The sequence below is a fragment of the Schistocerca americana genome, chromosome 6, assembly GCF_021461395.2.
Source record: "Schistocerca americana isolate TAMUIC-IGC-003095 chromosome 6, iqSchAmer2.1, whole genome shotgun sequence".
Lineage (NCBI taxonomy): Eukaryota > Metazoa > Arthropoda > Insecta > Orthoptera > Acrididae > Schistocerca > Schistocerca americana.
Window position 1 is genome coordinate 560,788,749 of NC_060124.1, and position 144,179 is coordinate 560,932,927.

General features: G+C 41.4%; 2 protein-coding genes across 2 annotated transcripts; both read right to left on the reverse strand.

Annotated features, from left to right (window-relative positions):
- Nucleotides 1-62,041: 62,041 nt before the first annotated feature.
- On the reverse strand, nt 62,042-86,707 carry LOC124620287 (mucin-5AC-like). The gene is made up of 4 exons (XM_047146956.1): nt 86,555-86,707; nt 83,701-84,891; nt 65,203-65,319; nt 62,042-63,532 (listed from the first exon to the last, which is right to left on the reverse strand). The coding sequence occupies exons 1-4, from the start codon at nt 86,705-86,707 to the stop codon at nt 62,042-62,044; spliced, it is 2,952 nt and encodes a 983-aa protein (XP_047002912.1).
- A 20,537-nt stretch (nt 86,708-107,244) lies between these two features.
- Nucleotides 107,245-108,339, reverse strand: LOC124620288 (translation initiation factor IF-2-like). Its single transcript, XM_047146957.1, has one exon. The coding sequence runs from the start codon at nt 108,337-108,339 to the stop codon at nt 107,245-107,247; it is 1,095 nt and encodes a 364-aa protein (XP_047002913.1).
- Between the last annotated feature and the right edge of the window lie 35,840 nt (nt 108,340-144,179).

Sequence of the window (144,179 nt, forward strand, 5' to 3'; positions counted from 1 at the left end):
TCAAACGATAGTTTGGAAAGAGGAGAGTATTTTACCATATTTTGAACAAGTGGAACTTTCTTATCTCTCAGGATATACGAATAACTGGAGAGTTTTGCAATGGAGTTATGTAACTTTTGAAGAGGCATCGATATCTGGTGAAATTTGAATTGGTGTGGCTTTGCAACAAGATAAGTGAAGAAATTACACTTTTATAACTACACTGAGATTGTGCATTTTAGAAGCTTTTGCGTTGATTTGTTCTCTGTTATTGTTCTGATAAACGTCTCCTGCAGTATTCTATCACAACTGCAATTGCATTAGGACATTAGCGAAGTGACATTGTGTAAACGTCGCTTTGTTATTCTAAAAGAAGCAAATTTGAACGTGGCAACAAGAGAAATTTAGGTGACATGCGAAATTCGCCACTGGTGACCGAGTGTTTTTCAGGTGAATGCTATCAGTATAGTACAGGGGGTGGACCAATGACTACATCCAGAAACTTATACTTTTATACAATTGTTCCGTGAAATACCTTTTTCGTGAAGACTGACACATGAAGATTACACGAACAAGAATGTAAAAAATAGGGGACACTAACAAACTTTGGAAATATTTCTTGATAGTATTCCAAGCGTGGACAAAAGTGTTATAATAACTAACAAAAGTGCCAAACAACAGAATAGATCTAAAACGCGCAAGCACAGTTCGTTTCTTGACGTGAGTGAAAATATGACATAATATATCGTAACATCAATATAATTTGTATATCGTGACATCAACATCTTTAGATGCCAGATTGTGAATGCATTACAGACCACTGACAATGCTTAATTCAATAAAACGAATCACATATGGTAAAAAAAGGTATGTATTTTGTCGAAGTTGCAGAGACAAATTCAAAATACCTTCAATAACTTCAGAAATAGCTTGAGAGAGGTGTAGTTCTCGTAAAATGAAGGTAAACGGAGGGTGATGGGAGAGAGATGAGTTGTATAAACCACCACTATAAACAGCGCAAACAAAATGTTGCTTGTACTATGTTCATTATTGTAGACTATTACCCATTACTGTGTTGTGCCCATTACTTTACAGGTATTATGAATCACTGCACTTTACAAGGGCTCAAACAACCGGCAACTGCAACAATTTTCTCCGTAACATCGTCTTTCTCTCGTACAATAAAAAAATGGCTATAAAACGCCACGCTTTACAACTAACTAGTGTTGAAACGTAGTCGCAACTCTTAAAATCATCTCCTGTTGCCTCTGATCTGTCGTGCATGCATAGCAGTCCTGGTTCCGCGCCTAAATCACGACAGCCCGCCGATTTGCCTCCACACACGACCGGATCCGGCTTGCGGGCAGATTGGAGAGCTATAACCGACGGCCAGGGTTTGCACGTTAGTGGGGAACGATGGCCCACATATCGGCGGGCCAGGTCCGTCAGGGATACCCGCGGAACTGGGCCACGGTTCTGGCCCTTGGCGGAAATCCGCTCGTGTGCCCAGCTAATGGGTGTCAGCAGTGGTAGACACAGCGACCACAGAAGTTCGACGTAACTGATTTTAAGTTTTTCCGCTATCGTGATACGCTGTTTTTCGGGCACCAGGGCCTCTTATTCTCTTGCCATTCCCGTTTCTTCACAGAGGGATGGTCTGTCACACATATACAGGCTTGTTTCGCCCCATTGGAAGCTTGTACGCCATCTAACCACTGTGTCATATATTGGATTGTTGCAGTACGTCCACCAACTCGACATGATTTGTTGCACCGTTGATACTCCTCTTCAAATTGCAGAAAGCGAATCTCCGCACGATACGCCACTTTACCAATGGCCTACACAGATTTTTTTCTGACTCGTCTAGTGGAGTGTTACGGTACTGTGGGTCGGAAATTCCAATATGTAACTGCAAAAAAAAAAAAAAAAAAAAAAAAAGAATAATCATAATAATAATAATAATTATGTACAAATATTTTTTCGAAGTGATGATTAAAACTTTATGACTGACCTCGTGTCACCGATTTTCTGGCTAATGGCTCTGAGCACTATGGGACTTAACATCCATGGTCATCAGTCCCCTAGAACTTAGAACTACTTAAACCTAACTAACCTAAGGACAGCACACAACACCCAGCCATTACGAGGCAGAGAAAACCGATTTTCTGCTTTCCATTCATGTACCGAGCGAGGTATGAATATTACTAGACTTGTCTACGTGGGTGATGTAATATTAATAAGTACTTCCAAAACAGAATCAGTCAGGATGATGAAAAAACAATAGTGTTCAGTCAGATTAATCTGGCGGCTCGCCAAAAGCCTGAAACCACCTTTTGCATCGCAGACGGCTGTGAGACGTTCAGAAAGGAAATGAAGAAGGTTCTGGAAGATTGTTGTTGTTGTTGTTGTGGTCTTCAGTCCTGAGACTGGTTTGATGCAGCTCTCCATGCTACTCTATCCTGTGCAAGCTTCTTCATCTCCCAGTACCTACTGCAACCTACATCCTTCTGAATCTGCTTAGTGTATTCATCTCTTGGTCTCCCTCTACGATTTTTACCCTCCACGCTGCACTCTGATGCTAAATTTGTGATCCCTTGATGCCTCAAAACATGTCCTACCAACCGATCCCTTCTTCTAGTCAAGTTGTGCCACAAACTTCTCTTCTCCCCAATCCTATTCAATACCTCCTCACTAGTTACGTGATCTGCCCACCTTATCGTCAGCATTCTTCTGTAGCACCACATTTCGAAAGCTTCTATTCTCTTCCTGTCCAAACTGGTTATCGTCCATGTTTCACTTCCATACATGGCTACACTCCATACGAATACTTTCAGAAACGACTTCCTGACACTTAAATCTATACTCGATGTTAACAAATTTCTCTTCTTCACAAACGATTTCCTTCCCATTGCCAGTCTACATTTTATATACTCTCTACTTCGACAGTCATCAGTTATTTTACTCCCTAAATAGCAAAACTCCTTTACTACTTTAAGTGTCTCATTTCCTAATCTAATCCCCTCAGCATCACCCGATTTAATTTGACTACATTCCATTATCCTCGTTTTGCTTTTGTTGATGTTCATCTTATATCCCCCTTTCAAGACACTGTCCATTCCGTTCAACTGCTCTTCCAAGTCCTTTGCTGTCTCTGACAGAATTACAATGTCATCGGCGAACCTCAAAGTTTTTATTTCTTCTCCATGGATTTTAATACCTACTCCGAATTTTTCTTTTGTTTCCTTTACTGCTTGCTCAATATACAGATTGAATAAAATCGGGGAGAGGCTGCAACCCTGTCTCACTCCTTTCCCAACCACTGCTTCCCTTTCATGCCCCTCGACTCTTATAACTGCCATCTGGTTTCTGTACAAATTGTAAATAGCCTTTCGCTCCCTGTATTTTACCCCTGCCACCTTCAGAATTTGAAAGAGAGTATTCCAGTTAACGTTGTCAAAAGCTTTCTTTAAGTCTACAAATGCTAGAAACGTAGGTTTGCCTTTTCTTAATCATTCTTCTAAGATAAGTCGTAAGGTTAGTATTGCCTCACGTGTTCCAACATTTCTACGGAATCCAAACTGATCTTCCCCGAGGTCTGCTTCTACCAGTTTTTCCATTCGTCTGTAAAGAATTCGCGTCAGTATTTTGCAGCTGTGACTTATTAAACTGATAGTTCGGTAATTTTCACATCTGTCAACACCTGCTTTCTTTGGGATTTGAATTATTATATTCTTCTTGAAGTCTGTGGGTATTTCGCCTGTCTCATACATCTTGCTCACCAGATGGTAGAGTTTTGTCATGACTGGCTCTCCCAAGGCCATCAGTAGTTCTAATGGAATGTTGTCTACTCCCGGGACCTTGTTTCGACTCAGGTCTTTCAGTGCTCTGTCAAACTCTTCTCGCAGTATCGTATCTCCCATTTCATCTTCTTCTACATCCTCTTCCATTTCCATAATATTGTCCTAAAGTACATCGCCCTTGTATAAACCCTCTATATACTCCTTCCACCTTTCTGCCTTCCCTTCTTTGCTTAGAACTGGGTTGCCATCTGAGCTCTTGATATTCATACAAGTGGTTCTCTTCTCTCCAAAGGTCTCTTTAATTTTCCTGTAGGCAGTATTTATCTTACCCCTAGTGCGACAAGGCTCTACATCCTTACATTTGTCCTCTAGCCATCCCTGCTTAGCCATTTTGCACTTCCTGTCGATATCATTTTTGAGACGTTTGTATTCCTTTTTGCCTGTTTCATTTACTGCATTTTTATATTTTCTCCTTTCATCAATTAAATTCAATATTTCTTCTGTTACCCAAGGATTTCTATTAGCCCTCGTCTTTTTACCTACTTGATCGTCTGCTGCCTTCACTACTTCATCCCTCAGAGCTACCCATTCTTCTTCTACTGTATTTCTTTCCCCCATTCCTGTCAATTGTTCCCTTATGCTTTCCCTGAAACTATGTACAACCTCTGGTTCTTTCAGTTTATCCAGGTCCCATCTCCTTAAATTCCCACCTTTTTGCAGTTTCTTCAGTTTCAATCTGCAGTTCATAACCAATATATTGTGGTCAGAATCCACATCTGCCACTGGAAATGTCTTACAATTTAAAACCTGGTTCCTAAACCTCTGTCTTACCATTATGTAATCTATCTGATACTTTTTAGTATCTCCAGGCTTCTTCCAGGTATACAACCTTCTTTCATGATTCTTGAACCAAGTGTTAGCTATGATTAAGTTATGCTCTGTGCAAAATTCTACAAGGCGGCTTCCTCTTTCATTTCTTCCCCCCAATCCATATTCACCTACTATGTTTCCTTCTCTCCCTTTTCCTACTGACGAATTCCTGTCACCCATGACTATTAAATTTTCGTCTCCCTTCACTACCTGAATAATTTCTTTTATCTCGTCATACATTTCATCAATTTCTTCATCATCTGCAGAGCTAGTTGGCATATAAACTTGTACTACTGTAGTAGGCATGGGCTTTGTGTCTATCTTGGCCACAATAATGCGTTCACTATGCTGTTTGTAGTAGCAAACCCGCACTTCTATTTTTTTATTCATTATTAAACCAACTCCTGCATTACCCCTATTTGATTTTGTATTTATAACCCTGTAATCACCTGACCAAAAGTCTAGTTCCTCCTGCCACCGAACTTCACTAATTCCCACTATATCTAACTGTAACCTATCCATTTCCCTTTTTAAATTTTCTAACCTACCTGCCCGATTAAGGGATCTGACATTCCACGCTCCGATCCGTAGAATGCCAGTTTTCTTTCTCCTGATAACGACGCCCTCTTGAGTAGTACCCGCCGCTGTAGTTTCCCCTTGCTTTCAGCCGTTCGCAGTACCAGCACAGCAAGGCCGTTTTGGTTAATGTTACAAGGCCAGATCAGTCAATCATCCAGACTGTTGCCCCTGCAACTACTGAAAAGGCTGCTGCCCCTCTTCAGGAACCACATGTGTGTCTGGCCTCTCAACAGATACCCCTCCGTTGTGGTTGCACCTACGGTACGGCCATCTGTATCGCTGATGCACGCAAGCCTCCCCACGAACGGTAAGGTCCATGGTTCATGGGAGGAAGATTATGACAGGTATATGGAGCCTTGCCGACTCCAGTGCCGTGAACAGCTTTGCTGAGTTTCTTGATTGAGGATCCATGGCGCGAACAGTCGATCGAGATGATCACAATGATTCTCGTTTAGGTTAAAGTTCGGCGAGCTAAGTGGCAAAATTAAGGGGAATTGGGTGGAGTGGCAATAGGCTCGCCCCTGTCCCCACTCTCTGTGGACATCTTCATGGAAGCTTTTGAGCAAACGACCCCAGATTCTGCGCCGTTACGCACCCGTTGCTGCCTACGGTATGCAGACGACACATTCGTTATTTGACCACGCAGAGAGGTGGAGTTGGGAGCCTTATCTCAGCATTTAAACAGCCTGCATAAGGATCTGCCGTTCACGAACGGAACTGAAAACGACGGCGTGTACCTTTTTTGATCTTGGAGGTATGTTCGCTGAAGAGCGAAAGAAACTGGCACACCTGCCTAATATCGTGTAGGCCCCCGAGAGCTCTCAGAAGTGCCGCATCACGACGTGGCATGGTCTCGACTAATGTCTGAAGTAATGCACTAACACCATGAATCTAGCAGGGCTGTCCATAAATCCGCAAGAGCACAAGGGGTTGGAGATCTCTTCTGAACAGCACGTTGCAAGGCATACCAGATATGCTCAATAATGTTCTTGTCTGCGGAGTTTGGTGGCCAGTGACTCAGGAGACTGTTCCTGGAGCCACTCTGTAGCAGTAGTGGAAGTGTGCGGTGTCGCATTGTCCTGCTGAAATTGCCCAAGTCCGTCTGAATGCACAATGGACATGAATGCATGCAGGTGGTCAGACAGGATACTTCCGTTCGTGTCACCTGTCAGAGTCGTACCCAGACGCATCAGGGGTCCCATATCACCCGAACTGAATACGCCCCACACCATTAGAGAGCCTCCACCAGCTTGAACAGTCCCTGCTCACATGCAGGGTCCATGGATTCATGAGGTTGTCTGCATACTTTTACACGCCCATCAGCTCGATGCAATTTGAAATGAGGCGCGTCCGATCGGCCAACATGTTTCCAGTCATCAACAGTACAATGTCGGTCTTGACGGGCCCAGGAGAGGCGTAAAGCTTTGTGTCCTGCAGTTATCAGGGGTACACGAGTGGGCCTTTGACTTCGAAACCCCACATCGCTGATGTTTCGTTGAATGGCTCGCACGCTGACACTTGTTGATGGCCCAGCATTGAAATCTGCAGCAATATGCGAAAGGGTTGCACTTCTGTCACGGTGAACGATTCTCTTCAGTAGTCACTGCACCGTTCTTGCAGGATCTTTTTCCGGCTGCATCTATGTCGGAGATTTGATGTTTTACAGGATTCCTGATATTCATGGTACACTCGTGAAATGGTCGTACGGCGAAGTTCCCACTTCATTGCTGCGTCGGAGATGCTGTGTCCCATCGCTCTTCCGCCGACTATAACATCAAGTTCACTTTAAATCATGATAAGCTGCCATTGTAGCTGCAGTAACCGATTTAACAACTGCGTCAGACGCTTCTTGTCTTATATAGGCATTGCCGACCGCAGCGCCGTGTTCTGTCTGTTTTCGTGCCTATATCAGTTTCTTTGACGCTTCAGTGTAGAACTGCGTATGGTGCATTTTGACACAATGTGTAGCGGAAGCCAACACACAAATCGGCAACTTCACGCGGAGTTCACCTTGTTCAAAAGTTCTGACTCTCTGACTTCCCGTGCGTACCGGGTAAGTGACACTATAAACATCGAAGAAGAACTGAGGGAGCTACGCCATAGGTTTTGTGCCAACGGTTATGGCAATAACATTATAAGAAAGGCGACCGAGGCCAACAGATATAAAACAAGAGAAGAGTCCACTAGTGCTCTTACCAGATGTGCAGGACGTCAGTGAACGGCTAGGCAACGTCCTCTGCCGACAAAGTCTGAAACCGATTTTCCGCAGCAGTTACAGGACCCACAACGTCACAGGTCCCACCAAGGTTTGTGGCAATGTATCCTGCTGTGACGCAACGACCGCATGGCTGATATAAATTCATAAGTCGTAAGTGTATCAGGCACAGCAATCTTCCATATGGAATGCAGCACATAATTTTACTACGTTCCGAAAGAAGAATATCAAAACACGCTGTACGCTCATGTAGGACTGACAGAGTAGCGTGCTAGTCCTACATGAGAATACAGCGTGTTTTGATATTCTTCTTTCGGAACGTAGTAAAATTATGTGCTGCATTCCATATGGAAGATTGCTGTGCTTGATACACTTTCGACTTGTGAATTTATATCAGCCATACGGTCGTTGTGTCACGGCAGGACACATTGCAAGAATCTTTGGCAATTTTTACCCTGGTATAGTTTTATGTGTTCTACATTAGGACATGGAATGAACGGTTGGGCAAAAATGAGGATAACTTGTAGTGACTTGGTTGTACCACCATTGCCTCGGTTGCCTGGTCTCATTATTTTTCGTAATTGTTGTCAGATGTACGGTCACAATTCGCATTATACGAGGGGCGTTCAGAAAGTAAGCTCCGATCGGTCGCGAAATGGAAACGACTATGAAAATCCGATAAAGCTTTGCACAGATGTGTTGGGTAGTGTCTCTAGTATAACCCCAGTTAGCATCACGTCGCTCTTCTCATTTCTGAGCTCGCAGTGAGTGCGTAAAGATGTCTAGAAAATAGTGTCTGCCGCCAAGTACGAGGGCCTGGTGAGAAATTTCGCCTGAAGCTATGCAGCTAACATTACATAACTGTCGTGCTGTTTCTTCTTCAAGACAATTCTCAGCCGCATTCTGCAGGGGCAATGAAGATGCTCCTGCATCGTTTTCAAATGGAAATGTGAGATTACCCACAATACAGTCCGCAATTGTCTCCCCCTGAGTTTCATCTCTGGTCACATGAACCGCTGTCTTTGAAGGCAACATTTTGACACAGACAACGAGGTGTAGGCCAGCGTGGAGAATTGGCGGAAAGCACTGGCGGCTGCCTCCTATGATGAGGCTATTGAAAAGTTAGTACAACGCTATGACAAAAGTCTAAGTCAGAACGGCGACTACGTAGAGAAGTAGCTGAAAGGTGCAGCTAATTGTTACAAGTAAAACATTTCTGATGTTCACTGTGGTTTCAATTTGGCAATCAATCGGAGCTTACTTTCTGAACAGGCCTCGTATATTCTCCAACTGATGTTTTACATTCGAAAATGACGACGGTAATGTAAACGATTTTTTTAAAGAAAAATTTTATGTACTGTGGCAATGGCCTCTCTATTGTAGTTTCAAATAAACATTTAACTTATAGTCACGCTCCTTTACGACAATTATTTTGGAATACAGTTACTGCTGTCAATTAGTTGGTTTATGTGTTCCGAAGTGAGTAATGAAGCAATTTGCAGTTCATTGCGTGAACTACCTACAACTCGAAGAAAGCATTTTCATGAGATATTTAAGTATATGTAATGTATATCTGTGATAGATGCCTGGTACGAAGAACTGGGTGAATGTATAGTGGGTGGGCTACGTTAGAAAAATGTTCACACATACGTTTCACGACTTGTAACCTTCGTCACATTGTGTCATGTGCTAAAGCTAGCATTTGGAAAAAGAAAATTGATAGCTTACGTAATCTTATGACACAGTGATAAAAGTAATTATGTTTTTAAACTAGTTCAATTTCATGACCGAAATGCAATCGAACCTTCTGTTTTACTCCTCAGAAAATTTCATCTTGGCCCTAGTGGATTAAATACCCTGAGGTTGGGAACCACTGGAAGAGAGGCTAAGAAGAAATGAAAGACAACAGGAGATGTACACAGATCATAACATCGTCGAAATGCTAATAAAAATGTTAAGTTGGGCTGGTCACATCGCAAGAATGTCAGAGAATGAACTACCTACAATATTCGTTAGGACAAGACGAAAAGGAAGACCCAAAATTAGTTGACGATACAACAACTGGGACGACGCAGCTAGGACCACCCCCGAATGGACAAACACGCATTACACAGAAAGTAATGGAAGAGACGAGAAAGTAGGTGTGGTCGATAAAGACATGCCGCATGTAAAAAATACAAAAACGTAAGTCTATGCTTTAGTAAGCGCCCTACATGTCTCTCTGTGTGTTAAGTATACCGTGGTGGCGATATGATGATCACTTAATCGTCTGCGAATACAGGTTCTCACATTCTGCTCAGTAGGGTTTCGTGAGAACAACGTCGTCTTTCTGCAAAAGGAGTCTCATTTCTGTTGCACTGTAGCACGGGCTACGTTGACCCGCTAAGATCCTAACAGCGAGTCTCTGAGATTGCTGGGAATCTCTTGTCTAATGTACCTGATAAAGGACTCCAAACACTGCAGCAGTACTCTAGAAACGAGGTCGCCCTAGCGTCTTGCATGTCATTTCTTTTACAGATGCACTGAATTTTCCCAGCGTCTTCAATTAACTTTCCCTTATACTGAATGTACGGCGTCGTACTTCACGTATGCAGGTTGGCGGGTCCAACATTCTGCGTGGTGTCTGTTTGTTCTATATCGTGTCTCCCTACCACTTTCGCGCAACGACGCTCTGAGCGTGTTTTTTAGGGAATTGACTAGTTTGAACCTGGGCCTGTTGCTGGTAAGGAGACGCCAGACCACACATGACCTGCAGAGTTCAGAAGAGTTCAGTGAGACTAGCGATGGTATAACCAAATACTTAATGATTTCAGCGTCAGCTCCACTGCACTCTCTGTAAAAGAGTCTTAATACTAACTAAATTTAGTGGAAGGGGTTCAAGGCTTTCCTATTTTTGGTTAGCTGGTAAAATAATGTCAAAAAAGCAGTTAAGTTTACCATTGGAAATTTTATTCTACTCACAAAACATTGTTTATAAATTGCACTATTGATAAAAGGAAATGTTTTAATACAGGATGATAAAAACCAACTGCGTTCAACAAAAATGTGAACGAATATTCCCTGAGTGGGTTTTCAAGTTCTACAATGGATCGAAGGATGACCTATGCCATATCACATCTATAATCTAGGTTTAAATTAAGTTTCACAAGAGAGAAAACTATCAAAATGGTCTACAGTGATCCTCAATTATCTTCAATTACTTATCTAACTTGTCGTAAATTACAGCGGCTGATGTGGCTTCTCAATAACCATATAACAGAAAAATCATCGCGTTTCAGATTTTTGCTTCAAGTGGCAAATGTGAACACCATGAGCTTTAATTGACGATCGACACTAGTACTACGCAAAAAGGGGGTGTAACAGATGAGACTTCTTCAGTTCTGAGTGAAGCTTTATGCGCTGTTATGCGGCATCGCGTGCATTCATTACCTTGTCGGTGTTCGCCAGGGGGCGGCGGACAGCACAGCTCCGCTCACCTCGCCGTCTCGGAAGCAACTCTTTCCTAACTTCTCCTTACTACAATTTACCGAAGTTGGTTTAAAAAAAACTATCTGGCTGTGTTTTCATCTGACAAATCAGGGTCTCAATGTTAATCTTATGCTCCGTCTACAAAAATTATGTCTATCCAATGAGAAACGTTATACTTTTCGTGGTGGGGCAATGTTTTTAAGGTTTGCAACATAACAGAGATGCGAAAAAGTCTCACGCTAAAACTTGCGGCTGGGGTGGCCCTTTTAGTGTTATCGTAAGATCTATACTGTTCTTCTGGAGGGCTCTATTTGCTCACTCGTTACTCGTATTACTTTGGTTAATTTAATGTCACGATTTATTCGGAGCTATGTGACATACTACTGGATTTGCTTATCATGTCAGGGTTTTCATGGAAGGTGCTGGATTTGCCTGACACTTTACAAGCATGTCTCTGAGTTTGCTGGGTATCTCTTGTCTAATGTACCTTATAAAGGACTCCAAACACTGCAGCAGTACTCTAGAAACGAGGTCGCTCTAGCGTCTTGCATGTGATTTCTTTTACAGGTGCACTGAATTTTTCCAGCTTCTTCTATTCACTTTCCCTAATACTGAATGTACGTATCGTACTTCACGTATGCAGGTTGGCGGGATGGATATACACAAGTAGTAGTAACTAGCTGTTACACTTGTCTGCGCTCGCGTGGTTCGTTAGATGTTCCATAGATCACCTATATGATTCTTTTCTCGAAATGATATGAAACGAGTCAGTTTACAAGATATGTATACATGATTAGTGTTAACATTAATGAACACATCATTTTATTCTCGATCTTGCAATTATACTTTAAAACAAATATTTTTATGGATACCATATCAGTTTTTAACTAGAAATTCTTCAAATAGAATTGAAGGAGTTGGTCAGGGGAAATGATTTTAAATTGCACTTAAAATTTGATGCGCTATCCGTCAGACATTTTATGTTATTCGTCAAATGATCAAAAATTTTATTCCTGAATATTGGACTCTTATCTGAGCCACTGACAGCTGGAATAACGGGTAATAAAAGTAATTTTTCCTTGACGTGCTGCAGGTACGTACATCACTGTTGTTCTTAAGTTGTGATGCATTATTTATGACAAATTTCATTAGCGAGAATATGTATTGTGAAGGTGCAGTTAAAATGCCTAGTTCAAAAATGGCTCTGAGCACTATGGGACTCAACTTCTGAGGTCATCAGTCCCCTATAACTTAGAACTACTTAAACCTAACTAACCTAAGGACATCACACACATCCATACCCGAGGCAGGATTCGAACCTTCGACCGTAGCGGCCTCGCGGTTCCGGACTGTAGCGCCTAGAACCGCACGGCCACTCCGGCCGGCAAAATGCCTAGTTGCTTGAAGACGTGTTTACATGACGTCCGTGAGTGAACGCCATACGTATATAATTCTCTCTGTTCGCTTTTGTGTAGTAAATATTGTCTTTCTATGTGATGAGTATCACCAGAAGATTATTGAGTGGAAATATGCACAATATGTGAAGAGGTTGAATCGCTTGTTTCCAAGACTAGCAATTATGCGAAGAAAAAAGAAAGCTGACCTTCATTGTTTGAGAAGCTCAGTAATAGGCACCTTATAGTTTTCAAGTTTTCATCAATATGTATCCTGAATGAGATATAGCAGGAGAGCTTCTGTAAAGTTTGGAAGGTAGGAGACGAGGTACTGGCAAAAGTAAAGCTGTGAGTACCGGGCGTGAGTCGTGCTTCGGTAGCTCAGATGGTAGAGCTCTTGCCCGCGAAAGGCAAAGGTCCCGAGTTCGAGTCTCGGTGGGGCACCTGCATACGTGAAGTACGATACGTACATTCAGTATTAGGGAAACTGAATAGAAGAAGCTCGAAAAATTCAGTGCACCTGTAAAAGAAATCACATGCAAGACGTTAGAGCGACCTCGTTTCTAGAGTACTGCTGCAGTATTTGGAGTCCTTTATAAGGTACTTTAGACAAGAGATTCCCAGCAAACTCAGAGACATGCTTGTAAAGTGTCAGGCAAATCCAGGAAGTTTAATATGTATCCTACTTACTGACTCCTGCTCGTGTGCTACACCTGTTGTCAATGGTATGACTGTTTGTTATAAGAAACTAAATGCAGTATTTTCTTTTCAAAATTTAAGAAGAGTCCATTTTCCTAGAACCACTTAATAATTATTTGGAAAATATTATTTACTAACTCTTTTGTCGCTTTATCTCTAAGGATATTTATTATAAGACTAGTACACAAGTCAATTTGGAACTAAATAAATAGGAAGAGCAGGGAAACTAAGACGAAATGGCCGCATGAAAAAGTGAAGAAATCGAAAAGAAAATGATTATCGGAAGCACGGATTCAGCATACACAAAAGTCAAGACAACCTTCCCTGAATTAAAAGCAAGGGCGGCAACATTAAAAGCTCAATGGAAATTCCACTGTTAAATGCAGAGGAGAGAGTGGCCAGGTGGAAAGAGTATGAGTACATTGAAGGCCTCTACAAGGGGGGGTGGGGGGGGTGGAGAGGGGGGGAGAGGGGGGAGAGGGGGGGGGGAGACGACTGACCACGTTATACGAGAAGAAACAGGAGTCGACAGGGAAGAGATAGGGGACCCACTATTAGAATCAGAATTTAAAAGAGCTTTGGAACTCTTAAGATCAAATAAGTCAGAAGGCATAGACAATCTTCCATCGTAATTTCTAAACTCATTGGGGTAAGTGGTAACACAACGATTATTCATGTCGGTATGTACAATGTATGAGACTGGCAATATACAACCTGACAACCGGAAAAACATCGTCCACACAATTCCGAAGATTGCAAGAGCCGACAAGTACGACAGTTGTCGCACAATCAGCTTTACAGGTCACGCATCCAAGCTGCTGACAATACTAATACACAGAAGAAAGGAGAAGGAAACTGAGAATCTGTTAGATGACGATCGGTTTTGCTTTAGGAAAGGTAAAGGCACCAGAGAGGCAGTTCTGCGTTGCGGTTGATAATGGAAGTAAGACTGAAATAAAATCGAGACATGTTCATAGCATTTGTCGGCCTGCAGAAAGCGTTCGACAATGTAAAATGGTGCAACATGTTCCAAATCCTGAGAAAATAGGGGTACGATATGTACAAGAACGAAGAACAATAAGACAACGATGTGCTTGTATGAAAAAGGGTTTAGGACAGGAATGTAGTCTTCCGCACATACTGTTCAATCTAAACAAAGAACAAGCAAAAGTACCTCGCCTCCTACATTCCAAACTTTACAGAAGCTCTCCTGCGAACCTTGTAGAACTAGCACTCCTGAAAGAAAAGATATGGCGGAGACATGGCTTAGCCACAGCCAGGGGGATGATTCCAGAATGAGATTTTCATTCTGCAGCGGAGAGTAAGGTTTTGAAGGTAGGAGGCGAGGCGAGGTACTGGCAGAAGTAAAGCTGTGAGGAGGGGGCGTGAGTCGTGCTTGGGTAGCTCAGATGGTAGAGCACTTGCCCTCGAAAGGCCAAGCTCCCGAGTTCAAGTCTCCGTCCGGCACACAGTTTTAATCTGCCACGAAGTTTCTTATCAGCGCACACTCCGCTGCAGAGTGAAAATCTCATTCTGAAAGAAGAAGAAATGAGGCAAACAAAAGAAATGTTGAAGAGTGGGATTAAAATTCAGGGTGAAGGGAAATCAATGATAAGATTCCCTGATGATATTGCTATTCTCAGTGAAAGTGGAGAAGAACTGAAGTACATGTTGAATGGAATGAACAGTCTAATGGCGATAGAATATGGATATAAGAGCAAATCGAAGAGAAACGGAAGTACTGAGGAGTTGCAGAAATGAGAACAGCGAGGAAGTTAAGGAATTCTGCTACCTAGACAGTAAAATAACCTATGACACATGGAGCAAGGAGGACACAAAAAGAAGAATATCAGTGGGGAAAAATGCCTTCCTGGCCAACAAAAGTTTGATAATATGAAACACAAGGAAGAAATTTCTGAGAACGTTTGGAGCTCAGCACTATTTTAGTGAGACACGGACTGTGGAAAAACCAGAAGAGAAGAGAAACAAAGCCTCTGAGATGTGATACTAAAGGAGAACGGTGAATATGAGGTGGAAGGATAAGGTACAGAATGAAGAAGTTCTCCACAGAATCGGCAAGGAAAGGAACGTACGGAAAACACTAAGAAGAAGAAGGGAGAGAATATAGGACATTTGTTAAGGCATCAGGGGATAACTTCCATGGTAGTAGAGGATGCCGTAGACGGTGAAAACTGTAGAGGAAGACAGAAATTGGAATACATTCAGGAAACAATTGAAAACATGGGGCGCAATTGCAGCTTTGAGATGAAAAGGTCAGCTCCGGAAAGAAATTCGCGGTGGGTCACATGAAACGCGTTAGACGTCTGGTAAAACAAAAAGCTACCACCGGCACTGATTATCGATTTATCTTGTTGAATATTAAGTGGAAGGTCATTCCTATACATAAGGAGTAGGAATGGACCCAAAACTGAACCCTGTGAGACTCCCTCTGTGATTTTTACCCAGTCACAGAAATTTTCTACCTTCCCGACACTGTCTGAATTGTTGTTGTTGTTGTGGTCTTCAGTCCTGAGACTGGTTTGATGCAGCTCTCCATGCTACTCTATCCTGTGCAAGCTTCTTCATCTCCCAGTACCTACTGCAACCTACATCTTTCTGAATCTGCTTAGTGTATTCATCTCTTGGTCTCCCTCTACGATTTTTACCCTCCACACTGCCCTCCAGTGCTAAATTTGTGATCCCTTGATGCCTCTATTCTCTTCTTGTCCATACTAGTTATCGTCCATGTTTCACTTCCATACATGGCTACACTCCATACAAATACTTTCAGAAACCACTTTCTGACGCTTAAATCTATACTCGATGTTAACAAATTTCTCTTCTTCAGAAACGATTTCCTTGCCATTGCCAGTCTACATTTTATATCCTCTCTACTTCGACCATCATCAGTTATTTTACTCCCTAAATAGCAAAACTCCTTTACTACTTTAAGTCTCTCATTTCCTAATCTAATCCCCTCAGCATCACCCGATTTAATTTGACTACATTCCATTACCCCGTTTTGCTTTTGTTGATGTTCATCTTATATCCTCCTTTCAAGACACTGTCCATTCCGTTCAACTGCTCTTCCAAGTCCTTTGCTGTCTCTGACAGAATTACGATGTCATCGGCGAACCTCAAAGTTTTTATTTCTTCTCCATGAATTTTAATATCTACTCCGAATTTTTCTTTTGTTTCCTTTACTACTTGCTCAATATACAAATTGAATAACATCGGGGAGAGGCTACAACCCTGTCTCACTCCTTTCCCAACCACTGCTTCCCTTTCATGCCCCTCGACTCTTATAACTGCCATCTGGTTTCTGTACAAATTGTAAATAGCCTTTCGCTCCCTGTATTTTACCCCTGCCACCTTTAGAATGTGAAAGAGAGTATTCCAGTCAACATTGTCAAAAGCTTTCTCTAAGTCTACGAATGCTAGAAACGTAGGTTTGCCTTTTCTTAATCTTTCCTCTAAGATAAGTCGTAAGGTTAGTATTGCCTCACGTGTTCCAACATTTCTACGGAATCCAAACTGATCTTCCCCGAGGTCCGCTTCTACCAGTTTTTCCATTCGTCTGTAAAGAATTCACGTTAGTATTTTGCAGCTGTGACTTATTAAACTGATAGTTCGGTAATTTTCACATCTGTCAACACCTGCTTTCTTTGGGATTGGAATTATTGTATTCTTCTTGAAGTCTGAAGGTATTTCGCCTGTTTCATACATCTTGCTCACCAGATAGTAGAGTTTTGTCAGGACTGGCTCTCTCAAGGCCGTCAGTAGTTCGAATGGAATGTTGTCTACTCCGGGGGCCTTGTTTCGACTCAGGTCTTTCAGTGCTCTGTCAAACTCTTCACGCAGTATCGAATCTCCCATTTCATCTTCATCTACATCTTCTTCCATTTCCATAATATTGTCCTCAAGTACATCGCCCTTGTATAAACCCTCTATATACTCCTTCCACCTTTCTGCCTTCCCTTCTTTGCTTAGAATTGGGTTGCCATCTGAGCTCTTGATATTCATACAAGTGGTTCTCTTCTCTCCAAAGGTCTCTTTAATTTTCCTGTAGGCAGTATCTATCTTACCCCTAGTGAGACAAGCCTCTACATCCTTACATTTGTCCTCTAGCCATCCCTGCTTAGCCATTTTGCACTTCCTGTCGATCTCATTTTTGAGACGTTTGTATTCCTTTTTGCCTGCTTCATTTACTGCGTTTTTGTATTTTCTCCTTTCATCAATTAAATTCAATATTTCTTATGTTACCCAAGGATTTCTACTAGCCCTCGTCTTTTTACCTACTTGATCCTCTGCTGCCTTCGCTACTTCGTCCCTCAAAGCTACCCATTCTTCTTCTACTGTATTTAATTCCCCCATTCCTGTCAATTGTTCCCTTATGCTTTCCCTGAAACTCTGTACAACCTCTCGTTCTTTCAGTTTATCCAGGTGCCATCTCCTTAAATTCCCACCTTTTTGCAGTTTCTTCAGTTTCAATCTGCAGTTCATAACCAATAGATTGTGGTCAGAATCCATGTTTGCCCCTGGAAATGTCTTACAATTTAAAACCTGGTTCCTAAATCTCTGTTTTACCATTATATAATCTATCTGATACCTTTTAGTATCTCCAGGATTCTTCCAGGTATACAACCTTTTATGATTCTTGAACCCAGTGTTAGCTATGGTTAAGTTATGTTCTGTGCAAAATTCTACAAGGCGGCTTCCTCTTTCATTTCTTCCCCCCAATCCATATTCGCCTACTATGTTTCCTTCTCTCCCTTTTCCTACTGACGAATTCCAGTCACCCATGACTATTAAATTTTCGTCTCCCTTCACTACCTGAATAATTTCTTTTATCTCGTCATACATTTCATCAGTTTCTTCATCGAGCACTAATGTTTGCATTCTGTTTGTCAGGTACGATCCAGTAGTTTTGTTACGATGAGTGATGATGATTAAGCAAACTACTGTACAAGCAATAACATCAGCTGGCCCCATATGTCTACCTTATTGGGTAAGCATAGCTCTTGGTGTTCTCCCGGCTTTCCTCCCCCCCCCCCCCCCTCCTAAGCTGTCTGAATGGATGATGTGTTGAGCAAGTACATTCAGTGGTATATGAGAACACTGTCTCCAAGATGTGTCATGAATACAGTTAGTAGTAAAGAAGTAATAAATTAAAATGTCAGGCCGTTTTACTGCATGAACAACAAGAGTGTAGTGTACGGGCACCACCATTTAGGATAGAGAGAGTTAGTTTTGTGCAATATTCTGAGCACAAGATACAGCCAGGTGTGGGACAGATTGCGGTGAGTTACGCATACCAACAGTTGCGAAGTAGAATAGAGGCCACAGGGCCATCAGAATGCTGAAAGAGTATATGTAGTGGTTTTGGATGTCGCAAGTCACAGGCAGAAGAGGCCCACATGAGGCAAAGCGCCGCGTATGACAAAACAGAGGCGCACAGCCGCGTATAAATACACTCCTGGAAATGGAAAAAAGAACACATTGACACCGGTGTGTCAGACCCACCATACTTGCTCCGGACACTGGGAGAGGGCTGTACAAGCAATGATCACACGCACGGCACAGCGGACACACCAGGAACCACGGTGTTGGCCGTCGAATGGCGCTAGCTGCGCAGCATTTGTGCACCGCCGCCGTCAGTGTCAGCCAGTTTGCCGTGGCATACGGAGCTCCATCGCAGTCTTTAACACTGGTAGCATGCCGCGACAGCGTGGACGTGAACCGTATGTGCAGTTGACGGACTTTGAGCGAGGACATATAGTGGGCATGCGGGAGGCCGGGTGGACGTACCGCCGAATTGCTCAACACGTGGGGCGTGAGGTCTCCACAGTACATCGATGTTGTCGCCAGTGGTCGGCGGAAGGTGCACGTGCCCGTCGACCTGGGACCGGACCGCAGCGACGCACGGATGCACGCCAAGACCGTAGGATCCTACGCAGTGCCGTAGGGGACCGCACCGCCACTTCCCAGCAAATTAGGGACCCTGTTGCTCCTGGGGTATCGGCGAGGACCATTCGCAACCGTCTCCATGAAGCTGGGCTACGGTCCCGCACACCGTTAGGCCGTCTTCCGCTCACGCCCCAACATCGTGCAGCCCGCCTCCAGTGGTGTCGCGACAGGCGTGAATGGAGGGACGAATGGAGACGTGTCGTCTTCAGCGATGAGAGTCGCTTCTGCCTTGGTGCCAATGATGGTCGTATGCGTGTTTGGCGCCGTGCAGGTGAGCGCCACAATCAGGACTGCATACGACCGAGGCACACAGGGCCAACACCCAGCATCATGGTGTGGGGAGCGATCTCCTACACTGGCCGTACACCACTGGTGATCGTCGAGGGGACACTGAATAGTGCACGGTACATCCAAACCGTCATCGAACCCATCGTTCTACCATTCCTAGACCGGCAAGGGAACTTGCTGTTCCAACAGGACAATGCACGTCCGCATGTATCCCGTGCCACCCAACGTGCTCTAGAAGGTGTAAGTCAACTACCCTGGCCAGCAAGATCTCCGGATCTGTCCCCCATTGAGCATGTTTGGGACTGGATGAAGCGTCGTCTCACGCGGTCTGCAAGTCCAGCACGAACGCTGGTCCAACTGAGGCGCCAGGTGGAAATGGCATGGCAAGCCGTTCCACAGGACTACATCCAGCATCTCTACGATCGTCTCCATGGGAGAATAGCAGCCTGCATTGCTGCGAAAGGTGGATATACACTGTACTAGTGCCGACATTCTGCATGCTCTGTTGCCTGTGTCTATGTGCCTGTGGTTCTGTCAGTGTGATCATGTGATGTATCTGACCCCAGGAATGTGTCAATAAAGTTTCCCCTTCCTGGGACAATGAATTCACGGTGTTCTTATTTCAATTTCCAGGAGTGTAGGTGCGAGTTTCTAACGAGATTCGTTGAAGTGTGGCAGCTGTCCTGGATGGCGGGGCATGTCACACCACCAGCTACACGCAGCAGCAGATGGGGCGCCAGCGTTCCAGTCCACAGTGGGTTGTTGGTTCGACCCTCTAAGGCCGAGGTGGGGTCCGTAGGGAGCCAGAGGTGGGTCACTCCACGGGTCGCTATCATAGGCAGGCATCCTGGCTTCCAACACATGCTGGAGCTATCCCGAAGCGAGGGTCGTAGAATCAGACGCCGGATCGTGGGCGCTTGTTGCCACGGCGATGTCAGCCGCGCCAGCGAGAAGCACGCAGCTGGCCGCCAGCGAGTCACACCGAGTTGCGCTGAGTTGGCAGCGTCGCAGCTATAAACTGTACAGCAGGATGAACGGTCAGCACTTCTGAGTCGGTGTGCACGGCTGGTGTTTAAGTGTTTAAACAGGAAATTAGTTCAAATAAAGAGAATATATTTCAGCGTAGGGGATACAAACGGCGGACCTTGGGAGGAAGTTACCAGGTGTAGGACACTCTAGGAGGTCGAACAATTAATTCAAGCGGACATTGGGAGGGGAGGTGATTCATGTTAAGTTCTTTTGGTGACCGGTCGTGGAACGCTGGGCCTCTGGATCACAAGAGGGAGAAGCAACTGCATTCTGCCCTGCAAAATCCCCTAGACTGCACACACGAGACCTGTCTCCCACGCCCGCTATTGGCTAGAACCGATGGCGTGAATTAGCTAGCATTTTCAGCAGAGGGCTGAAGGAGTCTCTTGTCAGCAGCTTGAACCAGACAGACCTGCCTCGGTTCCGAAAGGCAGGCAATTTGTGTCACTTAGGCACCCTCGAATTCGCTCTCGGAGAAAACATGTAATTGTTTGACTGGGGCCTTTGGAATACAATTTTCACATCAGTTCCACGATTGACTGCCACCCTGTACAATATTACAGAATGTCTACATTGTGCAACAAATAGTATGAAAGTATGGATTAAACACACTGAAGATTGTGTAAGCATTGTATTCATTCCTTTGAATCGTATCACTTAGTATTCATTCCTTTGAATCGTATGACGTAGCACACATCAACCAAGATAAGAATTTTCACAGATATGATAAAGTTCAAAAATCAAAGCGTAAACAGCTTTTTCAAAGAGTAAATATGTTTTCCCTAATACGCCTAATATTCTTCAAATCAATAAGTATCTTATACTTCACACTTCCTTAGAGTAGCCCAAGTTGTTCCTCAGACTTCAAGGTATTTTCTTACAAAATTTCGTCAAAATCGGTTCAAGGGGTTAGTAATAAGAAATTTAAACGCCATGCATGATGCAATAGTTTTTCACCTACTTCAAAGTTTATGACGTCATATATCCTAAACTATGTGTCGTACAATGATGTAATTTTGCTGGTACATTCAGTGGTGTACGTCATCATTGTCTGCAAACTGTGTCACAAATGGAGTTTGTAGTAAAGAAGTAATAAATCAAAATGTCGTGCCTGATGCGAGAAGGAACAGTAAAATGTAGTAATCGAAAAACTCTTTCCTTTCATCGTTATGTGGGAGTGTCAGCTAGAAAAAGTTTAGTTAAAGTTTGAAATTATGTATAGAGTTTGTTGCAAGTCACTAAATTCTCTCGTTCTCAAATAATGGATGAATGAAATCTGGGTATTCGCAAGTCGTGCCTACATGTCTTTTACACCACCATATTTCCTCTTTGATAGACAAGTGGTTCTTATCCCCATAGCCATACTTTCCGGACAGTAATTGATGTATACACCAAGTCTGACTGAAATTAGTTTAGTGGTTCCGGAGGAGATGTGTAACATACATATACACATTATTATAATATGTGTGAATAACTTCTTTATCTTGATGAAACACAGCTGATACGGTGCCCCAAGCTAAGCTGAAGTTAGCAGTCAAAACGCCACAAAACTCCTTCTACTAGATTTGGGGATTAACATGTTAAGACAGAGAGACAAGCTATGCTCAAGTTACCTGTTAGAACCCTATGAAAATTCGCCTATTAGTTTCGGAGATTAGCGTGTTCAAAGGCAAACTGACAGACACGACGCTTTTACAGATTTACTGTTGGTATAGGAGACTGGACTTGAAGACCTTGCTACTTGACGGAATCCTTTATGATTCACTTGCCTTGCCTAAAGATGTTCGCAGACCTCAAATTTTGGAGGTACAGCATTACACGTGCTTTCTACTCTAGACTGGCAGCACTTACAGTTGTTAGTGACACCTGAAAAATACTCGAACAAGAGCAAAGCCCTCGTGCGAATTTGTACTGTGGGCTTCCTCCCGTATTGTATGAAAATTGCAACTTGCTTGTCGCAGCAATTCTGTAATGGAAGTCCATACCAAGAAGAGAAATACTACCGTCTCATAAATGCTCAAACGCACTTCTTTGATAAACAGTGGTTATATTTTTAAAGTAGTTTTGCCACATTTGCTAAGTGGCCGACACGATCTAACAAGTTTAAATTTCAAATAATGAAAGTGCTAATTCCTAAAAGTGAAAAGTGATGTTTCGGAGCTCTCAGAGACCACGATTTATGTAATGCGGTAAGGTTTCATGGTAGGACCGGCAGTGAAAATGGAAAACATCCAAAGAAATGCAGCACGTTTCGTTACTGGATGTAATGAAACAGTCCCTTGGGCATCATTTGCCACCCTCTGAAGAGACTAAATTAATTTTATGCCTGATTTATTGTTTAATGTACAATCTGAGTTTGCTTTTGTATTTTGCGCTCAATACCAAGTTTGTGAACATGTTAGGAATATTTTGTTTCTAATAGCTGCTTAACAATTGATTTAAACTTCATACTTCTATCAGTATGTTAATTTATGTTTATCAAAAACTGTAATGACCTACACAAACAAAGTATATTTTGCAGCTCACAAATTTATTTTCGGCAAATCAGCTAGCTATATACGGGCTAGGAATACTTTTTGTTCTTTCTTTCGACTGTAATCATCTAAAATGTAATATGTACATTTATTTTATGGAAACTAATAAATTACTTCTGAGTTATTATCGAAATTACGTCTGCCTCCTCACAAATTTGTAAAGCATTATTTTCGTTATTTTTCTGTGTATGTGAATTAATTTTTTATGCACTTTTGTAATTTCTTAAAATATATAAATTCTGATTGTCAATGATTGTTGTAAATCATATAAGTACCAGCGGTTTGCGTACAGCGGAGAGGCACAGCATGTAGAACTTTGCTTACATATGTTTCGCTGCCGAACATCTTGCGTACGAATAGAGGAATTTTGTGAAAAATCTATACCTGGAATTTATTTCGTACATTTCAACATTCGTTTTGCACGTACAGCAGCACAGCAGAACAGCTCAGGAGTGGTTTCAGCGAAGCTCCATCTCAAGAATGAAGATTCACAAGTTATGTACATTTAACGAACATTTTTGGTAACAACATATCATCTCTAAATTAATGAACAGTTCTGTATTTTTGTCAGTTCAGTCAGTAGTTGCATTTCAACTGGTAGAGGCCCTTTTTTTTTTTAATTCTTTGCTTTCATGTTGTTATTGTGGCCGCGAAACTTGGTATAACTTTTGGCATACACTTTCAGCTTTTATAAGTCTGCAAATATTTTATTTATCAGCAATCCATATTATACAGATCCTACACCACGTTGTCTCCTTCGCTGTCAGCAGTTCCATTTTGATGTAGTGGAGGAGCTGGGATGTTCATAAATCTGTATGGAGTGCTAATGCGTGTTAATGCTGTGTTTGACTTTGGACGTGGACCGACCCATCTGGCAGAAAAGTGTACGTGCGAAAGTATGGGCCATCGTCGACACCACGGATTTTGTCAGATGAGTATATTTATTTATTTTCTTTTATTTCCATAATTTGAGTGATTCAGTTAGAGAATACTGTGGGTGACAATTTTGGAAGAATTTGTTAGGAAAAATGTTTTCGTGTGATTTGTTTGATAACGAGTTTCGCTGGTATGAGTGAACATAATTTTAATAAAATAGGTGTGATGACCAGACTCGGACGTCGGCTGCTCGCCTCGACTCCACACTAAAATTATCCAGATCAGAATCACGGAAATACATCCAGCAGTTTGTCATCACCGTTTCAAGGTTTTCAGCAGGTAGGCAGCCAGTTATTTGAATTGAAGAGCTTTCTCAACTACTAGATACTAAATCATCAGAACAAAATAAGAAAATGGATGATAATTTTAAAAATGTAGGTAATAATATGGACCAAAAATTTAAGAGAATAGACATAAAGTTCGAAAAACTAAATAATAGCCTAAAATCAATTAAGAAAAATATTGTTGAAGGAAATGAAAAATTGTATGCTACTAATGAACGAGTTGATGATGTAGAATCAGAGGTTAATTCTTTGAAGAAATTCACGGATGTTGAATTAAATTTGGTTAACGATTGGGTGGATGTAGTGGAAGGACGAGTAAAAGAGACTGAAAATATTGTCATTCCGAGTTAAGTAGCAGAAAATCTGTGTTCAGAACAATGTAAAACTATATTGAGACCGAGAGCAACTATAGTGAGAAAAAATTAAAATGAAATTCAGTGCTTGTTATGGAACAAGTTTCTTCCATTAACAACAAAGTTGATGCTGTTGCTCAAAATCTTCATACAGTCAACTTCAAAGTAAACAATTTGGAAACAAATATGTTTAGTAACGCGTGTAGCAGCGCCAGGATTTTCGTAAATAATCACAACAATATTACACCAAAATTTTCCCCGGGAGACTTTAAATTGTATCCTCTGGATTTTATATGCTAGTGCCAGTACAGCTTCGCATTTGGTACGCCAGAACCGTTAAAATGAGCGAATCGTTTTCTGGACGGAAAAGCTTTATTGCTATCTAACCAGCATGTTAACCCAGAAATTACTTTTGCCGGTTTTGAAAAACTATTTTTTGAACAAATTTAGGTCAGAAAGTAAACAGGGCAGAATTAAGACAGAATTTCTAAATGGTAGTAGATGTCGCGAAGGCAATATGAGGACTCGCGAATTTTTTGAGACACAGCTGAGGGCATTAGCGCGTCTTGACAAGCCATTAGACGAGCTCATACAAATTGGAGGGCTGATACGGCGCGGTCTGGTCTGTGGGCTGGGCGATTTGCTAGGAGTAAGTTCTTAAATGTGTTGGCAAACTGGATCGTGCCTGGGAGAATAGTGACGGGTCAAGCAACAGCCACAACCATAGAGAGAACCAGTTACCAGATGGGGGGGTCCTCTCAACACCATAACAACAACGGAAATAAGCATAATAATAATAGTAATAATAATAGAGAAAATAATAATAATAATAGAGAAAATAATAATAATAATAATAGAGAAAATAATAATAATAATAGAGAAAATAATAATAATAATAATAGAGAAAATAAACTCGGGGCGGTTAGTAGACCCGCAACCGAGCGCCTCCCCATGTGGCGGATAGGGGAATGCCTCCTAGATATAGGTGGTACTGAGGAAATGAAATACTCGGGGCGGACCAAAACTACTAGTAGCGTCTGTTCCCACAGTGGGCGGCTACAAAAGGCGTCTGCTCCACATGTCAGTGGCGGCCTCAACCAACCTCCTGATCTGGAAAGTCAGGTTGTAGTCGGCAGCATGCCATACATCCAACTCTTAAACATCATGATGGTGCAACGAGAAAAATCTCATTACCCCGGGCCCCAGTCAATAGACTGGGATCGTCGTGAGTATCGGATTCCGGGGGCTCACGGACATCATGAGAAGAATCGGAGCTCCTCAAACTCCCTCAAGACCAAACGCAAACACTACATCGGCACACTCAACGTGAACACACTGATGAAGGCAGGAAAGATGAAACAACTGACAGACAATCTCGAAAAATTTCAAATCAAAATATGTGCACTGCAAGAAACACGTTTCACAGACGAAGACCATTTCAACACGGAGAATTTCAGAATGTACAAAGGAAAACCATCGAGACAACTGAAAAACCTAAGGCTTTTTGGCACAGGATTTGCAGTACACAGGTCCATCACGGACAGCATAATCGACTTTTCGTCACCAAACGAAAGAATCAGCACCATCACAGTGAAATCAGCCAATAAATCCTACACAATAATCAACGCACATGCACCGACTAATGACTACAACAGGAAAAACCCGGACGAAATTGATGACTTCTGGACGACAACGGAAGAAACTATCAGAAAAATTCCTGCACATAGAGTCAAAATAATACTGGGAGACTTCAACGCTAAACTCGGAAAAGAAAAGATATACAGACATATCACAGGAAAACATACTCCACACAAGGACACCAACAAAAACGGAAAACATCTGATAGACTTTTGCAAAAGCCACGACCTCGCCATTATGTCAACAAAATTCAAGAAACCAACACGAAAACTTACCACATGGAAATTCCCCAGCGGAAAGCAAGAACCACAAATCGACCACGTAATAGTCCAGAAAGACTCACAAAAAGAAATTTTGAACATAGACACCCGTAAAGGCAACTTCGACTCAGACCACCACCTACTACAGATCAGGATTCGTCTTTTCCCCAAGAAAAAGCTCCATAAGAACAAAATTGTTAGACCAGATCCAGAATACGTTACTTCAAACCAGACACAAATATTGGACAAAATTAAAATGGAGAAAACGACAGACTGGACACAACTTTCACGAAGAATCCGAGAGGCCATGAAACTAGCAGAAGCACCACGCACACGGAAACACCGTTGGTGGAACCACACATGTGACCAAGCTATTGACCAACGAATCAGTGCATGGAAAAAATTTAGTAGCCATAAATCCCAGGAGAATTGGATGAACTTCTTGAAAACACAGAAGCAATCAAGCAAAATCATTCGCAGTGAAAAACGACAGTATGACAAACGGCAACTGACAGAGATCGAATCGGACTTCATGAAGAATAATACAAGAAACTTCTACAGAACGTTCAGAGAAAATATGACTGGATATCAACCACCCAACTTGTGCTTCAGAAGACCGGATGGAACCCTTGAAACCAATACCAAAAACAATTGTGACATTCTGGCAAAGTACTTTGAAAAACTGCTCAACACGGACCCCTCTATGGAAGAAATGACAGAAACGAGCACATACAATCCAGATAGTGAACCTCCAACTCTAGAAGAAGTTAAAGATATAATCAAGTCACTCAAGAATCGTAGAGCACCAGGAGAAGATGGCATCATCGCGGAAATCTGGAAGTTACAAGACCCAGAACTCACCAAAGACATCCACAGGATCTTGGAAGACATCTGGAAAACCATGAAAATTCCTGACGACTGGAAAACTGCCCTGATACACCCACTACACAAAAAAGGCGACAAGACTGACCCGAACAACTACAGATGAATATCCCTACTATCGGTCACATACAAGATCCTCTCTAAAGCTTTACTGAACAGACTAGAATGCCAGACCGACCACTTGATTGGGGAATACCAAGCAGGCTTCCGTAAAGGGCGGTCTTGTGAAGAACAAATTTGGAACCTGAAAATGATTTTACAACACAAACAGAACCTCATCATTACCTTTGTTGACTTCAAAAAGGCGTACGAGTCTATCGACCGGAAAACTATCTTCAAAATTCTAGCAGAATACAAAGTAGACAACAGAACACGGGCTATCATAGAGCAAACTTTAACCAACACAACCTCCAAAGTAAAGTTCTTTGGGGAACTATCAGAGCCCTTTGAAATTCGCACAGGTGTCCGACAAGGCGATGGCCTCTCACCTCTCCTTTTCAATCTGGTGTTAGATAAGGTCATAAAAGAATGGGAAACATCACAACAGGGAATAACCTTAGGAAACCTACAAATTAAATGCCTGGCTTTTGCAGACGATTTGGCGATTGTCACGAAAGGTATAAAGGAAACAAAAGACGCTATTGAAAAACTGCACGAAATCGCTTCCAAAACTGGACTACAGATCTCTTACGAAAAGACACAGTTTATGAGCACAAAGAAACTCTCATCTCTGAACACAAAGTATGGCACGATTTACAAAACAGCAAACTTCAAATACCTCGGTGAAACACTACAAATGAGTGGACATAACAGAGACTCAAACGAAGAAAGAAAGACTAAACTGGACAAGGCATACAAAGTAGTGTGGAATCATTACAACAAGAAGTCTATCTCACAAAAAGCCAAATTACGCCATTACGACATGGTGGTGCTCCCCGAGGCACTATATGCAGCAGAGACCACACTAATCCTAGGGCATACACGTATCAGACAATTAGAAAAAGTAGAACGGAAAATACTTAGGAAAATATTTGGCGCAACTAACAACAATGGAATATGGATCAAGAAACCTACAGAGGAACTGTACAAACATACGGAGACAATCACAGAAAAGATTAGAAAACGCAGACTACAATTCTATGGCCACCTATACAGAATGCCATCACACAGGCTGACCAAACAGATCTTTGCCTGCCCTCATCTCGTGGTCGTGCGGTAGCGTTCTCGCTTCCCACGCCCGGGTTCCCGGGTTCGATTCCCGGCGGGGTCAGGGATTTTCTCTGCCTCGTGATGGCTGGGTGTTGTGTGCTGTCCTTAGGTTAGTTAGGTTTAAGTAGTTCTAGGGGACTTATGACCACAGCAGTTGAGTCCCATAGTGCTCAGAGCCAGCCAGATCTTTGACTGGGTAACCACTAGAAACAACAAATGGGTGGCAGAGGTAGAAAACGACCTGAACCAACTCAACATAACAGCAGACTCAATAAACGACAGAATAAAATTCAGAAACATCATTAAGAAAAGTAAACTACATGAGATACAATGTGACAAACGAACAGGCATAAAATGGACCGAAGAACGCAAGCAAGATCACAGCCAGAAGATGAAAGAAATATGGGCAACCAAAAAGTCAATCAAGATGAAGCTGAAGACACAAAGCCGACAAAAAGCATGGACAGAGGACCGGAAACAGAAACACAGCGAGCGAATGAGGGAAGTTTGGGCAGCAAGGAAGGCAGCAAAAGGAACTGGCCATGTAGTTTAGTCCAAAAGGGCCCTTTAAGGGCAAAACACCAATAATAATAATAATGATAGAGAAAATAAAAGTTATGATAATAATCATCACTATCAGGCTAGGAATAATGACAATAATATTCACAAAAATAATCAAAAATAATAATAGAGGAGAGACGATAATATATCAAATGAGAATAGGAATAATAGTTAGAAAAATATGTTATCATCTCACTCGGAGCCTCTCAGTTTGAAGTGAGAAGAATTGCTAGAAACCAGGCTAAGACTAGAAGATGTAGACATAGTTCTGATTATAGGCACCACACCAGACACAGCAGTGAGTACAAGATAAACACAATTAATTTTGGGTGTGAATTTCGGAATTGGAGATAGGCAGAAAATCAATTTGAACTTTGTGGTGATGAGTTGACTAATCCCTTTGATGATCACTGTATAGTAATGATGCTTTGTGCAATGATTGTAATGATTTGAATGAATATAGTTTAGCCAGTTTGTTGTGTGATGATGTAGCATCAGTGTTATCTGAGATAGATGTGGCAGAAGTTGATAATCTTGTACCTAAGGAAATGATGATTTCATAACTGATTCTGTTTGTATGCCTGTTGGCACAAATGCGAGTGATACTGATGATGATTTAGTTATAAAGAGTTTTGAAGTAGAAGCCAGTGTTCATATCGATGCTAGTGATCCTACTGATTATTTTGATGATGATTTCAGCAGATCTGATAATATTGTTGATGTTGACCCTGATACAATGTGATGAATTAGATGGTATGATTTTTGTAGAAGTATTGGATGATAAAATAAGTAGTAAGATAGTAAGATTATAGGATTTGTTGCTTAGACGTTATTGGAGAAAGTACATGAGAATCAATTAATCCCCATTAATGTCAGTGAGCTCTTCACCAGCTGTAATAATAAAGATGGACAAACTAGCCAGATTAGGGAGAGGATAGTTGAAGGTTTGAACAGATCAAATGATGCTGAAGTTAATTGCAGTACAGTTTGTATTACAGATTTTAATTTTGATTCTAATGTTAAACACACATAAACATCTTGTGGTACTCTGGATACAGATAAACAAATTCTTTCACTTAGTCGATACACACCCACATGTGAGAGTGATTTGTCAATTTTAGAAGATACACAGTCTAGTTTTAGTTTGTCACTGAGTGCATTACAGTCTACAGCAGCTAGTGGACTACAACTGAACACCGATTTAAATTTTAAGGAGACTGAGGATGATTTACTAGCAGAAGATGAAAATATTGATCAGCATAAAATACCTGTTGCCCATACACTGAGATTTATATTGGTACTTGGAAAGGACTTTGTTTAGTAGACACTGGTAGTACTGTTTTTGGCATTTTTGGAATTTCCTATCACTGGTGCTAGAATTAAAGGAGCCACAGGAATGTTTAGTAGACAAGCTGTGATTTTATTCATAATTGGTTAATTTTACGTTTGAGCAAAGTTATCTATTGGTAGCTGATTTGAACGAACACATTTTGTTAGGAATGGGCAGTACAGTTAAAGACAATCTTAGTTTTGACTGGGAAAATGTGAACTTCCTGTTTTTAGAATTTGTGGAGAAACTAAATTACACATGAGATTTACTGAGAATTCTAGCAATCATTTAAGACGTGTTGAAGTTTTTTATGGTAGGAATTACATTGAGCAGGATGATGAGTTTTACGACAAGCATTTGGTTAGTGACAGCATTTCACAGTTAGTTGCAGATAAAATAAACACAGCAAATACACTCCTGGAAATTGAAATAAGAACACCGTGAATTCATTGTCCCAGGAAGGGGAAACTTTATTGACACATTCCTGGGGTCAGATACATCACATGATCACACTGACAGAACCACAGGCACATAGACACAGGCAACAGAGCATGCACAATGTCGGCACTAGTACAGTGTATATCCACCTTTCGCAGCAATGCAGGCTGCTATTCTCCCATGGAGACGATCGTAGAGATGCTGGATGTAGTCCTGTGGAACGGCTTGCCATGCCATTTCCGCCTGGCGCCTCAGTTGGACCGGCGTTCGTGCTGGACGTGCAGACCGCGTGAGACGACGCTTCATCCAGTCCCAAACATGCTCAATGGGGGACAGATCCGGAGATCTTGCTGGCCAGGGTAGTTGACTTACACCTTCTAGAGCACGTTGGGTGGCACGGGATACATGCGGACGTGCATTGTCCTGTTGGAACAGCAAGTTCCCTTGCCGGTCTAGGAATGGTAGAACGATGGGTTCGATGACGGTTTGGATGTACCGTGCACTATTCAGTGTCCCCTCGACGATCACCAGTGGTGTACGGCCAGTGTAGGAGATCGCTCCCCACACCATGATGCCGGGTGTTGGCCCTGTGTGCCTCGGTCGTATGTAGTCCTGATTGTGGCGCTCACCTGCACGGCGCCAAACACGCATACGACCATCATTGGCACCAAGGCAGAAGTGACTCTCATCGCTGAAGACGACACGTCTCCATTCGTCCCTCCATTCACGCCTGTCGCGACACCACTGGAGGCGGGCTGCACGATGTTGGGGCGTGAGCGGAAGACGGCGTAACGGTGTGCGGGACCGTAGCCCAGCTTCATGGAGACAGTTGCGAATGGTCCTCGCCGATACCCCAGGAGCAACAGTGTCCCTAATTTGCTGGGAAGTGGCGGTGCGGTCCCCTACGGCACTGCGTAGGATCCTACGGTCTTGGCGTGCATCCGTGCGTCGCTGCGGTCCGGTCCCAGGTCGACGGGCACGTGCACCTTCCGCCGACCACTGGCGACAACATCGATGTACTGTGGAGACCTCACGCCCCACGTGTTGAGCAATTCGGCGGTACGTCCACCCGGCCTCCCTAATGCCCACTATACGCCCTCGCTCAAAGTCCGTCAACTGCACATACGGTTCACGTCCACGCTGTCGCGGGATGCTACCAGTGTTAAAGACTGCGATGGAGCTCCGTATGCCACGGCAAACTGGCTGACACTGACGGCGGCGGTGCACAAATGCTGCGCAGCTAGCGCCATTCGACGGCCAACACCGTGGTTCCTGGTGTGTCCGCTGTGCCGCGCGTGTGATCATTGCTTGTACAGCCCTCTCGCAGTGTCCGGAGCAAGTATGGTGGGTCTGACACACCGGTGTCAATGTGTTCTTTTTTCCATTTCCAGGAGTGTAATTTGAGTAGTACAGAAAGAGGTGATTTACATAGATTTCGTGTGATTACTGTGAAATCCTTAGTGAGAGGCCAGATAGAGTGAAAGGGTATATGTGTAGAATGAAACCGAGACAACATGTTCCTTTTTTCATCAAATCCTCTGATGTTCCCATTTGCAAAATAAAAAAAAAGTTGAAAGAAAATTACAGAAATTGCGGAAATGGTGGATAGTAGAGAGAAGCAGCAACCAGTATAACAACCCGCTGGTTGATGTTTCGAAGAGAGATGGAGGTGTAAGATTAGTCCTTGATTCTCGACACTTAAATAAATTCTTAGATAGAGACGCAGATCACCCTGGATCCATGGAAGAACTTTTGAACAAATTCCTTGACACTAAATACTATACTAGTCTTGACTTGACATTAGGTTTTCACAAAATTACTTCAGAACCCAACTCTAGCCAACACACAGCATTTCTGTACAAGGGGAAGGGTTTTTAGAACTGTGTTATACCTTTTAGCTTAAATATATCTCTTGCAGAATTTATATATGATTTGGAGTTTGTGTTAGGAAATGATTTACTTTAGAAATTGTTCATTTATGAAGATGAAATTTTGTTTACTAGTAAAACTTGGGAAGAACACAGAAATTTTGAGGGAGGTTGCACAACAGTTTAGACAGGTAGGCATGCCCTTAAAATTAGAAAAGTCCAAATTTGGTATAAAGAATTAATTTTTCTGGCTCACATGATTAGTGAAAAGGGAATTCTGCCTGACAGAAACAAGCTTTTGGCCATTGCAGAATTTCCAAAACCATGACAAAGAAAGAACTTAGATCATTCAACAATTTATGTAATTTTTACAAAAAGTACATCAGAACACAAGCACATAATACACCATGTCTTCAAGAGCTGTTAAAGAGAAATAGTATCTGGAAATGGGCTAAAGACTATGAGGACGTCTTTGATGAAATTAAGAAACAGCTATGCAATATTGAAATACTACACATACCTGATTTGTCATTGTCATTTTGTTTGATGTTTGATGGAAGTGAATATGGCTTAGGTGTACACTTGCCTCAAAAGAGAGTAATTCATGGAAAGATAGAACACCATTCATTTAGTTTTGCTAACAAGTGTTTACAAAATGCTGAGAAAAACTACAGTATTACTGAAGAGAAACTATTAGCCATTGTTGGAAATTTTAAGAGATTCAGGAATTACCTAGTAGGACACAAAGTAATAGGTTTGACCGACTGCAAAGCATTATGTCATATATAAGAGTGCAAATTGTACCACAGCAGAATATCGGCAGTTCGCTTGCAACAGCTTGATTATACCATCAGTACGTAAAAGCTCAACAAAAAGTCATAGCGGATGCTTTATCTAGATTACCAGTGCAAGGGTGAATATGAATAAGAGAACATTCAGAACAACAGAAATTTCAGGATAATGTGTATTCAGAGTACTAAGGGAGAAAAAGATATTTTACAAATTTGTGATCAGTCAAAACGAAATCATAATGAAGATGATGAATGGAAATTGGTAAAGAAAGGTCGTGACAAAGTAAGAAAATATTAATTATAAAGAAATATTGTTTCAAAGACATAGTTTGGATTCAGATAGCTGGAAGGCATGTTGTCCTGGGCAACACACTGACAATGGCTCGGACATTGTGATACAATGAAATTATTCGTCAGATTCAGGAGAATGATTATTTCAACAACGTTGCTAGGAGAATTCGTAGGACACTTGCCTGAACCATGCAACTTCCCCGTGCGATTGCACGTGAGCTAAGGTGCGAATCAACTGCAAGAGCGGCAAGAACATTGAATTCCTCCTCTTCTATCGTCACTTGTTTCCTTCTGTTACGTTGTCTGGTCGTTACACTACCACTTGCACGTAGCTGGTTGAAGAGGTTGGTAAATAACTGCCGAGATAGCTGACGTTTATTGGGATATCTTGTTGCATACGACGTACACTCCCCATAAACCATGAGGATGTCGACTTTTTCTTCATTGGTAAGTATCATCGTTCACTCATGAATTACTGCTTGGACTGTCACACATTAACTACATAACATGTCGCAATGTACTGAAGGAACACACAAGCACTCTGTAATGGAAAGTAAGAACATCGTACCTAGCAACTATGCAGGTTGAATGGCACAAACAAGCGTCAGTGTCGAAACTCTTCAAAATATGATATCTCGTAAACGATTCGCACTAGAATCGTGCAACAAGTAGTGAGCCGTGCTGCAGCTCGCGTTGGTGCCGTGTGAAGGTTTCTGCCAGACCGTATCGTTTGGCTGCGTTGTTGTCTTCTTCTCGTGTTCACTGGCGCCACTCGGCTTCGTAAGCGTTGCCTGTCCGCTAGTGGCAGCAGCGGCGCTTATCGATGTGTAGTTCTGCTGCCCTATCTTTGGGGCGACCTCGTGCTTCTTCCGTGTGGTGAGTGGGGAGTTCGGTTGGGAAGGCAGGAGCACGCTGGGTACACCTGGTGGCGTGTATGGACTGCCGGATCGAAGGGCAGTGGTCACGAGGGTGCACAACCTCGTCGAAACCGAGTCCTACATGTTTAAGTTGAGTGCATTGCAATTCGCGTAGAGAAACCTCCACCATTGTGAAATCTCGCGATTCTCCAGTGACTTGGGTTCGTGTTGCTGCTCGTAGTGCCGCCGAGGCGAAAAGCAGCGAGTGGAGTACCTGGGGAAGGCGGATCCGAATAGCCTTCCTGAGTTTCTAATCACTATTTACTATTTTCAGCTTCTTGCATTGTTAAGTTCTACCAGCTGTATTTTTCTGTCCTGTGGCCACTAACGCCCCACTTACCTGCCCTGGGGGGGGGGGGGGGGGGTTAGTGTATGTAACGGTAGTGTGCGTTTCCTCGCCTTGCCGCCACTGTCCAGTGAGGCGTGTAAGTTTGACAGCTTCTTGATTGTAGGTTGGGTGGCGTTCTTCTGCCTTAGTGGTAGTCATTCCTTCTTGTTCCAGGCTCTCTAAGCACAGTATTCTGCGGGCGAAACCCAGAGCGCCGGTTACGACTTTGGCGTAATTTTGCATCTTGCATTTGTTTTCTTGGATGTCAGGTAGCCTCACCAAGAGATCGCTCGTTAGACTGTCACTAGTCTGAATTACCATCTTGTGATATGAATGCAACTCTTGGGTGCCTTTCTCTTCGCTTTTGGTGTGACCTACTCAGATGTCGATTCCTGGTGCACTGTCTGTCACTGGCCCTTGTGTTTTATTTTATTATTGTATTATTAAGTTACCATCATTTGTCTCATCTGTTTGGTGATCTGTTGTCTTTTTTATTTAAATATCTTTTTCTATGCCATTCGCCATTTGACAGTATATTGTTAAATTTTTTTAATTGCCATTTCGGCGTGAAAGGCCTTCAGCTGTGATTGTAGTTACTTGCCTTAAAATTCTGATTGCGGCCATTGGGCTGTTTTCAAAGAGTATTTGCTGTCTGCATTTTATGTATGTTTGTTACATGTTTTAATAATTCCTATTTTGGGCGTTAAAGGCCTTCAGCAGTGATTGTGGTTACTTGCTTTAAAATTCTGGTTGCGACCACATTGGCTTGTTTTCCAAAATTATTTGCCTCCTGTATTTTATGTATGTTTGTTTAATTTCATATAATTGCTATTCTGGTGTTAAAAGCCTTCAGCCGTGAATGTGGTTACTTGCTTTAAGATTCTGGTTGCGACCACATTGGTTTGTTTTCCAAAATTATTTGCTCTCTGTATTTTATATATGTTTGTTTAATTTCTTATAATTACCATTCTGGCGTTAAAGGCCTTCAACCATGATTGTGGTTAGTTAGTTTAAAACTCTGACTGTGACCTCACTGGCTTGTTTTCAAAAATTGTTTATTAAAATAAATGAGTTAAATTGCAAAGCAAACCAATAGTAATTGATTCAGGCCCCGTCCACAATCCTGCCTTCCTTATCTACCAGGTTTCAAATAACAGTGACATTACAGTTAACCTACTTTTAGACTGATAATGTCAATAGGCATTATTCCATTTAAAAATTGTACGTCTGCACAAAAATGTTGTTGTTGTTCTTGTGGTCCTCAGTCCTGAGACTGGTTTGATGCAGCTCTCCATGCTACTCTATCCTGTGCAAGCTTTTTCATCACCCAGTACCTACTGCAACCTACATCCTTCTGAATCTGCTTAGTGTATTCATCTCGTGGTCTCCCTCTACGATTTTTACCCTCCACACTGAACTCCAATACTAAATTGGTGATCTCTTGATGCCTCAAAACATGTCCTACCAACCGATCCCTTCTTCTGGTCAAGTTGTGCCACAAACTTCTCTTCTCCCCAATCCTATTCAATACTTCCTCATTAGTTATGTGATCTACCCATCTAATCTTCAGCATTCTTCTGTAGCACCACATTTCGAAAGCTTCTATTCTCTTCTTGTCCAAACTATTTATCGTCCATGTTTCACTTCCATACATGGCTACACTCCATACAAATACTTTCAGAATTGACTTCCTGACACTTAAATCAATACTGGATGTTAACAAATTTCTCTTCTTCAGAAACGCTTTCATTGCCATTGCCAGCCTACATTTTATATCCTCTCAATTTCGACCATCATCAGTTATTTTGCTCCCTCAATAGCAAAACTCCTTTACTACTTTAAGTGTCTCATTTCCTTATCTAATCCCCTCAGCATCACCCGATTTAATTTGACTACATTCCATTATCCTCGTTATGCTTTTGTTGATGTTCATCTTATATCCTCCTTTCAAGACACTGTCCATTCCATTCAACTGCTCTTCCAAGTCCTTTGCTGTCTCTGACAGAATTACAATGTCATCGGCGAACCTCAAAGTTTTTATTTCTTCTCCCTGAATTTTAATACCTACTCCGAATTTTTCTTTTGTTTCCTTTACTGCTTGCTCAATATACAGATTGAACAACATCGGGGAGAGGCTACAACCCTGTCTTACTCCCTTCCCAACCACTGCTTCCCTTTCATGTCCCTCGACTCTTATAACTGCCATCTGGTTTCTGTACAAATTGTAAATAGCCTTTCGCTCCCTGTATTTTACCCCTGCCACCTTTAGAATTTGAAAGAGAGTATTCCAGTCAACATTGTCAAAAGCTTTCTCTAAGTCTACAAATGCTAGAAACGTAGGTTTGCCTTTCCTTAATCTTTCTTCTAAGATAAGTCGTAAGGTCAGTATTGCCTCACGTGTTCCATTGTTTCTACGGAATCCAAACTGATCTTCCCCGAGGTTGGCTTCTACTAGTTTTTCCATTCGTCTGTAAAGAATTCGTGTTAGTATTTTGCAGCTGTGACTTATTAAACTGATAGTTCGGTAATTTTCACATCTGTCAACACCTGCTTTCTTTGGGATTGGAATTATTATATTCTTCTTGAAGTCTGAGGGTATTTCGCCTGTTTCATACATCTTGCTCACCAGATAGTAGAGTTTTGTCAGGACTGGCTCTCCCAAGGCCGTCAGTAGTTCGAATGGAATGTTGTCTACTCCGGGGGCCTTGTTTCGACTCAGGTCATTCAGTGCTCTGTCAAACTCTTCACGCAGTATCATATCTCCCATTTCATCTTCATCTACATCCTCTTCCATTTCCATAATATTGTCCTCAAGTACATCGCCCTTGTATAGACCCTCTATATACTCCTTCCACCTTTCTGCTTTCCCTTCTTTGCTTAGAGCTGGGTTTCCATCTGAGCTCTTGATATTCATACAAGTCGTTCTCTTATCTCCAAAGGTATCTTTAATTTTCCTGTAGGCAGTATCTATCTTACCCCTAGTGAGATAGGCCTCTACATCATTACATTTGTCCCCTAGCCATCCCTGCTTAGCCATTTTGCACTTCCTGTCGATCTCATTTTTGAGACGTTTGTATTCCTTTTTGCCTGCTTCATTTACTGCGTTTTTGTATTTTCTCCTTTCATCAATTAAATTCAATATTTCTTCTGTTACCCAAGGATTTCTACTAGCTCTCGTCTTTTTACCTACTTGATCCTCTGCTGCCGTCGCTACTTCGTCCCTCAAAGCTACCCATTCTTCTTCTACTGTATTTCTTTCCCCCATTCCTGTCAATTGTTCCTTATGCTCTCCCTGAAACTCTGTACAACCTCTGGTTCTTTCAGTTTATCCAGGTCCCATCTCCTTAAATTCCCACCTTTTTGCAGTTTCTTCAGTTTTAATCTACAGATCATAACCAATAGATCGTGGTCAGAGTCCACATCTGCCACTGGAAATGTCTTACAATTTAAAACCTGGTTCGTAAATCTCTGTCTTACCATTATATAATCTATCTGATACCTTTTAGTATCTCCAGGGTTGTTCCATGTATACAATCTTCTTTCATGATTCTTAAACCAAGTGTTAGTTATGATTATGTTGTGCTCTGTGCAAAATTCTACCAGGCGGCTTCCTCTTTCATTTCTTAGCCCCAATCCATATTCACCTACTATGTTTCCTTCTCTCCCTTTTCCGACACTCGAATTCCAGTCACCCATGACTATTAAATTTTCGTCTCCCTTCACAATCTAAATAATTTCTTTTAGTTCATCATACATTTCTTGAATTTCTTCGTCATCTGCAGAGCTAGTTGGCATATAAACTTGTACTACTGTAGTAGGTGTGGGCTTCGTATCTATCTTGGCCACAATAATGCGTTCACTATGCTGTTTGTAGTAGCTTACCCGCATTCCTATTTTCCTATTCATTATTAAACCTACTCCTGCATTACCCCTATTTGATTTTGTGTTTATAACCCTGTAGTCAGCTGACCAGAAGTCTTGTTCCTCCTGCCACCGAACTTCACTAATTCCCACTATCTCTAACTTCAACCTATCCATTTCCCTTTTTAAATTTTCTAACCTACCTGCCTGATTAAGGGATCTGACATTCCACGCTCCGATCCGTAGAACGCCAGTTTTCTTTCTCCTGATAACGACATCCTCTTGAGTAGTCCCCGCCCGGAGATCCGAATGGGGGACTATTTTACCTCCGGAATATTTTACCCAAGAGGACGCCATCATCATTTAATCATACAGTAAAGCTGCATGCCCTCGGGAAAAATTACGGCTGTAGTTTCCCTTTGCTTTCAGCCGTTCGCAGTACCAGCACAGCAAGGCCGTTTTGGTTATTGTTACAAGGCCAGATCTGTCAATCATCCAGACTGTTGCCCTTGCAACTACTGAAAAGGCTGCTGCCCCTCTTCAGGAACCACACATTTGTCTGGCCTCTCAACAGATACCCCTCCGTTGTGGTTGCACCTACGGTACGGCTATCTGTATCGCTGAGGCACGCAAGCCTCCCCAGCAACGGCAAGGTCCATGGATCATGCACAAAAAATACACTTACTAAGTGGCATTACAATCTGTTGAGCCCCTGACTACCACTCCATTCTGCGAAAATCGCACGTCAACAGCACTTTCCATTTCCGCGGTATATATGACGCAAGTGTCATGTGATCTATCCCACGTATTTTTTCACACACTGCGTAGCTAAGGTCTTGAGATACCTACTAAACGTGCGTTGGAACTCCTTTTGTTCGGCGTAGTGCAGCAGCTCGGCGTGACATGGACTCAACAAGTTGTTGGGAGTCCCCTGCAGAAGTACTGAGCCACGCTGCCTCTATAGTCGTCCGCAATTGCGAAAGTGTTGCCGGTGCAGGACTTTGTGCACGAACTGACTTCTCCATTATGTCCGATAAATGGTCGGTGAGATCGGGGCGGCTAAATCATTTCCTCGAATCGTCCAGAATGTTCTTGAACTCGGTCGCCGACAATTGTGGCACAGTGAGAATTCACATCATTGTTTGGGAACATAAAATATGTGAACAACTGCAAGTGGTCTCCAAGCAGCTGAACATAATCATTTGCAGTCAATTATCGGTTCAGTTTGACAAGAGGGCCCAGTCCATTCATGTAAACGCAGTCCACACAATTATGCAGCCACCACTAGCTTGCACGGTGCCTTCTTGACAACTTTGGTCCATGCCACACGCCAACTCTACTGTCATCTCTTACTAACTGAAATCGATACTCATCTGACTAGGCGCTACAGTCTGGAACCGCGAGACCGCTACGGTCGCAGGTTCGAATCCTGCCTCGGGCATGGATGTGTGTGATGTCCTTAGGTTAGTTAGGTTTAAGTAGTTCTAAGTTCTAGGGGACTGATGACCTCAGAAGTTAAGTCACATAGTGCTCAGAGCCATTTGAATCATTTAAACTTGGATGCGAGAGAAGCTGAATGGTGTAGGAAACTCAGAGAAATAAGAAGTAATAATTCCAGCAAGAAAGTAGCTAAAAAAGTGATTTTACGGCAACTAAAGACAGAGAACTATGTTTCCACTGTATATGTACCACATTCCGGGACCTGATGACTATAAACGAAACCTACCCTGAAAATAAGTATAATTTGTAAAAATATTGTAAAAATTACACAAATTCTTATAACGTGTTACTCGATGTCGGTATGTATACTAAGAAAAAGAATTACAGGGTTACTTTTTTGAAACCGCGTTACTTTCCTCCATACCGACACAGAAGTGGGAAATTTGACTCAGAGGTACCTATAAGCTTCCTCTGTAATGGTGAAAAAGTGTCGCGCCCTACGATGTCACCCACGCGCTCCGGGACGCTTCGGATACCGAGGTGTCGTCACATGTGAAAAAAAAAAAATTTGAAAAGTCCAGGGCTCAGAAGCTCATGTGACGTGTAAGGCGGGTAATTGAGGACACATCGGCACCAAATTTCATCACAATTCTGCCCGACGCCCTGGTGGACGTGTCACATGATGGGAAGGCCGTCACACGCTCCCTTACCCGCATCTCATCTCTTCTCGCGACACATCTGCGATGGAGGTCAGAATCGCGATGGCCTGCGCTGAAATCACTCGGTTTTCTTATGAGTGGCCGAAGAAAACATTTCAGTGATATCACCACTCAGAATCTAAACAAAAAGGCCTCAGAGATTGGCATATAGGGTTTCGATGAAATCATCCCTTCCGTTGCCACGTCGATTCCGACAGATCTCGGAGACGAAAACGACAGCAAAAGGACGACGTTCTTGGCACCCTTTGGCACTGTTGACACCTCCTGGGATATTCAACCCATCTCGACGAACATAGCTGTAATCCCATTTAATGTAATCTAACCCTTTTGAAGTGTAGAGTGAATGAAGTTTTTCTTCTGATATTTAGGGTGAAACCGCTATGGTTGGTTCAAAACCACTGGACGAAATTCGGACGTCATCTGAAGCGGGAAAGAGTGTTTGGGTATTTTCGGCCATAGTATCCACGCCCACCTGTGGCATAGTCACAGTAATGTGCCGCATTGACACACGCATGAATTAAACGGCAAAGGGTCCATCTAAGACACCGCGGTTCGGCGCTACCCTCTGTATCACCTGTGCACCTTCGTGGCCCACATGAAAAATGTACCTAAGAAAAGATAACTTTTGACCTCTTCCTAGGCACCTGTTGGTAGGCAACCTATAAACACCAATCAGAGTCTGCATTCCCACTAGCAGGTGCCAGAGCAAGATTGCCACTTAAGTGTTGTGTTTCGAAGTAATTACTTTCTAGTAGGTGTCTAGCAATCGGACACCGGCTGTTTCTGCACAGATACGTTTTTAAATACACAAAAGTGGTACTGGTGGCACTGATGGGAGAACTTACAGCGACCTCTTCTCGTTTTATTCCTACACGTGTCAATGTCACACTCTTCCATGACTAAGCCGCCGGTGGGCATGAAACAGGAGGGCTGAACATGCGTAAACACTTTTTGCTGCTTCGGATAACGTTCACATTCCGTCGAACGGTTTTGAACAGTTGAAAGTAGGCTGTTTATGTTTTCTTATTGGCAACGCTACGTAGCGCTCTGTATGAAAATCACTGGCTGTGCTGTGTGCAGTCTTTGGCTAGTTTGCATTGTTGTCTGCCATTGTAGTGTTGGGCAGCTGGATGTTAACAGCGCGTAGCATTGCCCAGTTGGAGGTGAGCCGTCAGCAGTGGTGGATGTGGGGAGAGAAATGGCGGAGTTTTGAAATTTGTAAGACCGGATGTCATGAACTGCTATATATATTATGACTATTAAGGTAAATACATTGTTTGTTCTCTATTAAAATCGTTCATTTGCTAACTATGCCTATCAGTAGTTAGTGCCTTCCGTAGTTTGAATCTTTTATTTAGCTGGCAGTAGTGGCGCTCGCTGTATTGCAGTAGTTCGAGTAACGAAGATTTTTGTGAGGTAAGTGATTTGTGAAAGGTATAGGTTAATGTTAGTCAGGGCCATTCTTTTGTAGGGATTATTGAAAGTCAGATTGCGTTGCGCTAAAAAATATTGTGTGTCAGTTTAAACACAGTCATGTATAATTGTTCAAAGGGGACGTTTCATATGTCGACCCTTAGCCAAGGATACCTCACTGGAATATTCTGATTTTTTTTTGTAGTTTGCGTGATTAGTGTAGCTTTTGTTTATTGCTAGCGCGTAATTGTAGAGAGAATCTCCTTTGTAGTTGCAGTCTTTCATTGTTGTACAGTAAAACAGTTGTGGCATGCATGTAGATTTGCACCAAGTATTTCGCAGCTGCGCTTGCAATTAACTAGATATTATTTTCAGTGCTATGTTAATGTGGTTTCTTATTTTGCTCTTCAAATTGTTCTTTTCCGTTTTGTCGTGTGAAATATTGTGACAATAATGGCGTGTGGAAAACGTAATACTACGCTCCAAAGTAAACTGAGAAATGACAGTGAAGACGAAAGCACTGTGTTAGCGCCACCGTGTAATGAATTAACTAATGTTCAACACAGTAATTTGGTAATTGAGCATAGGGTAATGGAGCGGGCGGCAAACAATGGTGTAGACAGTGAAACAATTAGTGAACAGGGAAGCATTATCGATCGATCGGTCGGCAACAGCCCGCCTGAGGAATCGGGAATGACAGGACACAATCTTGCAAATACTGCAGATTCAGGTTTTGGGTCCTCACCGTTTTCTCAAATAAGTCAAGACACATTTTCTGCTTGTCAAAATGTGAATGTTGCCGGTGCAAATTCACTGCCGAAAAGCACTGAGGAACATGTTTCAGACACCAGTGCATTGTTATTACATTTAATACAACAAATGGGAAAAAGGCTACAAAAGTTAGACACAACGCTTGAACAAAATCAGAAACAAATGGGACAAAATCTTCAACAGTTAGACACAATGGAACAAAATCTTCAAAAGTTAGACACAATGGAACATCACCAGAGACAAACACAGCAACAGTTAGACACAATGGAACAAAATCAGAGACAAACACAGCAAAAGCTTCAAAAGTTAGACACCACACTTGAACAAACACGTGAAGATTTAACGACTGAGTTACATAACATTGACTCGAAATGTCAAAAAGTCTGTAATGACGTAAAAACACAAATTCGTTAGCATTTTCAACCTATTTTTTCGCGGCATGAAAATGCTTTACAGAATCACGAAGCAGCCATAAAAGAACTGCAAACTATTGTTCATGAAAATCATGAGACCTTGCAAGCTAAAATTGACTCAGTTGCATCTACTGATACGGTTACGCAACTTGCAAAAACTCAGGAAAACTTAAAGGACACAGTAGATACTCTGAAAATTGGTTCAGAAAGACACATGGAGGAAATTAGTTCACTATCAGAGAAAGTAGTCGAACTTTCGGATCAGCTAAATAATTTATCTACGAAGGTAGATGATAATCTGAATGATGCAAGACCGGTAGTCTTTAATGACACAGAAGAGTACGAACAAATTAGGAAATTCAAACAAAATCAGAATCAAATTAATACACAACACCAAAGAGAAATCCGGGAAGTACAAGATCAGCTGACACAGGTAATACAAGAATTACGTATTTCAGAGGACACTCGCGCTCCAACACGGGAAGAGGGACTTAGAAATACGGAAAAGCCGCAAAATAATAACACAGCGCATTTCGGAAATTATGAAAGAAATTGGCAAGGTGCACCGAATTTTGAAATGGAACCTCCGAAACGACGCAATAATGACCGACGTGCGACTCGCCGACACGATGATTTTGGCTATAAGCTGTTCATTACTACACGCAGATTCGAAACATTTAAGAATTCTGGCAACGACATTCATCCACAAGCGTGGCTTCATCAATTCTCTCGTTGTTTCCCCCCCCAACTGGTCATTAGAGCACAGATTAGAATTTATGTGTGGCTATTTAGAGAATGAACCAGCTGTAAGAATGCGATCGGTCATTCACGATTGCCACAGTGAAGGAGAATTTTATCATGCCTTCCTCTCAGCATATTGGTCTCAAGCTACACAAGACCGAGTAAAACATAACATCATAATGATGAAACATTTCGAACAATCTGAATTTTCCAGTCTTGTGAAGTATTTTGAAGACATGTTGCACAAGAATCAGTACCTGTCAAATCCATACGGCCCCTCAGAACTCATCCGCATTTGCTTAGTCAGATTACCTGATCATTTACGACATATTATTTTGGCAGGACGCTGCAAAGACGACATTGAAGCTTTTCAGGGACTCTTACAAGAGTTAGAAATTGACACTGACAATCGCGGAACTCGAAAACAGGAACACAACAATTACAGGTCACATCCGTCGCAATTCCGTGTTGAAAGAAATAATAACTGGACACAAGAAGGCTATTCTCACAACACAAATCGTGACCACAACAGACACCACCCGTATGACAACCGTTGGCGCAGTAGTAATAATTACAGGGAAAGATCACCTCTCCGTGGTAGTGACTATCACAGAGACAATCATAGAAACAGACAATATGGGAATGGAAACAATTATTATCAAGGGAGGCAGAATAACTTCAGACGCAACGGTCCACCGTGCAGTGATAATGCAGGGAGAAATTCTCCACCACTTAACTGACAAGAAAGAAACTACAGGAACTACCGACAAAACGACAGACCTGAATTCCATCAGAACTGGCGAGCTTCAAACAGGGCAGGGCCCTCTCGACAAGGCGAATTTGTTGAAGTTAGGTCTCCTAATCCCAGTAACGACGTGCGCCAACAAAGAAACAGACAATGACTCGCACCGCAGGCAGCCACGTGCGCCCGCTGGCTCAGGGAAAAATAACATAGACGCTAACCTTGAGAAAAATTCCAGTATTCTTTACCGACGTATACCACATGATAATTGCATTAAAGTTGAAACTCTGCGTACTAGGAAGGGCAAAGGGTTACACCACATTTCACATGTAAAACCATTTATTGAGAGATAATCTGCTTTTTAACTTAGTCTTTGCTATAAAATTTTTCACTTCACGTTACTAGTACTCTTTTTCAATCTTAGAAACTGTTAACATGCAACTATGTTTTAAAGTTAACTATCCAGTCAAGAACCAAGAGAACTTATTTAAACAGAAATTACGAATGCATTGTTATTGTGAACAGATGACACAGTGTTATTGTGTGTGTGTACATTCTTGCTTGTTAGTGGCACGATTACGTAACGACCATAAGGCTCACATACTTATAACATGTACCGGTACTGCTAATGAGATTTTAATGCAACATTTTGATTTACTTGAAAATACATTCTTTATTTGAAGTACTTTCTGTGGGATTATAGATGACTTAGCATTTGGTTTCTTTGACAGCTACATGATTTTATCACGACGCTACTAATGAGTGACAATTTACAATGTTGCTTTTGCGGTGTTTCTGTTTTATATCTGCACAGTTTTTCTGAATTCTTCTGGAAAGTAAAGCATGTTTTAGTAGTAACCTTTGTGGTATAGCTACAATGAGACAGCCTTTTCCCTAGCACAATAATACGTTACATTATAGTACTTTCTTGATCACGGTAAGGTTCTTAATAACTACGATATCTATCCCGCAAAGCATTTCACTTTCGTTTGTGATGAGGTAAGTACATTGACTTCAGCAGAACTTTGCTTACAGAGGACGATAACTACAACACTTCCACAGAACTATCTTACAGCAAGACGCACATTTAGCGCTACAGGACACGCATTTGAGTGATTAATTTTGTACTTAAGACATTTATTTTTAAAGATTTTTGAATTACAAAGAAAGTTTTCCGTGATGCATTTCATTCCATTGCTGTAATCTGTAACATCTGAGGGTATAATTACATTAATCCTCAGGGGGGACACACGCTTATGTTGTGTACCATGTGTTTGGCAAGCACAAGGAGCCCTAGCTAATATGGTATTTGCTTATACAACTTTACACATCGGTACCATATTTCTGTAACACAGAATTTCACAGCTATCTGTTCATTTAACTGAGAGAAACAAACATTTTTTTTACTACGTCAGTGACACATGTTTACGCAATTACACAGTTGGATAACTTCATACTTATGAAATTGTATTTTGTCTGTACTTTGTGAACTGTTCATATTTTTTGGAACCATTGTGATACTACGAGAGCTTTGAGTGATGTATTTGGTAAGGGAGCATGATTTTAAAGTACATTGGAGGTAGATGACACTATTGAAATGAGCAGAGAATTTTTTTTAAGGTTTTGACATTATTGCAGAAAGCTACAACGTTTTTGAGATTTGACTGAGGTGTTGTGATGTTATTTTTACGACGATGATGTGTATTATGCTGTTGAGGTATGTTTATGATCAATAAGATGATGCTATCATATATGAGGAATTTGATTATGCTACATATTTATTATGATGAAATATTGAAGAAGTGTCGACAAATACGTATATGAATAATGGGTAGTGGTTAGGGACTCTGATTGTGGAAAAGGATGTTGGAAACCAAGAATCGTACTTTAAGAGTTATGAAATGTGTGTAAATGTGTGAATGTATCACAATGCCGACGAAAACTTTTTGAACACTATTATATTCATAGGATTTTGTTTCTACACATTTGCAACGCAAATTCTCGACCTGTGAAATTCTTTATAAGAGACTGTCACTGTGATGCAAACTGGTGTCGTAAATATTTCAGTAAGAAAGTTAAGTGACCACCTTCACGTAATGAGTCGTGGACTCCCAGCTGCGCGACAGTTGCCTGGAAAAAAGCCATTAGTGTGTGCCTTTCAGAGGCACAGGTGGAAAAAAAGGGGCCATTATCCATGCTATTGACATTCCTTTGTAGAAAGCATCGCAAATACGACACGCTCAAACTAGAAAACATATGATAACACTGTTGAGCTCTTAATTTATGATATTTACTGAAATGCCTAATGAAATGACTAGAAATATTTTTATGTCCATACACCTGATGATGACTACTGTCTTTCGAGTTGAGAGATTTTTTTTTACTACCTTATGAAATGCCACATAGCTCATGAATGATGTTTCATGCCTTCCTTTGTACATATTTGCTCATTTTCTTTAATATCTAGTTTCTAGCTGTGCTGCAGCATTGGTTATTATAAAATTTAACAGATGTACTAATATCACTATTTTCTGTCTACAGACCCAGTAAAGAATACGTTTATGATGTACTTTCTTAGAAAAGAGAGCACAAATAGACATTTCCCTTCACAGAAATTGCATAAATAATTTTTTTAATGACTTGGTAACTTTCTTGCAGAGTAAGTTTTTGTGATGCATCACTCTAGTGTTAAGATGTGACATAGGTATTAAAAATGGCCATTTTTACTATAATATTTTTTCTGCTTGAGCTATGTCATGTTTAGATATAAGTTATTGCATTTGCTGCTGCTGTTTGCCAGGCATAGTGCTACTAAATTTCACTTTACATTACTCTGTTTTACTACTGATTTATTTTTCTTGTTTGCTGCTCATTGCCTTATATTAGTTGTAATATTGCTGCTTGCTTTGCCAATTTGCATTTTTTTGTCATTGCTGTTTGTGTTAATTGTTTTGTGCTGCTGCATTGCCTCGTCCCTTAGTTTAGCATCTGAGCTCAGTAGATTTAAGTTAGCTTAAGATGGAGTAGGCTGTATAAGAGAACAAGTTGTGATGAATTGGAAGAAATGCATTGAGAAGCTATAAGAAAATGATTTGGCCAAAAAAGTATTTTGAAAGAGGATATGAACAAAAAAAAGTAGGGTTTAGGGACAACAGGTTTAGGTAGGATTTTCTTGGAAATACATGATGAGGTAAGATAATGGAAAATAAATCATGAGGTAAGAAATGTGTGTACATATAAATACAGAAAGCATGCTTGGATAGAATTTTTTTGGTGGAAACAAATGTTGAAATAAGAGGAAAGATACATGGAATGAAGTTTTGGGGTGGACTGCAGTACCAAATGTTCTGAAAACAAACCCTGTCCTGTATTTTTATGTTATTACACTATGTGAATTTGCGTTTTTCCTGTCTTAATGTGTTTAGCTAATAAGAGTTATGTTGTAGAATTTTTCTGATAATATGTTATTTTCTTTGTAAAGATGTTTAGACATTATTTATTCTGTTCTGTTTTAATGCTCATGTGTAAAGTTGATGTTTCAAAAGTTATTCTGATCTTTTATGTATTTACTTATGTCATAATTCCTGTAACACTGATGTATATGTTAGTTCAATTCTTTTGTAAAGCCCTTATTACCACAAATGTTTTCTGTATTGTTATGTTCTTTAATGATGTATTGTGTACCTTTGTTATTGTATTCTTATGTTATAAAATTGTAATTGATACCACTTCATCAAATGAAGTAACTTGTAAGTTATATTTCACTGCACACGCTTCTGTTGGTCATAGTATATGGACAATATATGAGAAGTAGGGACTGATAGTGTTTGCACGTGTGTTAATAATTCAGCAACGGACTGGATAACAGCATCGCTGGCCCTAAGGACATTTCAAACAAATTTTTTGTGAGTGGACAAGTGGTGGTTTATGGACTTGCTATATTCTCCGCAAGACTCTTCGATGGTGATTGTGCACCTGCACAGTCGCAACAGATGGCTGCTGGCCGTCTCTACAAGGACTGCAGTTGGTCTGCACCTTTGATGACCCACCAATACCATTATTTCTACAAGGACTGCAGTGGGTCTGCACCTCTGATCACCCACCAATACCATACTCTCTACCAAGACTATACTGGGTCTGCTCTGTGATGACCTACCTACCAATATTCTTCAAAACGTCGAATGACTCTGCTGTGGGTTTGCTCTGTTGTGGCCCATTACCTGTCTGCATGTCAAGAGTCAGCACTGTCTTTCAGTTGGAAGGACAACACTACTTCTTCAAGACTGCATGGAAATCCTCTACTTCCGTGTGCATTTTCTTTTACTGCTCAGACTTTGAAATAAACACTGCAATTTTACTGTGATGAATGATCAGGACTGTCTTTATGGACTGTGAGAAAATTTTATCTTTTGACCAACATTGTATCAATAAGTGTGCGCATTTGATATCTTTGTTATTGTAATTATGAAAAATTTTATCAAATCATTATTGGCCACTGCCCAGAACAATTTGTAAAATTTTTTTGTGGGGAGCATGGGGGCTATGTAAGTAGGCTGTTTATGTTTTCTTATTGGCAACGTTACGTAGCGCTCTGTATGAAAATCACTGGCTGTGCTGTATGCAGTCTGTGGCTAGTTTGCATTGTTGTCTGCCATTGTAGTGTTGGGCAGCTGGATGTTAACAGTGCATAGCATTGCGCAGTTGGAGGTGAGCCGCCAGCAGTGGTGGATGTGCTGAGAGAAATGGCGGAGTTTTGAAATTTGTAAGACTGTATGTCATGAACTGCTATACGTATTATGACTATTAAGGTAAATACATTGTTTGTTCTCTATTAAAATCTTTCATTTGCTAACTATGCCTATCAGTAGTTAGTGCCTTCCGTAGTTTGAATCTTTTATTTAGCTGGCAGTAGTGGCGCTCGCTGTATTGCAGTAGTTCGAGTAACGAAGATTTTTGTGAGGTAAGTGATTTGTGAAAGGTATAGGTTAATGTTAGTCAGGGCTATTCTTTTGTAGGGATTATTGAAAGTCAGACTGCGTTGCGCTAAAAAATATTGTGTGTCAGTTTAAACACAGTCATGTATAATTGTTCAAAGGGGACGTTTCATAGTCTCTAGTGGATTAACGCTGTATATCAGACCAAAAACTGCACTCACGCTACACTCTGAAAGGCTCAAAAACGTTCAGTGGGGTTGCAGCCTCACGACGTCGTTTGAGAAGGGGTGAATCGTCAAGAGGTGTCGGAATTGTCAAAGGTTGTCAATAATGTCCTTCTATTGCTCATCGCCCTGCGAGCTGTCGTTTCCGACCGTGAAATGTGTGGGAATGAACGCCTGAAGCAAAGGGGTGGTTACAATGACGCATTTATGTCACCCCCCTGAGACTTTTCCATGTACGTTCTGAGCGGTGGTGTTTCTGAAACATTTTCCTCTGCCATCTGTAAGAAAAGCGCATGGTTTTAAAGTTAGGCATCGCGGTTAAGACCTTCATCGCAGAACTGTCAAGACAACAGTTGAGATGTGGTTGAGGGATGCATCACGACCTTCCCATCGTGGAACACGTCAAATTTGGCGTTAGGTAGAATTGTGGTGAAATTAGTGCCATGTGATCTCATTAAACCACCTCACACCCTTCATGAATTTCCGAGCTCTGGCCTTTTCTTCACATGTGCCGACACCTTGGTGTTTGAAACGACTCCAGCCCGAGGTTTCGGCGCAAGGAACACCTGTTTTGTATCGTTACAGAGGAAGGTGATAGGCAGCTTCAAGCCAAATATAGCTCTTCTACGTGGCAATGGGTGAAAATGACGGGGTTTCAAAAAAGTAACTCTTTAATTCTTTCGCGCAGTATACTTACTGGTCAAAAATTCGTTGTGAAATATGCATTATTATACATAACCTCCTGAATATTGATATCTATGGGCAAACATCGGTATTTGTGTTATTTGTGTCTGACACAATTTCGGTAACTGAACACACTTGTGCTCCCGCTGAAAACGCCGCATATTCAGTTCTTGTAAAACATGTCAAGTTAATATCGTATGATAAACATCGTTTTAGGCGTTAATGTTAGGCATGTGTGCCAAACACAACATTCTGCAAGAATCACTAGCTTGTGGAAGTTATCGTTATTGCTGTCGTAACACAAACAAGGCGAAAATTTCGTGACTGCGTTGATGAAAAACACATTCCACTTATCTTTGGGCTAATGTTTTGGAGATTTACTTTGCAACTTCAGTTACATCGAGCACCAACAAAGTGAGAGCAAGTGTGTCCATCGCACAAGTGACCATCAAAAATAACTGCAGTGTCATCCCGGTATTGATCTGTCACACATACCCCATGCTTACTTTTGAATAAGTCAGACATTCAACTTGTGGTTGAAGCTAACATTTTCTCCGTGTTTGCTATGTTATACATAATTATGGAAACACGCATACGCCAGCAGCAAATACGGACTCTCCTTGTTTAACATCCAATTACGTTTTGGTGCATTTAATTTAGTTTCTTTAAAATAACATATAAATAAATTTTGCATGGTAATTTACAATTTTGAGATTGTGATATTTAGATTTGTAGAATTTTTTCTGTTAATAATTCTATAAATCTAAATACCATGATCTCAAAACTGGATGTAATATCATGCAAAATTTCCTTTTATGTTATGTGACAGAAAGTGAGTGAATCCACTGACGATGGTGGAACTTCACCAAAACATGTTTGGATGTTAAACTAGGAGAATTTCTGTTTGTTCAAGGCAGAACCATACGTCCATAATGATATATATCTCTTATTTCCTGTATGCGTTTCTTTAAAAATACATACCAATGTTTTTCTAAGTAATAATATACATTCTACTAATTAAAAGACGCTATTATATATGAAGCAACTGCAATTAACTTCTTATTTTCAGTTATCTAAAGACGTAAAAATTTTAGTGTATTTACGAGTAGTAGCGTGATTCGGTGTTAACCTCACGTAATGCAAATAATTCACACTCACTGTGTAATGTATTGATGAATATAGACATTTCGAAAGTTCATTGTCAAACATATAAAATGATTTGGTCTTAAGATACCGATAAACTGTTATCCAAAAATTTAATTTATGCAATCTTTAAGCACCGGTAGCTATTGCGTGAAGCCTAATATGATGGTTGCTATATGTTATGTAATATCTGGATTGTGTAGTAAAAGAAGTACAAGAAAATTTAGAATGACTTGACACATAATAGGACTTTTCTACCAAATACATTATCACACGAAGTCTAAAATAAAAGTAGTATTTAATTTACAATTTAATTTAAAATTTACGACGACTTCACGCATAATGAGACTTTTCTACCAAATGCGTTATTACACAAAGTCTAAAATGAAAGTAGTTATTTATATTCAAAATCATCACAAGAATTACTGCACATTTCAACTCAGTTTACGTGGTAGCTGATAGTGTATGAAAATACGTCTTTGATTAAATGGAAAACTTTGTCTGCTCAACCAACAGGCAGCGGGGCATAAAATGACAGAGGAGAAAGCTTACCGGTATGACTTTTACGAACAAACTTAGTTTGATGCAACAAAAGAGCTGGGAATGTCCCGCAAACAAACACAGTGGAGAGATGGATCACTCCTTTTAGCCACACAAAGGGAGTCGCTGCAGTAAATAATTTACACCAGGCGTGCCCTAGGCGCGTAATTTCCACCAACAACAGCGTATTGTCCATGAAAGCGGAACTCTTCATTGGTCCAATGTGAAAACGGTTCTGCTGTAAGCGAGAACGCTACTGGAAAGATATTCCGCAGCGGTGACTGTCGTTTTATGCCTGACTGTACTACGCTGTCTCACTTGCAATCCAGATACGCATGTACATACGTATATAAACAATACTCACCTGATAAACGCAAGGAAAATTGTATTTCGTGACGTTTTTTTTGCCCCACCCTTCTTTTTCCATTTTCTAGGAGAGGCGAAGAAAAAAAAGTTACTGGCATTACGTCTCCGTTCGCAAAGTAATGTCTCTTCAATTCGTTCTCGTGGTCCTACTTCGAGATGTACAATACAGGCTGTATAATCATTTTACAGTCTACTTAGAATACTACTTTAAACGCGCAGCTCGTCATTTGTATAGGCACATAGGGAAAAGCCCCAATGCACTACGACAAAAGTTAAAAACCAATGATAAAATACACTAGCGCGACCACTGGAAGCGTCGGAAAAGATGTATTTTGCTACGCCGGAAGGCGGAGCACAGGATACGCAACTACTTCGGCGAATGTTGCAAGGGGGCTTAATCAAAAAGAAAAGATTAATATTAATGAATGTAATAATTTTACTATCTGTGTGACCGGCTACGAAGTCTCGTAACCGGTTGCCCCTGACTATTATTAGCACGCAATCTGACTGCATAAAATAAAATTAAAGAATGACAAGGAATTTCCATTAACAGAATTGATTAATTAAGTCCCCTACACCTATAAAAGCTACGAAACAACAAAGCACAAGTGTAACTGTTCTGTGTGTGCTAGTGTGGCTTAACGTACATGAATCTGGCTCGGTTCTTTCTCAATACTACAAAATATTTTAAACACCATTTACAATGAACTAATTGAAAAACCAGAAATACTATAATTGCACATAGAAACCAGAATTACAAGTCTAATAAATGAACACGAGCCAGATGCTTTGTTGACTGTACCTGTGAGCAAGAGGGATTGTTATTAAAGAAAACTGTAATACCTTTTTACCTAATTATATATTGACGAAAATATTCCATTACACCAGCGTCATAAATCAAAAGCCCATCTCCTTTCTCAAATATATTCTGACAATTGCATCTTCTTCTATCTATACATTACACCAACCGAACAGTACAACATTTCAGTCAACACTCAGATCGTCTACTCTCTCGCCCAGCAGAACAACGATTGCTCTCGACATCCTCTGAACTACTACTGCGGCAGTGGAGGCGGCGGAATAATAATCTTTGGCGCAATCTCTGGCGCTGTGACTCAATGTAGACACCTATCAATGTGTTACAGAGACACAAGTTGTACACATGAACAAAGAGCCAGCCATAGCAAACCAAAGTAATGTATGCACACAGATCAATGCAAACCCTACAAACACTACCAGTAGTAATGACAGACTTGGCATAACGCCAGAACCAGTACCTACGAGAAATGTAAATAATTATGATAGCTATGTAAACACAGCACAAAATGCAAAAAACTTGTCCACTATATTTTCTGAGGAAGGTCTATTAAGACACCGTCAATTCCCAACATTTACGAGTGAAAGTAGGAAGATGAATCCTGTTGTTTTTATTAGTGCTTTTCGACATGTGTTTCCTAGAAATTGGACGGAAGCACAGAAGAACAGGTTTGTTGTTGGGTACACGCAAGGCGATGTACTTTTGTGGGTGACCGAAGTAGCCGAGCATTGTGCCACATACTTACAATTTGAACGGCACTTCTTGACAAATACTGGTCAGAAGGCGTACAGAAGAGACTTACGCGAGAGGTTTTTAATCCCGCCCATTTTAATAGCAAATATGGTAGCTTGTGAGGGTATTTTTTGAAGTATCTCAATAAAACACGTTATTGGACGAATCCTATTTCTCATGTTTATGTTTTAAAATTTTTAAAAAGTCGTGTGCCATCACACATTCGTGAAAAATTAGTTACTAAACCTGAGCACGACACACAATATTTTCTATCCATTCCAGACTCAATCGACCTAATATATGAGAAGCGAGTAATAACAAGTAGAGCATCAGACAGTCAAACTCCACAACAACATAACTCGAATTGTCAGTACAAAAAGCCAGACGTGAACATACAACAAAGTTGGTACGCGCAACCGCAAGGATACATTACCCGCGGTAATGGATACAGAAAAGGAAATGGCAAGAACAAAAGACTTAAACAAAACTTTCCGTATAACAGGAACGATTACCATACACATGCTAATTTCAATCCCTCATCTCAAAATTATGCACCGCGTGTAAATAAAAACAGTCAGCCGCACCAATGGCCAGCGAGCGGCAACAACAACAACAACATACCACATGCCATACTGCAGCCAACCTTTGCGCAACAAAATCACAATACGGATACATTTCACAACAGCCATATGAACACATGAGAAAGTATTTCGCGTACTGGTAATGATAGAAACAGTAGAAGTGACAGAAATTGTTCCATGCTCCGGTCGGGACACACATTTTCAACATGTCCCCAATGAAGTATATCAACGCCTGTTTGCAGCTAGGGTGTCCATTTAATTATCATTTCATTTCTAGTAAAGCTGCATGGTCATCAACGGTAACTGTTCTTTCGGGAACAGATACTACCGTCATATATAGTTAAAATATGGCTTCCATATCATTTCGTGAGCAGATCTGTAGGCCGTGCTGTGCATTATTTGCACAGTTTACGAGTAATGAGCATGTCTGCAGAGCATTTTTCATGCGTTATTTTGATAGTTTAGGAGTCGTTTTCACGACTGCACTTCAGTTCACTTCATTACTTCGGTGATTTAGGAGTAGTTTACAAGTCTCTATGCAGTGTGCTGCATTATTTTGGTAATTTACAAACTGTTTGCGTGTTTGTACATCAGTGTACTGCATTATTTATGAGTAGTTTGCAAGTCTGCTTGATATGTATTGTGATCCCAAGCATGTCAGAGTGAGTGTTTTGTATCAGTGACCCATTTTCCCGCCATTTTCATAGGTTAGGGGAGGTAGCCGTGGTGTGTTGCATTCTCCTGACTGAATTTGAACTTCCCGCCATTTTCTGGGGGAGGGTATTTAGGTTAGTGGACGTAGCCCAATTGATCTACTAAGTGAAATCCGCCCCTAATTTAAGTGTTCCAAAATAAATAAAGTACACTCCTTTCTCTCTCGAGCAGCCCAGCAACGGCCACTTCATTTTCCTGCCATTTTCCCTACCCCAGACCGCCAGCTTGGATTACGTCACAGGAGGGATGACTGTGTCCCTGGTGGCAGGGCTGTGTACTTGCTCAGTTGGACTCCAGACCCTATGGTGAGCACACTAGATGGAGAACTGCATCAAATTGTTTAAAAAAAGACTGCATGCGAAATAAAGACTTATGTCCAGCACAGGCCGTGTCCTTTTCCTGCCAGTTTCTAGGAAGAGATGGCGGTCGGATTACTTAGGTTAGTGGAGGTAGCCAAAGTGACCCATTTTCCCGCCATTTCCTTAGGTTAGTAGAGGTAGCCGTGGTGTGTTGCATTCTTCTGACAGAGTTTGAACTTCCCGCCATTTTCTGGGGGAGGGTATTTAGGTTAGTGGACGAAGCCCAATTGATCTATCTTCCCACCTAAATTCAAACTTCTCGCCAAAAGCCAATATCTTGAATAATGGTACTTGTGTCATCAGCTGTCACGGCCGCATTCTTGGGTGACGCCATCAAATGACTCATGGCCGCCATCTTGGATTACGTCATCGCCGCCATCTGCCCCCTACTCTTGTCTGCACGCAGCTGTGCATATGATAGTGAGTCGAACACGACAGATGTAGTGGACACAGGTGTTCATAAGCAGTTCCAGGCCTGTGAGGGTAGGCTTGCAGGATAACATCCCTGTAATAAATAATTGGAAGCAGAAGTATGTAAACAAGTTTCAAAATGGTTCAAATGGCTCTAAGCACTATGGGACTCAACTGCTGTGGTCATCAGTCCCCTAGAACTTAGAACTACTTAAACCTAACTAACCTAAGGACATCACACGTATCCATGCCCAAGGCAGGATTCGAACCTGCGACCGTAGCAGTCACACGGTTCTGGACTGCGCGCCTAGAACCACGAGACCACCGCGGCCGGCAAACAAGTTTCATCTTGGGGTCATAAAGGAAGAGCTCCTTACATTTTTATGGGGCACGTAGAGATGCTAATAACTTCGTGCACATTACTGTTACGTGCTCAGTCCAATTTAGATTTTCATCACTTATTACTCCTAGACACTTCGCTGAAGGAGAAAAGTTGGAATTTCTCCTATGTAGGGTTCAAGATGGCAGGGACTCCTGATATTTCGAATTGTTGTTGGGTTGTTTGGGGGGAAGAGACCAAACAGCGAGGTCATCAGTCTCATGGGATTAGAGAAAGACGAGGAAGAAAGTCGCCCGTGCCTTTTCAAAGGAACCGTCCCGACATTTGCCTGGAGCGAAGACCTAAATCAGGAAGGCCGGACGCGGGATTGAACTGTCGTCCTCCCGAATGCGAGTCCAGTATACTAACCACTGCGCCACCTCTTTCGGTCCGATATTTCGGACTAACAAGCCTAGAATGACCAACAAGTACCTCTTGAGTTTTGGAGGGTTGAGTTTTAACCCTATATCCTGCGCCCATTTTGAGTGCACGCACAGGTCGGTGTTGAGATTCTCGAAAGCTTTTTATTGCTTTTTGGACTTAGGTAGAACTGGAGGCAATCAACGTAGATGTGGTATTTGCAGTAGCATAAAACTGAACAGAAAGCTGATGAGAATGTTGGACCTAATACCGAACGCTGGGGGACACCTGACAGTACGCTCCTCAATTGTGACTTATGGTAACGAATACGAAGCATTGCTGGCGAGATGTCGGTCATGAGGGAAACCATTGCACTATATTTTTCAAGAAATTTAGGCTTCTTATTTTGGAAAGATGAAATGTCACAGACAGCAGTTCCAAAGGCTTTTCTGGAGAGTAAGGTCCACATTGAAGTTGTCTCTTGTGCATCTCTTTGAAGGAAAATGTTGACCTGCGATGTTTGCGGAAACGTGATTGGTGTTCGTCTAGTAGGTTGTTTGTAGTTGGACAGTTTGTTACCTGGACCTAGACTGTACGTTCTAAGGCCTTAGACATTCCACGAAGAATGCAAATAGGTCAGAAAACACCTGGTGCTATGGAAACGTCATTTTGAGAAATGGCTTAACTAGTCCCTGTATGCAAACCTCAGGGAAAATACTTGGTTGAAATAATGGGTTACAGCGGACAGAAATGGGTCAATGATAAGCTTCATCATTTTGACTGTGATGAGATGATTCCCAGCAATTGCTGATCGGGGCTACTGAAGAACGGGATACAACCCGTCAGCTTTGACCAATGACGTCAGAATTTGCCAGAGATCATTTATTACGAAGATGTAACAGCTGAGAGGAGTGTTCAGAAACAAGGGAACGCAGTAGGGAAAAAATATTTTAGACATATAACAAGGCGAGTAATACGTCGACCTTAATGTTAAGGATATCGCTTGTTTGTGTCCTAGTACTTCAGAGGAAATTAAAGAGAAAAAGAAGGGATGGAAGTAGCGGTAGCATAGAATACCTCACGTCTCATATATAAGAGTTGTATCGCATTGTTGGATAACTGCAGAATGGGATACAAATTTAACGTACGTAGATTTCTTCGTTTTCGTTGGCATTAGTATCCTGTTGTTCAGCTGAACTATATAGATCAACTGAAGTACGGGACAGAAGTTTTACATCATGTGTAGATTCTTTCGTTCTTTCGCCTCCGCTACCACCTATAGACTGTTCTTACACAGATAGTAGTACTACCGACGGCGGAAAGATCTACGTACATAATATTTGTATCCCACTCTTCAGTTGACCTATATATATATATATATATATATATATATATATATATATATATATACTCTTAACGAAAGCGAGGAAATCGACGTACTGACGTACTTTACATTGTACCTCACTTGAACTACGCGAAGGCGCAGGAAGACGACACACACAAAATTTATATCTCGTGCTTCAGAATGGGATACAATATTTGTTTGTTTTTTTATGTTGTTTTTTATTTGTCTTGGATGCTAATAGAATCGAGTGAAAGTTATAGTCTTTCAAGCGACGACAAGAAAATCAAGAGCAGTGAAATTTGTATCCCATTCCTTAGTTTAGCTGTATAGGACAACTGAAGAATAGAAGCCGGCCGCTGCGGAAGAGCGGTTCTAGGCGCTGCAGTCTGGATCCGCGCTGCTGCTACGGTCGCAGATTCGAATCCTGCACGGCCATGGATGTGTGTGTTGTCCTTAGGTTAGTTAGCTTTAAGTAGTTCTAAGTCTAGGGAGGCTGATGACCTCAGATGTTAAGTGCCATAGTGCTTAGATCCATTTGAACCATTTGAAGAACAGAAAAGTGGTACTAGCGAATGGGAGATAACGACATTTATAACATGCGTATTCTGTACTTCAATTGACCTATGTATGTCAATTGAAGAATAGGATACTAGTGCTATGGAAGACAGATATAGCGCCATACCTAACATTTGTATCGTGCTCTTCAGTTGACCAGTGGATAAAGATCTGAATCCAATATTGTGACTACCAACATGATGCTGATAACCCCTATTCCCCAAATCCGTACGCGACGAAAAACCATCTGAAATCACTACGGAACCCTCTGCAACATGATCTTCAATTAACGTAACCAAAACTTCCTTCGTTCGATTAGGACCTACTTTAAAAATTACTTCGTCACGTTCTTGACCTGAAACTACAGCCCCCCAAACCCTTAATCCTACAGGGGGTTCCCCCTATCGTACTTCCTTCTGCCAAAATGCGACTCGTCGATTTCGACTGTAACACTCGGCCCCCCAAAGGCCATCTATACTTCAAATACTCCCCACAAACGTCCCTACAAAAAGAGTACCAATCTTCAACTGTACGCTCACCCACACGAAATGCATGCACGCACAGCCACACAGGATACCTCAAACACCAAGAATATGTAATTTTTATGATATCCCTCAAGGCGAGCTTAGATTTCTTGATCCATGTTCCTCGTCTAAAAGACCGCCACAGCCGATCTTTACTGCAGCGCCATACGAATAAGTCGTGAGTACGGCGAGCGGACACACTGGTCAGGTGCATATGTTCACCGCACTCACGAGATCGAACATAATCAGCAACAAGACCACACATTTGTAAAAATCGAATCGTGGCCATCATGTCTACACCCACAGGCTCCTTTAAATCATCCAGGTTTATTGGAGTAGACAAATCCATACCTACAAACGAAAATGAAAAAGTAAAAATTCTCATAAAACAAAAAGCTATTAGTCCAAATTGTCTCAAACTCACAAAGAATGGCGTTAAGTACCGAATGAATTGCAAACAACCAATTACTGAAATCAGTGCAAACGGAAAAGAAAAAAAATTGTGCAATATCTAGCCCTGTCATTTAAAACTACATTCAATCTTTTGAATGTGCAATGATGACGCTTATCCGCAGCAGACAATCGATTTGTTATCTATGGCTGGAAAGTAATGGCATTAATATCTAAGAGCAACTTATGACGTCCTTTGTCAAACCCGACAGGTTGTTTCCCGTGCTTCAGCAGACCCTGCTGATCTGATGCCTCTATTGACGGTACTGCAAGTAACACGCTTCAGATAGAATTTTTCAGTGACAGCAGTCGTTTACCCGTAAGAAGTTGTCAATGAGTCTCTGTTTCGTTTGTGGTTCAGTTGTGGTTGTAGGTAATGTGAACTACCGGTTCAATTCGTGGGCTGAAGCAATGGAATCAATTGTAGCACTCATTTTGAAACACCAAGACAACGGAGGTTATTTCATATGACAGCTGATCACTTCTGCTAACGGTTAATGCGTGCGCATGCTTGAGTTCTACATCTCTCCCAGCTTGACTGACTCCGTTCCTCTTCAGTTTGTAAGTAATATGATTTTCGGGGATGGGGCGTAGATTGCATTTCCGATGTGCAGAAACTCTGCTCTGTACCGCTACGAAAGGAGAAACTGTAGAGGAGTTTCTACATTTTTTTTTGTACAATATGTTAGACTTGCCTTACTCGATGCCTAAATTCGCAAGTATATATGTCTAATAGCTTTTTAACATTAAATTTGGGAATCAGGAAGGCATCAAGTGCAAGCCTTGTTCGTTATAATCAGATATTAGTTTTGTACACGAAAGTAATAGCGTGACTGACAATATTACATGTACCTGGAAAGAAGTAAAAAAAAGTTATCAATATACTGTTGGAATACGACAGAACGGTGGGATTGTAAGAGTTACAGCCCCCTATATTTCTCATCAAGTAGTAAGCGCACCATCTCAGGAAAAGACAACAAGGGACCGGGCAGTGGAAGTTTGTAGGTATATACAGCATTTACTGTCTGGAGTGTATACAACACTGTAGCGAGTACACCCAGAAATGTGTATTTTCAGTGGCTGATACGTTTTACGACATGTATTATTTGGAATTTTAACGTGCAGGAGAAAGAATTTTTGGATTCACATGCACATGCGACATCGGCATGACCATATGAGCACAGAAGATGTGTTATCAGATCTTTGGACTCTGTCTGATACAACCCACTCTAAACAGCATTAATCAAACTTTCTCATAACAGTTCTTTCTAGTGTATTCTATAGAGTGTGGTGGGGGTTTGCAGTACGAAGTTCCTGTACAACAATGGACGTTTTGGTTGTTTTGATGCAAGTATGCAGGACTCGCCAAATTTTGCAGGTGACACAGACTCTTGCTCCACAACACTGAGAGAAATGACTCTGTTGATATACCTACTAATAACTCCAAAGGTAAACTAGCTGCAACCAAATATCCAAACTACGCACACAGCAACATTGTCTCTGTTTAAATTTCATTCAAAACGTGATCGATCTATAAAACTGTAGTCCTGTGCTCCACTTTCCAATATCTCAGCACAATTATAGCCATGAAAGAGATTTTTATCTGTTTGCACAGTAGTCAAAATGCTCCATTCGTGCCTTTCACTTCTAAATAACAACGATTTATTTTCATGTCAACTGACAATGCAGTAGAATTAGCATCTAGAAGATTACTTAGGATGAATTGTGAAGTACTAGAAGGCTATATCGTTGTGTATTACTGATGACATTAAAGTTTATCCACACACATTACAGTGTCGTGTATCCATACGCATATATCAGCATCATTAAAAATAGACTCAGTATATTACACATAAAATTTCGTTTTTATTTCATCAAAAGTATCATAAGAGCAAATGATATATTTCACTGACATTCAGAATCTTGCGACACGAATCATGGTGTAGCTAGCAACAGGATTGGTGGCAGGACGCGTGTTGTATCCCACAGCAGGGCTGGTGACAGAAGGCATGTTGTATCTGGCAGCAGGACTGGTGATATAGCGTGTGCTGTATCCGGCAACAGGATTGGTAGCTTGATGGGTGTTGTATCTGGCAGCAGGGCTGGTGACAGAACGCATGTTGTATCTGGCAGCAGGACTGGTGACACAGCGAGTGTTGTATCCGGCAGCAGGACTGGTGACACTGCGTGTGCTGTATCCAGCAGCAGGACTGGTGACAGAACGCATGTTGTATCTGGCAGCAGGACTGGTAACACAGCGTGCGCTGTATCTGGCAACAGGATTAGTAGCTTGATGGGTGTTGTATCTGGCAGCAGGACTGGTAACACAGCGTGTGCTGTATCTGGCAACAGGATTAGTAGCTTGATGGGTGTTGTATCTGGCAGCAGGACTGGTGAGACTGCGTGTGCTGTATCCGGCAGCAGGACTGGTGACAGAACGCATGTTGTATCTGGCAGTAGGACTGGTAACACAGCGTGCGCTGTATCTGGCAACAGGATTAGTAGCTTGATGGGTGTTGTATCTGGTAGCAGGACTGGTAACACAGCATGTGCTGTATCTGGCAGCAGGACTGGTGACACAGCGTGTGCTGTATCCGGCAACTGGATTAGTAGCTTGATGGGTGTTGTATCTGGCAGCAGGACTGGTGACACAGCGTGTGCTGTATCTGGCAACAGGATTGGTGGCTTGATGTGTGTTGTATCCGGCAGCAGGACTGGTGACACAGCGTGTGCTGTATCTGGCAACAGGATTGGTGACTTGATGAGTGTTGTATCTGGCAGCGGGACTGGTGACTTGATGAGTGTTGTATCTGGCAACAGGACTGGTGATAAGATGCATGCTGTTGCAGGCAATGGGGATGGCGGATGCTATTCGTGTGGAGGCCGACGACGATGCTTTGGACACCACCTGCCCTAAAGGTAATGAGGCTACACGTTTTGTGGTTAGACGGGCTGCCGGTGATGTAACTTTTGTTTTGCCTGGTGATGAGGCTCGATGAATTGCTCTTCTTGTGGGTGGTGACGCCACTTCGATTATAAGTGCCGACGCCACTTGTGTCATGCCTGCTGAGACATGTGTTGTAGATGGGGACGTGGCTGGGTATGCCACGTGTGTGGCAGCTGCTGGTTCAAGTTGTGTTGTGGATGTCAGTACAGCTGGAGACTGCAGTTGTGTTGTGGCTTCCGTGGCAACTCCTGGTGTGGCTGGTGAAGTGGCTGGTGCAACCACTTGTGGTGCAGCTGGTCGTTCAACTCGTACTGTGGATGGTGACGCAGGTGGAGACGCCACTTCTCTTGTGGCTTCTGCTGGCTCTCCTCCTGTGTCCGGCAACGTGGCTGGCGAAACCAGAAGTGTTGCAGCTGGCGACACTGCTGGTGATGCAGCTGTTGTTGCTAATGCTGGCTCCTGTGAGACAAAGATATAATGGATTATGTTAAGACGTTGCTAAATGTGTTCCATGTGATACAAATTGAGAGACGATCTATTCACAATAGTTTAAGTCATTAAAGTAAATTAAGCACTGCCAGTTCTTTCGTACATCTCCTCAGTACATATTTAAATTGAACGGAAATAATAATTTTTTATCAATCAATATTGTGACATTATAAATATTGTGAAATTATATTGGTGTATAAATTATTCTCGTGCATTTTATTTGTTAATGTATGGATCCTTAAGAGCTTGTAATTCTACGTTGTAATCTAAACAGTAGCCAAAAACTATCACTGCTCGAAGTCCCATACAATGAGACAGTCTCACTCACAACATGACCTTGCGATGTCCCCCAATCGCTTGATATGGAACATTCCTGTAAGCTCACTTCTGCACTTACGAGAATAGAGGCAAGCATGCGCATATCCACACTGCACGGTTTCATGGTGGTCTGTGTGCTGCTAACTTATACTGATGATCCAAAATAATATGACCGAATATTTGATATGGCGATGGGCCGCCTCCGGGATACAATACACAAGAGGTTATGGTTATAGGGTATAAGGCCATTGTGCCTGTACCAGCACTGTCCTCTGTCATCACATCTGCCACAGGTAGCCTCCAATCCTGCTCCACAGTCCGCATATAATTCCGACCATCACGTACCGTGATGAGGAGAGGAAATCGAAGGTTTTATCGACTACTACTGGTTTCACCGTCATTCAACCTCCTTTCATAGCTCACGACAGCCAAACTACTTAACAATTTACCAACGATTGTCCCCAATCACCTGACCGTACGAGACTACCCGTTCTCTGATATCCTGGAGTCAGTGCATTTCCGCATTATCGACCCGTATCGTCGCTAGAATGAATCTTCATTTATTTCTGCTCCGTTTCCATACCTTCATTAGAGCACCACGTATTGCCAATCCCACGAGCAAGCTTTCAATGTTGAGATACACAATGTGCATAATGTTTACGCTAATTACAATAAGGCCACTATATAACATGCCGCAGAGATGTTTTCCCCATAATTTTCCCGTATTAATTTTGGTCATTAGTTGCTTGGTTCAAATGGTTCGAATTGCTCTGAGCAGTATGAGGCTTAACATCTGAGGTCATCAATTCCCTAGAACTTAGAACTACTTAATCCTAAGTAACCTAAGGACGTCATACACATCCATGCCCGAGGCAGGATTCTAACCTGCGACCGTAGCAATCCTGCGGTTCCGGACTGAAGTGCCTAGGACCGCTCGGCCACCGCGGCTGGTCATTAGTTCCTTATCCCACTGAGAAATATAGAAATACGTTTGACACCTTATGCGAGCGCCACTTTTGATCCCCATCGATGGATAAGGTCTGACCACTTAACAGGAGAACAGCGAATCCCGTAACTGAAGAAAGTGGCATTTCTTGACTGTTGCAAATAGCAGTAAGTAGGTAACGCTCAAAATATAGTCTAAAGAAAGCAGTACTTTAGAACACCATGTTTTATCCCAGCCACTTGCTAAGAAAGATTGGCAAGTTTCACAAAACACCTAATAGTGAGTACACATGGGATTGATGAAAAATAGCGCTTTTAAATCAAGTTGGCTGCTCGGGCGATGGCTCTCAGAAGGCAGGCACCACGGCGCCCCTCACCTCCTTGCTGTCCAGTGGGTGGCCAGGGGCGGTCTTCTCCTCCGGCGGGTCGTCTGCCTCGCTCCCCTCCCCAGTAGCACAGCAGGGCAGCCACCGGCGAAACCGGCGAAACATCTTCTGCAGGAAACAAACACACGAAATATTGTCCGACATCTGTGTGAGTGCGGTGCTCTTTCAACGCATCACACTTGGAAAATACGATAACGAAAATTTGTAACGGTTGTAACGTACCAGTCCCATTACGCAGTTTGATGGGTCGATGGATAATTATTCTGTTACGTAGCATGAAACAGTATTATGTGAACTTCAACTGGGATTTTGTTAAAGACGGTATCTCGAGTCACCACCTACTATTTAATTACCCTGCACATTTGCTTCGAAAGAAATAAACAGTTAATGGATAGGATTAGGTTCAGGAAAAATGTATGGAATTTTGATATATCTTGTTAAGTGCACTTAAATATATTAAAAATCATACACGTCTGAGCTAATCTGGCCTCCGAGAACCTTGACAGGGAACTGCACAAATATCGGGTAAGTCACTGAATGTCAGTAACGGCATTTCCTTTAGAATTAAATTTTACAAAGAGAAGCACACGAACAAACGTATATTTAATAGGCAAACCCTAATTTACCGTGGACTGTTAGTGCTGAATATTGTCGGTAAAACCGACTCAAAAACATATATGAATTGCACGATCATTTGAAACCAGGAGAGCCGTGGAAGATATGGATTACGCACACACAAATATTAAGACTAACCATTCATACACAGAAAAAAGTTTCTCAGTAATTTAATACATGAAACAGCTGAACTGGGTTAGAGAGAGAACAGCCAAGATGTTCGAATACTTTAATAGAAAGTTATTCCAAAAATTAATAAAGTAAAATTCGCTAGACGGCTATGAAAACAATGAATCCGAACTACGTTCTATGTTTTTCAAACGAGTAGATGTATAGGCCTACCACTACGAGCAAATGTTTAGTCTGAAAGCATAATGTGTGTGTCTTCTATTATTATGTATCTTGTACTATTTCCTATGCAGTTGTAGCAGCTTTATGTGTAATTTTGAACTACTTAATGTAATTCGATCCTGTGTGTGCGAAATTGATGTCTGTCTAACGGCGGACAAGGACAGAAAGGACCACTTATTACATACCTGTTCCGAAGAACTGGTGTCCGGGTGGAAAAAATGGACGTTTAGGCTTCTTCTCAGATGGTAATACGAAGCTTTCACAACTTTCTTCTTTAAGTTAACAGATACGTTAAGGTTTTTTCAGAACACCTCGAAACAGTACTAGAGCGCACGAGAACTATACGGACTCGCAATGTTCCTGGGCAACAGCGCAGATCGCTTCAAGCGACACTGCATTGTTTACAGGCAACCCAGATGACGATACATACGCTGTTAAGTGACTGCGTTCTACAGTTGCTACACAATGTTTCAGTGTCCATATATTACAGCATCTTCATAATCGTGTCTCTTTTGAACATAAGTGTAAATTAAGGAGTGAAATATCTAAAGGCAAAAATTATTGCTTCAAATGCGAAATATGCCAAAATGTTTTCCGAATATACGTCATATTCCTCAAGCCACCAAATGGTGTGTATCGGAGGGTACTTTCGGTACCACTACCTGATCCCTCCAATTCTGTTCCACTCGCGAATAGTGCGTGAAAAATTTCATTCTTTCACGTACTGACCTACAGAACAACTCTTATGTTACTTTAGGTAGTCCCATTCATGATCATGGAAAATATGTTTGTCAATTTGTTTGCACTAATGTATTGCCTGATGCTATTAAACGATTCCTGAACCGTGCCCGGCTCGTGTTCCCGCCTTCATGTATTTTCCACCCTTTTTTTAACGTACTTCCACCTCACTACATTAATTTAAATTACTACTGTCGCTGAGTTGCTACTTCGCCTGACCGTGGGCGGTCGCGGTGTTAGCAGCACGTATCTATGTACTGGGTGATCAAAAAGTAGGTATAAATTTGAACACTTCATAAACCACGGAATAATGTAGATAGAGATGTAAAAACTGACACACATGCATGGAATGACATGAGGTTTAATCAGAAGCAAAAAAAGTTCTAATAAGAGAGAGAATCAGATGCGCCAGCAGTCGCAGCAAGTTGACGTTACCTGAAAAGGTGCTTTTAGTGAAGCTCTATTATCAGAATGGGGAATGTGCTAGTGCAGCGTTACGATCTCTAACAGTCAGAGAAAACATCTGGGAACTATACTTTATTATTCATGCACTACTAAAACTAATCATAGTCTTATTATTCAAGAAAATAAATCTATTCTTCATAAACCACATCTATTCAGCTAGAAACATAAAAACTGAAATTAAATTCATAATATTCTTATCCCTTCTATCTGTAGGTGGTTTACCACCCATTTCTTGGATTCCTACCAAAACGAATTGTAATACAATCATTAATAGAAAACAACATAACAACTATTATAATTATTATAGTCGTATTAACTAGAATTACACTTTATTATTACATATGTATTAGATTCTCAGACCTAATTATATCATATACCGAAAATTCATGCTCTATAAAGATTAAGTCTCAAAAATCAAGAATTATTCTTCCTATAACCGCAATAATTTCAACAATAGGATTGATTTCAACAGGCGAGAGGTTTTTAACCCCACCCCTTTTAATAGCAAATATGGTTCCTTGTCGGGGTATTTTGTGAAGCATCTCAATAAAACATATTACTGGACGAATCCTATTTCTCATGTTGATGTTTTAAAAATTTGAAAAAGTCTTTTCCCATCATACATTCGTGAAAAATTATTTACTACACCTGAGCACGACACACAATATTTTCTATCCATTCTAGACTCAATCGACCTAATATATGAGAATCGTGTAATAACAAATAGAGCATCAGACAGCCAAACATCACAAAAACATAACTCGAATTGTCAATACAAAAAGCCAGACGTGAAGTTACAGCAAAGTTGGTACGCGCAACCGCAAGGATACATTAACCAAGGAAATGAAAAAAGCAAGAACAAAAGATTTAAACAAAACTTTCCGTATAAGAGGAACGATTACCATCCACAAGCTAATTTCAATCCCTCATCTCAAAATTATGCACTGCGTGAAAATAAAAACAGTCAGCCATAGAAATGGCCGGCGAGCGGCAACAAAAATAACATACCACATACCATACTGCAGCCAACCTTTGCGCAATAAAATCATAATACGGCTACATTTCACAACAGCCATATGAACACATGAGAAAGTATGTCACGAGCTGGTAATTATACAAACTGGAGAAACTATCACACAGTAGAACTGACAGATATTGTTCCGTGCACAGAAGTAGATCAGACTACACTGCAGAAAAACCCGAATCGGTCATAGTTGTGCCCCATAATATAGATCTTACAAGCGATTGGGGGAAATCAGATTTTCAAACATGTTTCGTATGATTCGTTGAGCAAGGAGACATAAAAGACGATCTATACCAACATGAATTAGAATAGACGAAAAATACACTAGAAGAGCAGGTGCACGCAGTTATCAGGGTGAAAATTTTTGGTATAGACACACAGTAAATACTTGACACTGGGTCCACGGCTAATTTAATGTCTGAAGCATTTTTACTGAGTTAAAAAGACGGAATAAATGTCCTGTTCCACCAGCAAAATTGCAAAGTACAAACCGCGACAGACGGGAAAACCAAATTAGTAAAACACAAAGCTCTTATCATCGTGCACATTGAACAATTTTCTGTGAAGTGTAATTTTTTAATAGTAGAGAAACTTACAGTTAACTGCTCGATAGGTATGGACACATGTAGAACTTACAAAACTCAAATAGACATAGGTAATGGTAAGTGCCATTTCTTTGTGAAAGACCAAAAATTTTCTATGAGCCTGATTAACACACCGGTGAGGTATGAAAACGTAAACCAAGAATCCAATGTCACTGTACAGTCTTCAAATCCCACTACGTATTTTTTGAACAAATGTGATAACGAACACGATACCGACACTGAAGTTAACCATGAATTAGTGGAACAAAAATTGAATGAATCAAATATCCTAGATACTGCACAACGTCAAGAACTTTCTGATTTTTTTAAGTATGCAAATGTTTTTAATAAGAATCCAGGAGTAATCAAAGATTATGAACATAAACTTAAGTCTACCCTCACGATACGTTTTGTGTTGTGTTTTATCCCATATCATGGACAAAGCGTGAAGCAGTTCAAATGGTTCAAATGGCTCTGAGCACTATGGGACTTAACATCGATGGTCATCATTCCCCTAGAACTTAGAACTACTTAAGCCTAACTAACCTAAGGACAGGACACAACACAAGTCATCATGAGGCAGGAAAATCCCTGACCCCGCCGGGAATCGAACCCGGGAACCCGGGCGTGGGAATCGAGAATGCTACCGCACGACCACGAGCTGCAAACTGTGAAGCAGTTAAGTAGTAAATACGTCAGATGTGCAAATGGGGAATCATACAGCCATCCTTTTCACCATATTGCAGTTCAATACTACGAATTAACAAATCTGATGGATCAGTATGACTAGTTTCAGACGCTAGAGGCATGAACAAAATCCTAGTATCAATAGGAACAAAACGAGATAATTTAGATGAACAGTTACTAAAATTTCATAGCACCAAATACTTTGGCAGCTTCGATCTAAAAAAAATCCTACTGGCAAATGAAATTACATGAGGAGAGTAGAAAATACACAGCATTTGTCTGCAATGGCAGGAGTTAGGAATTTCAAGTTCTACCCTTTGGCTTAAACGTTAGCGCAGGCGCATTTATATCAACTTTGGATACTGTCTTAGGACCAGAATTGCTCAGTAAGGTTACCATTTATGTTGACGATATGTTAATAGCCACATCATCTTAGGCAGAGCACATCAGTATAATGGAAAAATTATTTCAGAGATTTACAGAGTACAAAGTAACAGCAAATCTTAAAAAATCTAACTTTGGCAAAGAACATCTAAAACCTTTAGGACATGTCGTATCAGAACAGGGTATATTACCAGACCCAAAGAAACTAGATGCCATACGCATTTGTCCAGCCCCAAGGAACAAAAAACAATTGAAAGCATATCTAGGACTAAATAAACCTTGCTTATGGGATGAGAGATACCAGGAGGACTATACCAAAATTAAAAATGCATTAATATCAGCAAACATTTTCAGTCATCCTGACATGTCGAAGGACTTTTATTTAAGCACGGACACCTTGTCTCAGGGGCTGGGGGCATGTTTGTTCCGGATACAAGAAGAAGAAGGGAAAACAGTACCCAAAGTCATTAGCTTTGCCAGCAGAACTGTATCAGATGCAGAAAGATCATATTCCATATCAGAACTGGGAAGTTTAGCAGTAATTTGGGTATTTAAGAAAGTTGAGTATTTTCTTTGTGGTAAAAACACTAAAGTCTATTTTGATCACCAATCAATATCATTTCTCTTAACATGTAAACTGTTACACCGAAGACTAGCGAGGTGGTGTTTGTACCTACAGGAATTCAATTTTGAAATAATATACATAAAAGGCAGTCAGAATCTTATTGTATTTGCACTATCCAGTTTACCGCAGGGACTAGACGAGTTCAGTGAACTTTCTGAACACGAATCAGAAATCCGAACATTATTGATGCAAAGTAACACACAAAAATCAGACTACAAAAACTTCTGTAAACACATCTGAATGATACAGCATCAGGACAATAGGTCGAAAAAGGTAATACAAAATCTTAACCAGAATATAAACCATAAGGTAAGTAAATGGTATCAGTTATACAATGCCGTTTTGTTTCACTGGAAGCACGAAAGTTCTAACCATTGGTGTGTATGCCTTCGAGCGAAATATATCGAAGAATTTATCAAACAAAAACACGAAGTATGCGGACACCACGAAGTAAGAAAATGTGCAGACAAGATTTCCAAATTTTGTTACTTTCCTAATTTACGACGACGTCTTTCACAAATATTAAGAAAGTGTGGTATTTGCCAAAGACCAAATCGATACAATATGTCAAAATTTACAGAACTACATCCCATTCTAATCAAAGCTTCACTGGAAATGGTTTCTCTGGATATCAAAGGGCCATAACCCAGAGCAAAAGGAGGTGTCAACTACAAAATAGCTCTTTATGGTATTTTCACAAAATACATCAAACTTTACAGCCAGTAGCATGATGAAGAGAGCTGAAGAGGATTACTTACGAAGAGTAGGTAGACCCAAAGTATTATTAAAAGACAACGCAGCCAATTTCGTAGGAAGAAAATGGAAACAATTCATGAATACACAGGGCATTAAACACATCTTGGTAAGTTTTTTCCATCCAGGAGCAAATCCCATGGAGAGGGTGTTTAAAGAATATAATAGATTTATAAGGACATACGCTCATAATAAGCATTCACGATGGATTGAATACGTGACTTCATTTATGCAAATAGCAACAATCTCCCCACTCTTTCACAGGTTTCACTCCTAATGAACAGATGTTTAACACAGAACAAACTGACGAATGGGAATCACCCATACCAAAATTACCTACTAGAGAGTTTACTTTACAGGATAAAATCAAGCAAGCAGTAATCACACTGGAGAATAAAGCAATATACAGAAAGAGAACATATAGCAGAAAGTTAAAACGAGTTACAAATTTTTTTTAAGGGCTACGAGTCCTCTTGAGAACACATCCCAAATCGACAAAGATCGGTAAGCTAAATAAAAAATTGGGTTTACTATACTCAGGGCCCTATATTATTGCAAAAATACCTTATCCTGGAACTTATAGGTTGGTATATGAAAGAACAGGGAGAGACAAAGGTTTCCATCTTCACAAAGACTTAAACTCTTTTCACGAGTAGTCACCCAATATCACAGCAGTTTCCTTGTCATAAAATATATTTATAGGTAATGTCATAATTTTATAAGTAAAAAAAAATATTATGTGTATTTTTGAGTGAAATATGTATAGATTTAAGTAATTTTCTTGTTTTGTAGGCGAAGACAAACATTTGACTAGAAGGAAGTGTAAAAACACAGCTTCACGCAAAGCGAAATGCAAACTGGAGCAGCGTACGACTCAGCTGTGCGTGCTCAGCAATGCATGCTTATGTCAGTACTAGGGAAGAGACATTGACCTTGTGCAAGAGCAACAGGCTAACTCGCGGCCCAACCAAGGTCCGGCCCAACCAAATAGAAATGCCAAGCTGCACAAGTATCGAACTCAATTTCATAATAATTAATAACACATAACAACTATATTTACTATCAGGGAATGGAAAAATGTAATATTATATCAACATGTGACGTTGCGTCAATACTAGGATACAGTGTAATTAGAGCTAAAAGAAATCATTACAACGAAACACACAGGACGTGTTAGCTAACAAAATATAAGATACCGTACGGGATGTCAGAGTAACTTTCTTTGCAGGGTAAATGAATAAAAGGAATAAAAAATGCAAGTGAATCAATATATAAACAAATGAGAATGAGATATGAAAAACGTCTCCGAACAAACGTGATGACCGGGTATACGAGTGGCCTATGAGCTACGAAACACAATTAGTTTTTAAGTTAGTTATAAGTTTTTTATATTGCAGCGCCCAGTGCATCGACACGGCGCAGAAGAGGAAGAGATTTACGACGGGTGTTATAGGTACCAAAGGAGAAAATGGGTCGCATCTCAAAGAAATGAGTTAGTTGTTAGTATGTCTATGTGTATATTTTGATCATGAAGCAAACGAAGATTAAGAATATACATCATCACAGTGCAACTACAAAACATTTACTCTTCCTACTGACTACAAAGTATACATACACACGGAGGCATGTGACCTCAAATAAAACTAATCAATTCCTATCGCGTCACATATGAATATAAACGACGGCATTTCCACGTAATTGTAAAGAGATAAGCATGAGGAAATGCAAAAACTCCTGCGTTACGAACACAAAGCTACACGTAAACAAACATAACACGTTTCGTTTCCATGAATCTGCGATGAGTAAGACAAGAGTTTGCGAGCAGTATAAACGGATCAGAGAGGAAAAAATTTAAGACGACAACGATTAAGACGACTATCACCATGAACGGCCTGGCATATCAGTTACTGACAGGGTCGCACTCCCCTAGAGAGACTCTATTGGAAAAGAAATGTCAGTATTTCTGTGGTCTGTTCATGATACAACGCAGTGTTGCGTGAAGGAGACAATAGATGTGTCTGACATTCTATTGGGAAGTAGTTTTCCAAGCCACTTTCACTTGCTGTCTGAAACAGTCATCGTATTGATGTTTATAACGCACACTGGGGTAGCGTCTGCCCAATCATGCATTACACGTGAACAATGGGAGAAATATTTGGTAATGAACATCTCGGAGAGCGTATTGGGTAGAGCGAGAAGTGATAGTAGGCACACGCACCTACGAGAGCACACCTACCTGATGCAGGAACTCCTAGAGAATGAGCTGCATCACATTTCGGATGTATTTTTCGCTGTACGGTGAATCCTCATCAGACAACAGACTTTACTGTTACTACAGGTTGTGGCTCCACGCCACGACGATGGCCTGAGTTGGTATACGAACTGCCTCCTACACCAGGCGAACGAACCGTAGCATGCTCGTTGGCATTCGCAGAAGTTTGTTACACAGGCACATCTACTTTCTCGTTTTCCAGAAACAGTTAATCACCAAGCCCCTCGGAGTTCAGTAACAAGGACACTGAATCAGTCCAGGAACTGATTTTAGAAATTCTGCCCTCACTGATATGATGACAGATCTGCATTTACATCTTTACCCAGCAATCTTATGGTTTGTGCAGGATTTTACAAAATTTTTCCTAAGCTCCAGTTTTATACGTACTGCTGGGAGCGAAACAATATATATTTCATTCCAGGAGTTATTTACTCACACAGGGATATTACTTCGGACAACAGTGTTTGTCTCTAGCACGGCTATCCCATTAGCAAGGGAAACAATAGTACCTGATGTAGGCGGATTGCATCCCCAATAAAACGGCAATAACTTTAAAATCCCCACACACTTCGTACTGGTATCTCGCGTGATCTGATCCTAGCAAGACGTTTCTCATATTTTTATCTATTTCTTTTGTTTTGGTGGCGTACGCCACAGAAGTGAAAGTAAACTCATTGCCATTATGTAAAAGTACTGCTTCGAGACTTTGTGTCTTCGAATCATCGATGAACAGTCTCCATTGATCAGACCAATGCTTCATATGCTATGCCTATCAGACGAATTACGTCTTTGCAGAATGTTTTCTTTAAAAAAGAAAATAAGACTGTTCATATTCTTTTCAACTAGCGCGAAAGGTTGTCACTCTCTCGGAGTCGTGTAGGTACTTCCACTGTTATGAAAGTGAAGCCAAATATTCTAGATCCCTGATGATGTCACTGATTTCCCCTTGTGTCATCATGTGATTTGAAGATTATGTGCTTGGAGAGAAGTTTGCTGAAGCTGATGGCAGCTAATTTTCATACTCATTTATGAAAGCACAGTTATCTTCCATCACAGCTCACAGATGCATTTTCTGGGAGCTCAGGAACTGAAGTTCGTTGGCATGAGGCACTGGGCGAATTGCAGAGGGTATATTTGCGATGTAGAAACGTACATCTTTTCTTCACGGTGAGGCCTTTGTTTGTAGGGGGAAACGTCCAGAAATAAAAGTATTCTTGGTGGTATTCCTCCAAATCCTTGGTGCTCCATGTGCGACATGACATACTTTTCTAGTCATCCGCGGATTCAAGTTTGACGAACACGTAGTGCAGCATACATATGGTGTCCATTTTTTATCCCGGTCTTACAGCCAAAGCATAATAAACATGCCTTTTAATAGAGGCGTAAATGCTTCACCGTAATTATTACAGAAGTTATCTATATTCTTTACGCTTTTTCGAGACATTTTGCCTTACCAATCAATAGTAGATTATCAGCTGGAATTATATTACCAGGTAATCATCATGGAAGAACTGCGAAAGGCGTAAAAACAAGACCACTCTATTATTAATAGTAATTCGTACAATGCCCTTATCTGGCCACAAAGCTAATGAACACGTGCTGAAAATATGGGCGCATGTATCTGATCCTGCCCAATCATGCATTACACGTGAACAATGGGAGAAAGGTTTGGTAATGAATATCTCGGAAAGCGTGTTGGATAGAGCGAGAAACGACAACATACTCATGCAGTGGAGCCATTTGCTAGTATGTGGGACTCGATATTCAGCGACAAAAATCCGTATTGATGGTAACGGTTGCAGCTTCCATACCAATGACACCAAATTAACAAAGTTTTGCTGTCTTCACTTCCATAACGTTTTGGTGTGTAGAATTGTTTTATCAACCCTAAATTGGTTTTACGGAGCTCTGTATGCCTTCGACTGCCTACTATGTACGTCAGAATACTTGACGCATCCCACATCACGTCAAGAATACTTGACGTATCCCACATCACGACAATCTGTCTCCTGTAAAGGGAGGTCTGGTTCCATCGGACACGAGAGCCTTTTTGTTGTTACAATATTTTCTGAATTTTGAACTGGAACCTTCTTCACATCAGACAATTCTAGGATGCGTTGGTTAATGATATCATAAAACATCACGTCCTAACAACACAGGCCTCTCGATGACTTTCTGATATTGTTTTCTCCATTTGAATTTTTGTCGTTAAAATTTTTGAGGAATTGTATCGGGTATGGAAGTCATTCTAGTTGCAAAGAAGCTTTAATACGGTCGTACGTGGTTATAAACTTGAACTTCCCCATCAGCTCGCCAAGTTTGACACAGAATCTGTCGAATTCTTCCTTACTGAAGCTTTCTGCTCGCCGCAAACTTGTCGATTCAGCGGTCCTCAGCCCCAAGCTTTCACGTATTTTCATAAAATCGTAGTGAATTTACTCCATTTCCTTTTTGTCTTATAGTACAGATGTTTTATTTTCGGTTGCTTGGCACATTTGTTACCTAGATTCAAGAACTCATTCTTACTCAAGGGATAAGCTCGGTATCTAAATTTTTACATGATCGTACAGTAACTCAGAGTGTTCTCGACAAAAGCTTACTATTCCCTAAAACATGTTTCATGGTCACATTTTCCTGTAACATATTAAACTCGTCATGTGCATGTTGGAGCTAAGTGTTTCTCACTCGCTTCCATAACTGTCATTCCATGTAATCAAACTTTTCGGAGCGGCTTCCTAAGTGTTTTTTTAAATTTTATTTTTGTCCTCAGTTCTCCGTATTTGCCTATTAAAGAAAAACCCACTAAAATAAATTTTTATATCTGTTTTCTGTTGTACCACACAACACGAAAATGTCGCTTTGGTGCTCTAACTTTACAGTTATTTAATTACTTAGCTGGAAATTGTCACAACTTATTCTATGGTGAACAATATCAGTTTTTTCCAAAGATACGATAAAACTGTAATATTAGGGGGACTGTGGGTAGTTTGAACCACTTGGTATTTGTAAGAGTTTGCTGCAAAACAGCGGACGCATGCAGTGCTTAGATTAGTGGATTCCAACCTTAATTAGACCATTACCGCTGAGTGCAATCAGACATTAACTAGTACCCCTGCCTTCCTCCCCCCCCCCCTCGCCCTAGTGTCTGTCTCCGCCCCCATTCCTCCACATTATCACCAACTAAACCGCAGAATGAAAGACTTTTCTTGAAACACTCTCATCTTTAAAATGTGTGTGTGAGTTTGAATGAATGACGAAGAAATTCGTGGTGCATCGCAAGTGCTACTCTCAACTCCTTCTCTGATCAGAAAGCTAACTATCCACAGGGAGGGTAGACACTCGTTATAAACCATACTACCCCTGAATTATTCTTGTCCATTGCGGCACTTGCATGAACGGCGCAATACAACCTCATTTAAAATCAATCAAGTTATAATGTGAACACTATACCTACTGTTTGTAAATCACTTGATTTTGCACTCCTTCATTCTGATCTGGCTGTTAATGCTTTGTGTCTAACACTCTAATAATAATAATAAAAATAACACTCTATAAAACGCTACAGTAGCCCTAATGTAGTTATTGCTATGTCGTGCTGTCAATTAATTCATTTATCTGTTTCGAAGCGAGTAATGAAGCAATTTCTGGACTATTGCTGATACTATCTACAACTTGAAGGAGACATTTTCTTGAGACATTTAGCGTTTCTTACGTATATGTCTCATTTTTATCATCGAAATGATTATTAAACGGACACCCTAGCTGCAAACAGGCGTTGATATACTTCATTGGGGACATGTTGAAAATTTGTGGCCCGACTGGGACTCGAACCCGGGATCTCCTGCTTGTGTGGCAGACGCTCTATTCATCTGAACCACCGAGTGCACAGAGAATAGTGCGCCTGCAGGGGCTTATCCCTTGCACGCTCCCTGTGACACCCACATTCCCAACATGTCCACACCACTACATTCTTAGTGCGCCTAATAGATGTTTGCCTATCACACTCATTACTCGTGGCAAATCCTGTACGAGTTCGGCCACAGTGTGTACGTTCGCACAAGAAGGTCAATAGCCAAGAAGCCATATTTTAACTATATACGACGGTAGTATCTGTTCCATAAAGCAGAAGTTCCCGGGTTCGATTCCCGGTCGGCTCACACATTTTCAACATGTCCCCAATGAAGTATATCAACGCCTGTTTGCAGCTAGGGTGTCCATTTAATTATCATTTCATTTCTAGCAAAGCTGCATGGTCATCAACGGTAACTGTTCTTTCGGGAACAGATACTACCGTCATATATAATTAAAATATGGCTTCCATATCATTTCGTGAGCAGATCTGTAGGCTGTGCTGTGCATTATTTGCACAGTTTACGAGTCTGCAGAGCATTTTTCATGCGTTATTTATGAGTAGTTAGCAGGTCTGCATGCTGTGTATTGTGACCCCAAGCATGTGAGAGTGAGTGTTTTGTATCAGTGTAATAAATGAACTAAGTGAAATCCGTTCCTAATTTAAGTGTTCCACAGTAAAGAAAGTACACTCCTTTCTCTCTCGAGCAGCCCAGCACCGGCCAGGTCATTTTCCTGCCATTTTCCCTACCCCAGACCGCCAGCTTGGATTACGTCACAGGAGGGATGACAGTGTCCCTGGTGGCAGGGCTGTGTACTTGGTCAGTTGGACTCCAGACCCTATGGTGAGCACACTAGATGGAGAACTGCATCAAATTGTTTAAATAAAGACTGCATGCGAAATAAAGACTTATGTATTTAGGTTAGTGGACGAAGCCCAATTGATCTATCTTCCCACCTAAATTCAAACTTCTCGCCAAAAGGCAATATCTTGAATAATGGTACTTGTGTCATCAGCTGTCACGGCCGCATTCTTGGGTGACGCCATCAAATGACTCATGGCCGCCATCTTGGATGACGTCATCGCCGCCACCTGCCCCCTACTCTTGTCTGTACGCAGCTGTGCATATGATAGTGAGTCGAACACGACAGATGTAATGGACACAGGTGTTCATAAGCAGTTCCAGGCCTGTGAGGATAGGCTTGCAAGATAACATCCCTGTAAAAAATAATTGGAAGCAGAAGTATGTAAACAAGTTTCATTTTGGGGTCATAAAGGAGGAGCTCCTTACATTTTTGTGGGGCACGTAGAGATGCTAATAACTTCGTGCACATTGCAGTTACGTGCTCAGTCCAATTTAGATTTTCATCACTTTGCTGAAGGAGAAAAGTTGGAATTTCTCCTATGTAGGGTTCAAGATGGCAGGGACTCGCAATATTTCGAATTGTTGTTTGATCTGTGATGGTTGCGGAAACGTGAATGGTGTTCGTCTAGTAGAGTGTTTGTAGTTGGACAGTTTGTTACCTGGACGTAGACTGTACGTTGTAAGGCCTTAGACATTCCACGAAGAATGCAAATAGGTCGGAAATCAGCTGGTGCTGTGGAAACGTCTTTTTTAGTAATGGCTTAACTAGTCCCTGTTTGCAAACCTCAGGGAACGTTCTTGGTTGAAATAATGGGTTACAGCGGACAGAAATGGGTCAATAATAAGCTTCATCATTTGGACTGTGATGAGATAATTTCCAGCAACAGCTGATCGGGCCCACTGAAGAACGGGATACAACCCGTCAGCTTTGACCAATGACGTCAGAATTTGCCAGAGATCATTTATTACGAAGATGTAACAGCTGAGAGGAGTGTTCAGAAACAAGGGAATACAGTAGGGAAAAAATATTTTAGACATATAACAAGGCGAGTAATACGTCGACCTTAATGTCAAGAATATCGCTTGTTTGTGTCCTAGTACTTCAGTGGAAATTAAAGAGAAAAAGAAGGGATGGAAGTAGCGGTAGCGGTAGCATAGAATACCTCACGTCACATATATAAAAGTTGTATCTCGAATTCAGTCGAGCTGTGTTGGTTAACTGCAGAACGGGATACATATTTAACGTACGTCAAATTCTTCGTTTTCGTTGGCATTGGTATCCTGTTGTTCAGCTGAACTATATAGATCGACTGAAGTACGGGATAGAAATTTTACATCATGTGTAGATTCTTTCATTCTTTCGCCTCCGCTACCACCTATAGACTGTTCTTACGTAGATAGTAGTACTACCGACGATGGAAAGATCTACGTACATAATATTTGTATCCCACTCTTCAGCTGACCTATATATATATATATATATATATATATACTCTTAACGAAAGCGAGGAAATCGACGCACAGGCGTACTTTACATTGTACCTCGCTTGAACTACGTGAAGGCGCAAGAGGACGTTACACACAAAATTTATATCCCGTGCTTCAGAATGGGAAACAAATTTTGTTTGTTTTTTATGTTGTTTCTTATTTGCCTTGGATGCTAATAGTATCGAGTGAAAGTTATAGTCTTTCTAGCGACGACAAGAAAATCAAGAGCAGTGATATTTGTATCCCATTCTTTGGTTTAGCTGTATGGGACAACTGAAGAATAGAAGCCGGCCGGTGTGGGAGAGCGGTTCTAGGCGCTTCAGTCTGGATCCGCGCTGCTGCTACGGTCGCAGGTTCGAATCCTGCACCGGCCATGGATGTGTGTGTTGTCCTTAGGTTAGTTAGGTTTAAGTAGTTCTAAGTCTAGGGAACTGATGACCTCAGATGTTAAGTCCCATAGTGCTTATAGCCATTTGAACCATTTGAAGAATAAAAAGTAGTACTAGCGAATGGGACATAACGACATTTATAACATGCGTATTCTGTACTTCAATTGACCAATGTATGTCAATTGAAGAATAGGATACTAGTGCTACGGAAGACGAAAGATAGCGCCATACACATTTGTATCCTGCTCTTCAGTTGACCAGTGGATAAAGATCTGAATCCAATACTGTGAGCCGGCCGAAGTGGCCGTGCTGTTAAAGGCGCTGCAGTCTGGAACCGCAAGACCGCTACGGTCGCAGGTTCGAATCCTGCCTCGGGCATGGATGTTTGTGATGTCCTTAGGTTAGTTAGGTTTAACTAGTTCTCAGTTCTAGGGGACTAATGACCTCAGCAGTTGAGTCCCATAGTGCTCAGAGCCATTTTGAACCAATACTGTGATTACCAACATGATGCTGATAACCCCTATTCCCCAAATCCGTATGTGAAGAAAAACCATCTGAAATCACTACGGAACCCTCTACAACATCATCTTCAGTTAATGTAACCAAAACTTCCTTCGTTCGATTAGGACCTACTTTAAAAATTACTTCGTCACATTCTTGACCTGAAACTACAGCCCCCCAAACCCATAATCTTACAGGTGGTTCCCTGTTGTACTTCCTTCTGCCAAAATGCGACTCGTCGATTTCAACTGTAACACCCGGCCCCCAAACGGCCCTCTATACTTTAGATATTCCCCACAAACGTCTCTAGAAAAGACTAAAAATCTACAACTGTACGCTCACCCACACGACATTCATGCACGCACAGCCACACAGGATACCTCAAACACCAACAATATGTAATTTTTATGATATCCCTCAAGGCGAGCTTAGATTTTTCGATCCATGTCCCTCGTCTAATGGACCGCCACTCACGAATAAGTCGTGAGTACGGCGAGCAGACACACTGGTCAGGTGCATATGTTCACCGCACTCACGACGTGAACATAAGCAGCAACAAGACCACACATTTGTAAAAATCGAAGCCTGGCCATCATGTCTACACCCACAGCCTCCTTTAAATCATCCAGGTTTATTGGAGTAGACAAATCCATACCTACAAACGAAAATGAAAAAGTAAAAATTCTCATAAAACAAAAAGCTATCAGTCCAAATTGTCTCAAACTCACTAAGAATGGCATTAAGTACCGAATGAATTGCAAACAACCAATTACTGATATCAGTGCAAACGAAAAAAAAAATTGTGCAATATCTAGCCCTGTCTTTTCAAACTACATTCAATCTTCTTAATGAACAATGATGACGCTTATCCGCAGCAGAGAATCGATTTGTTATCTATGGCTGGAAAGTCAAGGCATTAATAACTAAGAGCAACTTATGGCGTCCTTGGTCAAACCCGACGGGTTGTTTCCCGTGCTTCAGCAGACCCTGCTGATCTGATGCCTCTATTGACGGTACTGCAATTAACACGCTTCAGACAGAATTTTTCAGTGACAGCAGTCGTTTACCCATAAGAAGTAGTCAACGAATCTCTGTTTCGTTTGTGGTTCAGTTGTCGTTGTAGGTAATGTGAACTACCGGTTCAATTCGTGGGCTGAAGCAATGGAATCAGTTGTAGCATTCATTTTGAATACACCAAGACAACGGAGGTTATTTCATATGACAGCTGATTACTTCTGCTAACGGTTAATGCGTGCGCATACTTGAGTTCTACGTTTCTCCCAGCTTGACTGAATCTGTTCCTCTTCAGTTTGTAAGTAATATGATTTTCGGGGATGGGGCGTAGATTGTATTTCCGATGTGCAGAAACTCTGCTATGTACCGCTACGAAAGGACCCACTGTAGATGAGTTTCTACATTTTTTTTTGTACAATATGTTCGACTTGCCTTACTCGATACCTAAATTCGCTAGTATATATGTCTAACAGCTTTTTAACATTAAATTTGGGAATCAGGAAGGCATCAAGTGGAAACCTTGTTCGTTATAATCAGATAGTAGTTTTGTACACGAAAGCAATAGCGTGACTGACAACATTACATGTACCAGTGAAAGTAGTAAAAAAAAACTTATCAATGTACGGTTGCAACACGACAGAATGGTGGGATTGTAAGAGTTCCAGCCCTCCATATTTCTCATCAAGCAGTATGCGCAGCATCTCAGGAATAGACAACAAGGGACTGGGCAGTGGAAGTTTGTAGGTATATACAGCATTTACTGTCTGGAGTGTATACAAAACTGTAGAGAGTACACCCAGAAATATGTATTTTCAGTGGCTGATACGTTTTACGACATGTATTATTTCGAATTTTAATGTGCACTTGGAAGAAGTTTTTGATTCACATGCACATGCGACATCGGCATGACCATATGGGCACAGAAGATGTGTTATCAGATCTTTGGACTCTGTCTCACACAACCCGCTCTAAACAGCATTAATCGAACTTTCTCATGTCAGTTCTTTCTAGTGTATTCTATTGAGTGTGGTGGGGGTTTGCAGTACAAAGTTCCGGTACAACTATGGACGTTTTGGTTGTTTTGATGCAAATATGCAGGACTCGCCAAATTTTGCAGGTGACGTAGACTTTTGCTCCACAAAACTGAGAGAAATGACTCTGTTGATATACCTACTAATAACTCCAAAGGTAAACTAGCTGCAACCAAAAATCCAATCTAGGCACACAGCAACATTGTCTCTGTTTAAATTTTATTCATAAAGTGATCGATCTGTAAAACTGTAGTCCTGTGCCCCACTTTCCAATATCTCAGCACAATTATAGCCATGAAAGAGATTTTTATCTGTTTGCACAGTAGTCAAAATGCTCCATTCGTGCCTTTCACTTCTAAGTAGCAACGATTTATTTTCACGTCAACTGACAATGCAGTAGAATTGGTACCTGGAAGATTACTTGGGATGAATTGTGAAGTACTAGAAGGCTATAACGTTATGTATTACTGATGACATTAAAGTTTATGCTGGCCCCGGTGGTCTAGCGGTTCTAGGCGCTCAGTCCGGTACCGCGGGACAGCTACGGTCGCAGGTTCACATCCTGCCTCGCGCATGGATGTGTGTGATGTCCTTAGGTTAGTTAGGTTTAATTAAATTCTAGGCGACTGATGACCTCAGAAATTAAGTCGCATAGTGCTCAGAGCCATTTGAACCATTTGACCCATTTGAACCATTAAAGTTTATCCACACACATTACAGTGTTGTTTATCCATACGCATATATCAGCATCATTAAAAATAGTCTCAGTGTATAACACATAAAATTTCGTTTTTATTTCATCAAGAGTGTCATAAGAACAATTGATATATTTCACTGACATTCAGAATCTTGCGACACGTATCATGGTGTAGCTAGCAACAAGATTGGTGGCAGGATGCGTGTTGTATCCCACAGCAGGGCTGGTGACAGAAGGCATGTTGTATCTGGCAGCAGGACTGGTGACACAGCGTGTGCTGTATCCGGCAGCAGGACTGGTGACACAGCGTGTGCTGTATCCGGCAACAGGATTGGTGGCTTGATGGGTGTTGTATCCGGCAGCAGGACTGGTGATACAGCATGTGCTGAATCCGGCAACAGAATTGGTGGCTTGATGGGTGTTGTATCCGGCAGCAGGACTGGTGACACAGCGTGTGCTGCATCCAGCAACAGGATTGGTGGCTTGATGAGTGTTGTATCCGGCAGCAGGACTGGTGACACAGCGTGTGCTGTATCTGGCAACAGGATTGGTGGCTTGATGGGTGTTGTATCCGGGAGCAGGACTGGTGACACAGCGTGTGCTGTATCTGGCGACAGGATTGGTGGCTTGATGAGTGTTGTATCCGGCAGCAGGACTGGTGACACAGCGTGTGCTGTATCGGGCAACAGGATTGGTGGCTTGATGGGTATTGTATCTGGCAACGGGACTGGTGACTTGATGAGTGTTGTATCTGGCAACAGGACTGGTGATAAGATGCATGCTGTTGCAGGCAATGGGGATGGCGGATGCTATTTGTGTGGAGGCCGACGACGATGCTTTGGACACCACCTGCCCTAAAGGTAATGAGGCTACACGTTTTGTGGTTACATCGGCTGCTGGTGATGTAACTTCTGTTTTACCTGACGATGAGGCTCGAAGAATTGCCCTTGTTGTGGGTGGTGACGCCACTTCGATTATAGGTGACGACGCCACTTGTGTCATGCCTGATGAGACATGTGTTGTAGATGGGGACGTGGCTGGAGATGCCACGTGTGTTACAGCTGATGGTTCAAGTTGTGTTGTGGATGGCATTTCAGCTGGCGACGCCACTTTTGTTGTGGCTTCCGTGGCAACTGCTGGTGTGGCTGGTGAAGTGGCTGGTGCAACCACTTGTGGTGCAGCTTGTCGTTGAACTCGTACTGTGGATGGTGACGCAGGTGGAGACGCCACTTCTCTTGTGGCTTCTGCTGGCTCTCCTCCTGTGTCCGGCAACGTGGCTGGCGAAACCTGAAGTGTTGCAGTTGGCGACACGGCTGGTGGTGCAGCTGTTGTTGCTAATGCTGGTTCCTGTGAGACAAAGATATAATGGATGATGTTAAGACGTTGCTAGATGTGTTCCATGTGATACAAATTGAGAGAAGATCCATTTACAATAGTTCAAATCATTAAAGTAACATGAAATATTGCCAGTTCTTTAGTACATCTCCTCAGTACATATTTAAATTGAACGGAAATAATTTTTGAACACTAAATATTGTGACATTATAATTATTGTGAAATTATATTGGTGTATAAAATATTCTCGTGCATTTTATTTGTTAATGTATGGATCCTTAAGAGCTTGTAATTCTACGTAGTAATCTAAACAGTAGGCAAAAAGTATCACTGCTCGAAGTTCCATACAATGAGACAGTCTCATTCACAACATGACCTTGCGATGTCCCCCAATCGCTTGATATGGACCATTCCTGTAAGCTCACTTCTGCACTTACGAGAAGAGAGGCGAGCATGCGCATATCCACTCCGCACGGTTTCATGGTGGTCTGTGTGCCGCTAACTTATACTGATGATCCAAAATAATATGACCGAATATTTAATATGACGATGGGCCGCCTCCGGAATACAATACACAAGAGGTTATGGATGTAGGGGATAAGGCCTTTGTGCCTGTACCAGCACTGTACTCTGTCATCACATCTGCCACAGGTAGCCTCCACTGCTGCTCCACAGTCCGCATATAATTCCGACCATCACGTACCGTGATGAGGAGAGGAAATCGAAGGTTTTTGTCGACTACTGCTGCTTTCACCATCATTCCCTTCATAGCTCACGACAGCCAAACAACTTAACAATTTACTAATGATTGTCCCCAATCACCTGACCATACGAGACTACCCGTTCTCTGAGATCCTGGAGTCAGTGCATTTCCACATTATCGACCCGTATCGTCGCTATAATGATTCTTCATTTATTTCTGCTCCGTTTTCATACCTTCATTAGCGCACCACCTATTCCCAATCCCACGAGCGAGCTTTCAATGTTGAGATACACAATGTGCATAATGTTTACGCTAATTACAATAAGGCCATCATATAACATGCCGCAGAGATGTTTTCCTCATAATTATCCCGTATTTATTTTGGTCATTAGTAGCTTGGTTCAAAAGGTTCGAATGGCTCTGAGCAGTATCAAACTTAACATCTGAGGTCATCAGTCCCCTAGAACTTAGAACTACTTAATCCTAAGTAACCTAAGGACATCATACACATCCATGCCCGAGGCAGGATTCTAACCCGCGACCGTAGCAATCGTGCGGTTCCGGACTGAAGTGCCTAGGATCGCTCGGCCACCGCGGCTGGTCATTAGTTCCTTATCCCACTGAGAGATATAGAAATACGTTTGACACCTTATGCGAGTGCCACTTTTGATCCCCATCGATGTATAAGGACTGAGCACTTAACAGGAGAACAGCGAATCCCGTAACTGAAGAAAGTGGCATTTCTTGACTATTACAAATAACAGTAAGTAGGTAACGCTCAAAATATAGTCTAAAGAAAGCAGTAATTCAGAACACCATGTTATATCCCAGCCACTTGCTAAGAAAGATTGGCAAGTTTCACAAAACACCTAATAGTGAGTGCACATGCGATAGATGAAAAATGGTGATTTTAAATCAAGTTGGCTGCTCGGGCGATGCCTCTCAGAAGGCAGGTACCACGGCGCCCCTCACCTTCATGCTGTCCAGTGGGTGACCAGGGGTGAACTTCTCACCCGGCGGGTGGTCTGCCTCGCTCCCCTCACCAGTAGCACAGCAGGGCAGCCACCGGCGAAACCGGCGAAACATCTTCTGCAGGAAAGAAACACACGAAATATTGTCCGACATTCTGTGTGAATGCGGTGCTCTTTCAACGCATCACGCTTGCAATAGACGATAACGCAAAGTTGTAACGGTTCTGAGGTACCTGTCCTGTTACACAGTTAGATCGGTCGATGGATAATTATTCTGTTACGTAGCATGAAACAGTATTATGTGAACTTCAACTGGGATTTTCTTAAAGACGGTATCTCGAGCCACCACCTACTACTTAATTACCCTGCACATTTGCTTCGAAAGAAAAAAAAAAAACAGTTAATGGATAGGATTAGGTTCAGGAAAAAGTATGGAGTTTTGATATAGCTTGATAATCCTTGATTAATTCTGCAGGAGAATCAGCTTGTTAAGTGCTCCTAAATATATTAAAAATCATACACGTCTGAGCTAATCTGGCCTGCGAGAACCTTGACAGGGAACTGAACAAATATCGGGTGAGTCACTGAATGTCAGTAACGGCATTTCCTTTAGAATTAAATTTTACAAATAGAAGCTACGAACAAACGTATATTTAATAGGAAAACCTTAATTTACCGTGGACTGTTAGTACTGAATATTGTCGGTAAAACCGACTGAAAAACATATATCAATTACACGATCATTTGGAACCAGGAGTGCCGTGGAAGATATGGATTACGCACACACAAATATTAAGACTAACCATTCACACACAGAAAAAAGTTGCTTAGTAATTTAATAAATGAAACACCTAAACTGGGTTAGAGAGAGAACAGCCAAGATGTTCGAATACTTTAATAGAAAATTATTCCAAAATTAATTTAAAGAAATTTGCTAGACGGCTATGAAAACAATAAATCCGAACTACGTTCTATGTTTTTCAAACGAGTAGATGTATAGGCCTGCCTCTACGAGCAAATGTTTAGTCTGAATGCATAATGTGTGTGTCTTGTGTTATTATGTATCTTGTACTGTTTCCTAAGCAGTTGTATCAGCTTTATGTGTAATTTTGAAGTACTTAAAGTAATTCGATCCTGTGTGTATGAAATTGATTTCTGTCTAACGGCGGACAAGGACAGAAAGGACCACTTATTACATACCTGTTCCGAAGAACTGGAGTACGGCTGGAAAAAATGGACGTTTAGGCTTCTTCTCAGATGGTAATACGAAGCTTTCAAACTTTCTTTTTTAAGTTAACTGTTAAGTTACGGTTTTTTCAGAACACCTCGAAACAATACTAGAGCGCACGAGAACTATACGGACTCGCAATGTTCCTGGGCAACAGCGCAGATCGCTTCAAGCGACACTGCATTGTTGACAGGCAACCCAGATGACGATACATATACGCTGTTAAGTGACTGCGTCCTACAGTTGCTACACAATGTTTCAGTGTCCATATATTACAGCGTTTTCATAATCGTGTCTCTTTTGAGCATAAGTGTAAATTAAGGAGTGAAATATCTAAAGGCAAAAATTATTGCTTCAAATACGAAATATGCCAAACTGACTTCCGAATATACGTCATACTCCGCAAGCCACCTAATGGTGTTTGTCGGAGGGTACTTTCGGTACCACTACCTGATCCCTCCAATTCTGTTCTACTCTCGAATAGTGCGTGAAAAATTTCATTCTTTCACGTACTGACCTATAGAACAACTCTTACGCACTTTAAGTAGTCCCATTCATGACCATTGAAAATATGTTTGTCAATTCTTTGCACTAATGTATTGCCTGATGCTATTAAAAGATTCCTGAACCGTGCCCGGATCGTGTTTCCGCCTTCATGTATTCTGTACCCTGTTTTTAACGTACTTCCACCTCACTACATTAATTTAAATTACTACTGTCGCTGAGTTGCTACTTTGCCTGACCGTGGGCGGTGGCGGTGTTAGCAGCGCGTATCTATGTACTGGGTGATCAAAAAGTAAGTATAAATTTGATCACTTCATAAACCACGGAATAATGTAGATAGAGATGTAAAAATTGACACACATGCTTTGAATGACATGGGGTTTTATTAGAAGCAAAACAAGCTCTAATAAGAGAGAGCATCAGATGCGCCAGCAGTCGCAGCATGTTGACGTTACCTGAAAAGGCGCTTTTAGTGACGCTCTATTATCAGAATGGGGAATTTGCTAGTGCAGCGTTACGATCTCTAACAGTCAGAGGAAACATCTGGGAACTATACTTTATTATTCATGCACTACTAAGACTAATCATAGTCTTATTATTCAAGCAAATAAATCTATTCTTCATAAACCATATCTATTCAGCTAGAAACATAAAAGCTGAAATTAAATTCATTATATTCTTATCCCTTCTATCTGTAGGTGGTTTACCACCCATTTCTTGGATTCCTACCAAAATGAATTGTAATACAATCATTAATAGAAAACAACATAACAACTATTATAACTATTATAGTTGTATTAACTACAATTACACTTTAGTATTACATATGTATTAGATTCTCAGCCCTAATTATATTATGTACCGAAAATTCATGCTCTATGAAGATTAAGTCTCAAAAATCAAGAATTATTCTTCCTGTAACCGTAATAATTTCAACAATAGGATTGATTTCAAACAGGCGAGAGGTTTTTAACTCCGCCCCTTTTAATAGCAAATATGGTTCCTTCTCAGGGTATTTTGTGAAGCATCTCAATAAAACATGTTACTGGACGAATCCTATTTCTCATGTTGATGTTTTAAAAATTTGAAAAAGTCGTTTGCCATCACATATTCGTGAAAAATTAGTTACTACACCTGGGCACAGCACAGAATGTTTTCTATCCATTCTAGACTCAATCGACCTAATATATGAGAAGCGAGTAATAACAAATAGAGCATCAGACAGCCAAACACCACAACAACATAACTCTAATTTTCAATACAAAAAGCCAGATGTGAACATACAGCAAAGTTGGTACGCACAACCGCAAGGATACATTAACCAAGGGAATGAAAAAAGCAAGAACAAAAGATTTAAACAAAACTTTCCGTATAACAGCAACGATTACCATCCACAAGCTAATTTCAATCCCTCATCTCAAAATTATGCACCGCGTGAAAATAAAAGCAGTCAGCCGTACAAATGGCCAGCGAGTGGCAACAACAATAATATAGCACATACCATAGTGCAGCCAACCTTTGCGCAATAAAATCATAATACGGCTACATTTCACAACAGCCATATGAACACATGAGAAAGTATGTCAAGAGCTGGTAATTATACAAACTGGAGAAACTATCACACAGTAGAACTGACAGAAATTGTTCTGCGCACAGAAGTAGATCAGACTACACTGCAGAAAAACCCGAATCGGTCATAGTTGAGCCCCATAATATATATCTTACAAGCGATTGGGGCAAATCAGATTTTCAAACATGTTTCGTATGATTCGATGAGCAAGGAGACATAAAAGACGATCTATACCAACATGAATTAGAATAGACGAAAAATACACTAGAAGAGCAGGAGCACGCAGTTATCAGGGTGAAAATTTTTGCTATAGACACACAGTTAATACTTGACACTGGGTCCACGGCTAATTTAATGTCTGAAGCATTTTTACTGACTTAAAAAGACGGAATAAATTTGCTGTTCCGCCAGCAAAATTGCAAAGTACAAACCTCGACCGATGGCAAAATCAAATTAGTAAAACACAAAGCTCTTATCATCGTGCACATTGAACAATTTTCTGTGAATTGTAATTTTTTAATAGTAGAGAAACTTACAGTTAACTGCTCAATAGGTGTGGACACATGTAGAACTTACAAAACTCAAATGGACATAGGTAATGGTAAGTGCCACTAAATTGTGAAAGACCAAAGATTTTCTGTCAGCCTGATTAACACACCGGAGAGGTATGAAAACGTAAACCAAGAATCCAGTGTCACTGTACAGTCTTCATATCCCACCACGTATTTTTTGAACAAATGTGATAACGAACACGATACCGACACTGAAGTTAACCATGAATTAGTAGAACAAAAATTGAACGAATCAAATATCCTAGATACTGCACAACGTCAAGAACTTTCTGAATTTTTTAAGTATGCAAATGTTTTTAATAAGAATCCAGGAGTAATCAAAGATAATGAACATAAACTTAAGTCTATCCTCACGAAACGTTTTGTGTTGTGTTTTATCCCATATCATGGACAAAGCGTGAAGCAGTTCAAATGGTTCAAATGGCTCTGAGCACTATGGGACTTAACATCGATGGTCATCAGTCCCCTAGAACTTAAAACTACTTAAACCTAACTAACCTAAGGACAGCACACAACACCCAGTCATCAGGAGGCAGAGAAAATCCCTGACCCCGCCGGGAATCGAACCCGGGAACCCGGGCGTGGGAAGCGAGAACGCTACCGCACGACCACGAGCTGCGGACCGTAAAGCAGTTAAGTAGTAAACAAGTCAGATGTGCAAATGGGGAATCATACAGCCATCCTTTTCACCATATTGCAGTTCAACACTACGAATTAGCTAACCTGATGGATCAGTATGACTAGTTTTAGACGCTAGAGGCATGAACAAAATCCTAGTATCAATAGGAACAAATCGAGATAATTTGGATGAACAGTTACTAAAATTTCATAACACCAAATACTTTGGCACCCTCGATCTAAAAAAACTCTACTGGGAAATGAAGTTACATGAGGAGAGTAGAAAATACACAGCATTTGTCTGCAATGGCAGGAGTTCGGAATTTCAGGTTCTACCCTCTGGCTTAAACATTAGCGCAGACGCATTTATATCAACTTTGGATAGTGTCTTAGGACCAGAATTGCTCAGTAAGGTTACCATTTATGTTGACGATATGTTAATAGCCACATCATCTTAGGCAGAGCACATTAGTATAATGAAAAAATTATTTCAGAGATTTACAGAGTACAAAGTAACAGAAAAGCTTAAAAAATCTAACTTTGGCAAAGAACATCTAAAACCTTTAGGACATGTCATATCAGAACAGGCTGTATTACCAGACCCAAAGAAACTAGATGCCATACGTAATTGTCCAGACCCAAGGAACAAAAAACAATTGAAAGCATATCAAGGACTAAATAAACCTTGCTTATGGGATGAGAGATACCAGGAGGACTTTACCAAAATTAAAAATGCATGAATATCAGCAAACATTTTCAGTCATCCTGACATGTTGAAGGACTTTTATTTAAGCACGGACACCTTGTTTCAGGGGCTGGGGGCATGTTTGTTCCAGATACAAGAAGAAGAAGGGAAAACAGTACCCAAAGTCATTAGCTTTGCCAGCAGAACTTTATCAGAGGCAGAAAGATCATATTCCGTATCAGAACTGAGAAGTTTAGCAGTAATTTGGGCATTTAAGAAATTTGAGTATTTTCTTTGTGGTAAAAACACTAAAGTCTATTTTGATCACCAATCAATATCATTTCTCTTAACATGTAAACTGTTACACCGAAGACTAGCGAGGTGGTGTTTGTACCTACAGGAATTCAATTTTGAAATAATATGCATAAAAGGCAGTCAGAATCTTATTGTAGTTGCACTATCCAGTTTACCGCAGGGACTAGACGAGTTCAGTGAACTTTCTGAACACGAATAAGAAATCCGAACATTATTGATGCAAAGTAACACACAAAAATCAGACTACAAAAACTTCTGTAAACACATCTGAATGATACAACATCAGGACAATAGGTTGAAAAAGGTAATACAAAATCTTAACCAGAATATAAACCATAAGGTAAGTAAAGGGTATCAGTTATACAATGCCGTTTTGTTTCACCGGAAGCACGAAAGTTCTAACCATTGGTGTGTATGCCTTCGAGATAAATATATCGAAGAATTTATCATAGAAAAACACGAAGTATGCGGACACCACGAAGTAACAAAATGTGCAGACAAGATTTGCAAATTTTGTTACTTTCCTAATTTACGACGACGTGTTTCACAAATATTAAGAAAGTGTGGTATTTGCCAAAGACCAAATCGATACAACATGTCAAAGTTTACAGAACTACACCCCATTCTAACCAAAGCTCCACTGGAAATGGTTTCTCTGGATATCAGAGGGCCATAACCCAGAGCAAAAGGAGGTGTCAACTACAAAATAGCTCTTTATGATATTTTCACAAAATACATCAAACTTTACAGCTAGTAGCATGATAAAGAGAACTGAAGAGGATTACTTACGAAGAGTAGGTAGACCTAAAGTATTATTAACAGACAACGTAGGCAGTTTCGTGGGAAGAACCTGGAAACAATTCATGAATACACAGGGCATTAAACACATCTTGGTAAGTTCTTTCCATCCACAAGCATATTATGAAATTGAGTTTGATACTTGTGCAGAATCGGGTGTTTAAAGAATTTAATAGATTTATAAGGACATACGCTCACAATAAGCATTCACGATGGATTGAATACGTGACTTCATTTATGCAAATAGCAACAATCTCCCCCACTCTTCCACAGGTTTCACTCCTAATGAACAGATGTTTAACACAGAACAAACTGACGAATGGGAATCACCCATACCAAAATTACCTACTAGAGAGTTAACTTTACAGGATAAAATCATGCAAGCAGTAATCACACTGGAGAATAGAGCAACATACAGAAAGAGAATATGCAGTAGAAAGTTAAAACGAGTTACAAATTTTTTTGAAGGGCAACGAGTCCTCTTGAGAACACATCCCAAATCGACAAAGATCGGTAAGCTAAATAAAAAATTGCGTTTACTATACTCATGGCCCTATATTATTGCAAAAATACCTTATCCTGGAACTTATAGGTTGGTATATGAAAGAGCAGGGAGAGACAAATGTTTCCATCCTCACAAAGACTTAAAATCTTTTCACGAGTAGTCACCCAATATCACAGTAGTTTCCTTGTCATAAAATATATTTATAGGTAATGTCATAGTTTTATAAGTAAAAAAAATTAGTATGTGTATTTTTGAGTGAAATATGTATAGATTTAAGTAATTTTCTTGTTTTGTAAGTGAAGACAAACATTTGACTAGAAGGAAGTGTAGAAACACAGCTTTACGCGAAGCGAAATGCAAACTGGAGCAGCGTCCGACTCAGCTGTGTGTGCTCAGCAATGCATGCTTATGTCAGTACTAGGGAAGAGACATTGACCTTGCGCAAGAGCATCAGGCTAACTCACGTCCCAACCAAGGTCCGTAAAAAAATAAGGTTGAGCAGTAAGCGTTCTGTCCTGCCATTGGCTGAGGCTGTGACGTCACGAAGGAACCGCCACTGCCTCTGGAACAGCGCTACAAATCGCAGCCCGCGCATTCACGAGATGTATTTGTGAAATGTTTCAGTTTCTACAGAAATAGTAAAAGCTAAATTGTCATTCTGCTATTTCTAGAAAGTTACTGCTATATTCTGTAACTTGTCCAGCTTTTAAACATACACTGCTGAGTGCTGATTTTAATTAAATAAAGCGTCTATACATCAAACTATACAAAAATAAGTGCAAAGTACAGTCTGTTTTGCAGTTCTCTACGAAGTTAACGTTCGAAATGAGCATTCAGTTTTCTAACTTTGGCTCTGGGAAAAGTGTTAACTTGTAGACAAGCTCTATGTAACGCTCATTTATATTCTGTTTGCATCATGTCATTTTCACCCAAGAAATTATGCAATTGCCTTATTTGTAGGAAGCATTTGAATTACCTACCTGAACTGCCACAAACACGTACACACACACACACACACACACACACACACACACGCACACACACAAACACACACACACATTCTTAATTTTCTGGCACCTCAAACCTTTGGCTTATATTTTTATCAAGGTGGATGTATAATGTTTGCCCTAGTTGTTAAAATTCACTTATATAAAAGGGCATTGAATCAAAAAAAGTGCTGTAAAATAAGATTTACTTGAAATAGTGGTAAATTAACTTACCGAGTCCGCCGTTTAGCAAAGTTGGTATGTAATGTGGGAAACAACAAGCCAATCCTTGACACTGTCAGTGTAGAGTCTTGCTAGTTATGAAGCAAACACAGTCAGAGGACCTTCACTTCTATCACTAAGTTTATATATTATTTAACTTTCACAAATATTGTTTATTTACATTCTAAAGCGATGACAAATACCACTTCCTTGCTTTCCGTTGCTGAGCGGCAAGTGCTTTCTTCAACTTGTCCTTTGCCGACAGCCAACGCAGTCGGATAAATGTTCTCGTCCTAGCGTAAATTTTAATGATTTCTGGGTGAATAGTGGGGAATCGCTCGGTAAGTATAGCGCACAGGTTCTTGATGACACCAGTTTCCCTGGACAAACTATTGTGTCCATGGATCTGGGCAAAAATTAATTCAAATTTGCTAATTGTTTCGAGCCACGTTTCTGAAGGCACAAGCAAACCCCCACGAGAAACCATGCCCAGCCATCCTCTCGATGTCTCCTCAGCCAGTGTCAGTAACTCTCCAGTGCGTGTGGCCAGTGATCTGTCTTACTGTCTGCATCGATAAGCTACATATCCAGCAAGATATTTAAATCCTTCAGTGCTACAATCAGAAGACAGTGACATTGGAGGTACATCCGATTCTCCTACTCCAAAATCTAAATCTTGTATCTCCATCTTTCCTTCAACCATTGCCAACGCCTCAGACATATCAGGCAGGATATTGCCAAAAACAGTTGCAGTCACGAATCTTCCTTCTTCATCTGGCTCAACAGACGATGCATTTGAAAGTGGAATATCATGAGCGTTTGCTCCCAACAACAACAGTCTTAACCGGCTCTTTACCTCGACTGGCGATGGATGATCGTAAAAACGTCCAAGGCCCGTCCAGCAAGATATTTAAATCCTTCAGTGCTACATTTTATTCAGTGCCCTTTTATATAAGTGAATTTTAACAACTAGGGCAAACATTATACATCCACCCTGATAAAAATATAAGCCAAAGGTTTGAGGTGTGAGAAAATTAAGAATGTGTGTGTGTGTGTGTGTGTGTGTGTGTGTGTGTGTGTGTGTGTGTGTGTGTGTGCGTGTTTGTGGCAGTTCAGGTAGGTAATTCAAATGCTTCCTACAAATAAGGCAATTGCATAATTTCTTGAGTGAAAATGACATGAAGTAAACAGAATATAAATGAGCGTTACATAGAGCTTGTCTACAAGTTAACACTTTTCCCAGAGCCAAAGTTAGAAAATTGAATGCTCATTTCGAACGTTAACTTCGTAGAGAACTGCAAAACAGACTGTACTTTGCACTTATTTTTGTATAGTTTGATGTAACGACGCTTTATTTAATTAAAGTCGGCACTCAGCAGTGTATGTTTAAAAGCTGGACAAGTTACAGAATATAGCAGTAACTTTCTAGAAATAGCAGAATAACAATTTACCTTTTACTATTTCTGTAGAAACTGAAACATTTCACAAATACGTCTCGTGAATGCGCGGGCTGCGATTTGTAGCGCTGTTCCAGAGGCAGCGGCGGTTCCTTCGTGACGTCACAGCCTCAGCCAATGGCAGGCCCAACCAAATAGAAATGCGATTCTGCACAAGTATCAAACTCAATTTCATAATAATTAATAACACATAACAACTATATTTACTATCAGGGAACGGAAAAATGTAATATTATATCAACATGTGACGTTGCGTCAATACTAAGATACATACAGTGTAATTAGAGCTAAAAGAAATCATTACAACGAAACACACAGGACGTGTTAGCTAACAAAATATAAGATACCGTACGAGATGTCAGAGTACCTTTCTTTGCAGGGTAAATGAATAAAAAGAATAAAAAATGCAAGTGAATAAATATATAAACAAATGAGAATGACATATGAAAAACGTCTCCGAAGAAACGTGATGACCGGGTATATGAGTGGGCTATGAGCTACGAAACACAATTAGTTTTGAAGTTAGTTATAAGTTTTTTATATTGCAGCGCCCAGTGCATCGACACGGCGCAGAAGAAGAAGAGATTTACGACGGGTGTTATAGGTACCAAAGGAGAAAATGGGCTGCATCTCAAAGAAATGAGTTAGTTGCTAGTATGTCTATGTGTATATTTTGATCATGAATCAAATGAAGATGAAGAATATACATCATCGCAGTGCAACTACAAAACATTTACCCTTCCTACTGAATACAAAGTGTACATACACACGGAGGCATGTGACCTCAAATAAAACTAATCAAATTCTATCGCGTCACATATGAATATAAACGACGGCATTTCCACGTAATTGTAAAGAGATAAGCATGAGGTAATGCAAAAACTCCTGCGTTACGAACACAAAGCTACACGTAAACAAACATAACACGTTTCGTTTCCATGAATCTGCGATGACTAAGACAAGAGTTTGCGAGCAGTATAAACGGATCAGAGAGGAAAAAATTTAAGACGACAACGATTAAGACGACTATCACCATGAACGGCCTGGCATATCAGTTACTGACAGGGTCGCACTCCCCTAGAGAGACTCTATTGGAAAAGAAATGTCAGTATTTCTGTGGTCTGTTCATGATACAACGCAGTGTTGCGTGAAGGAGACAATAGATGTGTCTGACATTCTATTGGGAAGTAGTTTTCCAAGCCACTTTCACTTGCTGTCTGAAACAGTCATCGTATTGATGTTTATAACGCACACTGGGGTAGCGTCTGCCCAATCATGCATTACACGTGAACAATGGGAGAAAGATTTGGTAATGAACACCTCGGAGAGCGTATTGGATAGAGCGAGATGTGAGAGTAGGCACACGCACCTACCATGAGAGCACACCTACCTGATGCAGGAACTCCTAGAGAATGAGCTGCATCACATTTCGGATGTATTTTGCGCTGTACGGTGAGTCCTCATCAGACAACAGACTTTACTGTTACTACAGGTTGTGGCTCCACGCCACGATGATGGCGTGAGTTGGTGTACGAACTGCCTCCTACACCAGGCGAACGAACCGTAGCATGCTCGTTGGCATTCGCAGACGTTTGTTACACAGGCACATTTACTTTCTCGTTTTCCAGAAACAGTTAATCACCAAGCCCCTCGGAGTTCAGTAACAAGGACACTGAATCAGTCCAGGAACTGATTTTAGAAATTCTGCCCTCACTGATATGATGACAGATCTGCCTTTATTTACATCTTTACCCAGCAATCGTATGGTTTGTGCAGGATTTTACAAAATTCTTCCTAAGCTCCAGATTTATACATACTGCTGGGAGCGAAACAATATATATTTCATTCCAGGAGTTATTTACTCACACAGGGATATTACTTCGGACAACAGTGTTTGTCTCTAGCACGGCTATCCCACTAGCAAGGGAAACAATAGTACCTGATGTAGGCGGATTGCATCCCCAATAAAACGGCAATAACTTTAAAATCCCCACACACATCGTACTGGTGTCTCGCGTGATCTGCTCCTAGCAAGACGTTTCTCATATTTTTATCTATTTCTTTTGTTTTGGTGGCGTACGCCACAGAAGTGAAAGTAAACTCATTGTCATTATGTAAAAGTACTGCTTCGAGACTTTGTGTCTTCGAATCATCGATGAACAGTCTCCATTGATCAGACCAATGCTTCATATGCTATGCCTATCAGACGAATTACGTCTTTGCAGAATGTTTTCTTTAAAAATGAAAAAAAGGCTATTCATATTCTTTTCAACTAGCGCGAAAGGTTGTCACTTTCTCGGAGTCGTGTAGGTACTTCCACTGTTATGAAAGTGAAGCCAAATATTCTAGATCCCTGATGATGCCACTGATTTCCCTTTGTGTCATCATGTGATTTGAAGATTATGTGCTTGGAGAGAAGTTTGCATCTGTTGAAGCTGATGGCAGCTAATTTTCATACTCGTTTATGAAAGCACAGTTATCTTCCATCACAGCTCACAGATGCATTTTCTGGGAGCTCAGGAACTGAAGTTCGTTGGCATGAGGCACTGGGCGAATTGCAGAGGGTATATTTGCGATGTACAAACGTACATCTTTTCTTCACGGGGAGGCCTTTGTTTGTAGGGGGAAACGTCCAGAAATAAAAGTATTCTTGGTGGGTTTCCTCCAAATCCTTGGTGCTCCATGTGCGACATGACATACTTTTCTAGTCATCCACGGATTCAAGTTTGACGAACACGTAGTGCAGCATACATATGGTGTCCATTTTTTATCCTGGTCTTACAGCCAAAGCATAATAAACATGCCTTTTAATGGATCCGTAAATGCTTCACCGTAGTTATTACAGAAGTTATCTATATTATTTACGCTTTTTCGAGACATTTTGCCTTACCAATCAATAGTAGATTATCAGCTGGAATTATATTACCAGGTAATCATCATGGAAGAACTGCGAAAGGCGTAAAAACAAGACCACTGTATTATTAATAGTAATTCGTACAATGCCCTTATCTGGCCACAAAGCTAATGAACACGTGCTGAAAATATGGGCGCATGTATCTGATCCTGCCCAATCATGCATTACACGTGAACAATGGGAGAAAGGTTTGGTAATGAACATCTCGGAGAGCGTATTGCATAGAGAGAAGAAACGACAACATACTCAGGCAGTGCAGCCATTTGCTAGTATGTGGGACTCGATATTTCGCGACAAAAATCCGTATTGATGGTAACGGTTGCAGCTTCCATACCAATGACACCAAATTAACAAAGTTTTGCTGTCTTCACTTCCATAACGCTTTGGTGTGTAGAATTGTTTTATCAACCCTAAATTGGTTTTACGGAGCTCTGCATACCCTACATTGGTTTTACGGAGCTCTGTATGCCTTCGACTGCCTACTATGTACGTCAGAATACTTGACGCATCCCACATCACGACAAGAATACTTGACGCATCCCACATCACGACAATCTGTCTCCTGTAAGGGGAGGTCTGGTTCCATCGGAACCAAGAGCCTTTTTGTTGTAACAATGTTTTCTGAAGTTTGAACTGGAACCTTCTTCACATCAGACAATTCTAGGATGCGTTGGTTAATGATATCATAAAACATCTCGTCTCAACAACAAGGGCCTCTCGTTGACTTTCTAGTATTGTTTTCTCCATTTGAATTTTTGTCGTTAAAATTTTTGAGGAGTTGTATCGGGTATGGAAGTCATTCTAGTTGCAAAGAAGCTTTAATACGATCGTACGTGGTTATAAACTTGAACTTCCCCATCAGCTCGCCAAGTTTGACACAGAATCTGTCGAATTCTTCCTTACTGAAGCTTTCTGCTCGCCGCAAACTTGTCGATTCAGCGGTCCTCAGCCCCAAGCTTTCTCGTATTTTCATAAAATCGTAGAGAATTTACTCCATTTCCTTTTTGTCTTATAGTACAGATGTTTTATTTTCGGTTGCTTGGCACATTTGTTACCTAGATTCAAGAACTCATTCTTACTCAAGGGATAAGCTCGGTATCTAAATTTTTACATGATCGTACAGTACCTCAGAGTGTTCTCGACAAAAGCTTACTATTCCCTAAAACATGTTTCATGGCCACATTTTCCTGTAAACCTATTAAATTCGTCATGTGCATGTTGGAACTAAGTATTTCTCACTCGCTTCCATAACTGTCATTCCATGTAATCATGCTTTTCGGAGCGGCTTCCTAAGTGTTTTTTTAAATTTTATTTTTGTCCTCAGTTCTCCGTATTTGCCAATTAAAGAAACACCCACTTAAATAAATTTTTATATCTGTTTTCTGTTGTACCACACAACACGAAAATGTCGCTTTGGTGCTCTAACTTTTCAGTTATTAAATTACTTAGCTGGAAATTGTCACAACTTAGTCTATGGTGAACTATATGAGTTTTTTCCAAAGGTACGATAAAAATGTAATATTAGGGGGACTGTGGGTAGTTTGAACCACTTGGTATTTGTAAGAGTTTGCTGCAAAACAGCGGACGGATGCAGTGCTTAGATTAGTGGTTTCCAACCTTTATTAGACCATTACCGCTGAGTGCAATCAGACATTAACTAGTACCCCTGCCTTCCTCCCCCCCCCCCCCCCCTCACCCCAGTGTCTGTCTCCGCCCCCATTCCTCCACATTATCACCAACTAAACCGCAGAATGAAAGACTTTTCTTGAAACACTCTCATCTTTAAAATGTGTGTGTGTGAGTTAGAATGAATGACGAAGAAATTCGTGGTGCATCGCAAGTGCTACTCACAACTCCTTCTCTGATCAGAAAGCTAACTATCCACAGGGAGGGTAGACACTCGTTATAAACCATACTACCCCTGAATTATTCCTGTCCATTGCGGCACTTGCATGACCTGCGCAAGTCAACCTCATTTAAAATCAATCAAGTTATAATGTGAGCACTGTACTTACTGTTTTTAAATCACTTGATTGCTGCACTCCTTAATTCTGAACGGCTGTTAATGCTTTGTGTCTAACACTCTAATAATAATAATAAAAATAACACTCTATACAACACTATAGTAGCCCTAATGTAGTTACTGCTATGTCATGCTGTCAATTAATTCATTTATCTGTTTCGAAGCTAGTAATGAAGCAATTTCTGGACTATTGCTGATACTATCTACAACTTGAAGGAGACATTTTCTTGAGACATTTAGCGTTTCTTACGTATATGTCTCATTTTTATCATCGAAATGATTATTAAATGGACACCCTAGCTGCAAACAGGCGTTGATATACTTCATTGGGGACATGTTGAAAATTTGTGGCCCGACTGGGACTCGAACCCGGGATCTCCTGCTTGCGTGGCAGATGCTCTATTGATCTAAGCCACCGAGTGCACAGAGAATAGTGCACCTGCAGGGGCTTATCCCTTGCACGCTCCCTGTGACACCCACATTCCCAACATGTCCACACCACTACATTCTTAGTGCGCCTAATAGATGTTTGCCTATCACACTCATTACTCGTGGCAAATCCTGTACGAGTTCGGCCACAGTGTGTACGTTCGCACAAGAAGGTCAATAGCCAAGAAACCATATTTTAACTATATATGACGGTAGTATCTGTTCCATAAAGCAGAAGTTCCCGGGTTCGATTCCCGGTCGGGGCACACATTTTCAACATGTCCCCAATGAAGTATATCAACGCCTGTTTGCAGCTAGGGTGTCCATTTAATTATCATTTCATTTCTAGCAAAGCTGCATGGTCATCAACTGTAACTGTTCTTTCGGGAACTGATACTACCGTCATATATAGTTAAAATATGGCTTCCATATCATTTCGTGAGCAGATCTGTAGGCCGTGCTGTGCATTATTTGCACAGTTTACGAGTAGTGAGCATGTCTGCAGAGCATTTTTCATGCGTTATTTATGAGTAGTTTGCAGGTCTGCATGCTGTGTATTGTGGCCCCAAGCATGTGAGAGTGAGTGTTTTGTATCAGTGTAATAAATGAACTAAGTGAAATACGTTCCTAATTTAAGTGTTCCAAAATAAAGAAAGTACACTCCTTTCTCTCTCGAGCAGCCCAGCACCGGCCAGGTCATTTTCCTGCCATTTTCCCTACCCCAGACCGCCAGCTTGGATTACGTCACAGGAGGGATGACAGTTTCCCTGGTGGCAGGGCTGTGTACTAGGTCAGTTGGGCTCCAGACCCTATGGTGAGCACACTAGATGGAGAACTGCATCAAATTGTTTAAATAAAGACTGCATGCGAAATAAAGACTTATGTCCAGCACAGGCCGTGTCCTTTTCCTGTCAGTTTCTAGGAAGAGGTGGCGGTCGGATCACTTAGGTTTGTGGAGGTAGCCAAACTGACCCATTTTCCCGCCATTTTCTTAGGTTAGTGGAGGTAGCCGTGGTGTGTTGCATTCTTCTGACAGAATTTGAACTTCCCGCCATTGGGGGAGGGTATTTAGGTTAGTGGACGAAGCCCAATTGATCTATCTTCCCACCTAAATTCAAACTTCTCGCCAAAAGGCAATATCTTGAATAATGGTACTTGTGTCATCAGCTGTCACGGCCGCATTCTTAGGTGACGCCATCAAATGACTCATGGCCGCCAACTTGGATGACGTCATCGCCGCCACCTGCCCGCTACTCTTGTCTGTACGCAGCTGTGCATATGATAGTGAGTCGAACACGACAGATGTAATGGACACAGGTGTTCATAAGCAGTTCCAGGCCTGTGAGGATAGGCTTGCAAGATAACATACCCGTAAAAAATAATTGGAAGCAGAAGTATGTAAACAAGTTTCATTTTTGGGTCATAAAGGAAGAGCTCCTTACATTTTTGTGGGGCACGTAGAGATGCTAATAACTTCGTGCACATTGCAGTTACGTGCTCAGTCCAATTTAGATTTTCATCACTTTGCTGAAGGAGAAAAGTTGGAATTTCTCCTATGTAGGGTTCAAGATGGCAGGGACTCGCAATATTTCGAATTGTTGTTTGATCTGTGATGGTTGCGGAAACGTGATTGGTGTTTGTCTAGTAGAGTGTTTGTAGATGGACAGTTTGTTACCTGGACGTAGACTGTACGTTCTAAGGCCTTAGACATTCCACGAAGAATGCAAATAGGTCGGAAATCAGCTGGTGCTGTGGAAACGTCTTTTTTAGTAATGGCTTAACTAGTCCCTGTTTGCAAACCTCAGGGAACGTTCTTGGTTGAAATAATGGGTTACAGCGGACAGAAATGGGTCAATAATAAGCTTCATCATTTGGACTGTGATGAGATAATTTCCAGCAACAGCTGATCGGGCCCACTGAAGAACGGGATACAACCCGTCAGCTTTGACCAATGACGTCAGAATTTGCCAGAGATCATTTATTACGAAGATGTAACAGCTGAGAGGAGTGTTCAGAAACAAGGGAATACAGTAGGGAAAAAATATTTTAGACATATAACAAGGCGAGTAATACGTCGACCTTAATGTCAAGAATATCGCTTGTTTGTGTCCTAGTACTTCAGTGGAAATGAAAGAGAAAAAGAAGGGATGGAAGTAGCGGTAGCGGTAGCATAGAATACCTCACTTCACATATATAACAGTTGTATCTCGAATTCAGTCGAGCTGTGTTGGTTAACTGCAGAACGGGATACATATTTAACGTACGTCAATTTCTTCGTTTTCGTTGGCATTGGTATCCCGTTGTTCAGCTGAACTATATAGATCGACTGAAGTACGGGATAGAAATTTTGCATCATGTGTAGATTCTTTCATTCTTTCGCCTCCGCTACCACCTATAGACTGTTCTTACGTAGATAGTAGTACTACCGACGATGGAAAGATCTACGTACATAATATTTGTATCCTACTCTTCAGCTGACCTATATATATATATATATATATATATATATATATATATATATATATATACTCTTAACGAAAGCGAGGAACTCGACGTACTGACGTACTTTACATTGTACCTCACTTGAACTACGTGAAGGCGCAAGAGGACGACACACACAAAATTTATATTCCGTGCTTCAGAATGGGAAACAATTTTTATTTGTTTTTTATGTTGTTTCTTATTTGCCTTGGATGCTAATAGTATCGAGTGAAAGTTATAGTCTTTCTAGCGACGACAAGAAAATCAATAGCAGTGATATTTGTATCCCATTCTTTGGTTTAGCTGTATAGGACAACTGAAGAATAGAAGCCGGCCGGTGTGGCAGAGCGGTTCTAGGCGCTTCAGTCTGGATCCGCGCTGCTGCTACGGTCGCAGGTTCGAATCCTGCACCGGCCAAGGATGTGTGTGTTGTCCTTAGGTTAGTTAGGTTTAAGTAGTTCTAAGTCTAGGGAACTGATGACCTCAGATGTTAAGTCCCATAGCGCTTATAGCCATTTCAACCATTTGAAGAATAGAAAAGTAGTACTAGCGAATGGGAGATAACGACATTTATAACATGCATATTCTGTACTTCAATTGACCTATGTATGTCAATTGAAGAATAGGATACTAGTGCTACGGAAGACGAAAGATAGCGCCATACACATTTGTATCCTGCTCTTCAGTTGACCAGTGGATAAAGATCTGAATCCAATACTGTGATTACCAACATGATGCTGATAACCCCTATTCCCCAAATCCGTACGTGAAGAAAAACCATCTGAAATCACTACGGAACCCTCTACAACATGATCTTCAATTAATGTAACCAAAACTTCCTTCGTTCGATTAGGACCTACTTTAAAAATTACTTCGTCACATTCTTGACCTGAAACTACAGCCCCCCAAACCCATAATCTTACAGGTGGTTCCCTGTTGTACTTCCTTCTGCCAAAATGCGACTCGTCGATTTCGACTGTAACACCCGGCCCCCAAACGGCCCTCTATACTTCAAGTACTCCTCACAAACGTCTCTAGAAAAGAGTACCAATCTACAACTGTACGCTCACCCACACGACATTCATGCACGCACAGCCACACAGGATACCTCAAACACCAACAATATGTAATTTTTATGATATCCCTAAAGGCGAGCTTAGATTTTTCGATCCATGTTCCTCGTCTAAAAGACCGCCACAACCGATCTTTACTGCAGCGCCATACGAATACGTCGTGAGTACGGCGAGCAGACACACTGGTCAGGTGCATATGTTCACCGCACTCACGAGATCGAACATAATCAGCAACAAGACCACACATTTGTAAAAATCGAAGCCTGGCCATCATGTCTACACCCACAGCCTCCTTTAAATCATCCAGGTTTATTGGAGTAGACAAATCCATACCTACAAACGAAAATGAAAAAGTAAAAATTTTCATAAAACAAAAAGCTATTAGTCCAAATTGTCTCAAACTCACTAGGAATGGCATTAAGTACCGAATGAATTGCAAACAACCAATTACTGAAATCAGTGCAAACGAAAAAATTGTGCAATATCTAGCCCTGTCTTGTAAAACTACATTCAATCTTCTTAATGTACAATGATGACGCTTATCCGCAGCAGACAATCGATTTGTTATCTATGGCATTAATATCTAAGAGCAACTTATGGCGTCCTTTGTCAAACCCGACGGGTTGTTTCCCGTGCTTCAGTAAACCCTGCTGATCTGATGCCTCTATTGACGGTACTGCAAGTAACACGCTTCAGACAGAATTTTTCAGTGACAGCAGTCGGTTACCCATAAGAAGTAGTCAACGAGTCTCTGTTTCGTTTGTGGTTCAGTTGTGGTTGTAGGTAATGTGAACTACCGGTTCAATTCGTGAGCTGAAGCAATGGAATCAGTTGTAGCATTCATTTTGAATACACCAAGACAACGGACGTTATTTCATATGACAGCTGATTACTTCTGCTAACGGTTAATGCGGGCGCATACTTGAGTTCTACGTTTCTCCCAGCTTGACTGACTCTGTTCCTCTTCAGTTTGTAAGTAATATGATTTTCGGGGATGGGGCGTAGATTGCATTTCCGATGTGCAGAAACTCTGCTATGTACCGCTACGAAAGGAGGCACTGTAGAGGAGTTTCTACATTTTTTTTTGTACAATATGTTCGACTTGCTTTACTCGATACCTAAATTCTCAAGTATATATGCCTAATAGCTTTTTAACACTAAATTTGGGAATCAGGAAGGTATCAAGTGTAAACCTTGTTCGTCATAATCAGATAGTGGTTTTGTACACGAAAGCAATAGCGTGACTGACAACATTACATGTACCTAGAAAGTAGTAAAAAAAAGTCATCAATGTACGGTTGGAATACGACAGAATGGTGGGATTGTAAGAGCTCCAGACCTCCATATTTCTCATCAAGCAGTATGCGCAGCATCTCAGGAAAAGACAACAAGGGACCGGGCTGTGGTAGTTTGTAGGTATATACAGCAGTTACTGTCTGGAGTGTTTACAAAACGCAGAAATGTGTATTTTCAGTGGCTGATACGTTCTACGACATGTATTATTTGGAATTTTAACGTGCAGGAGGAAGAAGTTTTGGATTCACATGCACATGCGACATTGGCATGACCATATGAGCACAGAAGATGTGTTATCAGATCTTTGGACTCTGTCTGATACAACCCACTCTAAACAGCATTAATCGAAGTTTCTCATATCAGTTCTTTCTAGTGTATTCTATTGAGTGTGGTGGGGGTTTGCAGTACAAAGTTTCTGTACAACTATCGAAGTTTTGGTTGTTTTGATGCAAATATGCAGGACTCGCCAAATTTTGCAGGTGACACAGACTCTTGCTCCACAAAACTGAGAGAAATGACTCTGTTGATATACCTACTAATAACTCCAAAGGTAAACTAGCTGCAACCAAATATCCAATCTAGGCACACAGCAACATTGTCTCTGTTTAAATTTCATTCAAAACGTGATCGATCTGTAAAACTGTAGGACGTGCCCGACTTTCTAATATCTCAGCACAATTATAGCCATGAAAGAGATTTTTATCTGTTTGCACAGTAGTCAAAATGCTCCATTCGTGCCTTTCACTTCTAAATAACAACGATTTATTTTAATGTCAACTGACAATGCAGTAGAATTGTCATCTGGAAAATTCCTTAGGATGAATTGTGAAGTACTAGAAGGCTATAACGTTGTGTATTACTGATGACATTAAAGTTCATCCACACACATTACAGTGTCGTGTATCCATACGCATATATCAGCATCATTAAAAATAGACTCAGTATATAACACATAAAATTTCGTTTTTATTTCATCAAAAGTGTCATAAGAACAAATGATATATTTCAATGACATTCAGAATCTTGCGACACGAATCATGGTGTAGCTAGCAACAGGATTGGCTTCAGGACGCGTGTTGTATCCCACAGCAGGGCTGGTGACAGAAGGCATGTTGTATCTGGCAGCAGGAGTGGTGATATAGTGTGTGCAGTATCCGGCAGCAGGACTGGTGACACAGCGTGTGCTGTATCTGGCAACAGGATTAGTAGCTTGATGGGTGTTGTATCTGGCAGCAGGGCTGGTGACAGAACGCATGTTGTATCTGGCAGCAGGACTGGTGACACAGCGTGTGTTGTATCCGGCAGCAGGACTGGTGACACAGCGTGTGCTGTATATGGCAACAGGATTAGTAGCTTGATGGGTGTTGTACCTGGCAGCAGGACTGGTGACACAGCGTGTGCTGTATCTGGCAACAGGATTGGTGCCTTGATGAGTGTTGTATCCGGCAGCAGGACTGGTGACACAGCGCGTGCTGTATCTGGCAACAGGATTGGTGACTTGATGAGTGTTGTATCTGGCAGCGGGACTGGTGACTTGATGAGTGTTGTATCTGGCAACAGGACTGGTGATAAGATGCATGCTGTTGCAGGCAATGGGGATGGCGGATGCTATTCGTGTGGAGGCTGACGACGATGCTTTGGACACCACCTGCCCTAAAGGTAATGAGGCTACACGTTTTGTGGTTAGACGGGCTGCCGGTGATGTAACTTTTGTTTTGCCTGGTGATGAGGCTCGATGAATTGCTCTTCTTGTGGGTGGTGACGCCACTTCGATTATAAGTGCCGACGCCACTTGTGTCATGCCTGCTGAGACATGTGTTGTAGATGGGGACGTGGCTGGGTATGCCACGTGTGTGGCAGCTGCTGGTTCAAGTTGTGTTGTGGATGTCAGTACAGCTGGAGACTGCAGTTGTGTTGTGGCTTCCGTGGCAACTCCTGGTGTGGCTGGTGAAGTGGCTGGTGCAACCACTTGTGGTGCAGCTGGTCGTTCAACTCGTACTGTGGATGGTGACGCAGGTGGAGACGCCACTTCTCTTGTGGCTTCTGCTGGCTCTCCTCCTGTGTCGGGCAACGTGGCTGGCGATACCTGCAGTGTTGCAGCAGGCGACATGGCTGGTGACGCCGCTGTTGTTGCTAATGCTGGCTCCTGTCACAAAAAGATATAATGGATGATGTTAAGACGTTGCTAAATGTGTTCCATGTGATACAAATTGAAAGAAGATCTATTCACAATAGTTTAAATCATTAAACTAACATGAAATATTGCCAGTTCTTTGGTACATCTCCTCAGTACATATTTAAATTGAACGGAAATAATAATTTTTTATCAATCAATATTGTGACATTATAAATATTGTGAAATTATATTGGTGTATAAATTATTCTCGTGCATTTTATTTGTTAATGCATGGATCCTTAAGAGCTTGTAATTCTACGTTGTAATCTAAACATTAGCCAAAAACTATCACTGCTCGAAGTTCCATACAATGAGACAGTCTCATTCACAACATGACCTTGCGATGTCCCCCAATCGCTTGATATGGAACATTCCTGTAAGCTCACTTCTGCACTTACGAGAATAGAGGCAAGCATGCGCATATCCACACCGCACGGTTTCATGGTGGTCTGTGCGCTGCTAACTTATACTCATGATCTAAAATAATATGACCGAATGTTTGATATGGCGATGGGCCGCCTCCAGGATACAATACACAAGAGGTTATGGTTATAGGGCATAAGGCTATTGTGCCTGTACCAGCACTGTCCTCTGTCATCACATCTGCCACAGGTAGCCTGTAATCCTGCTCCACAGTCCGCATATAATTCCGACCATCACGTACCTTGATGAGGAGAGGGAATCGAAGGTTTTATCGACTACTGCTGGTTTCACCGTCATTCAACCTCCTTTCATAGCTCACGACAGCCAAACTACTTAACAATTTACCAACGATTGTCCCCAATCACCTGACCGTACGAGACTACCCGTTCTCTGAGATCCTGGAGTCAGTGCATTTCCGCATTATCGACCCGTATCGTCGCTAGAATGATTCTTCATTTTTTCTGCTCCGTTTCCATACCTTCATTAGCGCACCACGTATTCCCAATCCCACGAGCGAGCTTTCAATGTAGAGATACACAATGTGCATAATGTTTACGCTAATTACAATAAGGCCACTATATAACATGCCGCAGAGATGTTTTCCCCATAATTTTCCCGTATTAATTTTCGTCATTAGTTGCTTGGTTCAAATGGTTCGAATGGCTCTGAGCAGTATGGAACTTAACAACTGAGGTCATCAGTCCCCTAGAACTTAGAACTACTTAATCCTAAGTAACCTAAGGACATCATACACATCCATGCCCGAGGCAGGATTCTAACCTGCGACTGCAGCAATCGCGCGGTTTCGGACTGACGCGCCTAGAACCGCTCGGCCTCCTCGGCTGGTCATTAGTTCCTTATCCCACTGAGAAATATAGAAATACGTTTGACACCTTATGCGAGCGCCACTTTTGATCCCCATCGATGGATAAGGTCTGACCACTTAACAGGAGAACAGCGAATCCCGTAACTGAAGAAAGTGGCATTTCTTGACTGTTGCAAATAGCAGTAAGTAGGTAACGCTCAAAATGTAGTCTAAAGAAAGCAGTAATTCAGAACACCATGTTTTATCCCAGCCACTTGCTATGAAAGATTGGCAAGTTTCACAAAACACCTAATAGTGCGTGCACATGCGATAGATGAAAAATGGTGCTTTTAAATCAAGTTGGCTACTCGGGCGATGGTTCTCAGAAGGCAGGCACCACGGCGCCCCTCACCTCCTTGCTGTCCAGTGAGTGACCAGGGGCCGTCTTCTCATCCGGCGGGTGGTCTGCCTCGCTCCCCTCCCCAGTGGCACAGCAGGGCAGCCACCGGCGAAACCGGCGAAACATCTTCTGCAGGAAACAAACACACGAAATATTGTCCGACATCTGTGTGAGTGCGGTGCTCTTTCAACGCATCACACTTGGAAAAGTCGATAACGAAAAGTTGTAACCGTTGTAACGTACCAGTCCAATTACGCAGTTTGATGGGTCGATGGATAATTATTCTGTTACGTAGCGTGAAACAGTATTATGTGAACTTCAACTGGGATTTTGTTAAAGACGGTGTCTGGAGCCACCACCTACCATTTAATTATCCTGCACATTTGCTTCGAAAGAAAAAAACAGTTAATGGATAGGATTAGGTTCAGGAAAAATGTATGGAATTTTGATATAGCTTGATAATCCATGATTAATTCTGCAGGAGAATCAGCTTGTTAAGTGCTCTTAAATATATTAAAAATCATACACGTCTGAGCTAATCTGGCCTCCGAGAACCTTGACAGGGAACTGAACAAATATCGGGTGAGTCACTGAATGTCAGTAACGGCATTTCCTTTAAAATTAAATTTTACAAAGAGAAGCACACGAACAAACGTATATTTAATAGGCGAACCCTAATTTACCGTAGACTGTTAGAGCTGAATATTGTCGGTAAAACCGACTCAAAAACATATATGAATTGCACGATCATTTGAAACCAGGAGAGCCGTGGAAGATATGGATTACGCACACACAAATATTAAGACTAACCATTCATACACAGAAAAAAGTTTCTCAGTAATTTAATACATGAAACAGCTGAACTTGGTTAGAGAGAGAACAGCCAAGATGTTCGAGTACTTTAATAGAAAATTATTCCAAAAATTAATAAAATAAAATTCGCTAGACGGCTATGAAAACAATGAATCCGAACTACGTTCTATGTTTTTCCGACGAGTAGATGTATAGGCCTACCACTACGAGCAAATGTTTAGCCTGAAAGCATAATGTGTGTGTCTTGTATTATTATGTATCTTGTACCATTTCCTAAGCATTTGTAGCAGCTTTATGTGTAATTTAGAACTACTTAATGTAATTCGATCCTGTGTGTGCGAAATTGATGTCTGTCTAACGGCGGACAAGGACAGAAAGGACCACTTATTACATACCTGTTCCGAAGAACTGGTGTCCGGCTGGAAAAAATGGACGTTTAGGCTTCTTCTCAGATGGTAATACGAAGCTTTCACAACTTTCTTCTTTAAGTTAACTGTTAAGTTACGGTTTTTTCAGAACACCTCGAAACAATACTGGAGCGCACGAGAACTATACGGACTCGCAATGTTCCTGGGCAACAGCGCAGATCGCTTCAAGCGACACTGCATTGTTTACAGGCAACCCAGATGACGATACATACGCTGTTAAGTGACTGCGTCCTACAGTTGCTACACAATGTTTCAGCCTCCATTTATTAGAGCATTTTCATAATCTTGTCTCTCTTGAACATAAGTGTAAATTAAGGAGTGAAATATCTAAAGGCAAAAATTATTGCTTCAAATGCGAAATATGCCAAAATGATTTCCGAATATACGTCATATTCCGCAAGCCACCAAATGGTGTCTATCGGAGGGTACTTTCGGTACCACTACCTGATCCCTCCAATTCTGTTCCACTCGCGAATAGTGCGTGAAAAATTTCATTCTTTCAGGCACTGACCTACAGAACAACTCTTACGCACTTTAAGTAGTCCCATTGATGACCATTGAAAATATGTTTGTCAATTTTTTGCACTAATGTATTGCCTTATGCTATTAAAAGATTCCTGAGCCGTGTTCCCGCCATCACGTATTTTACACTCTGTTTTTAACGTACTTCCACCTCACTACGTTAATTTAAATTACTGCTGTCACTTAGTTGCTACTTTGCCTGACCGTGGGCGGTGGCGGTGTTAGCAGCGCGTATCTATGTACCGGGTGATCAAAAAGTAAGTATAAATTTGAACACTTCATAGACCACGGAATAATATAGATAGAGATGTAAAAATTGACACACATGCTTGGAATGACATGGGTTTTATTACAACCAAAAAAATCTGTAATAAGAGAGAGAATCAGATGCGCCAGCAGTCGCAGCATGTTGACGTTACCTGAAAAGGCGCTTTTAGTGAAGTTGTATTATCAGAATGGGGAATGTGCTAGCGCAGCGTTACGATCTCTAACAGTCAGAGAAAACATCTGGGAACTATACTTTCTTATTCATGCACTACTAAAACTAATCATAGTCATATTATTCAAGCAAATAAATCTTTTCTTCATAAACCAGATCTATTCAGTTTGAAACATAAAAACTGGAATTAAATTCATAATAATCTTATCCCTTCTATCTGTAGGTGGTTTACCACCATTTCTTGAATTCTTACCAAAATGAATTGTAATACAATCATTAATAGAGAACAACATAACAACTATTATAACTATTATAGTTGTATTAACTACAATTACACTTTCTTATTACATATGTATTAGATTCTCAGACCTAATTATATCATATACCGAAAATTCATGCTCTATAAAAATTAAGTCTCAAAAATCAAGAATTATTCTTCCTGTAACCGTAATAATTTCAACAATAGGATTGACTTCAACAGGCGAGAGGTTTTTAACCCCACCCCTTTTAATAGCAAATATGGTTCCTTGTCAGGGTATTATGTGAAGCATCTCAATAAAACACGTTACTGGACGAATCCTATTTCTCATGTTGATGTTTTACAAATTTGAAAAAGTCGTTTGCCATCACACATTCGTGAAAAATTAGTTACTACACATGAGCACGACACAGAATATTTTCTATCCATTTAGTCTCAATCGACCTAATATATGAGAAGCGAGTAATAACAAATAGAGCATCAGACAGCCAAACACCACAACAACATAACTCGAATTGTCAATACAAAAAGCCAGACGTGAACTTACAGCAAAGTTGGTATGCGCAACCGCAAGAATACATTAACCAAGGGAATGAAAAAAGCAAGAACAAAAGATTTAAACAAAACTTTCCGTATAACAGGACCGATTACCATCCACAAGCTAATTTAAATCCCTCATCTCAAAATTATGCACTGCGTGAAAATAAAAACAGTCAGCCGTACAAATGGCCAGCGAGCGGCAACAACAATAACATACCACATACCATACTGCAGCCACCCTTTGTGCAATAAAATCATAATACGGCTACATTTCACAACAGCCATATGAACACATGAGAAAGTATGTCACGAGCTGGTAATTATACAAACTGGAGAAACTATCACACAGTAGAACTGACAGAAATTGTTCCGTGCACAGAAGTAGATCAGGCTACACTGCAGAAAAACCCGAATCGGTCATAGTTGAGCCCCATAATATAGATCTTACAAGCGATTGGGGCAAATCAGATTTTCAAACATGTTTCGTATGATTCGATGAGCAAGGAGACATAAAAGACGATCTATAACAACATGAATTAGAATAGACGAAAAATACACTAGAAGAGCAGGTGCACGCAGTTATCAGGGTGAAAATTTTTGGTATAGACACACAGTTAATACTTGACACTGGGTCCACGGCTAATTTAATGTCTGAAGCATTTTTACTGAGTTAAAAAGACGGAATAAATTTCCTGTTCCGCCAGAAAAATTGCAAAGCACAAACCGCGACCGACGGCAAAACCAAATTAGTAAAACACAAAGCTCTTATCATCGTGCACATTGAACAATTTTCTGTGAAGTGTAATTTTTTAATAGTAGAGAAACTTACAGTTAACTGCTCGATAGGTATGGACACATGTAGAACTTACAAAACTCAAACAGACGTAGGTAATGGTAAGTGCCACTAAATTGTGAAAGACCAAAGATTTTCTATCAGCCTGATTAACACACCGGAGAGGTATGAAAACGTAAACCAAGAATCCAATGTCACTGTACAGTCTTCATATCCCACTACGTATTTTTTGAACAAATGTGATAACGTACACGAGACCGACACTGAAGTTAACCATGAATTAGTGGAACAAAAATTGAACGAATCAAATATCCTAGATACTGCACAACGTCAAGAACTTTCTGACCTTTTTAAGTATGCGAATGTTTTTAATAAGAATCCAGTAGTAATCAAAGATTATGAACTTAAACTTAAGTCTATCCTCACGAAACGTTTTGTGTTGTGTTTTATCCCATATCATGGACAAAGCGAGAAGCAGTTCAAATGGTTCAAAAGGCTATGAGCACTATGGGACTTAACATCGATGGTCATCAGTCCCCTAGAACTTAGAACTACTTAAACCTAACTAACCTAAGGACAGCACACAACACCCAGTCATCAGGAGGCAGAGAAAATCTCTGACACCGCCGGGAATCGAACCCGGGAACCCGGGCGTGGGAATCGAGAATGCTACCGCACGACCACGAGCTGCGGACTGTGAAGCAGTTAAGTAGTAAACAAGTCAGATGTGCAAATGGGGAATCATACAGCCATCTTTTTCACCATATTGCAGTTCAGTACTACGAATTAACAAATCTGATGGATCAGTATGACTAGTTTTAGACGCTAGAGGCATGAACAAAATCCTAGTATCAATAGGAACAAAACGAGATAATTTAGATGAACAGTTACTAAAATTTCATAACACCAAATATTTTGGCACCCTCGATCTAAAAAAATTCTACTGGGAAATGAAGTTACATGAGGAGAGTAGAAAATACACAGCATTTGTCTGCAATGGCAGGAGTTAGGAATTTCAAGTTCTACTCTTTGGCTTAAACGTTAGCGCAGGCGCATTTATATCAACTTTGGATACTGTCTTAGGACCAGAATTGCTCAGTAAGGTTACCATTTATGTTGACAATATGTTAATAGCCACATCATCTTAGGCAGAGCACGTTAGTATAATGAAAAAATTATTTCAGAGATTTACAGAGTACAAAGTAACAGAAAAGCTTAAAAAATCTAACTTTGGCAAAGAACATCTAAAACCTTTAGGACATGTCGTATCATAACAGGGTATATTACCAGACCCAAAGAAACAGGATCCATACTCAATTGTCCAGCCCCAAGGAACAAAAAACAATTGAAAGCATATCTAGGACTAAATAAACCTTGCTTATGGGATGAGAGATACCAGGAGGTCTTTACCACAATTAAAAATGCATTAATATCAGCAAACATTTTCAGTCATCCTGACATGTCGAAGGACTTTTATTTAAGCACGGACACCTTGTCTCAGGGGCTGGGGGCATGTTCGTTCCAGATACAAGAAGAAGAAGGGAAAACAGTACCCAAAGTCATCAGCTTTGCCAGCAGAACTGTATCAGATGCAGAAAGATCATATTCCGTATGAGAACTGGGAAGTTTGGAAGTAATTTGGGCATTTACGAAATTTGAGTATTTTCTTTGTGGTAAAAACACTAAAGTCTGTTTTGATCACCAATCAATATCATTTCTCTTAACATGTAAACTGTTACACCGAAGACTAGCGAGGTGGTGTTTGTACCTACAGGAATCCAATTTTGAAATAATATGCATAAAAGGCAGTCAGAATCTTATTGTATTTGCACTATCCAGTTTACCGCAGGGACTAGACGAGTTCAGTGAACTTTCTGAACACGAATGAGAAATCCGAACATTATTGATGCATAGTAATACACAAAAATCAGACTACAAAAACTTCTGTAAACACATCTGAATGATACAACATCAGGACAATAGGTCGAAAAAGGTAATACAAAATCTTAACCAGAATATAAACCATAAGGTAAGTAAATGGTATCAGTTATACAATGCCGTTTTGTTTCACCGGAAGCACGAAAGTTCTAACCATTGGTGTGTATGCCTTCGAGAGAAATATATCGAAGAATTTATGAAACAAAAACACGAAGTACGCGGACACCACGAAGTAACAAAATGTACAGACAAGATTTCCAAATTTTGTTACTTTCCTAATTTACGACGACGTGTTTCACAAATATTAAGAAAGTGTGGTATTTGCCAAAGACCAAATCGATACAATATGTCAAAGTTTACAGAACTACACCCCATTCTAACCAAAGCTTCACTGGAAATGGTTTCTCTGGATATCAAAGGGCCATAACCCAGAGCAATAGTAGGTGTCAACTACAAAATAGCTCTTTATGATATTTTCACAAAATACATCAAACTTTACAGCCAGTAGCATGATGAAGAGAACTGAAGAGGATTACTTACGAAGAGTAGGTAGACCTAAAGTATTATTAAAAGACAACGCAGCCAATTTCGTAGGAAGAAAATGGAAACAATTCATGAATACGCAGGGCATTAAACACATCTTGGTAAGTTTTTTCGATCCAGAAGCAAATCCCATGGAGAGGGTGTTTAAAGAATTTAATAGATTTACAAGGACATACGCTCATAATAGGCATTCACGATGGATTGAATACGTGACTTCATTTATGCAAATAGCAACAATCTCCCCCACTCTTCCACAGGTTTCACTCCTAATGAACAGATGTTTAACACAGAACAAACTGACGAATGGGAATCACCCATACCAAAATTACCTACTAGAGAGTTAACTTTACAGGATAAAATCATGCAAGCAGTAATCACACTGGAGAATAGAGCAACATACAGAAAGAGAATATACAGCAGAAAGTTAAAACGAGTTACAAATTGTTTTGAAGGGCAACGAGTCCTCTTGAGAACACATCCCAAATCGACATAGATCGGTAAGCTAAATAAAAAATTGGGTTTACTATACTCAGGGCCCTATATTATTGCAAAAATACCTTATCCTGGAACTTATAGGTTGGTATATGAAAGAACAGGGAGAGACAAAGGTTTCCATGCTCACAAAGACTTAAAATCTTTTCACGAGTAGTCACCCAATATCACAGCAGTTTCCTTGTCATAAAATATGTTTGTAGGTAATGTCATAATTTTATAAGTAAAAAAAAATATTGTGTGTATTTTTGAGTGAAATATGTATAGATTTAAGTAATTTTCTTGTTTTGTAGGCAAAGACAAACATTTGACTAGAAGGAAGAGTAAAAACACAGCTTCACGCGAAGCGAAATGCAAACTGGAGCAGCATACGACTCAGCTGTGCGTGCTCAGCAATGCATGTTTATGTCAGTACTAGGGAAGAGACATTGACCTTGTGCAAGAGCAACAGGCAAACTCGCGGCCCAACCAAGGTCCGGGCCCAACCAAATAGAAATGCGAAGCTGCACAAGTATCAAACTCAATTTCATAATAATTAATAACACATAACAACTGTATTTACTATCAGGGAACGGAAAAATGTAATATTATATCAACATGTGACGTTGCGTCAATACTAAGATACATTAGAGCTGAAAGAAATCATTACAACGAAACACACAGGACGTGTTAGCAAACAAAATATAAGATACCGTACGAGATGTCAGAGTAACTTTCTTTGCAGGGTAAATGAATAAAAAGAATAAAAAATGCAAGTGAATAAATATATAAACAAATGAGAATGAGATATGAAAAACGTCTCCGAACAAACGTGATGACCGGGTATATGAGTGGCCTATGAGCTACGAAACACAATTAGTTTTTAAGTTAGTTATAAGTTTTTTATATTGCAGCGCCCAGTGCATCGACACGGCGCAGAAGAAGAAGAGAAAAAAATGGTTCAAATGGCTCTGAGCACTATGGGACTCAACATCTTAGGTCATAAGTCCCCTAGGACTTAGAACTACGTAAACCTAACTAACCTAAGGACATCACACACACCCATGCCCGAGGCAGGATGCGAACCTGCGACCGTAGCAGTCCCGCGGTTCCGGACTGCAGCGCCAGAACCGCACGGCCACCGCGACCGGCAAGAAGAGATTTACGACGGGTGTTATAGGTACCAAATGAGAAAATGGGCCGCACCTCAAAGAAATGAGTTAGTTATTAGTATGTCTATGTGTATATTTTGATCATGACGCAAATGAAGATTAAGAATATACATCATCGCAGTGCAACTACAAAACATTTACCCTTCCTACTGACTACAAAGTGTACATACACATGGAGGCATGTGACCTCAAATAAAACTAATCAATTCCTATCGCGTCACATATGAATATAAACGACGGCATTTACACGTAATTGTAAAGAGATAAGTATGAGGTAATGCAAAAGCTCCTGCGTTACGAACACAAAGCTACACGTAAACAAACATAACACGTTTCGTTTCCATGAATCTGCGATGAGTAAGACAAGAGTTTGCGAGCGGTAGAAACGGATCAGAGAGGAAAAAATTTAAGACGACAACGTTTAAGACGACTATCACCATGAACGGCTTGGCATATCAGTTATTGACAACAAAGTGGAAGAAGTAAAGATAATTGTTCTGGAAAATCGCAGAATCACCGTTTGAGAGGTTGCTGATGATGTCAGCATATCCTTTGGCTCGTACCAAGCAAATTTTTCGGATGTTTTAAGCATTAAACATGTGGCTGCAAAGTCTGTTCCGAAATTGTAGAACTTCGATCAAAAACATCTCGATGTCATCGCTCAGGAATTACTTAACGAAGTCGACAACGATCCAGATCTTGTAAAGAAGGTCAAAACGGGTGAAGAAACATTGTTATATGGGTATGATGCCGAAATAAAGGCCCAATAATCCCAGTGGAAATTACCTGAAGAGCAAAGATCAAAAAAAGGTCGATAGTTCGAATAAATTGAAATTTCATCTCACAGCTTTCTTAGATTACAGTGGGATGATGTATCACGAGCTCCTGAATTTTATGTTCCCTAAGCCACCGTATTCGCTGGGCAGGGCCCCCTGCGAATTTTTACTGTTCCCGAGGCTGAAGATAACCATGAAAGGATGTCGTTGATGACAAAAACCAGCATCCCTGAAGAAGCTGAATACCATCACAAAAAGTGAGTTCCAGAAGTGCTTCCGAGACTGGAAAAAGCGCTGACTCAAATGAATTATAGTTTCAAGAGTAAAATTTGAAATTGATGAATAAATAAATATTCTTTAAGAAAAACAATAACTCCCATTACTTTTTGAACACACCTCATATGTTTTGTCAAAGACGTTTTGTATTTGCTAATAGACAAACAACGAGAATACATTCTTGAGCACAGGTGCAGCTGAAAAGGAAACAGCAGTAACGTTTTGGTCACATTACTTGAGAAGTTGATTTCATACCTTAGGATACAACTGTGTCACATTGTACTCGTATGTAACTTTATTCATATGTTAGGAGAGTGATACAGTGTATGTGATCATAATCCCAGGGTCGCACTCCCCTAGAGAGACTTTGCTGGAAAAGAAATGTCAGTATTTCTGTGGTCTGTTCATGATACAACGCAGTGTTGCGTGAAGGAGACACTAGATGTGTCTGACATTCTATTGGGAAGTAGTTTTCCAAGCCACTTTCACTTGCTGTCTGAAACAGTCATCGTATTGATGTTTATAACGCACTTGGGGTAGCGTCTGCCCAATCATGCATTACACGTGATCAATGGGAGAATGATTTGGTAATGAACATCTCGGAGAGCGTATTGGATAGAGCGAGAAGTGAGAGTAGGCACACGGACCTACTATGAGAGCACACCTACCTGATGCAGGAACTCCTAGAGAATGAGCTGCATCACATTTCGGATGTATTTTTCGCTGTACGGTGAATCCTCATCAGACAACAGACTTTACTGTTACTACAGGTTGTGGCTCCTCGCCACGATGATGGCCTGAGTTAGTATACGAACTGCCTCCTACACCAGGCGAACTAACCGTAGCATGCTCGTTGGCATTCGCAGAAGTTTGTTACACAGGCACATCTACTTTCTCGTTTTCCAGAAACAGTTAATTACCAAACCCCTCGGAGTTCAGTAACAAGGACACTGAATCAGTCCAGGAACTGATTTTAGAAATTCTGCCCTCACTGATATGATGACAGATCTGCCTTTACATCTTTACCCAGCAATCGTATGGTTTGTGCAGGATTTTACAAAATTTTTCCTAAGCTCCAGTTTTATACGTACTGCTGGGAGCGAAACAATATATATTTCATTCCAGGAGTTATTTACTCACACAGGGGTATTACTTCGGACAACAGTGTTTGTCTCTAGCACGGCTATCCCACTAGCAAGGGAAACAATAGTACTTGATGCAGGCGGATTGCATCACCAACAAAACGGCAATAACTTTAAAATCCCCACACACTTCGTACTGGTATCTCGCGTGATCTGCTCCTAGCAAGACGTTTCTCCTATTTTTATCTGTTTCTTTTGTATTGGAGGCATACGCCACAGAAGTGAAAATAAACTCATTGCCATTATGTAAAAGTACTGCTTCGAGACTTTGTGTCTTCGAATCATCGACGAACAGTCTCCATTGATCAGGACAATGCTTCATATGCTATGCCTATCAGACGAATTACGTCTTTGCAGAATGTTTTCTTTATTTCTTTAAAAAAGAAAAAAAGACTGTTCATATTCATTTCAACTAGCGCGTAAGGTTGTTACTTTCACGGAGTCGTGTCTGTACTTCCATTGTTATGAAAGTGAAGCCAAATGTTCTATATCCTTGATGATTTCACTGATTTCCCTTGTGTCATCATGCGATTTGAAGATTATGTGCTTGGAGAGAAGTTTGCATCTGTTGAAGCTGATGGCAGCTAATTTTCATACTCATCTATGAAAGCACAGTTATCTTCCATCACAGCTCACAGATGCATTTTCTGGGAGCTCAGGAACTGACGTTCGTTGGCATGAGGCACTGGGCGAATTGCAGAGGGTATATTTGCGATGTACAAACGTACATCTTTTCTTCACGGGGAGGCCTTTGTTTGTAGGGGGAAACGTCCAGAAATAAAAGTATTCTTGGTGGGTTTCCTCCAAATCCTTGGTGCTCCATGTGCGACATGACATACTTTTCTAGTCATCCGCGGATTCAAGTTTGACGAACACGTAGTGCAGCATACATATGGTGTCCATTTTTTATCCTGGTCTTACAGCCAAAGCATAATAAACATGCCTTTTAATGGAGGCGTAAATGCTTCACCGTAATTATTACAGAAGTTATCTATATTATTTACGCTTTGTCGAGACTTTTTGCCTTACCAATCAATAGTAGATTATCAGCTGCAAGTATATTACCAGGTAATCATCATGGAAGAACTACGAAAGTCGTAAAAACAAGACCACTGTCTTATTTATAGTAATTCGTGCAAGGAAATAATCTGGCCACAAAGCTAATGTACACGTGCTGAAATTATGGGCGCATGTATCTGATCCCGCCAAATCATGCATTACACGTGAACAATGGGAGAAAAATTTGGTAACGAACATCTCGGAGAGCGTATTGGATAGAGCGAGAAACGACAGCATACTCAGGCAGTGCAGCCATTTGCTAGTATGTGGGACTCGATATTTCGCGACAAAAATCCGTATTGATGGTAACGCCTGCAGCTTCCATACCAGTGACACCAAATTAACAAAGTTTTGCTGTCTACACTTTCATAACATTTTGGTGTGCAGAACTGTTTTATCAACCCTAAATTGGTTTTACGGAGCTCTGCATAAAATACATTGGTTTTACGGAGCTCTGTATGCCTTCGACTGGCTACTATGTACGTCAGAATACTTGACGCATCCCACAACACGACAATCTGTCTCCTGTGAGGGGAGGTCTGGTTCTATCGGACACAAGAGCCTTTTTGTTGTTACAAAATTTTCTAAATTTTGAACTGAAACCTTCTTCATATGAGACAATTCTAGGATGGGTTGGTTAATGATATCATAAAACATCATGTCCTAACAACACAGGCCTTTCGTTGACTTTTTAATATTTTTTTCTCCATTTGCATTTTAGTCGTTAAAATTTTTGCGGAGTTGTATCGGGTATGAAATTATAATGTTTAAAAAAAGTCATTCTAGTTGCAAAGAAGCTTTAATATGATCGTACGTGGTTATAAACTTGAACTTCCCCATCAGCTCGCCACGTTTGACACAGAATCTGTCGAATTCTTTCTTACCGAAGCTTTCTGCTCGCCGCAAACTTGTCGATTCAGCGGTCCTCAGCCCCAAGTTTTTACGTATTTTCTTAAAATCGTTGTGAATTTACTCCATTTCCTTTTTGTCTTAGAGTACAGATGTTTTATTTTCGGTTGCTTGTCACATTTGTTACCTAGATTCAAGACGTCATTCTTACTCAAGGGATAAGCTCGGTATCTAAATTTTTACATGATCGTACAGTACCTCAGAGTGTCCTCGAGAAAAGCTTACTATTTCGTAAAACAGGTTTCAAGACCACATTTTCCTGTAAACCTATTAAATCCGTCATGTGCATGTTGGAACTAAGTATTTTCACCCGCGTCCATAACTGTCATTTCATGTAATCATGCTTTTCGGAGCGGCTACATTCGTGTTTTTTTTTAACTTTTGTTTTTGTCCTCAGTTCTCCGTATTTGCCTATTAAAGAAACACCCACTAAAATAAATTTTTATATCTGTTTTCTGTTGTACCACCCAACACGAAAATATCGCTTTGGTGCTCTAACTTTTCAGTTATTAAATTACTTTGCTGGAAATTGTCACAACTTATTCTATGGTGAACAATATCAGTTTTTTCCAAAGGTACGATAAAAATGTAATATTAGGGGGACTGTGGGTAGTTTGAACCACTTGGTATTTGTAAGAGTTTGCTGCAAAACAGCGGACGGATGCAGTGCTTAGATTAGTGGTTTCCAACCTTTATTAGACCATTACCGCTGAGTGCAATCAGACATTAACTAGTACCCCTGCCTTCCTCCCCCCCCCCCCCCCTCGCCGCAGCGTCTAACTCCGCTCCCATTCCCCCACATTATCACCAACTAAACCGCAGGATGAAAGACTTTTCTTGAAACACTCTCATCTTTAAAATGTGTGTGTGAGTTAGAATGAATGACGAAGAAATTCGTGGTGCATCGCAAGTGCTACTCACAACTCCTTCTCTGATCAGAAAGCTAACTATCCACAGGGAGGGTAGACACTCGTTATAAACCATACTACCCCTGAATTATTCCTGTCCATTGCGGCACTTGCATGACCTGCGCAAGTCAACCTCATTTAAAATCAATCAAGTTATAATGTGAGCACTGTACTTACTGTTTTTAAATCACTTGATTGCTGCACTCCTTAATTCTGAACGGGCTGTTAATGCTTTGTGTCTAACACTCTAATAATAATAATAAAAATAACACTCTATAAAACTCTACAGTAGCCCTAATTTAGTTACTGCTATGTCGTGCTGTCAATTAATTCATTTATCTGTTTCGAAGTGAGTAATGAAGCAATTTCTGGATTATTGCTGATACTATCTACAACTTGAAGGAGACATTTTCTTGAGACATTTAGCGTTTCTTACGTATATGTCTCATTTTTATCATCGAAATGATTATTAAACGGACACCCTAGCTGCAAACAGGCGTTGATATACTTCATTGGGGACATGTTGAAAATTTGTGCCCCGACTGGGACTCGAACCCGGGATCTCCTGCTTGCGTGGCAGATGCTCTATTGATCTAAGCCACCGAGTGCACAGAGAATAGTGCGCCTGCAGGGGCTTATCCCTTGCACGCTCCCTGTGACACCCACATTCCCAACATGTCTACACCACTACATTCGTAGTGCGCCTAATAGATGTTTGCCTATCACACTCATTACTCGTGGCAGAGTAATATACCAAGTCCTGTTCGAGTTCGGCCACAGTGTGTGCGTTCGCACAAGAAGGTCAATAGCCAAGAAGCCATATTTTAACTATACAGGGTGTTACAAAAAGGTACGGCCAAACTTTCAGGAAACATTCCTCACACACAAATAAAGAAAAGATGTTATGTGGACATGTGTCCGGAAACGCTTAACTTCCATGTTAGAGCTCATTTTAGTTTCGTCAGTATGTACTGTACTTCCACGATTCACCGCCAGTTGTCCCAATTGAAGGAAGGTAATGTTGACTTCGGTGCTTGTGTTGACATGCGACTCATTGCTCTACAGTACTGGCATCAAGCACATCAGTACGGCTACGTACTGATGTGCTTGATGCCAGTACTGTAGAGCAATGAGTCGCATGTCAACAGGTTAGTGTTCATCACAAACGTGGTTTTGGAGTCAGTGCAATGTTTACAAATGCGGAGTTGGCAGATTCCCATTTGATGTATGGATTAGCACGGGACAATAGCCGTGGCGCGGTAAGTTTGTATCGATACAGATTTCCAGAACGAAGGTGTCCCGACAGGAAGACGTTCGAAGCAATTGATTGGCGTCTTAGGGAGCACGGAATATTACAGCCTATGACCCGCGACTGGGAAAGACCTAGAACAACGAGGACACCTGAAATGGGCGAGGCAATTCTTCGTGCAGTTGACGATAACCCTAATGTCAGCGTCAGAGAAGTTGCTGCTGTACAAGGTAACGTTGACCACGTCACTGTATGGAGAGTGCTACGGGAGAACCAGTTGTTTCCGTACCATGTACAGCGTGTGCAGGCACAATCAGCAGCTGATTGGCCTCCACGGGTACAATTCTGCGAATGGTTCATCCAACAATGTGTCAATCCTCATTTACGGATGAGGCTTCATTCCAACGTGATCAAATTGTAAATTTTCACAATCAACATGTGTGGGTTGACGAGAATCCGCACGCAATTGTGCAATCACGTTATCAATACAGATTTTCTGTGAAAGTTAGGGCAGGCATTGTTGGCGATGTCTTGATTGGGCCCCATGTTCTTCCACGTACGCTCAATGGAGCACGTTATCATGATTTCCTACAGGATACTCTACCTGAGCTGCTAGAACATGTGCCTTTACAAGTACGACACAACATGTGGTTCATGCACGATGGAGCTCCTGGATATTTCAGTCGAAGTGTTCGTACGCTTCTCAACAACAGATTCGGTGACCTATGGATTGGTAGAGGCGCACCAATTCCATGGCCTCCACGCTCTCCTGACCTCAATCATCTTGACTTTCATTTATGGGGGCATTTGAAAGCTCTTGTCTACGCAACCCCGGAACCAAATGTAGAGACTCTTCGTGCTCGTATTGTGGACGGCTGTGATACAATACGCCATTCTCCAGGGCTGCATCAGCGCATCAGGGATTCCATGCGACAGAGGGTGGATGCATGTATCCTCACTAACGGAGGACATTTTGAACATTTCCTGTAACAAAGTGTTTGAAGTTACGCTGGTACGTTCTGTTGCTGTGTGTTTCCATTCCATGATTAATGTGATTTGAAGAGAAGTAATAAAACGCGCTCTAACATGGAAAGTAAGCGTTTCCGGACACATGTCCACGTAACATATTTTCTTTCATTGTGTATGAGGAATGTTTCCTGAAAGTTTGGCCGTACCTTTTTGTAACACCCTGTACACGGCGGTAGTACCTGTTCCCGAAAGCAGGAGTTCACGGGTTCGGTTCCCGGTCGGGGCACACATTTTCAACATGTCCCCAATGAAGTATATCAACGCCTGTTAGCAGCTAGGGTGTCCATTTAATTATCATTTCATTTCTAGCAAAGCTGCATGGTCATCAACGGTAACTGTTCTTTCGGGAACAGATACTACCGTCATATGATATATGATATGATATGGCTTCCATATCTTTTCGTGAGCAGATCTGTAGGGCATGCTGTGCATTATTTGCACAGTTTACGAGTAATGAGCATGTCTGCAGAGCATTTTTCATGCGTTATTTTGATAGTTTAGGAGTCGTTTTCATGACTGCACTTCAGTTCACTTCATTATTTCGGTGATTTAGGAGAAGTTTACAAGTCTGTATGCTGTGTGCTGCATTATTTCGGTAATTTACAAGCTGTTTGCGTGTTTGTACATCAGTGTACTGCATTATTTATGAGTAGTTTGCAGGTCTGCATGCTGTGTATTGTGACTCCAAGCATGTCAGAGTGAGTGTTTTGTATGTGTAATAAATGAACTAAGTGAAATCTGTGGTGTCACCGCCAGACACCACACTTGCTAGGTGGTAGCCTTTAAATCGGCCGCGGTCCATTAGTACATGTCGGACCCGCGTGTCGCCACTGTGTGATCGCAGACCGAGCGCCACCACAAGGCAGGTCTCGAGATACGGGATAGCACTCGCCCCAGTTGTACGACGACTTTGCTAGCGACTACACTGACGAAGCCTTCTCTCATTTGCCGAGAGACTGTTAGAACAGCCTTCAGCTAAGTCCATGGCTACGACCTAGCAAGGCGCCATTAGCCGTATCTGAAGAGAGTCTTATTTGTATTATCAACAGCGATGTACCACAACATGGAATAAAGTTAAGTATTTGAGGAGCTGCATACTTTTCTTATGAGAATTCACTACTTATCCTGTTCCAGAATTCACGCCCGTCTGCGTTAGATAGCGTGCATTTAGGCCGCCTCTATCTACAAGGTGTTGGCACATTTACCAACACATCATTGGCGACGAGACAACGGAAAGGGTCTTGTTCTTTCTAATTGCTTACATTTACTTGTGTCATGGCTTCGCCAGATGTACTGTCCGAATTTTATCGCTTGCAGAATCAGCAGACGCAGGCGTTATTGGATGCCCTGGGACAGCTCGTCCAGGGTCAACGTGCCATTCAAACCGATGCGGCAGCCGCCGCTTCACCGTTACCGCAGCCACAGCTCGCAGTTGCACCGCCTTTTCGGCACTACGACCTGGCGCACGAATCTTGGACCGAGTGGTCCCGCCAGTTTGGATTTCATCTCACCGCCTACAGAATTCAAGGTAATGAGCGGCAGCCGTTTTTGCTTTCGTGTGTAGGTGTGTCCACCTACCGTGTGATAGTGAAATTGTTTCCCCGACGCGACGTAGCAACTCTGTCCTACGAAGAAATTTTGTCGGCATTGGACGCCTATTTCAAAGAAGCAGTTAATGTAGTTGCAAAGAGGTATACTTTCTTTCGTACAAAACGTACGGCCGGTCAGACTAATAGGGAGTGGGTTGCAACTTTGCAAGGCCTTACTAGGGATTGTGCGTTTGAATGTGACTGTGGCCTTCCTTATTCAGATATTATGGTACGTGACGCAATAGCACAGAACGCTTCTGATGTTCGTATACGGGAACAGATTTTGAAACTAGTTAATCCCTCCCTTCAACAAGTGATAGACATATTGGATAGGCAAGACACACTTGACTGTGCTCAGGAATCATTTGCGACTTCGCCAGCCGTGTGTAACATTAACCGGCCCGCCGGGCGCGCTACGCGGCCCGGTAAACTGCCCTCGCACACGTCCGCCCAGCTGCCGCCACGCTCTACACCAGGTGTGCCACGCCAGCACACAAATGCAGTGAAATCATGCCCACGGTGTGCTACTAGACATTCGCGTGAACGTTGCCCGTCACGCCAAGCTATTTGCTTTTTCTGTAATAGGAAAGGACATGTTCAAAGTGTTTGCCAGAAAAAGCTCAGATCAGACAATCATAATCATTCCAGGCCTTTTGCTTCGCGCCGGAATCGAACCAAGTACACTCAGGCTCGTGGACCTTCCCCCCTGGACATTCATGTAGTTAATTCCACTTCGTCCAGTGCCACTGTCTCTAACAGTGACTGTGTTCGTCCCACAAAAAGTGTGCGTCGACGTCGCCGGAAATCACGTCAATTAGCGAGTGATGCTGTACCTGTATCAGTTCAAATTGCACGAGACAGTCGTTCTTGTCGTCAGCAGGACAATAAACTTTTTGTAGATTTGGACTTTCATGGCAAGGTTATACCATTCCAGCTCGATACCGGAGCTGCAGTTTCATTGCTCAATCACGACACGTACAAACAACTGGGCAAACCTCCGTTGCGTGCCGCAAATGTTCAGTTAAAAAGTTATTCAGGACAGAAAATTCCTGTGATAGGACAGTGCACTCTTCTTGCAACATACAAGGGACAAACAAAACTTGTGTCATTTTACGTTCTTCGTTCTTCTACTGCAGTGAACTTGTTTAGCTTAGATTTATTTCAGTTGTTTAACATGTCTATAGTAAATCAGGTCCTATCAGTGAATCAGACTGTGCCTTCAGACAGTGTTTCTCGTTTGTGTGAAGAATTTGCAGACATTTTTGCACCGGGCCTTGGTTGCGCTAAGAACTATGAAGCACACTTGGAACTGAAAGTAAACGCGCAACGGAAATTTTTCCGAGCGCGCAATGTTCCTCACGCATTGCGTGATGAGGTCGCAAGAACATTACACGATTTAGACTCACAAGGTGTGAGTGAATGTACGCATTGTCTCTTCTATTTCAGCTCCGCTTCATCGCTTACGCCGTACAGGTGTTCCGTTTCTCTGGACGACGGAATGCGAACGCGCCTTTCGCCAGTTGAAATCGGCGTTGCTTTCAAATACTTGCCTTACGCCATTCGATCCCCAGAAACCCCTTTTGTTGATGGTAGATGCATCGGATTTCGGGATCGGTGCTGTGCTTGCGCACAAAGTTGGCTCGCATGATCGCCCTATTGCCTTTGCGTCCAAATTGCTCTCATCTGCGCAAAGACATTATTCACAGATAGAGAAAGAAGCTTTGGCTCTCGTGTTTGGTGTAACTAAGTTCCATGATTTCTTGTATGGTCGTCACTTTACCATCATCACAGACCACAAACCTTTGACATCGCTTTTTCATCCGAACAAACCTGTACCTCCGCGTACAGCGCAGAAATTCATTCGCTGGTCTATTTTCCTCTCGCAGTACCGCTACGATATCTTGTATCGGTCCACTGCTAAGCACGGAAACGCCGATGCGTTGTCCCGTTTGCCGGTTGCTGAGGATAAAGCATTCGATTCTTCCGAACTTGCTTGCATGTTCATTGATTCGGAAACCGATGAAGTGGTCGAATCGTTTCCTATTGATTTTCGTCGTGTAGCTACAGCCACAGCTGCTGACCCTGTCCTTGCTACGGTTTTGCGTTTTGTTGCTACGCAATGGCCCTTGTCAAAGTCTCGGATCGAGGATCCGTTGGTTCGCCGATTTTTTGCTCATAAGGAGAGACTTTTTGTTCGACGTGGTGTCTTGTTGTTGCGTTCTGATAATGATCAGTCCAGAGTCGTGGTCCCACGTTCGTTACAGTCCTGTGTTTTACGGCTTCTTCACCAAGGACATTGGGGTATAGTGCGAACGAAACAACTTGCTCGTCAGCACTGTACTTGGTTCGGAATCGATGCTGCGATTACGAATATGTGTTCTTCTTGCATGGCGTGTGCCGAACAACGATCCGCACCGCCGCGGAAAGTCTTTGCATGGCGAAAAGCCACTTCCCCTTGGCAACGCTTGCACATCGATTTTGCTGGTCCATTCTGGAATGCTCGATGGTTGGTTCTGGTAGATGCCTTCAGTAATTTTCCTTTTGTTGTCCGGATGTCTTCCACGATGTCCTCTGCCACCATACAAGCGTTGTCTGCTATCTTTTGCATTGAAGGTCTTCCGCAGACTATTGTTTCCGACAATGGCCCACAATTCATGTCCGCAGAATTTCAGTCATTCTGCCAGGCCAATGGTATTCAACATCTGACATCCGCGCCGTTTTCGCCTCAGTCAAACGGTGCCGCTGAACGATTGGTCCGGACTTTCAAGTCACAGATGTTGAAATTGAAAGAGTCGCATTCTCGGGAGGACGCGTTGTTGCTCTTTTTGTCGTCGTATCGCTCTCAGCCCCGAGATGGTCGCTCGCCAGCTGAGTTGCTCCACGGTCGTCCTCATCGAACCTTGATGTCTTTGCTGCATCCGCCGCATCAGGTTCCCGTGCATCGGCAGACTCCTGCTTCTGCTCCAGGCGACGTTGTATTTTATCCCAACTATCGTGGTTCACGGCGTTGGCTCGCAGGGCGCATTCTTCGCTGCTCGGCCGCGCGATGTATTTGGTTTTGGGGGCGTCTGGTGCGGTGCGTCGGCATCTCAATCAGCTGCGCCTCTGTCGTCGCACGGGTTCTGCGGCTCCCCGTCTGCTTTCAGCGACGGTGCCGTCCGGTCAGCGCCCTGGGGACCCATCTACTGGCTCGCCTCATCCCCAGGTGTTGCCGACGATGCCTTCCATTTTGCCCCATGGCAACGCGCCGCCGCAGCCGCCGCCGCCGCCGCCGCCTGTTCTCACGCCGGCGCCGCCCGCATTCGACGCTTCGCTGCAGCCGCCAAGCGCCTCCCTGGGTACCGCGCCGCCGATCGCTTCCCGTGACCAGCTGTCCTCCGCCATGGAACTCTTGCCCGCTCCGGACCACATGACGTCATCGCCCGTCGGGTACCCCGACGCAATGGAGGTCGACCCTTCGGCCCCTCCTGTCTCTTTACGGGCGCATACACCGCATGTTGACGTGCACCCTGGACTAGGTTTTCAGGCGTTTCCTAGATCCCCTCGGACCGAATGGCCGGGTGCGGGTGGCACAGCCTCGCCTGTTGTTCGGCTCACCAGCTCATCACATACGTCAACATGGGGTCCTCCCCACGGCGGGCGGAAGCCTTATAACACGACCGATCGCCGATTTGCGGGGGAGGAATGTAGTGTCACCACAAGACACCACACTTGCTAGGTGGTAGCTTAAATCGGCCGCGGTCCAATAGTACATGTCGGACCCGCGTGTCGCCACTGTGTGATCGCAGACCGAGCGCCACCACAAGGCAGGTCTCGAGATACGGGATAGCACTCGCCCCAGTTGTACGACGACTTTGCTAGCGACTACACTGACGAAGCCTTCTCTCATTTGCCGGGAGACAGTTAGAATAGCCTTCAGCTAAGTCCATGGCTACGACCTAGCAAGGCGCCATTAGCCGTATCTGAAGAGAATCCTATTTGTATTATCAACAGCGATGTACCACAACATGGAATAAAGTTAAGTATTTGAGGAGCTGCATACTTTTCTTATTAGCTTTCACTACTTATCCTGTTCCAGAATTCACGCCCGTCTGCGTTAGATAGCGTGCATTTAGGCCGCCTCTATCTACAAGGTGTTGGCACATTTACCAACACATCAAAATCCGTCCCTAATTTAAGTGTTCCAAAATAAATAAAGTACACTCCTTTCTCTCTCAAGCAGCCCAGCACCGGCCAGGTCATTTTCCTGCCATTTTCCCTTCCCCAGGCCGCCAGCTAGGATTACGTAACAGGAAGGATGACAGTGTCCCTGGTGGCAGGGCTGTGTACTTGCTCAGTTGGACTCCAGACCCTATGGTGAGCACACTAGATGGAGAACTGCATCAAATTGTTTAAATAAAGACTGCATGCGAAATAAAGACTTATGTCCAGCACAGGCCGTGTCCTTTTCCTGCCAGTTCCTAGGAAGAGGTGGCGGTCGGATGACTTAGGTTAGTGAAGGTAGCCAAAGTGATCCATTTTCCCGCCATTTTCTTAGGTTAGTAGAGGTAGCTGTGGTGTGTTGCATTCTCCTGACCGAATTTGAACTTCCCGCAATTTTCTGGGGGAGGGTATTTGGGTTAGTGGACGAAGCCCAATTGATCTATCTTCCCACCAAAATTCAAACTTCTCGCCAAAAGCCAATATCTTGAATAATGGTACTTGTGTCATCAGCTGTCACGGCCGCATTCTTGGATGACGCCATCAAAAGACTCATGGCCGCCATCTTGGATTACGTCATCGCCGCCATCTGCCCCCTACTCTTGTCTGCACGCAGCTGTGCATATGATAGTGATATGTAATCAAAGAGTCGAACACCACAGATGTAATGGACACAGGTATTCATAAGCAGTTCCAGGCCTGTGAGGATAGGCTTGCAGGATAACATCCCTGTAATAAATAATTGGAAGCAGAAGTATGTAAACAAGTTTCAAAATGGTTCAAATGGCTCTAAGCACTGTGGGACTCAACTGCTGTGGTCATCAGTCCCCTAGAACTTAGAACTACTTAAACCTAACTAACCTAAGGACATCACACACATCCATGCCCGAGGCAGGATTCGAACCTGCGACTGTAGCAGTCGCACGGTTCCGGACTTCGCGCCTAGAACCGCGAGACCACCGCGGCCGGCAAACAAGTTTCATATTGGGGTCATAAAGGAAGAGCTCCTTACATTTTTATGGGGCACGTAGAGATGCTAATACCTTCGTGCACATTACAGTTACGTGCTCAGTCCAATTTAGATTTTCATCACTTATTACTCCCAGACACTTCGCTGAAGGAGAAAAGTTGGAATTTGTCCTATGTAGGGTTCAAGATGGCAGTGCCTCCTGATATTTCGAAATGTTGTTGGGTTGTTTGGGGGGAAGAGACTAAACAGCGAGGTCATCAGTCTCATGGAATTAGAGAAAGACGAGGAAGAAAATCGCCCGTGCCTTTTCAAAGGAACCGTCCCGACATTTGCCTGGAGCGAAGACCTAAATCAGGAAGGCCGAACGCGAGATTGAACTGTCGTCCTCCCGAATGCGAGTCCAGTATACTAACCACTGCGCCACCTCTTTCGGTCCGATATTTCAGACTAACAAGCCTAGAATGCCCAACAAGTACCTCTTGAGTTGTGGAGGGTTGAGTTTTAACCCTATATCCTGCGCCCATTTTGAGTGCACGCACAGGTCGGTGTTGAGATTCTCGAAAGCTTTTTATTGCTTTTTGGACTTAGGTAGTACTGGAGGCAATCAACGTAGATGTGGTATCTGCAGTTTATTTTGGTAAGATAGAATGTCACAGATAGCAGTGCCAAAGGCCTTTCTGAAGAATAAGTTCCACATGGAAGTTGTCTCTCGTGCATCTCTTTGAGTGAAAATGTTGACCTGCGATGTTGGCGGAAACGTGATTGGTGTTCGTCTAGTAGGTTGTTTGTAGTTGGACAGTTTGTTACCTGGACCTAGACTGTACGTTCTAAGGCGTTAGACATTCCACGAAGAATGCAAATAGGTCAGAAAACAGCTGGTGCTGTGGAAACGTCATTTTTAGAAATGGCTTAACTAGTCCCTGTATGCAAACCTCAGGGAAAATACTTGGTTGAAATAATGGGTTACAGCGGACAGAAATGGGTCAATAATAAGCTTCATCATTTGGACTGTGATGAGATGATTCCCAGCAATTGCTGATCGGGGCTACTGAAGAACGGGATACAACGCGTCAGCTTTGACCAATGACGTCAGAATTTGCCAGAGATCATTTATTACGAAGATGTAACAGCTGAGAGGAGTGTTCAGAAACAAGGGAACGCAGTAGGGAAGAAATATTTTAGACATATAACAAGGCGAGTAATACGTCGACCTTAATGTTAAGGATATCGCTTGTTTGTGTCCTAGTACTTCAGAGGAAATTAAAGAGAAAAAGAAGGGATGGAAGTAGCGGTAGCATAGAATACCTCACGTCACATATATAAGAGTTGTATCTCGAATTCAGTCGAGCTGTGTTGGTTAACTGCAGAACGGGATACAAATTTAACGTACGTCGATTTCTTCGTTTTCGTTGGCATTAGTATCCTGTTGTTCAGCTGAACTATATAGATCAACTGAATTACGGGATAGAAATTTTACATAATGTGTAGATTCTTTCATTCTTTCGCCTCCGCTACCACCTATGGACTGTTCTTACATAGATAGTAGTACTACCGACGGCGGAAAGATCTACGTACATAGTATTTGTATCCCACTCTTAACGAAAGCGAGGAAAATGACGTACTGACGTACTTTACATTGTACCTCACTTGAACTACGCGAAGGCGCAAGAAGACGACACACACAAAATTTATATCTCGTGCTTCAGAATGGGATACAATATTTGTTAGTTTTATATGTTGTTTTTTATTTGCCTTGGATGCTAATAGTATCGAGTGAAAGTTATAGTCTTTCGAGCGACGACAAGAAAATCAAGAGCAGTGAAATTTGTATCCCATTCTTTAGTTTAGCTGTATAGGACAACTGAAGAATAGAAGCCGGCCGCTGTGGCAGAGCGGTTCTAGGCGCTTCAGTCTGGATCCGCGCTGCTGCTACGGTCGCAGATTCGAATCCTGCACGGCCGTGGATGTGTGTGTTGTCCTTAGGTTAGTTAGCTTTAAGTAGTTCTAAGTCTAGGGAGACTGATGACCTCAGACGTTAAGTGCCATAGTGCTTAGATCCATTTGAACCATTTGAAGAACAGAAAACTAGTACTAGCGAATGGGAGATAACGACATTTGTAACATGCGTATTCTGTACTTCTGTTGACCTATGTATGTCAATTGAAGAATAGGATACTAGTGCTACGGAAGACAGATATAGCGCCATACCTAACATTTGTATCGTGCTCTTCAGTTGACCAGTGGATAAAGATCTGAATCCAATATTGTGACTACCAACATGATGCTGATAACCCCTATTCCCCAAATCCGTATGTGAAGCAAAACCATCTGAAATCACTACGGAACCCTCTACAACATGATATTCAATTAATGTAACCAAAACTTCCTTCGTTCGATTAGGACGTACTTTAAAAATTACTTCGTCACATTATTGACCTGAAACTACAGCCCCCCCAAACCCATAATCCTACAGGAGGTTCCCCCTATCGTACTTCCTTCTGCCAAAATGCGACTCGTCGATTTCGACTGTAACACCCAGCCCCCCAAATGCCATCTATACTTCAAATACTCCCCACAAACGTTGAAAGGTGGCTACACTGAGTCACAGCGCCAGAGATTGCGCCAAAGAGTATTATTCAGCCGCCTCCACTGGCAGTGTTTGTTGAGAAGTGGTAGTGGAGAGTTCTTGTCGAGAAGTCGTGAGGGAGAATGCTTATTGAGAAGTGGGCAGTAGGAGTTCCGATGTAGCCGTGACTAGTTGTGAGCATGTTGTATGCAGTTGTTCTGATAGGCGATACAGCCGATGCTGTTCGATTGCGGATGTTGTAATGATCAGAGTGTATGTTTCGTCAATATATATGAAGCTAATAAATTTTTTTATTTTTATTTCAAATGTCATAAACAATAATGCCTCTTGGTCACAGGTTCAGTCAACAAAGCATCTAGCTTGTGTTCATGTATTAGAGTGTAATTCTGGTTTCTATGTGCAAGTATAGTATTTCAGTTTTATTTAATTAATTCAGTGTAAATGGTATTTAAAATATTTTGTCTTTTTGAGGAAGAACCGTGCCAGATGTGTACGTTGAATCACACTTCCACACACAAAACAGTTACACTTGTCCTTTGTTGTTCGTAGTTTTTGTTTCGTAGCTTTATAGTTGCTGGGGACTTAATTAATTAATTGTGTTAACGGAAATTTCCTTTCATTCTTTGCTGTTATTCTATGCAGTCAGATTGCGTACTGATACTAGTCTGGGCCAACCGGTTACGCGACTTCGTAGCCGGACATACAGCTACTAAAATTAAAATTATTTGCATTTTATTTAATTCAGCCCCCATGCAACGTTCCTACAAAAAGAGTACCAATCTACAACTGTGCGCTCACCCACACGACATTCATGCACGCACAGCCACACAGGACACCTCAAACACCAACAATATGTAATTTTTATGATATCCCTCAAGGCGAGGTTAGATTTCTCGATCCATGTTCCTCGTCTAAAAGACCGCCACAGCCGATCTTTACTGCAGCGCCATACGAATAAGTCGTGAGTACGGCTAGCGGACACACTGGTCCGGCGCATATGTTCACTGCACTCACGACATTGAACATAATCAGCAACAAGAACACACATTTGTAAAAATCGAAGCGTGGCCATCATGTCTATACCCACAGCCTCCTTTAAATCATCCAGGTTCATTGGAGTAGACAAATCCATACCTACAAACGAAAATGAAAAAGTAAAAATTCTCATAAAATAAAAAGCTATTAGTCCAAATTGTCTCAAACTCACTAAGAATGACATTAAGTACCGAATGAATTGCAAACAACCAATTACTGAAATCAGTGCAAACGAAAAAAAAAAAAATTATGCAATATCTAGCCCTGTCTTTTAAAACTACATTCAAACTTTTTAATGTACAATGGTGATACTTATCCGCAGCAGACAATCGATTTATCATCTATGGCTGGAAAGTAAAGGCATTAATATCTAAGAGCAACTTATGACGTCCTTGGTCAAACCCGACGGGTTGTTTCCCGTGCTTCAGCAGACCCTGCTGATCTGATGCCTCCATTGACGGTATTGCAACTAGCACGCTTCAGATAGAATTTTTCAGTGAAAGCAGTCGTCTACCCGTAAGAAGTTGTCAATGAGTCTCTGTTTCGTTTGTGGTTCAGTTGTGGTTGTAGGTAATGTGAACTACCGGTTCATTTCTTGGGCTGAAGCAATGGAATCAGTTGCAGCATTCATTTTGAGCACACCAAGACAACGGAGGTTATTTCATATGACAGCTGATCACTTCTGCTAACGGTTAATGCGTGCGCATACTTGAGTTCTACATTTCTCACACCTTGACTGACTCTGCTCCTCTTCAGTTTGTAAGTAATATGATTTTCGGGGATGGGGCGTAGATTGCATTTCCGATGTGGAGAAACTCTGCTATGTACCGCTACGAAGGGAGCCACTGTAGAGGAGTTTCTACATTTTTTTTTTGTACAATATGTTCGACTTGCCTTACTCGATGCCTAAATTCGCAAGTATATATGTCTAATAGCTTTTTAACATTAAATTTGGGAATCAGGAAGGCATCAAGTGCAAACCTTGTTCGTTATAATCAGATAGTAGTTTTTTACACGAAAGCAATAGCGTGACTGACAATATTACATGTACCTGGAAAGAAGTAAAAAAAAGTTATCTATATACTGTTGGAATACGACAGAATGGTGGGATTGTAAGAGTTACAGCCCCAAATATTTCTCATCAAGCAGTATGCGCAGAATCTCAGGAAAAGACAACAAGGGATCGGGCAGTGGAAGTTTGTAGGTATATACAGCATTTACTGTCTGGAGTGTATACAAAACTGTAGCGAGTACATGCAGAAATGTGTATTTTCAGTGGCTGATACGTTTTACGACATGTATTATTTTGAATTTTAACGTGCAGCAGGAAAAATTCTTGGATTCACATGCACATGCGACATCGGCATGACCATATGAGCACAGAAGATGTGTTATCAGATCTTTGGACTCTGTCTGATACAACCCACTCTAAACAGCGTTAATCGAACTTTCTCATATCAGTTCTTTCTAGTGTATTCTATTGAGTGTGGTGGGGGTTTGCAGTACAAAGTTCCCGTACAACTATAGACGTTTTGATTGTTTTGATGCAAATATGCAGGACTCGCCAAATTTTGCAGGTGACACAGACTCATGCTCCACAAAACGGAGAGAAATGACTCTGTTGATATACCTACTAATAACTCGAAAGGTAAACTACTGCAACCAAATATCCAATCTAGGCACACAGCAACATTGTCTCTGTGATCGATCTGTAAAACTGTAGTCCTGTGCCCCACTTTCCAATATCTCAGCACAATTATAGCCATGAAAGAGATTTTTATCTGTTTGCACAGAAGTCAAAATGCTCCATTCGTGCCTTTCACTTCTAAATAGCAACGATTTATTTTCATGTCAACTGACAATGCAGTAGAATTGGCATCTGGAAGATTACTTAGGATGAATTGTGAAGTACTAGAAGGCTATAACGTTATGTATTACTGATGACATTAAAGTTTATGCCGGCCCCGCTGGTCTAACGATTCTAGGCGCTCAGTCCGGAACTGCGGGACAGCTACGGTCGCAGGTTCGAATCCTGTCTCGGGCATGGATGTGTGTGATGTCCTTAGGTTAGTTAGGTTTAATTAGTTCTATGTTCTAGGCGACTGATGACCTCATAAGTTAACTTGGATAGTGCTCAGAGCCATTTGAACCATTTGACCCATTTGAACCATTAAAGTTTATCCACACACATTACAGTGTCGTTTATCCATATGCATGTATCAGCATCATTAAAAATAGACTCAGTATATAACACATAAAATTTCGTTTTTATTTCATCAAAAGTGTCATAAGAACAAATGATATATTTCACTGACATTCAGAATCTTGCGACACGAATCATGGTGTAGCTAGCAACAGGATTGGTGGCGGGATGCGTGTTGTTTCCCACAGCAGGGCTGGTGACAGAACGCATGTTGTATCTGGCAGCAGGACTGGTGACACAGCGTGTGCTGTATCTGGCAACAGGATTAGTGGCTTGATGGGTGTTGTATCTGGCAGCAGGACTGGTAACACAGCGTGTGCTGTATCCGGCAGCAGGACTGGTGACACAGCGTGTGCTGTATCTGGATACAAGATTGGTGGCTTGTTGGGTTTTGTATCTGTCAACAGGACTGGTGATAAGATGCATGCTGTTGCAGGCAATGGGGATGGCGGATGCTATTCTTGTGGAGGCTGACGACGATGCTTTGGACACCACCTGCCCTAAAGGTAATGAGGCTACACGTTTTGTGGTTAGATGGGCTGCTGGTGATGTAACTTCTGTTTTGCCTGGCGATGAGGCTCGAAGAATTGCTCTTGTTGTGGGTGGTGACGCCACTTCGATTATAGGTGACGACGCCACTTGTGTCATGCCTAATGAGACATGTGTTGTAGATGGGGACGTGGCTGGGAATGCCACGTGTGTTGCAGCTGATGGTTCAAGTTGTGTTGTGGAAGGCATTACAGCTGGCTTCTGTGGCAACTGCTGGTGTGTCTGGTGAAGTGGCTGGTGCAACCACTTGTGGTGCAGCTGGTCGTTCAACTCGTACTGTGGATGGTGACGCAGGTGGAGACGCCACTTCTCTTGTGGCTTCTGCTGGCTCTCCTCCTCTGTCCGGCAACGTGGCTGGCGAAACCTTAAAGTTGCAGTTGGCGACACGGCTGGTGATGCAGCTGTTGTTGCTAATGCTGGCTCCTGTGAGACAAAGATAAAATGGATGATGTTAATTTTGGTCATTAGTTGCTTGGTTCAAATGGTTCGAATGGCTCTGAGCAGTATGGCAGTCCCCTAGAACTTAGAACTACTTAATCCTAAGTAACCTAAGGACATCATACACATCCATGCCCGAGGCAGGATTCTAACCCGCGACCGTAGCAATCGCGCGGTTGCGGACTGAAGTGCCTAGGACCGCTCGGCCTCCTCGGCTGGTCATTAGTTCCTTATCCCACTGAGAAATATAGAAATACGTTTGACACCTTATGCGAGTGCCACTTTTGATCCCCATCGATGTATAAGTGCTGACCACTTAACAGGAGAACAGCGAATCCTGTAACTGAAGAAAGTGGCATTTCTTGACTATTACAAATAACAGTAAGTAGGTAATGGTCAAAATATTGTCTAAAGAAAGCAGTAATTCAGAACACCATGTTTTATCCCAACCACTTGCTATGAAAGATTGGCAAGTTTCACAAAACACCTAATAGTGCGTGCACATGCGATAGATGAAAAATGGTGCTTTTAAATCAAGTTGGCTACTCAGGCGATGGCTCTCAGAAGGCAGGTACCACGGCGCCCCTCACCTCCACGCCATCCCGTGGGTGACCAAGGGTGAACTTCTCACCCGGCGGGTGGTCTGCCTCGCTCCCCTCCCCAGTGGCACAGCAGGGCAGCCACCGGCGAAACCGGCGAAACATCTTCTGCAGGAAAGAAACACACGAAATATTGTCGGACATTCGGTGTGAATGCGGTGCTCTTTCAACGCATTACACTTGCAATAGACGATAACGCAAAGTTGTAACGGTTGTAACGTACCAGTCCAATTACACAGTTTGATGGGTCGATGGATAATTATTCTGTTACGTAGCATGAAACAGTATTATGTGAAGTCCAACTGGGATTTTGTTAAAGACGGTATCTCGAGCCACCACCTACCATTTAATTATCCTGCACATTTGCTTCGAAAGAAAAAACAGTTAATGGATAGGATTAGGTTCAGGAAAAAGTATGGAATTTTGATATAGCTTGATAATCCTTGATTAATTCTGCAGGAGAATCAGCTCGTTAAGTGCTCTTAAATATATTAAAAATCGTACACGTCTGAGCTAACCTGGCCTGCGAGAACCTAGACAGGGAACTGAACAAATATCGGGTGAGTCACTGAATGTCAGTAACGGCATTTCCTTTAGAATTAAATTTTACAAAGAGAAGCACACGAACAAACGTATATTTAATAGGAAAACCTTAATTTGCCGTGGACTGTTAGTACTGAATATTGTCGGTAAAACCGATTCAAAAACTTATATGAATTGCACGATCATTTGACACCAGGAGTGCCGTGGAAGATATGGATTACGCACACACAAGTATTAAGACTAACCATTCATACACAGAAAAAAGTTGCTTAGTAATTTAATAAATGAAACAGCTAAACTGGGTTAGAGAGAGAACAGCCAAGATGTTCGAATACCTTAATAGAAAATTATTCCAAAATTAATTTAAAGAAATTTCCTAGACGGCTATGAAAACAATAAATCCGAACTACGTTCTATGTTTTTCAAACGAGTAGATGTATAGGCCTGCCTCTACGAGCAAATGTTTAGTCTGAATGCATAATGTGTGTGTCTTGTATTATTATGTATCTTGTACTATTTCCTAAGCAGTTGTAGCAGCTTTATGTGTAATTTTGAACTACTTAATGTAATTCGATCCTGTGTGTGCGAAATTGATGTCTGTCTAACGGCGGACAAGGATAGAAAGGACCACTTATTACATACCTGTTCCGAAGAACTGGTGTCCGGGGGGAAAAAATGGACGTTTAGGTTTCTTCTCAGATGGTAATACGAAGCTTTCACAACTTTCTTCTTTAAGTTAACTGTTAAGTTACGGTTTTTTCAGAACACCTCGAAACAATACTGGAGCGCACGAGAACTATACGGACTCGCAATGTTCCTGGGCAACAGCGCAGATTGCTTCAAGCGACACTGCATTGTTTACAGGCAACCCAGATGACGATACATACGCTGTTAAGTGACTGCGTCCTACAGTTGCTACACAATGTTACAGTGTCCATATATTACAGCATTTTCATAATCGAGTCTATTTTGAACATAAGTGTAAATTAAGGAGTGAAATATCTAAAGGCAAAAATTATTGCTTCAAATGCGAAATATGCCTGAATGATTTCCGAATATACGTCATATTCCGCAAGCCACCTAATGGTGTGTGGCGGAGGGTACTTTCGGTATCACTACCTGATCCCTCCAATTCTGTTCCACTCTCGAATAGTGCGTGAAAAATTTCATTTTTTCAGGCACTGACCTACAGAACAACTCTTACGCACTTTAAGTAGTCCCATTCATGACCATTGAAAATATGTTTGTCAATTTTTTGCACTAATGTATTGCCTTATGCTATTAAAAGATTCCTGAGCCGTGTTCCCGCCATCACGTATTTTCCACCCTGTTTTTAACGTACTTCCACCTCACTACGTTAATTTAAATTACTGCTGTCGCTGAGTTGCTGCTTTGCCTGACCGTGGGCGGTGGCGGTGTTAGCAGCGCGTATCTATGTACCGGGTGATCAAAAAGTAAGTATAAATTTGAACACTTCATAGACCACGGAATAATATAGATAGAGATGTAAAAATTGACACACATGCTTGGAATGACATGGGTTTTATTACAACCAAAAAAATCTGTAATAAGAGAGAGAATCAGATGCCCAGCAGTCGCAGCATGTTGACGTTACCTGAAAAGGCGCTTTTAGTGAAATTGTATTATCAGAATGGGGAATGTGCTAGCGCAGCGTTACGATGTCTAACAGTCAGAGAAAACATCTGGGAACTATACTTTCTTATTCATGCACTACTAAGACTAATCATAGTCATGTTATTCAAGCAAATAAATCTATTCTTCATAAACCAGATCTATTCAGTTAGAAACATAAAAACTGGAATTAAATTCATAATAATCTTATCCCTTCTATCTGTAGGTGGTTTACCACCATTTCTTGAATTCCTACCAAAATGAATTGTAATACAATCATTAATAGAAAACAACATAACAACTATTATAACTACTATAGTCATATTAACTACAATTACACTTTATTATTACATATGTATTAGATTCTCAGCCCTAATTATATCATATACCGAAAAGTCATGCTCTATAAAGATTAAGTCTCAAAAATCAAGAATTATTCTTCCTATAACCATAACAATTTCAACAATTGGATTGATTTAAACATCAACCCTAATCTCATTGTACTAAGGAATTAAGTTAAATAAACTAATAACCTTCACAGTTATAATTACAAGAATATTCTTTTAGGCCTTAGTAAAACTTTACACCTCTAGAATTTCAGTCTAGAATCATAACTGAATATAAGACCAGAGTATGGTAAGAGAGAAAATATCTAATAAGTAGACTTACAGTCTACCATCTAAAATTTCAGCCATCTTACGGCAAAAGTGATAATTCTCAACAAACCCTAAAGACATTGGTACTTTATACTTTCTATTTGGAGCATGAGCAGCAATAGTAGGAAAATCAATAAGAATACTTATTAGTGCTGAACTTGGTCAACCAGGATCTCTAATTGGAGATGACCAGATTTATAATGTTATTATTACAGCCCACGCATTTGTAATAATTTTCTTCATGGTAAGACCTATTATAATTGGTGGGTTTGGTAATTGACTTGTACCTTTAATAATTGGTACACCAGAATAGCATTCCCACAAATAAATAATATAAGTTTTTGATTACTACCACCCTCATAAACCTTCTTCTTACATCTTCTATAGTAGATAAAGGTGCTGGTACAGGATGAACAGTTTACCCCCCTCAAGCAGGAGCTATTGCACACATGGGTGAATCTGTAGATCTAGCCATTTTTTGACTACACTTAGCAGGTGTATCATCAATTCTTGGTGCAGCAAACTTTAAAGGTATGCACTGAGATTCGATCGGGATAGAGCCAGTGAAAAATGTCGATAGTTCCCAACCGCAAGGTTGGACGAGTATTACATCTTCGAGTAGTAAGATCTTTGACAGCTAACAGAGCTAGGTGCACACGGTAAAAGTTTGAGTAAGTGGTGAGGAGATGCACAGAGACAGCAACGTGTTTCGAGTCAGAGCTACATGCTTGCAGTAGGCAGCCGGGTCGTGACAGCATCAGAGTAAGAATTGGCGCTATGCACATAATAAGCTAGATATTGAGCGAAACTCGGCACATACCTGGGGAAACTAGAAAGAATAATTAATAAAATAGGTTTTCTTTGGTTAAATAATGTCTAAAAGCTAGATAGAAATCCCATTGTTGATGCAATGAGCGTTTTGTGAAACTTTATCGTAAATCCACGCTATAGAAGTTTTTTTAGTTTTTCACATGTGCCTTAAAATTTTGAACAATAAATATTTTTTAGATAAAATTAGAGTTTCATCTCACACCTTATGTCGTTCTCCGCATCCTGTGCTTGCATTGAACCAAAAGGTACATTAAAGTAAAGTTCCCATGAGTAAAGCTAATAATTTCATTTATCAGAGTAAAATAATCTATATTCCATTGCACAGTTGGCAAATTATTCAGATCAGGACAGAATTTTTATTAAGTAACAAACAGGGCCAAAATGTGTAAAGTTCTCTAGAATGACAATTTTATGCCATTGCACTACGGCTGAGTTGAATATATGTTTTATTATCGGCTAAACGGTCTTGTGTATTTTGAGTATTAATTTTCCAACAATATTCTCATGCAGTCTGATAAAGTTCAGTTCAGTTAAATACGCAGTCATATGCAAGTTTTATTAAAGACTAAAGCAGTCACATGCAGTTCAGTCTCGTTTAAAATGGAGAATTTTTATTAACAACACTTTCAAACTTCATTACAACAGCAATTAATATACGATCAGAAAGCGTAACTTTAGACCAAACTCCTTTATTTGTTTGGTTCGTAGCTATTACAGCCCTTCTTCTTCTTCTTTCACTTCCAGTTTTAGCAGGAGCTATTACTATATTATTAACAGACCAAAACCTAAATACATCATTCTTTGACCCTGCGGGAGGAGGAGATCCAATTCTATATCAGCACCTAAACTGATTTTTTGGACACCCAGAAGTTTACATTCTAATTTTACTCGGATTTGGTATTATTTCACACATTGTATGTCAAGAAAAAGGAAAAATTGAATCATTTGGAACGTTAGGTATAATTTACGCCATGTTATCAATTGGATTAATAGGATTTATTGTATGAGCACACCAAATATTTACAGTAGGAATGGATGTTGACACACG

Bases quoted from the DNA above. Each gene is read 5' to 3' on its own strand.
- LOC124620287 (XM_047146956.1), bottom strand. From the start codon at position 86,707: ATGTCGGACAATATTTCGTGTGTTTCTTTCCTGCAGAAGATGTTTCGC. The intron at 65,320-83,700 runs GCAAGATTCTGA...TGTTTCCTGCAG, and splicing joins GCTACACCATGATACGTGTC to AAGATGTTTCGCCGGTTTCG. The intron at 63,533-65,202 runs GTGAGGGGCGCC...TTTGTCTCACAG, and splicing joins ACCCACTGGACAGCAAGGAG to GAGCCAGCATTAGCAACAAC.
- LOC124620288 (XM_047146957.1), bottom strand. From the start codon at position 108,339: ATGTCGCCTGCTGCAACACTGCAGGTATCGCCAGCCACGTTGCCCGAC.